The sequence below is a fragment of the Lepus europaeus genome, chromosome 17, assembly GCF_033115175.1.
Source record: "Lepus europaeus isolate LE1 chromosome 17, mLepTim1.pri, whole genome shotgun sequence".
In the NCBI taxonomy this organism is placed as follows: domain Eukaryota; kingdom Metazoa; phylum Chordata; class Mammalia; order Lagomorpha; family Leporidae; genus Lepus; species Lepus europaeus.
Genome location: NC_084843.1, coordinates 29,602,074 through 29,744,474, shown reverse-complemented (window position 1 = coordinate 29,744,474; position 142,401 = coordinate 29,602,074). Strand labels below are relative to the sequence as shown.

Below are 142,401 nucleotides of genomic sequence, written 5' to 3'. Positions count from 1 at the left end.
TGGTTCAAGTCCTGCTACCCCACTTCCAGTCCAGCTTCCTGCTGATGTGCATCCTATGAGGCAGCAGGTGATGTCTCAAGTACTCAGTTCCTGCCACCCACATGGATTGAGTTCTGGGTTCTGACTTTAGCCTGCCCCAGCCCTGCCTGTTGTTGGCATCTGGGGAGTGATGCAGTGGATGAAAGACATCTGTCAGTTTTGGTCCTAGGACGCTGATCCTCTGTGAATTACTTTGGGACTCTTCGGAGTTCATTCATGAGCCAAAGGGCTCCGCTGAGCAGAGCCAAGGAACCTGACTGGTGAGTGGCAGCCAGTGGAGTCGGCACATACATCAGCAGAGTGCAAATGCCCAAGCCCACCTGTTAGGGGAGAAAGCAAAGGAAAAGTAGTAACCACAGGTCCAGATGGATAGTGACAGGGTGTGGGCCTCCACCTTCTCCCATCAACACATTAAAAAATCTACACCTTCATTCACAAGTGTACTTAAAATGAAGGGAATTCAAACAAGATAGAGAAACCCTAAAATTCCCCATAGTAATTATTCCCCTCAGTTCCCCAAAATTAGTTACTGTGACCAGTTTCTGCTCATTCATACTTTCATGTAATTGTTTACAAAGTTTTGTGCTTTAAAAAAAATAGGCTACTTGTTTTTGTTTTTCACTTAATATGTCTTAAGATACTATTTTAGTGGCACAGTAGGTATGTATTGTCATTGTTTAGTTAAACACGATGTTTTCCATTTTCCTATCACAGCAATTCTACAGTGAATTTCCTTACACAAGACTCTTTAAGCATCAGTGTGTGTTTCTAGAGCAGACACTAATAACATACTGGACCACAGGATTATATGTTTATCGTTCAAAGGAAATTGCCAAACTGTCCTCTGAAAAAGCTGTGCCAACTCATGCTCTCACCAGAAATGTTTTAAGATAACTATTTTCCTGTACTCATTCCAATACCTGATTATCTTTCCTTTTTTTTCATTTGTTTCCAATTTGCCACAAAATGGTAGTCATTGCTTTAATTTACTCCTGATTAGGAGAGAGACCAAACAGCTTTTCATGTTTACTGGCCATTCTGATTCTTCTGAGAATGGTGTTTTGATATCCCTTATTTATTTTTTTGTTATTAACCTTTTAGTCTGTTTTAAATATTGAACATAGTTTCTCCTGTTGTGCCACCTCTCCTTTTTAACTTTGTTTCAGAGATACCATCAGACCAGAGAGGTGGTTTATACCTGTGTATATGCCAATGCCAGCAGTGTCACTGCTGCCATCCGGGTCCTTCGGGGAAGGGGTATTCTCCGGGAGAGAAAGTAGAGCACGGTAATGGCAGTGACTGAAGTGATTCCCTGTGGGAAAGAAAGACTCCTCACAGTGCCAGCTCTGCTCACCTGCCAGGAACCTACCTTACAGGGCTTCTCCTCTGGAACCACCAAGCAACCATCAAGTCCACTCCTGTCCCAGCCTGCACTCCACCCTCAGTCCATTCCAGGGTCCTCTTCAGCTTCCCCTTAAATGTTGGTGTTGTCCCCCAGGGCTCCACCAAAGTTTCTGCTTCTGTCACTTAACACTCCCTCTCAGTGATTTTTTTTTTTTAAGAGACTTATTTATTTGAAAGGCAGACCTACCAAGAGGGAAAGGTAAAGGTGGATATCTTCCATCTGCTAGTTCACTTCCCAAATGGCCACAAAGGCAAGGGCTGGGCCAGGCTGAAGCCAGGAGCCAGGAACTTCATCTACCTATGTGGAGACCAGGACAGAGTTCCTGGCTTCTGGCCCAGATCTGGCTGTTGTGGCCATTTAGGGAGTGAACCAGTGCATGAAAGAGTCTCTCCCTTCCTCCTCCTCTCTTTTTTCTTTTTTTTTTTCTCTTTCTCTTTCTCCATCCCTATCACTCTGCCTTTCAAATAAATCAATGTAAAAATTCACATATGGTGTGGAGGTGGGGACTAAGCCCACATAGGGTAAGTGGCCCCAGCCCCAGCACCCTTCTGGCCCAACACTCACTCTGATTGTTCTACTTGTGTCAGTTGTGTTATAAACGAGGCAGGAAGGAACTTTTGGTTCCCCTCGGCTCTTTCTTCACCTTTATTACCAACCTTAGCAAGTCTGTTCCTTTAAAACATTTCTCAGGTCCCATCCCCTTCACAGCCTTGCCCCCCACACTCTGCCTGGCATTTCTGCCTGGCACTCCTGCTTCCGAGCTCTCTGGGTGCTGATATCGCCCTGCTCTGATTCATCGTGCCCAGGCTGCCAGGCCAGTCAACATGGCTCATAGCAGATGCTCAGTATACCAAGGATACCTCAAAAAGTTCGTGGAAAATGGAATTAAAAGATGAGTTTACTCTGGTTCAAAAATTTTTGAAATCCATGCATAGAGGGGTCCTCAGAAAGTTCATGGAAAATGTATATTATGAAAAAAACTATGCATGGATTGCAAATATTTTTGCACCAAATAAACATCTTTTAATTCCATTTTCCACCAAGTTTTTGGAATACCACAACATTAGCATTAATAAAATGAAAAGCTCCTGGCTCCTCGGGTTCTGGTTCAGCACTGACAGCCAGTCACCGCACTCTTCTCACCACATTTCTGCTGAAATGACTCTCGGTGTATGTGGGATTGAGGAAGGCCATCACCTGCCAGGTGGCAAACGCCACATTCAAACATTAAGAAGCTGGAAATGTCCTGAAAGCTAGGATTTGCTTCAAACAGTGGAGTAATGAGGCCAGAAACAGATCAGACAACTGGTCCTGGAATTTCTGGTCCTGCTCCACTGACATTCCCTGGCCTGAGCAAGGCGCCTTGTACAGCAGCAGGAAGCCACCAGCTGTGCTTACCAGAATACGGTGGTCAAACTGCACCATGGTGGGATTCTCAAAGACGTTCCTCAGCACCGGGGAGAAGGTGAAGAGGTCCTCTGGGATCCAGGAGTCTCCCATTTTGGGGAAGGAGTTGTAAACAAGCCCAGCATCCAGCCCTGCCACAAAAGCTCCTGTGTTCCAAGGTAAAGAGATATTTAGTAGAGAGGAAGAGACCCAAATCCTGGTTCTGACACAGGAAAGCCCATTATCCCAGAGTTAGACAAAGAGAATAGAGAATAATAAAACATCTACAATAGGACTTTTCGAACATAGAAATATACATTACAATCACTTTGGGAACTTTAAAAAAGAAAAACTGCATCAACACCTGTTCCCACTCTTAGACTCTGGCAGCCTCCCCTGGTGCTGGAAGAGGCACATGTGTTTGGTAAAATTCCCCTAATGACTCGAAGTCATCCCCCTCTGATTACCACTGATCTGTTTTAGAAGTGTTCTTTCCCCAGATGGCTACACGATTTACTCCCTCACGTCTCTGGGTCTCCTCTCAATGTCACCTGTGGAGATCTCGCCAGATGATCCCAGAGAAAACGATTCTCCCCTTCCCCATCTCTCCACCCCCTTATCCTGCTGCTTCTTCATAGCACTGAATACCATTTGAAACTGACTTCCCTAAGTGCTCAATAAATATTTAAAGAACACAGAAATTAGGAAAAAAAAAAAAGTTAAAATCACTGGTTTGAATCAGTATTATTTTTACTCTAGAGCAGTGCTGGCCAACAGAACTATCTGTAGTAACAGAAAGGAGCTCTCAGAATGAGCTAGTATGACTGAAGAACTAAAACTTCCATTCCGGCCGGCGCCGTGGCTTAACAGGCTAATCCTCCGCCTTGCGGCGCCGGCACACCGGGTTCTATCCCGGTTGCCCCTCTTCCAGGCCAGCTCTCTGCTATGGCCCGGGAAGGCAGTGGAGGATGGCCCAAGTCCTTGGGCCCTGCACCCGCATGGGAGACCAGGAGGAAGCACCTGGCTCCTGGCTTCGGATCAGCGCAATGAGCCGGCCGCAGTGGCCATTGGAGGGTGAACCAACGGCAAAAAGGAAGACCTTTCTCTCTGTCTCTCTCTCTCTCACTATCCACTCTGCCTGTCAAAAAAAAAAAAAAAAAAAAAACTACTTCCATTCCATCTTAATTTAATCCATGAGGTGACTGATTCTGCTACTGGATAGTGCAGTTCTATACAGGCACAGGTGGTGGTGTGGTTTACATGGTGAGGAAAAACCTGTGCTGGTCTCTGCCCCAATGAACTCCCTATCTCTGACCAGCTTTGAAGGTAGGACTTTCATCGGACCCATCTTGGTGCAAAGTATTAACAATAATGTTTACATAATAATAACAGCTAATGCTTATGTGGCCTTTGCTATGTTCCAGGTACTGTTGTAAACACGTCACATGTATTACTCATCCCACTGTCATCATCAGCATGTTACAGGTGAGGTCACTGAGGCTCAGCGAGTTACACAGCTCACCAAGGTCTTACAAATCAGAGGTGGTGAAGCCAGGATTTGAACGTAGGCAGTTTGGATGTAGGCAGATGTTCAACAGTCCTGTTAACTGCTAGGAAAGTGGGATTTTTTGGAAGGGAGAAAGGACTAGAAAACATGGTGAAGATGGTGGGAATGAGAGCCAGGTGTGAAAGGGATCAATAGGAAGATGCAGAAGGAAGGTGCAAAGCATTAGGGAAGAGACCCCACCATACTGTGGAACAGAACAGGCCACCTTTGACAAGAGTCATACCTGAGAGAGCTGTGAGAAACACTAGACCTGCTGTTCCATGAGCAAAGCGTCTTAACCACAGGAGCTGGCGGGTTTCAGGCATCTAAATAAGAAAGAAAAATCCTTCAGAAAAACTACTGCAGGAACTCTGAGAGGCAGCAGGAGCTGGAAGGCCAAGCCCAAAATGTGGTATATACAATGGGATATTGGTCAGCCTTCAAAAGGAAAGCAATTCTGACACATGCTACAGCATGGATGCACCTGGAGAACAAGTCAGTCACAAAAAAACAAATACTGAATCTACTTATATGAGGTATCTAGAGGAGTTACATTCATTGACACAACAAAAGTAGCATGGTAGTTTCCAGGGACTAGGGGAAGTAGGGGGAGTTAACATTTAACGGGTAGGAAAAGGTCTGGAGAGGGGTTGCATGAAAACATGAATGTAGTCACATACTACATAATGATGTTTGGGTCCAAAGATGGATGGCATGACAGTGGTCTCCTAAGATCACAATGCGCAGTGACTTGGTAGCTGTGTTGGTTTATCTAAGTATACTCTATGTTTGCCCAAGAGCTAAATCACCTCATGATTCAGTTCTCAGGATGTATCCTTATCGTCAAGCAATGCTTAGCTGTACTTAACACTACTGAACTATACACTTGAAAGGGTTAAGATAGTAAACTCCAGTATTTGTTTTTTATCACAATTCTTAAAAATAATGCAGCCCTATGTTAATTTTACTCAGAGATTTGTTCCAGCTCATCAAAATAAATGCACATTTTACTCTGCAGCTCCAAAACTATCCGATGTCCCAAAGTTCAATGTTCCTCTAAACTTCGGAAATAATCTAGTTTGTGGTAGTCAGATAGTCCTTTAAGGGAACCTGTGAATTTGGACCTGGAACCACAACTTCTGTTTCCCTGATCCCCTCGGCATCTATATGGAGGTGGTAGCAATATACGGATGATGTTCACCTTGTGCTGAGGAAGCAGCAGTGACAGTGAGGTCCACAGACTGGCACAATAAAGAACGAGGGCTGAGCCCAGGTGGGCAGCGAGGCGGTACTGGCTAACCCGAGGGATGTCATAGGAGTCAGGTTTTTCTTCTAATCCACTTTTCACCATATACCATCCCAACAGACCCTAGAACCCAAAAGAGAGTAGGCCATTAAACAAGGTTGGAACTGGCTAGCTTTAATGAGAAGTACATTACCAGGAGTATTCCCTACCAAACCCCTCCTTCCCTATTCCCCCATATACTTCAAGATATACAGCACCATTAGTGCTTAACCTCTATCTGCATTAGCACTTGACTAATATACAATCCAGGCCGGCGCCGTGGCTCAACAGGCCAATCCTCCGCCTTGCGGCGCCGGCACACCGGGTTCTAGTCCTGGTCGGGGCGCTGGATTCTGTCCCGGTTGCCCCTCTTCCAGGCCAGCTCTCTGCTTTGGCCAGGGAGTGCGGAGGAGGATGGCCCAAGTGCTTGGGCCCTGCACCCCATGGGAGACCAGGAGAAGCACCTGGCTCCTGCCATCGGATCAGTGCGGTGCGCCGGTCGCAGTGCACCAGCCGCGGCGGCCATTGGAGGGTGAACCAACGGCAAAAGGAAGACCTTTCTCTCTGTCTCTCTCTCTCACTATCCACTCTGCCTGTCAAAAAAAAAAAAAAAAATATATATATATATATATATATATATATATATATATACAATCCAAATATAGAAAAGGTCACAAAAGTCGATCTGCATGTAAAACCTACAAACACTTGATAGATTTTTAACATTATATAATCCAGGAACAGGAGTTTGGCCCAGCAGTTAAGATGCTGCTTGGGATGCCCACATCCGCTACTGGGGTGCTTGGGTTCTATTCCCTACTCGGTTCTGATTCCAGCTTTCTGGAAGGCAGTAGAGGATCAAGGGCTTAGATCCTTTCATCCACATGGGAGACCCGGATTGAGTACCAGGCTGGTGGCTTCAGCCTGGCCCAGTCCTTACTGTTGTGGGCATCTGGGGAGTGAACCAGCAGATGGAAGATCTCTGTCTCTGTCTCTCTCTGCCTTTCAAATAAATACATGGTTTTAAATATTTTTTAAAAAGAGAGTTGATCTTATAAAAATTTTAGAAAAGCTTAATAAAAGTAACTTTCTCAAAACAACTATAGTCAAGTTAAATGAAAATAAGACAATTATAAAAGCATTGGGAACAATAAAAACTGTAAGGCTTTGCATGCAGATTACTTTGCAAATCTCTAAGTTCCCACTTTTCTTTAAGGAAAATGAAACTGGTCTATGACCATACCACCCTGAACGTGCCCGATCTCGTCTGATCTCAGAAGCTAAGCAGGGTCGGGCCTGGTTAGTACTTGGATGGGAGGAAAATGAAACTGGAAACCATAATTTGTATATTTATAAGAGATCTGAAGTTGAACTCCAGTCTTAGGAATCAAAGAAATGGTCTTGACCTTTTACTAATTTTCTTTAAAGTTAGTGATGAAAGTATACATTTAAGTTGAAAAGTTTAGTATGTTCCATGATTCTTTGCTTTAGCTGGCTTTTTTCAATTAACCAGACAGCTGTTAGTTAATCATATCAGATAAGATACAATCCTTGCAACCCCACCCTCCCAAGCCAGTAGAATCAGGTCAATTAGGTAAGATTCTCCTATGAACTTCAAATATTTACTCTTTAGGAAATCATTTTGGGCATTTCTTTACCCTCTCAAGACTACCCTGGATATTCTAGTTAGTTTGATTTCATCTGCATGAGACACTGGAAGCTGAAGAAGAACACCATGTGATCCACCATCCCCCGCCTTCCTCCTAGAATCCTATTCAACATCTTCCATTTCTGCCTCCCTGGGAGTTTTAGTGTTTGTTTTAGTTCAAAAATATTAACTCTCATTTCGTTCCATCTACCTTTCCCTAGTTACAATGAGACTTTTATTACTGTTTAATTCTCTGTTATCTGTGTCTGTGGCCTCTACTTCTCTCTCATTTCCCTCTTTAATCCCATTTAATTGGCTCCTTACCACTTCTGAGTAGAATGAACCTACTGATCAAATTTTGGTATTTCTTTGGTGTTCTGATACTCTCCTTTATGTCCTCTATAACTGGTAACAGACACTTCTATGTGTCTCCTCTCGTAATTCCTTTTCTTGGCTCTCCGCTTGGCTCTCAGCTCTTAACTATGTCTTTCAAAGTTCTTTTCCTTAAGAGAAGTTCAACTTACATGATTTTAATCAGCATTTATACTTGACTATCTCTCAACTACATCTGTATTCTAAGATCCTTCATCCCACAAAATGTTTTTCTTTTGGAACTTTCCTTTTTTTTTTCCTTCCTAAAAAAATATTTATTTGAAAGGCAGAAACAGAGAAAGACACAGATCTCCCATCCACTGGTTCACTCCCCAAATGCAACAGCTGGGTTTGGGCCTGGCCAAAGCCAGGAGCTGGGAACTCAATCAGGGTCTCCAATGTGGGTGGCAGGGACTTGAGTCATCATCTGCTGCCTCCCGCGGGTACACGTTAGCAGGAAGCCAGAACAGAAAGCAGAGCTGGGACTTGAGCCAGGCTCTCTAATATGGGAAGCAGGCATCCCAAACAGCTGACCCTAGAATTTCCCTATTTGCTTCAGTAGTCATTCTAGTATAGGGTTCCACTTTCTCACACAATAGGCGAAGTAGAAAAGAATCTAGGAAGACAGCAATCATGGGAAAACTGTTATATGAAGACGCTTGTATATTTACTAAGTGCTTACTAGTTCCAGGCATTTGATTGGTGCTTCATATGCATTATCTCATTTAACATTCACATAAGAATAAACAGTAAGTACTATTATTATTCCCACTTACAGGTAAGAGAATCATAGCTTACAGGGGTAAGCTAATTCGGCCTAAGTGGCAGAGCTAGGGCTTGAAGTCAAGCCGGTAACACTAAAATGCATACTTTTACCCACTCTGTTAGAGTGCCTCAAAGATTACTTCCTTAGAGATTATGCCATCGGGCCGGTGCTGTGGCATAGCGGGTAAAGCTGCTGCCTGCAACACTGGCAACCTGTATGGGCACCAGTTGAGACCTGGCTGCTCCACTTCTGATCCAGCTCCCTGCTAATGTCCCTGGGAAAGCAGCCCAGGGAAAAAGTGCTTGGGAAAGTATTTGGGCCTCTGCACCCACGTGGGAGGTCTGGTAGAATCTCCTGACTTCTGGCTTCGGCCTTGCCCAGCCCAGGCCGATGTGGCCATTGAGAGTGAACCAGTGGATAGAAGATCTTTCTGTCTCTTCCTCTCTCTGTGTAACTCTTTCAAATAAATAAATAAATCTTTTAGAAAGAAAACAATGCCAAGTAGGAAGCTCCTGGGAGCATCTCTGGTTTCCCAACCTTGAATAAGTCTTACCTGGAAGCAGACTAAGCCACAGAGGGCAAGAACACGTCCTTTCATGCCACGGTTGAGCCAGCCCTTTCTCCAAAAGTAGGCAGCAGGCAGGATGTATACAAGGCCTACAATGCGACCCCACATCCGATGTGAGTACTCCATGTACCAGATGAATTTGAATTCTGCCAATGTCATGTTATGATTCAGGCTGGGTAAAATGGGAAGTCAAAAATGAAAAAAGAAGAAACATCTATCTGATTATTATTTCCCAATGGAATACAGAAACATTCTCATCTTATAGCCTGGTTCTGCCCTCTTCCTCAGAATGACTTTGTAGGGGCCAGTGTTGGGTGCAGCAGGTTAAGCTGCCACCTGAGACACTGGCATCCTATATAAGCTGTGGTTCAAGTCCCAGCTGCTCTACTTCTGATCCAGCTCCCTGCTAATGCACCTGGAAGACAATGGAAGATGGCCCAGTGGTTGGGCCCCTGCTACCCAGGTGAGAGACCCAGATGGAGTTCCAGGCTTCTGGCTTCAGGCTGGCCCAGCCATCTGGGTAGTGAACCAGCAGAAAGATGCACTCTATCTCTCCTTCTCTCTGTAACTCTGCTTTTCAAATAAATCAATCTTTTTTTTTTTTTTCTAAAGGATGACTTTGGAATTGTAGGTGTAGAATAAGCAAATGACTAAATATAACTGAACTGAAGATCAAGAAATAAAGAAATCTGGGGGCAGGTGTTTGGTATAGCAATTAAGACATCACTTGGGATGCCCACATACCATATCAGAGTGCCTAGGTTCAAGTCCCAGCCCCATTCTCAATTCCAGCTTCCTGCTAATAGGCACCCTGGGAGGCAGTGGGTGATGGCTCAAGTAGCTGGTTCCTATCACTGATGGAGGAGACCTGGATGGAGTTTCTGGCTCCTGGCTCCTGGCTGGTCCAGCCTTGGCTGTTGTGGGCATTTGGGGAGTGAACCAATGGATGCGAGATCTCCGTCTCTTGGCCTTTGAAACAAATAATTTTTTTTTAAAAGAAAATAATCTAACTATTCTGAAGGTTTTTTTTTTTTTTTAAGATTTACTTATTCATTTGAAAGTCAGAGTTACACAGAGAGAGGAGAGGCAGAGAGAGAGAGAGAGAGAGAGAGAGAGAGAGGACTTCCATCTGATGGTTCACTCTTCAGCTAGCTGCAATGGCTGGAGCTGTGCCGATCCAAAGCCAGGAGCTAGGAGCTTCTTCCAGGTCTCCCACACGGATGCAGGGGCCCAAGGACTTGGGCCATCTTCTACTACTTTCTCAGGCCATAGCAGAGAGCTGGATCAGAAGTGTAGCAGCCGGGTCTCAAACCGGCACCCATATGGGATGCTGGTGCTTCAGGCCAGGGTGTTAACCCACTGCGCCACAGCACTGGCCCCCTGAAGGATTTTAAATAAACAAAAAACTGAACTGGCATAGTGGGATATTTACCCCAATTTTCTCTAATACTTACATTTTAAATTCAGGAAATTGCTGGTATTTTTTGAATTCTTCTTCCCACTCTTCTTGGCTTGTAGGTGGCTTCATTTCCTTTATTAAATGCCAGTCTACCATTGAGAGGCCAGACTCTGTTAACCTTGGGATAAGGAAAAATTCTGGAGTATGCATGTGATGAATTACTCAGAAATGGTTTATGGAGATAAGGAGATTGGAGCTTCACCCCACTGAAAGTAAACACATCCTTTCACTGTTTTTTTCTTTCAATACCTATCTCTCCTACTAAGAATTTTTTCAGAGACAACTGTTATCAGGTACAAATTTCTTTAAACTCTTATTCTATTCTTTCATTCAACTCTCCCCACTTTTTTCTTTCACTAGCATTCCTTCACAGTCAAAACTAACCCTTACATCAAGAAATGTTGACTAAATGCTTAACCAATTTTATTTATACAGGGGAAAGATATTTATTACAGTATATAGGTTTAAATTCTTGAGTGAATTTAAAGACAATAAAACTCAAATTTGTTGCAGTTTCCCATAACAGTCTATGTAACACATGAGGAATCTTGACATAAAAGCAGAGAATATGTACAGAATTTGAGGAACACATTCTTTATTAAACCAGAAAGCATCTTCACCAAAATGAGTTAAGGTTCCTAAAGTAAAATCTGATTTTAGGCCTGAGGCGAGAAACCTACAAGATGAGCCTGGAACATCTTATCACAGAAGAAGCAAGGAAGCTATCAAAGGTAACTAGGGCCCTGTCAAAATGATGTCAGAGCCAAATTAAAGAGATTCCCACTAACTAAAGATGAGACAGTGTGAGCAAATCATCAACACCGTCATCACAATGGACTGAAACACAGCAATGTGTTTAAACCTGTGAACTCATAATGCCACTTTAAATCTCAAATACTTTATTTGTTGCCTTTGTAAGACCTTAGAAACCATTATTTTGAAAATTGGTAAATAAAGAGAAAGCAGCAAATATTTATCCTGCCTTCCTATGTAAACAGTGCCTTGGGATAACCAAAATGCTGATGGGAGAAGTTTCTCTTTACTAAAATATTGAAATTTTGCAACTCTAAATAATGGACCAGGCAATGGTAATCAATGTGTTGACATCTGTAATAGACATCAGATATTCACAAATGTGCTAATCACCTATGAACTATTTTACCCCCTCATTCCCAACCTGAATCTCATGAAGCAAACAACTATTATAGGGAGTACAGAGAACAAAGAGACTTGTTAAACATCACCACAGAATCAAGTCAGCAAAATCCAGAGTAACCATGGGATGAATGACTTGGTTTCTTCAACAACAAAAAAGTCTACAAAGCAGAGGAAGCAAGAGAGTCTAAATCTGTAAAGTCTCTTTTAAAGAGACATATGAACTAATTGTGATATATGGAATTTATTTGGGTTTGCTTTAAACTGGGAAAAAAGTTTTATGGTGGGTGTTTGAGGCAGGCAGTGGTTAAAGACACCACTTGGGGGGGCCAGCACCGCGGCGCAGTAGGATAATCCTCCGCCTGCAGCGCTGGCATTCCATATGGATGCCGGTTCTAGTCCTGGCTGCTCCTCTTCCGATCCAGCTCTCAGCTGTAGCCTGGGAAAGCAGCAGAAGATGGCCCAGGTTCTTGGGCCCCTGAACCCACGTGGGAGATTTGGAAGAAGCCCCTGGCTCCTGGCTTTGGATCAGCGTAGCTCTGGCCATTGCAGCCATATGGGGAGTGAACTAGCAGATGGAAGACCTTTCTCTCTGTCTTTCCCTCTCACTGTATGTAACTCTACCTCTCAAATAAATAAAACTCTTTAAAAAAAAAAAAAAAGACACCACTTGGGACATCCTGAGTTTGAGTCCTGGCTCCACTTCTGATTCCAGCTTCCTACTGATGTGCACCCTAGGAGGCAGCAAGTGATGTTTCAAACACTTGGGTTTTGTCAGTCCTTGCCACCCACATGAGAGACCTGGATTGAGTTCCAGACTCCTAGTTTTAGCCTGGCCTACCCCCACCTGCTGTGGGCATTTGGGGAGTGAACCAGCAGATGGAGCGCTCTCTCTCTCTCTCTCTATCTAGCTATCTGCCTTTCAAAAACAAAAAAATAATAAAAGAAAAAAGGTGTGAGACAATTTGAACATTGACTAGAGAACAAAAAAATATATAAACAATACACAGCTAAACCAGTCTTCACGAAAGATTCCTAATAAAATACTAAGCCTAGGGCTGGTTTTGTGGTGTGTAGCTGCTGCTGACTCCAGCACTTCATATCAGAGTGCTGGTTTGAGCCCAGCCACTCTGCATCTAATCCAGATTCCTGATAATGTGCCTGGGAAGGCAGTAGAAGACAGCCCAAGCTCTTGGGTTTCTGCTACTCATGTGGGAGACCTGCTTGGAATCCCTGGCTCTTGGCTTCAGCCTGGCCTACCCCAGCTATTGTGACCAATTGGGGAGTGAAGCAGCAGATGGAAGATGGATCTCTTTCTGGATGAATCCCTTTCTCTGTCACTCTGGCTTTCAAATTCGCATATAAATAAAATCTTTTATTAAAAAAAAAAACTACTAAACTATTCTATAGCAGGGTAAGTGATCAGACATGTTCCCTCTTTGGGGACTCAATTTCTTGTTTTGTAAAACAAGAGGCTACCTAAATGATCCCTAAGGTCCTTTTTCTCTCAGTTACCTTGTGCTTCTACTGATGACCCAAATTACTCACCTCGTTACTCCACCGAGAATAACTGCTCCAGCCACTGTCCCACTGCAGACCAGGAGCCATCGGCCCACCACTCGCTCAGCAGCCTTCGAGGGAAGGGACACTGTACGGCTTCCAGACTGCAAAGCTACTTCAGGGATGGTACTGTATTGCCATGGCTTCAAAGGGCGCCTGATGCCACAGCTGCAGCCACACTAAGGATGGAGACAGACACATTACAGCTGGAGAAACAGGGAAAGGCTGCTATCCACAGTCAGCCCCACTGGCGAGAATGAAGTCCCTGCATGGCTGTATCCCAACGCTCTGCCTGGTAAACCGTCATCTCTTATCTGGAATACTGCAACCGCCTTCCGACTGGTTTTCCTGCCTCACACCGATCCATCCCCACATTACATGCATTTCCTGGTCTCTGCATACTTCCTCCAGACACCTAAATATGGATTATTTCCTTTCTCTTCTAGGTCTTTAAACATGATTTCTCCCTGTCCTTTGACTGATAATAGAAACTGCGAATCTCAGCTTGTATGTCACCTCCTCTGGGAAGTGTTTCCAGACCCTGCAAGGTCTACAACAGGTCACTCTCCCCACACTGCCGTGTACCTTCCTGTTCACCTGTCTGGATCTTGCACTAAAATATGAGCTCTGAACAAAAGGGTCCGGTCAGTCTTGTTCTTTCCCTCCTACTTCCATAGTTCCCTTCCCTAACAAGACCCTTAATAATATTCAGCAAATGGATTAACTATCACTTGCTCTAGGGCAGTAGCCCTGTAGTATCTCTTCCCAGTACCTGACACAAAAAAGCACCCAACACGGAGTGGGTGTCTAGTGGTGAAAATACCCACCTCCCTTACCGGAGCACTTGGGTTAGGATCCTGGCTCCATCTCCTGATTTCAGCTTTCTGCTAATGCACACCCTATAAGGCAGCAATGATGGCTCCAGGAGCTGGGTCTCTGCCACCCACGTGGGAGACCTGGAATGCATTCCTCCATCCAAGACAAGGCCCAGCCCTTAGGGACATCTGACTCTGTCTCTCAAATAACTTTGTAAAAATTCACTCAGTGGTTATTAGTTAAGTGAATACATGCCCTCTTCCGCCTCTTGTTCAGTTTCCTACTTCGAATTAACTGAGCAACTTTATACAATCAAGACTCAATGTCCTTCTCTACAGAATGGGGTTATAAAGTGGTTCCTAATCTGACTGCTTTGGGGGATCTTAGCAAAAATAAAACAAAACTAGAAATTACTGAGCATTCTACCACGTGCTTAAGGCTTGATGTATCTTGGTTATACAGCCTTACGGAGTAGGTAGTGTTATCCCATTTTACAGATACACTGAGGTACAGAAGGGTTAACCTGGTGAACATCACACGGTTAGCAAGCGGGAGGTTAGATTCCAGCTTAGGCTCTAGACACAAGGAAATGCGGGTGAAATGAAGGGAGTACAGAAATGGGATGTTTATCTTTATGCCAGCCCTTTCACCGCACACCCGCTCCCGTGATCGAAGTCCGCTGCGGTGTACCTGTGCTCCGGGCGCTGCCCTAGGAACCAGCAGCGGGAGACCCCGGCCCCCCAGCAAAGCCTTCAAGGACGGCACAAGCAGCCGCTGCATGGTGACAACGGCCCACAGCTGCCGCCTGCCAAAGCGCCCTGGGGTCTCCCTTCTCCGCTACCGGGAGGACGAGTACTTCCGGGTCAGGCAGAAACAAGCGAGCAGCCAGCGCGCCTGCGCCGACGAGTCCGCTTTCGCGGGGGTTTCTGGGTCGCGGGCGTCGGGGCCGCGCGGGGCCGCGCGCAGCCACTGAGAACGCGCTCCTCCGGTCGCGCGCGGCGGAACGAGGCGAGGCGTGGAAAGCCGAGGCGAACGAGGGAACGCGGGAAACATGAAGAGGCAGGGACTCTCCTCGGAGCGGAAACTGGCGTGGATCTCGTCGGGGAAGGCCGGTGCGGCAGGTGACGGGGGAGGGCGGCCGCCGACGGGGCTCCTCGGCGCTGGCGGGCGTGGGTCGTGCCCTGTGGCGAGTTCCCCCGGAGTGGTCTCCACAGCGGCTCGCGGCGCGGCACGTTCTTCCCTGGCGGCTTTAGACGTGTGGAAACGCGGGCCCGCCAGGAGCCGCGCCAGAGCGGCCGGGCCGTGGAGCCAGCTGTGCGGGTTCGAGTCCCGGCGCCCCAACGTGCGGTCGTGCCACCTGTGCCAGGGGGGGTCACTTCTCTGGGTGTCGCGCCGCGCCCCGCGTGGCCCCCCGAGGGGAGCAGCCGCGCCCGCACCCTCGCCGGGACGCTGCCTCCCCCGGCCGGCCCGCGGGACCTCACGTGGCTGCGGCGGCGACCGTGGGGCTTGTCCCCGGGGCCACCGCTGCCCAGTGGCGGAGCTTCGGCCGCCGCGGGCCCCGCGTTCTTCCCGCCGCGCCTGGCGAAGGTGGCATGGGCTGGTGCCAGGGAGTTCGTCAGATCCCTCCTCCTCCTCCTCGGCGAACTCCAGGTGCCTTCAGACGAGCGCTTCTCGCACCTTTTGCTCGCAGGACACCCTTTGGCCTCTTGAGAACGATTAAAAGCCCCCAAAGGTGTTTTTCTTTATGTCGATTACGGCTACAGGTTTTGGCCATATCGGAAAGAAAAAGAACATTTAAAATATTTTTGTTAGTTGAATAAGTAGAAAATAACCACAGTAAGCCCATGGCATGTGACCATAAATATTGTTATGAAAAATAAATCTTTCCAAACAAACAAACAAAAATAGCCAAAGAAGGGCAACGTTTTTGGTGTTTTTGCAAATCTACTTGATAAGCCGTCTAATGGATGACAGCTGGATTCTCTACCTACTTTACATGCAATCTAACGTGTCAGGGAGCTTCCTGAAGACTCCACTCGACTTGTGAGAGAGAGTGAAAAAGGAAAATAAAGTCTTCATATTATTTAGGAACCATTGACACCCCACAGACCCTTTCAGACTCTCAGAGGTCTCCAAAGCTCCCTGATCCACCACACTTAGCACTGCGGCTTCAAACAAATTATGTTCCTTCTTTCAGTCCTGCAACTAATTTTGTTGCTTAGGACGACGGCCTCGCTCTGCCTTCAGTAAGAGTCTTTCGTGTACACCTGCACCCTGGCCTGCCCGCCCGGGGTCCTTGTTTGTGTGAGGCAGATGGTCACCACTGCCTCACCAGCTCCACTTGGAGCTAGTGCAGTGGTGCTGGTTAAGAGCGTAGGTTGACATTGGCTCACTTTGTGACTGTTAGGCATCTTAAAAGGCAGTTATAATTTGACGTTAGCAGTGATAGACTTTTGTTTGTTTTTCAAAGTAAAAATTGCCTCTCTTGGAATTGTAACAGCAATATTAGGTAGAAAAGTCAGCATAGAAAAGTAAAAATGAAAATAATTCCAGATTCCACCACCCAGTGAGTGGCGAACATTTATTCAGGTATCATTGCATGAAGATGCATTCAGTTTCTTAATTAAAAAAAAAAAAAGTGCTTAATGATAGAAAAAACTCAAAAACTCTTAACATCACACTTTTTAGTGTAATGACATGATTTTTTTAAAAAATTTATTTATCTTATTTGAAAGGCAGAGTCACACAGAAAGAGATCCTCCATCCACTGGTTCACTCCCCAAATGGCTGTATCAGCTGGGACTGGGTCAGGAGCCAGGAACCCCATCTGGGTTTCCCATGTGGGTGCATGGGCCCAGGGACTTAGGCCATCTTCCTTTGCTTCTCAGGTGCGTTAGCAGGGAACTGGATTGGAAGTGGAACAGCTAGGACCTGAACTGATGCCCATATGGATCTAGTGTTGCAGGCAGTGGCTTAAGCCACTACACCACAGTGATGGCTCCAAGACATGATTTTTATGAATTTGTAATTATTCAGCCTTTAGTCAACATTTGAATAGCTTTTGTATCATGGTAGACACTACTTATTGTTGACTTATAATCAAGATTTCTTGCATAAAGATTTTACTTAGGAACTTTACTTCCAGTAAGAGTGATCAGACACCTAACTGCATAAATAATACAAGGTAGAAGTAATTAGTGGATTTTTTAAATTATTTTTTAAAGATTTATTTATTTAAAAGAGATACAGAGAGAGGTAGAGACAGAGAGAGAGAGGTCTTCCATCTGCTGGTTCATTCCCCAGATGGCCGCAATGGCCAGAGCTGTGCTGATCTGAAGCCAGGAGCTTCTTCTGGGTCTCCCACGTGGGTGCAGGGGCCCAAGGACTTGGGCCATCTTCTACTGCTGTCCCAGGCCATAGCAGAGAGCTGGATCAGAAGAGGAGCAGCTGGGACTAGAACCAGCGCTCATATGGGATGCTGGCGCTTCAGGCCAGGGCTTTAACCTGCTGTGCCACAGCACTGGCCCTGTAATTAGTGTTTTAAAGAGAAACATAACTCATGAAGACTTGTATGAGTTCAGAAGAGGGAGATACAATTTCCTTCTTTGGGAAAGAGAAAAAAAATCATGGAAATGTGATTTGACATGAGCCTTAGCAAATTTGAGCATTTGAAGATGTTGCTGAAAGGACTGCGCGAGTGAGGAAGCTGGAGTAAACAATATCAGGGATGGGGATTGGAGATAACTGGAAACATAAAGAAGAAATAGTGCATAGTTTGTTGATGATAACTAACACTTTTTGAATTCTTAGTGGGTCCTGTATACTGTACATGAACCATATCATTTAATTCTCATTACTCGGGTAGATAGTAAAACCTACTGTGTTTTATAGAAAACTTGTCTAGGATCACACAGGAAGTGGTAGAACTGGGATTTGAACTCTGTCCCCGCTTTTCAACATAATGTTCCTTATAAAGGAAGTTTAAATGTATTCTTTAGGCATTGAGAGGCATTTGAAAAAACTAAGTTGAAATGCTATGTTGAAGTCTGTGTTTTAGGAGAATTAATTTGGCACTTAGTATGTATTAGTATGTAATTTTCTGGGTATAATTTCTTATACATATGTCTGTGTACCTATTTCATAGCTCTGAGACATAAATTTCATAATTAATGTAGTATTTACTGCACTCATGGGTCCTTGTTTACTCTTCTGTTTCTCCACTATTGGGATTTTGGCAGCAAAATGTAAAATATTTGTGGCAGATTGGTCTGGATGGATAGTACCCTAATGAATTTGCTTTGTTTTTGTATTTTAGGAGCAGCAAATGGATTTCTCATGGAAGTGTGTGTTGATTCAGTGGAGTCAGCAGTGAATGCAGAAAGAGGAGGTAGGAAAAATTGGAGAGTGTGCGACAGTTGGCAGCTGTAAGAGTCTGAAAATGAATCCCGTGAACTGACCTCAGAAGCCCTAGTAATGCTTTCAAAAACAAGCAACTAGAAAACCTGGAAAATTACGTCTCTCCTCCCTTCCTCATGCAGTTCATACTTTGAGTCAGGCGTCTGACTTCCCCTGATCAACTCGTTGTGCTGAGATTTAGTTTGTATAAGAAAGGCAGGATATATGCTTCTTTTTTATACTAATTTTTAGAGTAATAAATTTGTTTTCTATACTCCAGTAAATTCTTATATCATTATGAACCTAGATTTAGAATTAATCCACTGTAGTTATTTCACTTATTGATGCTGAAAATATTGTATCTGATAAGAACCTCTTCAAGCTGGCTTCTGAGACCCTTGGACCTGATTCCAGTAGTGTGATAGTCCCTTCACTTTCAGGGTTCCATTATTCTTTTTTTTTTTTTTTAAGATTTATTTATTTATTTGAAAGGCAGAGTTACAGAGAGGCAGAGAGAGGTCTTCCATCCTCCGGTTCACTCGCAAATGGCCACAACTGCTGGAGCTGGGCTGATCTGAAACCAGGAGCCTAGAGATCCTTCTGGACTTCCCACATGGGTGTAGGGCCCAAGGACTTGGGCCTTCTTCTGTTGCCTTTCCAGGCCATAGCAGAGAGCTGGATCGGAAGTAGAGCAGCTGGGATTTGAACTGGCACCCATATGGGTTGCCGGTGCTGCAGGTAGAGGCTTTACCCACCATACCACAGTGCCAGCCCTGCCTTTTTTGTGTGTTGTTTTTATTTTTTAAGATTTTTTTCAAGATTATTTATTTATTTGAAAGAGTTACAGAAAGAGAGGGAGAGACAGAGATCTTCCATCTGCTGGCTGGATCACTCCCCAGATGGCTGCAACGGCCAGGGCTGGGCCAGACCAAAACCAAGAGCCAGGAACCCAAGTACTTGGGCCATCTTCCACTTCTTTTCCCAGGCCATTAGCATGGAACTAGATGGGAAGTGGAGTAGCCAGGACACAAACTGGTGCCCATATGGGATGCTGGCATCACAGTCAGCGGCTTAATGCACTATGCCATAACACCAGCCCCTCATTTTTTTTTTTTTAAAGATTTATTTGCTTATTTATTTGAAAGAGTTAGAGAGGCAGAGACAGAGAGAAAGGTAGGTCTTCCATCTGCTGATGGCCACGAAGGCCAGAGCTATGCCAATCCGAAGCCAGGAGCCAGGAGTTTGTGGGTCTTTCATGTGGGTGTAAGGGCTCAAGGACTTGGGCCATCTTCAACTGCTTTCCCAGGCCATAGCAGAGAGCTGGATCAGAAGAGGAGCAGCTGGAACTCGAACTGGCACCCACGTGGGATGCTGGCTCTACAGACCAGGGCTTTAACCCACTGTGCCATGGTGCCAGCCCCCAGTCCCTCATTTTTTTAAAGATAGAATAAAAAAAGGTTCTTTTGAGGGGATTGCACTGTGGCATAGCTGGTAAAGCCACTGCCTGCAATGCTGGCATCGCATATGGGCGCTGGTTCAAGTCCTGGCTACTGCACTTCCAATTTAGCTCCCTGCTAAGGCCAGGGACAGTAGTAGAAGATGGGCCCTGCACCCACGTTGCCAAGAGAGCTAGCTCAACTTTAAATAATACAATGAGGGTTGCAGAACATAATTGAGATTAAAAATAGTCACTTCTGGGGGCTGGCGCCATGGCTCACTTGGTTAATCCTCTGTGGCGCCAGCATCCCATATGGGCACCAGGTTCTAGTACTGGTTGCTCCTCTTCCAGTCCAGCTCTCTGCTGTGGCCTAGGAAGGCAGTGGAGGATGGCACAAGTGCGAGGGCCCCTGCACCCGCTTGGGAGACCAGGAGGAAGTGCCTGGCTCCTGGCTTTGGATTGGCATAGCTCTGGCTGTAGCGGCCATTTGGGGGGTGAACTGGTGGAAGGAAAACCTTTCTCTGTCTCTCTCACTGTCTAACTCTATCTAAAGTCACTTTAGTTTTTTGTTTTTTGTTTTTTGTTTTTTTTTTTTTTTTGACAGGCAGAGTGGACCGTGAGAGAGAGAGAGAGAAAAAGGTTTTCCTTTCCCGTTGGTTCACCCTCTAATGGCTGCTGCGGCCGGCGCACCGTGCTGATCCGAAGCCAGGATCCAGGTGCTTCTCCTGGTCTCCCATGCGGGTGCAGGGCCCAAGCACTTGAGCCATCCTCCTCTGCACTCCCGGGCCAAAGCAGAGAGCTGGCCTGGAAGAGGGGTAACCGGGACAGAATCCGGCACCCCGACCAGGACTAGAACCCGGTGTGCCGGCGCCGCAAGGCGGAGGATTAGCCTGTTGAGCAACGGCACCGGCCGTCACTTTAGTTTTATAATTTATTTCTCTTAGACAATTTCTGAGACTCTCCTAAATTTAGAAAAAAAGTAGAAACTTTGCTGCCTAAGAGCTTGTTTTTAAAAATTGTTTTAAGCAATACTTTTTTTTAAAAAGGCAATTAATATTTTTTCAACAAACTGGAGAAAGCATGATAAAGAGGAGACAGGTATTATCGTCAAGTTGGAGCAATGAGCTCAGTTGGACACAGAGGGTGGCAGGCCAGGACGCCGGGTTTGGATGATTTTTGGCTTTGGGGAAGTCTTTGGATCCTCTTCTTCCTCTGTGTCACTGTAAGCAATACTTTTTTATCACAGGTGCTGGTCGGATCGAATTATGTTCTGGTTTATTAGAAGGAGGAACCACACCCAGCATGGGTAAGTGTTCCTTTTGCACAGTTTTTTGTCACAGGAGTTTATAGAACTTGGAGGCAACTGATAATCAGTTTCATTGGAATCCTTTATTAATGTTAATTACCTTTGTTATGAGCATTGTATCAGCTAGAATTGCTTATGATTGTAAATCAACAAAATTATAAATTTGATAAATCATGCTTATTCCTCACACATCAAAAAAATTGGAAGGTAGGAGCTGGTGTTGTGGTGCAGTGGGTTAAGCTACTGCTTGGGACGACCACGTCAGCGTGCCTGGGAGACAGTAGATGAAGGCTCTTTCCTTGGCTTTCTGCCATCCACATGGGAGACCCTGTTGGAATTCTGCCTCCTGTGTTCAGCCTGGCCTAGCCTTGGCTGTTGTGGGCATTTGGAGAATGAACCAGCAAAGGAAGATTGTTCCTCTTTCTCTGTCACTCTGCCTTTCAAATAAATACATAAATCTTTAAAAAAAAAAAAAAAAGTTGAAAGGTACTTTTGTTAATACTGGTTCAGCTGCTCTGCAGTAACATCAAGGATCAGCTTTGATTTTTTTGTTTTTCTTTCCATACTGACATACTTGGTAAATTGACTTTTGTCTTTATTTTTCTTTTCCTAGTCTTCCTACTATTATAATATATCTTCTACATGTGTCAAAACTCCATCTTATATTGTTATTTTTTGTTTAAGGAGTCAGTTATTTTTATTTTGTTTGAAAGGGGGAAAGAGAGACAGGCAGGGTTCTCATATCCACGGGTTCAGTTCCCAAATGCCTGCAACAGTCAAGGCTGAGCCATGCTGAAGCCAGGAGATAGGAACTCAGTCCAAGTCTTCCACATGGGTGGCAGGGATCCAACTTCTTGAGCCATCAGCTGCTGCCTCTCAGGGTGTGCATTACTAGGAAGTTGGACTCAAAAGTGGAGCCAGAACTTGAACCCAGGCCTATGATATGGGATGTGGGCATCACAAGTGACAGCTTAACTACTGTACCAAATGTCTTCTCTCAATTATCTTTTAAAAAGATTTAAATATAAGAAAATAATCACATATTTACCCGTATGTAGTTACCATTTCTGTTCATTGTTCTTGTTGATCTGTATTTATCTGGTTTCATTTTCCTTCGCCTGAAATACTTTACCAATTTTTACAATTCAAGTGTGCTGGTGATGAATTCTTTCACCTTGTGTATCTCTGAAAATATCTCATTTATATTTTAAAGATATTTTTGCCAGGGACTGGTTTTATGGCACAGCAGGTTAAGCTGCCACTTGGGATGCTGGCATCCCATATCAGACACGGATTCTAGTCCTAGCTGCCTTGCTTCCAATTCAGGTTCCTGCTAATGTGCCTGGGAATCTGGCAGATGAAGGCTCAAGTAGTTAAGCCTCTGTCACCCATGTAGGAGATCTGGATGGAGATCCTGGCTCCTGGCGATAGCTTGGTCCAGCCCTGGTTGTTCCAGCCATTTGGGGAGTGAACCAGTGGATGGAAGCTCTTGCTCTCTCCCTCTCTGCCGGTCTCTCTCCCTCTCTCTCTGTTGCTCTGCCTTTCAAATAAATATATTTAAAAAAAATTTTTACTGGGATGGCGCTATGGCATAGTGGGTGAAGCCACTACCTGAAGCGCCGGCACCCCATATGGGCACTGCTTCGAGTCCTGGCTGCTCCACTTCTGATCCAGCTTTCTGCCATAGCCTGGGGAAGCAGTAGAAGATGGTCCAAGGCCTTGAGCACTTGCACCTACATGGGACACCCGGAGGAAGCTCCTGGCTCCTGGCTTTGTATTGGCCCAGCTCTGGCCATTTTAGCCATTTGAGGAGTGAATCAGCAGATAGAAGACCCCTGTCTCTACCTCCATCTCTCTGTAACTCTGCCTTTCAAATAAATAAATAAATCTTTAAAAAATTTTTTGTTAGAAATAGAATTCTAGGCTGACAGGCCTTTTTTTGCTTTCAGTTCTTTGAACATTTTTTTTCTCCACTGTAGTCTTATTTATATTGTTCCTGATAGGAAATATATCATACATATCTTTGTTTTTCTCCATGTAATATGTCTGTTTTCTCTGGTTGCTTTTAAGAGTTTTTGTTTATTCCTGGTTTTGAATAATTAGGTTATGATGAAACTGAGCCGTTTTCTTCATGTTTCTTGGACCTGTGTATTTATACTTTTTATCACATTTTAGCATTCAGTCTCCTCCACTCCTTCTTTTAGACATTTCAGTTAGACTTAGATAAGACTGATAGAAATTGTTTTACAACTCACTGATAAGTTAATCTTTGTTTAAAGAAAAAAACTTGTATTTTGTTTTGCGTGATTCCTATTGATTTGTCTTCAGGTTTACTAAGCTTTTAGAGTGTCTAATCTCAATATATTTTTTTATCTCATATTGTAGAAGTTTAAGTCTTTTCTAGAAGTTTAAGTCTTTATTCTCTAGAACTTTAAGTATTTTCTGCATGTCTTAACTTTTTTGAGCTACAAAATAAAGTTATTATAGCCCTTTTTTGTTTGATTTTTCATGGACAAAATTATACATATTTATGGAGTATAATGTTATATTTCAATATGTTAACTTTCTGCAGTGATTAGAGTGATGAGCGTATTCATCACCTCAAACTTGTTTTGTGATAGAAACATTAAAAATCCTTTCTTCTGAGGTACCTTTCTCTGAAGGGAGGAGAGAACTTCCACTTTGAATATGACCTTGTCTAAATAAGATCGAAGTCGGCGAACTCAAAAGGCTTCCATAGCCTTGGCAACTCATGACTAGAGCCTAGGGAAATTACTGACGCAATAAACAAGAGTGTCAATTTGTTAAGTCAACAACAGGAGTCACTGTGTACTTACTCCTCATGTAGGATCTCTGTCCTTAATGTGTTGTTCAATGTGAATTAATGCTATAACTAGTACTCAAACAGTATTTTACACTGTACTGTGTGGGTGCAAACTGATGAAATCTTTACTTAATATATACTAAATTGATCTTCTGTATATAAAGATAATTGAAAATGAATCTTGATGTGAATGGGAGAGGGAGCGGGAGATGGGAGGGTTGTTGGTGGGAGGGAAGTATTGGGGGGGAGAAGCCATTGTAACCCATAAACTGTACTTTGGAAATTTATATTTACTAAATAAAAGTTTAAAAAATCCTTTCTTCTAGCTATTTTGAAATATATATTGTTAACTGTAATTACCCTGTTGTGCAGTAGTACACCAGAACTTCTTCCTCCTGTCTAAATGTAACAAATATTGATTAATCTTTTTTGCTGTCCTTCCCTCCTTCTACCTCTGTACTCCCAGCCCACCCTCTGGTAACCACTATTCTGCTCTCAACTCCTATGAAGTCAACTTTATAAAATTCTGCATATGAATGAGATCAAACAGTTTTTGTCTTTCTGTGCCTGACTTATTTCACATAACATGTCCTATGGGTTTATCCATGTCATTGCAAATGACAGGATTTCAGTCTTTCAAGGCTAATAGTGTTCCAGTATGTATATATACAGCATTTTCTTTATTTGTTAATAGACACATTTATTCATTGTTGATATATACTTAGGTTGACTTCATTTCTTGGCCATTATAAATAGTACTATAATAAAGATGGGAGTACAGATCTCTCCTCATTTTGGGGGGGGGGGTATATGCCCAGTAGTGAGATTACTGGACATAAGGTAGCCCTATTTTAAATTTAAAGATATTAATCTTATGCCAACAGTTTTGACAACTTCATGTGAAATACACTTATTTCTTCAAAAATACAAATCCAGAAAACTGACATGGAAAGAACATTTGAATATCTTTTGTGAATGTGTTTAAAATTAAATTCAGTTTTATAATCTTCTCCAAGAGATAACTAAAATCTGGGGCCGGTGCTGTGGTGTAGCAGGTAAAGCAGCCTGCAGTGTTGGCATCCCATATGGGTGCTGGTTCAAGTCCCAGCTGCTCCACTTCTGATGCAGCCCTCTGTTATGGTCTGGGAAAGCAGCAGAGGATGGCCCAAGTGCTTGGGCCCCTGCACTCGTGGGAGATCCGGAAGATGCTCCTGGCTTTGGATTGGCCCAAACAGCTCCAGCTGTTGCGGCCATTTGGGGAGTGAACCAGCGGATGGAAGACCTCTCTGTCTCTCTCTTTGCCTTTGCCTCTCTTTAACTCTGCCTTTCAAATAAGTAAATAAATCTTTAAAAAAAAAAAAGAGAGATAATTAAAATCCTAAACAGCTTCACTGGTGAATTCTGAACATTTAAAGAAGGAATAATAGCACAATAATATGTTCTTTCAGAAAATAGAGAAAGATCAAACACTTTTGAACTCCTTTTAAGAGACTTAATATAATTCTGATGTGAAAACTTAGTATAAGAAAAAAAAATGACAAAAAAGTACAAAAAAATGACAGAACTATAGTAATAAATCATAAGGTGAAAAATACCTTAAGTAAATATTTAACAAATTCAGAAAGTAAAAGTAAAATATGAATCATATGTTTTTCATTTTGTTTTGTATATCTGTTCCACTGTTGAGATTTTTGATTTTGTGTGTTTTTTGAATGGTCTTTATCATCCTTTCATTTCTAATGTACAACTCCTTGAAGAATTTCTAATAGTGATGACCTCCTTCAGTTTTTGGCTGTCATGGAAAGTCTTTATTTCTCATTCATTTCTGTAGGATAGCTTTGCTGAGTACAGTATTCCTGGCTGGCAATTTTTTTCTTTTAGGACTTTGAATATTTCATGTCATTCTTTCCTGGCCTGTAAGAGTTCAGCTGATAAGTCCAGTGTTACTCTAATGTGTATTCTTTTGTAGATGACACGATGCTTTTCTCTTACTGTTTTAAAATTTCTCTGTCTCATATTTTTGACACATATCTTTTCCAAGATTTGGAAAGTTTTCCACAACTGTTTCACTGCATAAATTATTTTTAAAAGATTTATTTATTTATTTATTTATTTGAGAGGCAGAGTCACAGAGAGGCACAGAGAGGTCTTCCATCTGCTGGTTCACTCCCCAGACAGCTGCAACAGCCAGAGCTGCACCAATCTGGAGCCAGGAGCCAGGATCTCCCTCCAGGTCTTCCTACATGGGTGCAGGGGCCCAAAGACTTGGGCCATCATCTACTGCTTTCCCAGAGCATAGCAGAGAGCCGGATCGGAAGAGGGGCAGCCAGGTCTCAAACTGGTGTCCATATGGGATGCCGGCACTTCAGACCAGGGCGTTAACCCACTGTGCCACAACACCAGCCTCACTGCATAAATTTTTCTATGCTTTCTCCTTTTCTTCTAGAACACCCATAGTGCAAATGTTTGCTTGCTTAATGATAAGCCTTGAAAGTTTTCTTTGTTCTTTTTAACTTCTCTTCCTTCCTCATCTTCCTTCTCCTCCTTCTGATTGATTCTTTTTTATGATAGAGATTTCTTTGCTGAATCTCTTACTCATATCATGAGTTATGTTCCTAATGTCATTGAGTTGCCTTTATTCTCTTTTATCTCCTTAAGATGGTTATTTTGAATTCTTTGGCAGTTCATCAATTTCTCTTTCTTTTTGATGTGTTCCTTTGGAGGCAGTATGCTATTTTTTTCATGCTACTAATTTTCTCACTTTGATGGTTTGTGCATCTGATGGGTCACTTAGTTTTGCCAATTTTATAGGGTGACTTTTGTGGTATGTCCTAGGGTATTGGTTGGATATACTATGTTGGTTTTAAATAGAACTATCATCAATTGGAAAGGAGAAACTGGATCTTGGGGACTACACTGGCAGAACATTGAGCCTGGTAGTTAATACAGTTTCAACTATCACATACCAGTTAAAGGTTTCTGAGTCATAGGATTTTTGTTGAGTCAGCTGACAAGTGCTTTTAAATTGCAGTATCTTCTATTTTCGAACTCATTCTTTTTAACTCTTCCTTTACTACTACTACTACTCTTCTACCATATACATATTTTTCTCAGTGTTCTCTTTAGATCATCTTTCTCTGGTTTCTTCAGTTAACTCTTGTATTTCTTCTAGATGTAATGTACAAGAACAGATACAAATGATCAGTAATATTTTATTGACTTCCTAGAGCTTTTGGCTCCCATTTGAATTTTTTTAAAGATTTATTTATTTATTTATTTGAAACTCAGAGTTACACAAAGAGAGAGAGAGAGAGAGAGAGAGGTCTTCCATCCACTGGTTCACTCCCCAATTGGCTGCACAACCAGAGCTGTGCTGATCCAAAGCCAGGAGCTTTCTCCAGGTCTCCCACGCAGGTGCAATGGGCCATCTTCTACTGCTTTCCCAGGCCATAGCGGAGAGCTGGATTGGAAGTGGAGCAGTCGGATCTCGAACTGGCGCCCATATGGGATGCCATTGCTTCAGGCCAGGGCGTTAACCCGCTGTGCCACAGCACCAGCCCCTGAATTTTTTTTTTAAGATTTATTTATTTATTTGAAAGGTAGAGTTAAAGAGAGAGGCAGAGAGGGAAAGAGTTCTTCCATCTGCAGGTTCACTCCCCAGTTGGTTACAGTGGCCAGAACTGCGAAGATCCAGAGCCAGGAACCTCCTCTGGGTCTCCCACCCGGGTGCAGGAGCCCAGTGACATATGCCATCTCCTTTCCCAGGCCATAGCAGGGAGGTGGATCGAAAGTGGAGCAGCTGGGGATGGCACCATGGCACCCTGGGTTAATCCTCTGCCTGCAGTGTCGGCATCCCGTGTGGGAGCCAGTTCTAGTCCCGGTTGTTCCTCTTCCGGTCCAGCTCTCTGCTGTGGCCTGGGAGGGCAGTGGAGGATGGCCCAGGTGCTTGGGCCCCTGCACCTGCATGGGAGACCAGGAGGAGGCACCTGGCTCCTGGCTTCGGATCGGCTTAGCTCCGGCCATCGTGGTCATTTGGGGAGTGAAGTAGTGGAGGGAGGACCTTTCTCTTTGTCTCTGTCATTGTCTGTAACTCTACCTGTCAAATAAATAAAATCTAAAAAGAAAAGGTGGAGCAGCCAGGACTTGAACCAGTGCCAATATGGGATGTTGGCACTGCAGGCGGCAGCTTTACCCACTACACCACATTGCCTGCCCCTCCCATTTGAATTTAAGTCTGCTTTCTATTCTTATAGGTCTCCTTCAAATAGTGAAACAGAGTGTTCAGATCCCAGTTTTTGTGATGATTCGGCCACGTGGAGGTGATTTTTTATATTCAGATCGTGAAATTGAGGTGATGAAGGCTGACATCCAGCTTGCCAAGCTTTATGGTGCTGATGGGTTGGTATTTGGTGCATTAACTGAAGATGGACAGATTGACAAAGAACTGTGCATGTCCCTTATTGGTAAGAATTTGTAGCTCTAATGATTATAACTATGTTCCCAATAGACAGGAATATCGTCACAAAACTGACTTCTCAGTCATCCTGCAGGCACTTACATTAACCTATTTTATATAGTAGTTAATTAGATATAGAGGACAGATATGATACAGCCTGCCTCACTTTCCTTAGTTGGTGGAGGTCAGATTCTGCTACTGCTTCTATAGAGTTTAATGGAAATTTACCTTGGTTCCTTTAGCAGGGACCAAAAATTTCCAAAGTTAGTACAGTTGGTGAAGATAGGAAGATGTGGAGAGGGCAGGATCAAACTACCTGTATTACTTGGCCAAAGTGTTTTTTGAAGCTTCTCAGGGGCAAGTAATAAATACAATCCTTATAGCTGCCAGCTCATATCATTTTTATTTGTGTCTCTAAGGAGTGGATGACCATTAATACAAAAATCAGAGGCTGGTGTAAGATAGTACTTGAATATTGTTAGACTGTCATTTCTATTATTATTTTGGTTTACTGTCTGTATTTCTTAGAAGAAAATGCAGAAATGTTTCCCTAACATGGAGAATTCTGTATTATATATAGTAACCAGTAATGACCTCTTTATTCATGTTGTATATGGCTTTCTTTTTATAGCTCTTTGCCGTCCTCTGCCAGTCACTTTCCACCGAGGTGAGTCATTTCCATTTTAGAAGTTCTGTTGATTGGTGTCAAATTTCTAATTTCACCAAATGCCACAACCTTTTCATGGTACATAACTATAGTGTTATAGTGTTACCAGTTGGTTTCTTAGATCTTGGGGCTAGAAGTTGTACATTTAGAGATGTGTAATTTCTTAAGAAATTTCAAGCATTAGTTATGAGAAGTTGTTAAAATTAGGTGGCGGTTGGGGATATAATAGAGAGGGGAAAGATAAGCACTCCCTGTAGTTGCGTGTATCACAGCATTGCAAGTAAGAAACCTGAGAGTCATTTTAACTAGATTGTTTTAGGTCATGTGCGGCCCCCAAAACATTAAATCACTGTAGCTAGGGAAATGAAATGTACTGCCTGGCTTAAACCAGATAAAATCATTTCTGGAGCTAGGAGCAAGGTAGTTTTCTCAGATACAGACTTTCTGAGAGGAGAGAGGGTGACATCTGAAGAATTAGGTGTGATTAGAAAGGGGATAGAAAAAAATAGATGCTAGTCAGTGGACAGATGTCCACCATGGTGTGCAAGGTTACTGATGATTATTGATAGCTTATCTGCTTCATATAAAGAATTCTTTCCTATCTATAAATCACGTAGTTGTAATTTCCTTTGGCTAAGCCTTGGAAAACGGAGGAACTCATGTCAGTTTTTCCTTCAGAGGACACTGCCATTGCATATGAAAAGAAATGTCTTTGGTTCAGGTTTCTTTTTAACTTGCTTTGTTTGAGAAGTTGTTGAATGTTTTAATTCCTTTTGTGTAAGTCTTCAAATATTAGGCCAAGAATGAGTATCAGCATCTGCTTCTGTTTGTAGAAATAATTTTTATCTTCATAAACTGCTTTCTTTGACTTGCTGTTAGCAGTACTTCTTACAACCTAGCACTAACTAAAAGATGGTAGATTGCTTAAAAGTCAGCATCTTGAGGCTAGCCACAAAACACCAATTTTATTTTTAAAGATTTATTTATTTATTTGAAAGGCAGAGTTATGCAGAGAGAGAAGGATAGGCAAAAGAGAGAGAGAGAGATGTTCCATCTGCTGGTTCACTCCCCAAATCGCTGCAATGGCCAGAGCTGTGCTGATCCAAAGCCAGGAGCCAGGAGCTTCTTCCAGGTCTTCCACTTGGGTGTAGGGGCCCAAGGACTTGGGCCATCCTCTACTGCTTTTCCAGGCCATAGCAGAGAGCTGGATTGGAAGTGGAGCAGCCGGGATTCAAACCGGCGCCAATATGAGATGCTGGAACTGCAGGCAGTGGCTTTACTCGCTAGGCCATAGCATCGGCCCCACCATTTTTTTAAAAAAAGAGTTATTTATTTACTTGAGAGGCAGAGTTAACAGAGAGAGGGAGAGACTGAGAGAGAGGTTTTCCATCTGCTGGTTCACTCCCCAAATGGCTGCAACAGCCAGAGCTGAGCCGATCTGAAGGCAGGAATGAAGAGCTTTTTCTGGTCTCCCACATGGGTGCAAGGGCCCAAGCACTTGGGCCATCTTCCACTGTTTTTCTAGGCCATCAGCAGGGAGCTTGGTTTGGAAGTAAAGCAGTCAGGACTTGAACTGGCGCCCATATGGGTGCTGGTGCTGCAGGCAAAGGTTTAACCTACTCCTCCACAGTGCTGGCCCCACAAAACACCATTTTTAACCATGGAATGTAATTGTTAGTGAACATGTACTTGAAAAATACATAGTTTAAAATTTCGTCATGCCATGCCATATAATTTAAAAAGTAATCCAGACATAGAGAATATATTTTTCTGTTCTTAAACTAAGAAAATGACTAAGTTTCTGTTTTCTTTCCTACAGTAAATTTACAAAAATATTTTCATGTTTTCAAAATTTGTAGGGTTTTTACATTATGCTAAGTTCCACACTTTTTTCACTCATGTGTTTTAATGAGTTAGTTAGTATTATGGTATAATCACTGGTAAGAACGTGCTGCTGCTGAAAAAGGAATCTCTCTGGTAGATTTAGCTGCCTACAGACATTACAAGGTATAAAGAAGAGGGCTGTCACAGAGGACCATTAGCACCTAATCCACTGTAGATCAGAATTTCCATTTCATGTAGTGATGCTGAGTACCAAAGCAGAAGTATTTCTTCTGTTTCAAGATTCCTAGTGATTCGTGCTCTGATGGTTCTCATGTGGGGAGAATGCTCTCAAAAGTGGAGTGGAACTAAAACCTCATATAGTTTGTTGATCTGTACTTTGAGTATGTAGGTAAATGGATAGTACAAAATATTAGTCAAAATGAGAATGTGAACCAAGGCCTTTTGTAGATCTAGTGAGTTTACTGTTTCATTTACATAGTCCAGTTTATCTGAAACCTTAGAGCACTTACCTAAGTGTGAGTCACTTGACTGTCACCATTACAATCTGAGTGCTACCTGCGCAAATTTATTTAATACTTTTCTTTTGGAAACTTTCACTTCTTATCTGAATTTACGTAACTATACCTATTAAAATGCATACTAGTTGCATGCAGACTATGGTATGCTGAAGAATGGCTCTTGGGGGAAAAAAGAGCCATGATTTGTAGCATTTTATGATTTCTATAGTCTATACACTGCCTTGACATTTCAGATTGCCAGTGGATTAACAATCTGACTTGCAAAATTCCTGAATATTTAATTGTTGTCTATGGCAAAGCAGTACAAGCTAGGTCTAGCAGATTGCCATCCTGCATTTGTGAATATCCATTCAAAATTCAAGTCAGTTTTATTTCTTTCAGCCTTTGACATGGTACAAGATCCAATGGCAGCCCTAGAGACCCTCTTAACCTTGGGATTTGAGCGAGTATTGACCAGTGGATGTGACAGTTCAGCACTAGAAGGACTACCCCTAATAAAGCGACTCATAGACGAGGTACATGCAATTCCTTTTCTTTCTTGGAAAAATCCTATTATTATTCTGTTCAGCTAGATTGTGAAAGTAAATATTACTGCCTTTGTGGTTATTCCACAGATAAAAGCAAGCAGACAGTAGTATATTGATGTAATTCTTCTTTCACATGAGCATGTTTTAATAACCAAGGCTCTTAAGATAAAATTATAGACAGTGCTTAAGGATGTGATCCACCTTGGATAACGACAACAAATTTTACCTTTTCTATGCCATCAGCACTACATCATTTTTTAAAAATATTTCTTTTTTATTTATTTATTTTTAATATTTTTAGAAAGCCTTTGTTTAATAAATATAAATTTCATAGGTATAGCTTTTGAAATATAATGGTTCTTCCCCCCCATACCCACCCTCCCACCCCCAAACCATCCCACTTTCTACTCCCTCTTCCATCCCATTCTTCATTAAGATTCATTTTTAATTATCTTTATATACAGAAGATCAACTCTATACTAAGTAAAGATTTCAACAGTTTGCAACCCACACAGACACACAAAGTATGAAGTACTCTTTGGAGACAAGTTTTACCATTAATTCTCATAGTACAACTCATTAAGGACAGAGTTCCTACACGTGGAGCAAGTGCACAATGACTCCTGTTGATCTAACAATTGATACTCTTATGTCAGTGATCACTCGAGGCTTTTGTCATGAGTCCACCGACCAGGGCTAAAACCCGGGGTGCCGGCACCACAGGCGGAGGATTAGCCTATTGAGCCATGGCGCCGGCCCCTATGTAGGTTCTATTTTTAATTTTCTGCAGCCATGAAAATAATTTTCAGAAATTTAGCCTAAGACATTTATACCTGCATGAGTACCCAACCCGTCATGCCTGATGGTGGGAGGCAGTAACTCCCCTTCATTTTGCGGCTGGAGAGTTAGATAGTTGCCCAAGAAAGCACCATGTGAAATACTGATATCAGGAGACTACCGTATACTCATCTTTTATGGATGTTTTCAGTTATCCTGAACACTTTCATTCCATCATTATTCTTGGAAAACTTCTCAGTATTGGAAACAGACTTGACGTGATTGTGCATCTATTCTGTTTTTCTAACTGCTGTCAGTCTAGTGTTATATTTAGTAATGAAACCCAGTGCATCCTCCAAAAGGAGCTAAACATCACATAAGGTAGCCAAGTTTTTGAAATGCTGCATCTACTCTCTTATGTCTTGTTTTTCCTTTCATGTAATTTTTTTTTTTATAAATGGAGTACCACTAGTAGAGTTGTGTTAGCAACATTTTTGTTTGCAATTATTTTGTCTACTTTTACTACTGTACCTTGTTTTTGCTTGTTAGGACCAAATCTCAAACCATGGCTAAGAGTTTTCAGTAGAAATGGAGTTTCATCCATTTGAGTGACTAGTCCCCAGATCTCTATAGTTTCTAGTTTTTTAGGCACATGGCTTGGAGTATTTCCTATTTCCCTGGATTGGGAAAGACCAAGGCAGGTACAGCCCATATCCTGTACTCTGGGAGTGACCGTTGGTTACATGGCTGGCCTTGTTATTTCACCACTCTGAATATACTGGAATATAAAGCAACTTATATACAAGAACAATTAATTGGAGCAAAGGGAGAAGATATTTCTTCATGCAGATTCCATTATGGCTCTGCAGAAACATTTTTGGTAAAGCCAAGCCTTTCTATGTATAGTATTGTGTTTTTTATGTTAGTTAACAACATGATGTGATTGTAGTTTTTTAAACTCTGAAACCAACCCCTGGAAGATTGTGTCTTGTAGTTGAAATGAAGTATTTATAACAAAAAAGAAAAAAAATCTAACTTAAGGATCTTATGTGAGTTTGCCACTCTGGGACTTAACTGATTTTACAAATATATATTAAATGCGTATTGGGTTGGGGCAAGGGGAGGCAGGGATTTGGCCTAGCATTTAAAACGCTGGTTAAGGTGCCTGTGTGCCATACTGCTGTCCTTGGGTTTGAGACCTGGCTGCAGCTCCTGACTCCAGCTTCCTACATTTATGGGCCCTGGGAGGTAGCATGTAATGGCCCAAATACTTAGATCCCTGCCTCCTATGTGGGAGACCTGGATTGAGTTCCAAGCTCCTGACTTAGGCCTGCCCAGCCGTGGTCATTATGAGCATTTGGGGTGTGAATCAGCAGATGGGAATTCATTCTGACTGTTGCTCTCTCTTCCTCTCTGTGAAATACATACATACATACATACATACATACATACTGTTATCTGGGGTATGCATTTTGTGTAGTGGTTTAGACACTTCCTGGGATGCCCACATCCCATATCAGAGTGCCAGGGTTCAGGTCCTGACTCTACTCCCAATTCCAGCTTCCTGTTAATGGGCACCCTGTCTAGCAACAGGTGATGACTCAAGTACTTGAGTCCCTGCCACTCACGTGGGAGACCCAGATTGAGATCCTGTGTTCAGCCTGGCTATTGCAGGGTGAACCAACAGATTAGGTTAATATCATCCCCCCTCCCATCCCCGTGATTTTCAATAAAAGTAACTTTTTTAGAAACATATATTATGGAGCTGACATTGTGAAGCAGGTTAAGCTGCAGCCTGCGACATCCACTTCCCGTATGAGTGCCAATTCAAGTCCTGGTTGCACCATTTCCAATCCAACTCACTGCTAATGTGCCTGGCAAAGGTGGGGATGATGGCCCAAGCGATTGGGCCCTTGTCTTACATGTGGGAGACAGAGCTGAAGCTCCTGACTCCTTGCTTTGGCCTGGCCCAGCTGGCTGTTGGAGCTATCTGGGGAGTAAACCAGTGGATGGAGATTCTCTTTCTCGATCTGTGTGTGTGTGTGTGTGTATGTGTGTTCTCTTTCTCTAACTCTTCTTTTCAAAATAAATAAATATATATAAAAGATTCATTTATATATATGAATGATAGAGGGCATTGGTACTATGACTACCAAGTAGTAGATGTGTATATGTAGTCACTGCCCATACAATCTAGTATTCAACACATACTTTTAATAGGGTCGGCAACTTTTTTTTTTTTTTGACAGGTAGAGTTAGAGAGAGAAAGGTCTTCCTTTTTCCATTGGTTCACCCCCACAAATGGCCGCTACAGCCGGTGCGCTGTGCCGATCCGAAGCCAGGAGCCAGATGCTTCCTCTTGGTCTCCCATGTGGGTGCAGGGGCCCAAGCACTTGGGCCATCCTCCACTGCCTTCCCTGGGCCACAGCAGAGAGCTGGACTGGAAGAAGAGCAACCGGGGAAGAGGCACGTGTGCTTTTGAGTGGAACTGGTCGCTGGCTGTTACGAGCAGGTGCTGTTTGGGATCACTGTACAGCCGGAGCGCAAGGCGACCACCACGAGAAATGGACTCACTTCACTCACCACTGGGAGCAAAGATGAAATGATTCACATTTAACATGAGAAAGAAGATAGAGCATGGGGCTCTGGTGCATCACAATGGAACAATTGCCTGAAATTCCATGGCAGCAGGCACTTAATCAGTGGGGCAGAGGATGGATTCATCTGAGTCTGGGATGCGAAGAAGTGGGAGTGCCTGAAGTCAGTTAAGCTCACAAGGGACATGTGACCTTCCTCTCCATTCACCCCTCTGGCAAGTTGGCCCTGTCTGTAGGTACAGATAAGACAGTAAGAACATGGAATCTTATGGAGGGAAGATCGGCATTCATAAAAAATATATAACAAAATGCTCATATAGTGGAATGGCCCCCAAGGGAGAGAAGTACATAGTTGTCATACTGAATAAAATAGACGTCTACCAGCTCAACACCGTGTCTGTTAGTGGCACCATCACAAATGAAAAGAGAATTTCTTCTGTCACATTTCTTTCAGACTCTGTCCTGGCAGTGGCTGGAGATGAAGAAATTATCAGGTTTTTTGACTGTGATTCGCTATCATGCCTCTCTGAATTTAAAGCTCATGAAAACAGGGTAAAAGACATGTTCAGTTTTGAAACTCCAGAGCATCATGTTGTTGTTACAGCATCGAGTGATGGCTTCATCAAAATGTGGAAGCTAAAGCAGGATAAGAAAGCACCCCCGTCTTTACTCTGTGAAGTGAACACCAGTGCCAGGCTGACCTGTCTTGGAGTGTGGCTGGACACTGTGATGGAAGCTAAAGAAAACCTGCCTCCAGCAACAGAGCCGTCTCCTGGTAAAGAAGAACAGTCCAAAATCAACAAAAAGGAACCTGGTGATGTAGTGCAGGAAGGAGCAGCACAAGCAAAACCTCTCGTAAAGAAACGTGGTTTAACTGGTAACTGAAATAAGGCAGCAAAAGGAAATAGCCTGGTGTTGACCAAGAAGAGGAAAATGGTAGAAATGTTGGAAAAGAAGAAGAGGAAAAAAAAAAAAAACAGAACTGATGCAGTGAAACCCAGGTCTCTCCTTCTTAAGAGAACTTTTTTTAGGTGGAATCCTACTTTTCAAATATTATATCCAAGTATTATTTTTTTCTGATTAAAAGCAAGGAATTTTTAATGGAGAAAATGTACAGCTTTAAAAACCACTTTTAGGTATTTTTTAACAATGGTAAAATTATTTTGGGCAGACAGCATTTTATTATATATCATGGTTGTATGTGTTAATATGTAATATATAATTTTTACTGTTGTGTGAAAGCAAAGACCTTTCTCGAAATACAGTCATCTAAAATAATAAAAAAAAAAAACTTTAATATTTAAAAAAAAAAAAGAGGAGCAACCAGGACAGAATCCGGCGCCCCAAGTGGGACTAGAACCCGGGGTGCCGGCGCCGCAGGCGGAGGATTAGCCAAGTGTGCCGCGGCGCCAGCTGTGTCGGCAACTTTAACAGTGTACTATTTTAAAAAGGTGCTAGTGGGGGCCGACGCTGTGGCATAGCATGTAAAGCTGGTGCCAAAAGTGCCAGCATTCCATATGGGCTCCGGTTCGAGTCCCGACTGCTCCACTTCCAATCCAGCTCTCTGCTATGGCCTAGGAAAGCAGTGGAAGATGGCCCAAGTCCTTGGGCCCCCGCACCAGGATGGGAGACCTGGAAGAAGCTCCTGGCTTCAGATCGGCGCAGCTCCGACCATTGCGGTCAATTGGGGAATGAACCAGCGGATGGAAGACTTCTCTCTCTCTGCCTCTCCTTCTCTTTCTGTGTAACTCTGACTTTCAAATAAATAAATAAATCTTTAAAAAAAAAAAAAAAAGGTGCTAGCAGGAACATTGGAACATTGGTGAGGAATTCCAGATTTAGGGAATGGAGGTTGGCAGTAGTTAGAGAAAACGTCTTAGAAGAGAAGACATCTGAACTGCATTTGAAGGATATTTGAAAGTCATCCATGTAGAAGTGGGGAGTAGGGAGAGGGAGGAAATTGTTCCATGAAGAAATAGTATATGTAAAAGCCTAGTCAGGGGTGGGTTTTAGGCACAGTAGTCAAGATGCCACTTGGGATGCTTTCAGAACATATCAGAGTGCAAGTTCAAGTCCTGGATCCTATGTCTAATCCATTTTTCCGCTAATACTCACCCTGGGAGGCAGCAGGTGATAGTTGAGGTCTTTGGTCCCTGCCACCATGTGGGAGACCTGTTGTGCAGTTTGAGCTCCTGGCTTCAGCCTGGCTGTTAGGAGAGGGAACCAACAGATGAAAGATCTCTTTTTGTCTGCCTCTCTGTATCTGTTTCAAATAAAATGAAAAGAAATGAAAATTTAAAAATTCTAGGAACAAAAAACAAGTATAATTTAAGACACTAAAGAATAACCAAAATGTTGAATGTGAGAATGGTACCCAGAACCTCGAAAACCTTATTAAAATGTTTGTGTTTTATCTTTGGTATACTGAGGAAGCCTGAAGCATTTTAAAATAGAAGAATTGATGAGTCAAGTTTATGGCTTATAAAGGTTACTCATTAAGGAATAAAGAATAAGATATAATTGCCAAAGTAACGTATTACACTTCCAAATATCTGTGTGTGTGTGTGTGTGTGTTATTTGTGTTTTTTATGTTATTCATAAGTAGACAGAGCTGGGGTAAATATTTTCATAGACTACTGTTAATTCTTGAAGTGACTACCTAACAGTATAATACACTTATTAAAGCATAGACTTGGGGAATAGAATTCTGGTTTAAATCCTGTCTTTGTACCTTGTTGACAATGACCTTAGACAAATTAACTATCCTAAACCTCAATTTCCTCAACTGAAAAGTTGAGATAATAAGAGCATCTACCTCTTGAAACTTGTGAGGGATTACTTCATAAATTGTGCTGCTAAGTGTCAGCCCAATGTGTGACACTTAGTAAAGACTTTATATTGTTAAACCACTTTGATAGCCTTTGATAAGCATATAGTTCTAAGTAATCTTAAGTAATAGAATTCATCTCTTTAAAGGTATGATTTATCTTGTTTTGGAAAGCCTTCACTTGGAATAAGTTAATACAACATTTCCCCCATCAATGGAAGTAATCAAGCTCTCTTAAAAACATTAATAGGGCCGGCGCCATGGCTCAACAGGCTAATACTCCGCCTTGCGGCGCCGGCACACCAGGTTCTAGTCCCGGTCGGGGTGCCGAATTCTGTCCTGGTTGCCCCTCTTCCAGGCCAACTCTCTGCCATGGCCCGGGAAGGCAGTGGAGGATGGCCCAAGTGCTTGGGCCCTGCACCCGCATGGGAGACCAGGAGAAGCACCTGGCTCCTGGCTTCGGATCAGCAAGATGCGCCGGCCACAGCGGCCATTGGAGGGTGAACCAACGGCAAAAAGGAAGACCTTTCTCTCTGTCCACTCTGCCTGTCAAAAAAAAAAAAAAAAATTGATCAAGGATTTATTCGGGGCAGAATATGAGTAACATAGATAGGCATGGGAAACACAAGCTCTACAAGTTTTAAGGACTCTCGTCGAAGTGTTCCAGTGTGGTCAAATTTTAGTCAAAATTTATATAATCCGTGACAGTAAATTTTCCTTTTTTATTTTTTTTTGAAGATTTTATTCGTTTACCTGAAAGGTAGAGTTACAGAGAGGCAGAGGCAGAGGCAGCAAGAAAGAGTGAGAGGGAGAGAGGTCTTCCATCCGCTGGTTCACTCCCCAACTGGCCACAATGGCCGAGCTGGACCAATCCGGAGCCAGGAGATTGTTCCAGGTCTCCCACATGGGTGCAGGGGCCCAAGGACTTGGGCCATCTTCTTCGGCTTTTCCAGGCCATAGCAGAGAGCTGGATCAGAAGTGGAGCAGCTGGGAGTCGAACTGGCGCCCATATGGGATGCTGGCACTGCAGGTGGTAGCTTTACCCTCTATGGCACAGTGCGAGCCCATAAATTTTCCTTTATTATTACACAGTAAACACCAGAAAGAATGTTTTAGGTAAGCAGGAGCAGTTTTCTCACAGTTTGGAGGTTATTGTTTTGTTTTCTTAATTTTATTTGAAAGGCAGAGTTACAGAGAGGTAGAGAGAGAGAGATCTTTCACCTGCTAGTTCACTCCCCAAGTGGTGGCAATGGCTGGAGCAGGGCTGATCTGAAGGCAGGAGCCTGGAACTTCTTCCAGGTCTCCCATGTGGGTGCAGAGGCCCGAGGAGTGCTGAGGAGTGTTGAGCTCTGGAGCCCTGTAGATCTGGCCTGACCTGTATACCACTCCCTTAATTTAGTGTGTTAATCTTTGGTAAAAACTTGACTGGTAATCAGAGAAACTGAACTAAAAAAGCACAGCTAGTGTCTGATAAAGTCCACATGAAAGGCTTTAGGGATAGGGGCATGATTTCATCGCTACCTGAAATTTTTATTATATGAATATATCTGTCTTCCTTGACTAGGTAAGCTCTCTGGGAGTAGGAACTTGTTGTTCACCGTATGAAAAACTTTTCTTCTGCCTTCTTTGTCTTTTTTTTTTTTTTTTTTAATTTATTTGAAAGAGTTACACAGAGAGAGGAGAGACAGAGAGAGAGAGAGGTCTTCCATCCACTGGTTCAATCCCCAAATGGCCGCAGTGGCTGGAGCTGTGCCAATCCGAAGCCAGGAGCCAGGAGCTTCCTCCAGGTCTCCTGCATGGGTTCAGATCCCAAGGACTTGGGCCATCCTCTACTGCTTTCCCAGGCCATAACAGAGAGCTGGATCAGAAGTAGAGCAGCCAGAACTCCAACTGGCACCCATATGGGATACTGGCACTACAGGTGGCGGTTTTACCCACTACACCACAGTGCCAGCCCCGTGCCCACTTAGTCTTAGTGCTGGGGGCCTACAGATTTAACTGGCAAAAAATAGATTAGCAGGAGAAAAACAATAGATTTTGATCAAGTACATGTGTACATACATACATACATAAAGAAATTCACAAGGAAAGGTAACTCAAAGGGGTGGTTAGCATTTGGGGCTTATGCCCCAAATGGGTACGTCACAGTTAGTGGAAAATGGAACTAAAAGATTTTTTGATATAAAACATTATTAGAATCCATCTGAGTTTTTCAGAATCCACATTTACAATGAACTTTTTGAAGATCCCACATATATTGTTAATAGGTGGAAGGGAGATAGAGAAAGGCATTTATGGGGACAAAGAATGACTTTTTGGAAAGTCAAATGGGCATTTAGGAGAAGAGGTGGAGGATACAGTAGTTTTAAGACAATTTCAATATCTACCTTTCAGAATTATCAAAAGTTAAATGAATTCACATATTCCTAGTTACATGGACCTATGATTTTTTTTAAAGATTTATTTATTGGAGCCGGCGGTGTGGCTCAGCAGTATGCCCTGGCCTGAAACACCAGCACCCCATATGGGCGCCGGTTCGAGACCCGGCTGCTGCAATTCCAATCCAGCTCTCTGGTGTAGCCCGGGAAGGCAATGGAGGATGACTCAAGTCCTTGGGCCCCTGTGCCCTCTTTGGGGACCTGGAGGAAGCTCCTGGCTGCTGACTTCGGATTGGCGCAGCTCCAGCTGCTGCAGCCAGTTGGGGATGAACCATCGGATGGAAGACCTCTCTCTCTCTGCCTCTCCTCTCTGTGTAACTCTGACTTTCAAATGAATAAATAAATCTTTTAAAAAAAAAGATTTATTTATTATTTATTTATTTGAAAGGCAGAGCTACAGAGAAGCAGAGGCAGAGAGAGAGAGGTCTTCCATCTGCTGGTTCACTCCCCAATCGGACAGAACTGCGCCGATCCGAAGTCAGGAGCCAGGAGCTTCTTCCGGGTCTCCCACGCAGGTGCAGGGGCCTAAGCACTCAGGCCATCTTTCACTGCTTTCCCAGGCCATAGCAGAGAGCTGGATCAGAAGTAGAGTAGCCAGGACTTGGAACTGGTGCCCATAAGGAATGCTGGTACCACAAGTAGCGGCTTCAACCGCCATACCATACCACAGCACTGGCCCCAGGCCTATGATTTTTAATTGATATGCTAAACTAGGGAATTTAGTACATTATGCTATGCTCTTTTTTTCCCTAGTGAAATCTTATTTATATTCATTTACGTCTACCCCTTTGCCTACTAGCAACTTAAATTAGTATTATTTTTCAGTAAGGCTTTTCTTAACGTGGTATGCTTATTCAGTATTTATATTATATCGTCCTATTCATTCTGTTCATAATAGTATGAGTCTTTAAAGCAATACAATAAAATTTCTTTCTGAGTAGAAAGGTAATTTGCTGGACATCTTACTTGCTTAAGATCCAAAGAAATCGATAGATAAATTAATTTGAAAAGCAGAGCTGCAGAGAGAGATCTTCTATCCACTGGTTCGTTCCCCAAATGGCTGTAAAGCCAGGGCCAGACCAGGCCACAGTCAGGAACCAGGAACTCTATCCTGGTCTCCCACATGAGTGGCAGGGGCACAAGTTCTTGGGCCATCATCTGCTGCCTTCCCAGGCACATTAACAGGGAGCAGAGCAGCCAGGACTCAAACCTGTACCCCAGTATGAGATATCAGCATCACAAGCAGCTCCTAGAGAAGATGAAAATTAAACTTAGTGGTGATTTTAAAAATTTAATGTACTTTGATACATGTTTCTGTTCTCACTGCCATATTGTCCCACTTAAGAGAAAGATACTAAAATTTACTTGTTTATTTTTTTTCTTTTTTTCAGGCAAAAGGCAGGATTGTGGTAATGCCAGGTATTTATCTACCCATTTGCCAGTATAAAACTGAACTCTAGTGGAGGAAGGGCAAAGGAGGAAGGAATGTGGGACAAAGTATTAGTACATAGTGTTTGATGAGAAGAATAAAGAGCTTAATTAAAATATTTGGGAGATCCATGTTGGAATTTAAAATTTAGTTAAGGAGAACATTCTAAAAAATTAGCTGAGCAAGGAGCACATAAGGAAGTAAATTGGGATTGGAGTTTCTCTGTTTGTACTCCCATGGGATAAAATTTTATGAGTTTGGATATTCATCTCTGGTAAGGTAGCCCAAGTTTGATGCTGCTATGTTAGGGCCAGATATCCTAATTGTTAATAGTGTATAAGTGTTTAGACAACATAATATTCTCTGTGCTTAAAAATATCACTAGATTTCTTTCTTGTACCCAGAATAATTTGATCATATGCTTCTGATGATAACCAGAAGATCAATTAAGTAGAAATGAATAGATGAGGACATTTTTATTTTTTTAAAGATTTATTTCATGTTTTGAAAGGTAAGAGTAACAGAGAGAGGGATCTTCTATCTCTCCCTAAATGGTCACAATGGCCAGGGCTGTGCTAGGCTATGGATACAAAGGCCCAAGCACTTGGGCTGTTTTCTGCTGCTTTTCCCAGGTCATTACCAGGGAACTGGATCAGAAGTGGAGCAGCCAGTACTTGAATTAGTGCCCGTATGGGATACTGGCATCACACGTGGTGGTTTTACCCGCTACACCACAATGCCAGGGCAGTTTATAGTTAGGTAAAGCAACCTAGAATCAGAGTGAAACAAATAGAAAGGCAATGTTAAGTTTTTTTTGCTTTTTATCATTAAATTTTTCAACATTTTTTAAAAAGGTAGAAAATAGCATAATGAGTACTCATATGCCATTCCCTAGATTCTACATTTTACCACAATCCTATTTTTAATACTGAGAAATTTAAAAGTTAAAAATACGACATTTTATCTTTATGCATCTGTAAAAAATGAAGACATTTTACTATAACCACAATACCATTATCACACCTATCAAAGTAAACCCTAATTCCCAAATTCCGTTTAACACTCAGTCTGTACTTGTCTTTCTCCAGTTGGCCCTAAAATGTTTTTTCTAGCTGTTCTGTTCAGACTAGGAGCCCTTCAAGGAACAAATATTTCATATGGTTATCTTTCTTAATATCTTTCAATATAGAAGTTTTTCTTTTTCCTGCCTTCTTAGAAAAAAATTACATTTAAAAAGGTTGGACTACTTACTGTGTAGAATGTCCTACTTTCTGGGTTACTGTTTTCTGTTGACATTGTTTAGCTTGTTCCTCTAGTCTGTATTTCCTGTAATCTGATAGGTCATAAGGTTTGATTAGATTCTGGATAAATATTTTTGGTGAAAATGCTAATGGGTGATTCTCTATACCTCTTATTAAACCATATCAAAAAGCATTCAATCTCTGGTCACCTTAACTACTAGTGATGCCAAGACTGACCAGCGTTCAAAATGGAGACAACCAGACAAAGGGCAACTTTTTTGAAAGGCAGAGTCACAGAGAGGCAGAGAGAGAGGGCTTCCATCCGCTGGTTCACTCCCCAGACAGTTGCAACAGATGGAGCTACACCGATCTGAAGCCAGGAGCTTCCACCAGGTTTCTCACATGGGTGCAGGGGCCCAAGGACTTGGGCCATTTTCTGCTGCTTTCCCAGTCCATAGCAGAGAGCCGGATCAGAAGTGGAGCAGCCGGGACTTGAACTGGAGCCCATATGGGATGCTGGCACTGCAGGAGGCAGCTTTACCTGCTACGCCACAGTGCCAGCCCCAAGAGCAACTTTTAAAAGAGGGCCACTGGGACATGCATTTAGCACAGCAGTTAAGTCACTGATTGAGATGCCCACATCCTGTATCGGGGTGCCAGGTTCAAGTCCCAGCTCCTCCACTTCCACTCCACCCTGCTGCCAATGCTCAACCTGGGAGGTGATGCCCAAGTACTTGGGTCCCTGCCACCCATGTGGGAGACCTGGCTCCTAGCTTCAGCTTGGCACAGCCCTATCTGTTACAGGCATTTGGGGAGAGAGCCTGTGGGTGGAAGATTTCTCTCTGTCTTTCCAGTATAAAGAAAAATCAATAAAGCTTTGTGGGGGCTGACATTGTGGTGTAACAGGTAAAGGTGCCAGTATCTCTTATAGGCACAGGTTCATGTCCCTGTTTCAGCTCTTTGAATTCATCTCCCTGCTTATGTGCCTGGGAAAAGCAAGGGAAGATGAATCAAGTATGTGGGTCCTTGCCACCCACGTGAAAGAACCAGATGAAGCTCCTGGCTTTCACCTTGGTCCATCCCTGGCTGTTGCTACCATTTGGGGAGTGAACCAGAAAATGGGAGATTGTCACTGTATCTCACTCACTCACTCTCTCTGTAACTTTGACTTTCAAATAAGTAAATAAATCTTTAAAAAATAAAAAGTTTTGAAGAAGAGGCCCTGTGGGTGCTAGTGCTTGGCCTTGGGTTAAGACACCCGCATTCTGTGTTGGACTACCTGGAGTTTGAGTCCAGCTCTGCTGCAGATTGCAGCTTTGTGCTGATGTGCACTCTGGGAGATGGTGATAGTGGCTCCAGTAATTCCACTCATGTGGGAGACCTGAACTGAGTTCCTGGATCCCAGCTATAGCCTGGCCCAGCCCTAGCCATGTAGGGGATATTATCAGATACTTAGGAAGACTTTGACTTATAGCCAAGTCCCTAAAACATAAGTATGTAGAAAACATGTTGTTTGGCCAGTTGAATCCCTATATAAATTAGCCAAGGAATGTTAGAGACTCTCTGAGTCTGCTACTTTTCCATTTAAGACTAAATATATTTAGTCTGGACAACTAATACACCCAGAATTAGACAGTTGTTAGCTTAGAGTGTCTTTGCCTAATTTGTAGCTATTAAGCTATCTGCTGTGTCCAAGGACTACTTAGGACACAAAATCATACAAGAAACTACTTCCTTAAATTGATAGTTTTGTCTTTACTTTGTTTTTAAGACTTATTTATTTATTTGAGAGGCAGAGTTACAGAGGGAGAGACAGAAGTCTTCCATCTTTTGGTTCAGTCCTCAAATGGCTGTAATGGCCGGAGCTGGACTGATCAGAAGCTAGGAGCGAGGAGCTTCTTCTGGATCTCCCACATGGGTGCAGGGGCCCAGGTGCTTCGGCCGTCTTTTACTGCTTTCCCAGGCATATTAGCAGGAAACTGGATCAGAAGAGGAGCAGCTGGGACACTAACTGATGCCCATATTGATGCCAGAGCCACAGGCAGAGGCTTAACCTACTAGGCCACAGCGCTAGTCCCAAGAAACTGATAGTTTTAAGTCAGAGTATATTTTATATATAGAAATATTTGTGATGAATTTATTTAACAGCCCTTATGAAGTGAATACTAATCATATGTTAAATGTAATTATATGTAATATGCTAATTATGGCAGAAAATAGAAATGAATCTGAAGTAATGTACTTGAAGAGTTCACAGAGTAAACTTAAATTACTACAGTTTCATCTAAATAACAATTAAAAATTTGTAGGTAAGTCAGTCTGAATGCCTAATGAGTATTCATCATTGGAAATACAAAAGTAAATAGGACTGGCCGGCACTGCGGCTCACTAGGCTAATCCTTCACCTGCGGCGCCGGCACACTGGGTTCTAGTCCCGGTTGAGGCACCAGATTCTGTCCCGGTTGCTCCTCTTCCAGTCCAGCTCTCTGCTGTGGCCTGGGAAGGCAGTGGAGGATGGCCCAAGTCCTTGGGCCCTGCACCCACATGGGAGACCAGGAGAAGCACCTGGCTCCTGGCTTCGGATCAGTGCGGTATGCCGGCCGTAGCGCGCTGGCCCCAGCGGCCACTGTGGGGTGAACCAACGGACAAGGAAGACCTTTCTCTCTGTTTCTCTCACTGTCCACTCTACCTGTCAAAAAATAAATAAATAAATAGGACATAGTACTTGCCCTCTAGAGAGACTCCTTTAAGCTCCAGTTTTTTCACCGTAAACATAAGAATATTGATCTGGCTGTTCTCTGAGATCCTTTTTTAACTATAAAGCTGTGTATGGAAAATGAAATAACCAGTAAGGTTAATAACCACTGAGTAACTTGTGTGTCAAAGGGCAGGTAGTTTGTTATTCTTCAGGGGGATATAACATCTTTATCTCTTAAACCTTACAACATGCTTATGTTATCCCTTTTTTAATTGATGAAGAAATTGAGGGTCCACAGATTAATTTGTCTAAGATCGCCTATCTGTGAAGAGCTGCAGTAGTGAGCCAGAACCCCTCTTTAAAGCTGAGATCTCAGATGCCTTAGGGTTTTTTACCTCTTAGGGGCAGTATTACTGCACCACTCAGAAAAAAAGAAACCAAATGAATGAGTCTCAGAATATGTAAAGGCACTTTATTTCAGCAACTTGAATAGCTTGAAATACAAAATACACATTTGATGTCATTAAAAAATATTTATTGACTGCATCCTACATATTAGGAGATGAGGATATAAAGATGAGTACAATAATTTCATATTTATAATCCATTTGTACCAATTCAGATTATGGTTTTTATAAATACTAAAAAGATTGTTTATCAAAACAAATACAAGGTTACTTCAGAAAGTTCTTGGAAAATGGAATTAAAATGTGAGTTTATTTTTGGTTCAAAAGTCTTTGAGATCCATGTCGGTTTTTCATAATACACATTTTCCATGAATCTTTCTAAAATTTATTTATATTTATTTATAGAGAAAGGCAAACAGAGTGAGAGAGCTCCCATGCACTGGGTTGCTCCCCAGATGCTCAATAGCCATCAGGGCTGGGCCAGGCCAAAGCCAGAACTGGGAATTCATCCAGGCCGACACACAACCACCCAAGCCATCAACAGCTGACTCTTAAGGTACTCATTAGCAGGAAGATGGAATCAGGAGCAGGGGAAGAACTCAAACCCAGGTACTCAAATATCGGATGCAGCTGTCCTAACTATTGTTGAAACAACTAGACCTTAATATCAGCCATCATTAAGTACTTAGTTGCATAGTTTTAATAAAGTAGAATCGGATTCTTCTGTAAAATGAAACTTGTAACCAAGTAAACTACAACACCTTGTATTATTTCCATTTCCGGTGAAGTCTGAATCCTAAGTGAGAGACAATCTTTGAGGTTCTGTCTTTCAGACACATCTCTGAGGTTATACTTTTGCAGCTTCTTTCTTATTTTAGTTTTATTTTGCTTTGGAGGACAGAGTAGGGATGGAAAACTCAATGACTTTCCTGGTCCCTAGGTAGTCTTTTTAAATTTAGTCACTAATGTACAGCATTGTTAAACTCCATCATACACTCATAGATTCTATGACCTTTGCAGTTCTTCTCTAGGGTTTGTAGGCTTCATCTCATCACTTTCTGATCTCATTTTAGCTTAGTAGGGAGAGAATAATTCTTGAATCAATGAGAAGTTTAAGAATGAGGATTTTAAGTACAGAAAAAAGTCATTTTTATTCATTAAATTTTGTGAAAAATTCTCCTTAACGTGGCACTTATTCTTTCCAACAGGGGGTGGCATAACAGACAGAAACCTACAAAGGATCCTTGAGGGTTCAGGGGCCACAGAATTCCACTGTTCTGCTCGATCTGCTAGAGACTCAGGAATGAAGTTTCGGTAAAAATGTATTCTTTGATTAATACAAGAAGGGATGAGATTAATCTTCTCTTAATTGATGTCATGATTAGTGACTGGAGTGTAGTTATTGGTGTGTAAGTATTATAGTTGTTTTGTAGTTGAAAAGCATTTCTTTTTTTTTTTTTTTTTGGACAGGCAGAGTGGACAGTGAGAGAAAGAGAGAAAGGTCTTCCTTTTTGCTGTTGGTTCACCCTCCAATGGCTGCTGCGGCCGGCGCACCGCGCTGATCCGAAGCCAGGAGCCAGGTGCTTCTCCTGGTCTCCCATGGGGTGCAGGGCCCAAGCACTTGGGCCATCCTCCACTGCCTTCCCGGGCCATAGCAGAGAGCTGGCCTGGAAGAGGGGCAACCGGGATAGAATCCGGCGCCCCAACCGGGACTAGAACCCGGTGTGCTGGCGCCGCAAGGCAGAGGATTAGCCTGTTGAGCCATGGCGCCGGCCGAAAAGCATTTCTAAAACTGTTCTTGTCCTGCCTTAAAGTAGCAGGACCTGGGGCCAGCATTGTGGCATAGCAGGTAAAGCCGCCTGCAACACTGGCATACCATTCGTAACCCAGCTGCTCCTCTTCCAATCCATCTCCTTGCTAATGGCCTGGGAAAAGTAGCAGAAGATGGCCCAAGTGCTTGAGCCCCTGCCACCCGTGTAGGAAACTCAGAAGACGCTCCTGGCTCCTGGTTTCCGCCTGTCCTAACCCTGGCCATTGGAGCCCTCTGGGGAGTTAAACCAGCAGATGGAAGATTTCTCTTTCTCTAACTTTCAAATCAATCAATCAGTCAATAAATCTTTTAAAATAAAAGATAGAGTCTTCTGAACTTAGGTGAACCTGTATATCCTTAAGGTATTGCTAAACTCAGATGTGTTAATAATAAACTAATTCAACAGCCAGGCTACAAATGAGTCAGTTATACACATGCCCATTCACCTTTGCTTTCCTTCAGCAGAGTAACTATGGTATAAGGATGAAAGAGTCATCGCCATTGTCATTCCTCCTACTTTTAATATTTAGTCAGTTTTCCTTCACCTTTGATCTCTGTTTTCAATTACTTGAAATTACACCACCATTAAGGAATTGAAACTATTTGTTGGCTTTTTTTTTTTTTTTTTTTGGACAGGCAGAGTGGATAGTGAGAGAGAGTGACAGAGAGAAAGGTCTTCCTTTTTGCCGTTGGTTCACCCTCCAATGGCCGCCACAGCCAGCGCACCGCGCTGATCCGAAGCCAGGAGCCAAGTGCTTCTCCTGGTCTCCCATGCGGGTGCAGGGCCCAAGGACTTGGGCCATCCTCCACTGCACTCCCGGGCCATAGCAGAGAGCTGGCCTGGAAGAGAGGCAACCGGGATAGAATCCGGTGCCCGGACCAGGACTAGAACCCGGTGTGCCAGTGCCACAAGGCGGAGGATTAGCCTGTTGAGCCATGGCGCCGGCCTTGTTGGCTTTTATACTTGAGGAAGTTCCTGTAATTTAATAGTAGTTGAATGCCTCTTTTTATAAGTTAGGGAAAATGAAGTTTAAAAAGAAGCAATTCAGTACTTATTTTTCCACATATAAAGTCAAGTATACTATCTAATAGTTTTAGCTATTAGGTATTTCAAGTAATTAATAAGGAAAATTATGAAATGGTAGTGCACGGTCCTTGACCTACTCTGTTCTTGAGCCATGAAATAGTCTATGTAATGAGAGGGCTCATTTAACAGTTTACAAAATTATCTGTCCTTTTTTATTTCTATTGCAGAAATTCCTCTGTTGCTATGGGAGCCTCACTTTCTAGCTCAGAATATTCTGTAAAGGTAACAGATGTGACCAAAGTAAGGACTTTGAATGCTATTGCAAAGAATATCCTGGTTTAGCCAGACCTCTCTGAGATACATGATGATCACTGGATAAAGGTAGAAGAATAACCTACAATTTCTTATGAGACAGTTTTAACTTACTTCTCTTCACATGGCCATGGAGAATGTTTTCCAGAAGAAAAGGAACTTGAAACAGAGATACAATCACTTTCTTTGCTTAATCTTGCCAGCCATTGCTGTCATCATGAATAAATCTGGTCTGTGCCTTCTCTGCAGACAGACTTAGTTTGTGGTGAACTGGGAATACTCAGCTGCAAGGTACGAATTTAGAGTGTGACTTCAGGATCAATTCAGTAGCAACGTTTTGCTTTTTCATTTATAAAATAAAAATTTCCACTCTATTATGATATGGCCTCTTATTTTTACCCTGAATGCACTCCATAGCCAAGTATGAAAAGGAAGATTTTGTTTTGCTTTTTACTTCATTTTCTCTTTTCATGATGTATTTATTGTATATGCTGTCCTAGATGAGGTGTTAAGGATGCAAAGTGAAGTGATACAGCATAAAAATTCCCAGAGTTGAGTAGGATATAAAAGCTCCTAAATTCAGCATCATATGCACTTGCACATATTTGGAATTTTGGCCTGGCCCTCCCCCATGCTTGGACTTCTCTGTATGATCTTCCCTAGAGACAAAAGCAGGCCATGTTATCATCTCCATTTTAAGTGATATACTCATGTTAAAGCACCAGATACATGGTAAGCCCTCATTAAATGTTGGTTCCTTTTACCCAGATTAGCTTTCTGGTATTAATTTTTGATAGTTTAAAAGCCTTTCCCAGGATTCCAGGCATTGAATGATAAAGCCAGCATTTACCCTGTACCCTCCAGTACGTGAATATGAATATAAGAAGCATAAGGTAATCCCTACCTTGATTTTTTTCCGCTTAAGTCTAGTGTTTAAAATATGTGCTAGGGCTGGCTCTGTGGTGTAATGGGTAAAACTGCCACCTGCAGTGCCGGCATCCCATATGGGTGCTGGTTCAAGTCCTGGCTGCTCCACTTCTGATCCAGCTCTCTGCTGTAACCCAGGAAAGCAGTAAAACAGGGCCCAAGTCCTTGGGCCCCTGCACCCACGTGGGATACCCAGGAGAGGGTCCTGGCTCCTGGCTTCAGATTGGTGCAGCTCCAGCCATTGCAGCCATTTTGGGAAGTGAACTAACGATGGAAGACTGACCTCTCTCTGCCTCTGCCTCTGCCCCTCTGTCTCTGTATAACTCTGATTTTCAAATAAATAAATAAATCTTTAAAAAATATTTACTGAGGGGACGTCACTGTAGTGTAGCAGGTAAAGCCATGGCCTGCAGTGTTGGCATCCCACATGAGCACCATTTCAAGTCTTAGCTGCTCCACTTCCAATCCAGCTCTCTGCTATGGCCTGGGCAAGCAGAAGATGGCCCAAGTGCTTGGACCCCTGCACTCAAGTGAGAGACCTGAAAGAAGCTTCTGGCTCCTGGCTTTATATCAGCTGAGCTCCAGCAGCTCCAGACCTGCCTCTCTTTTTTTTTTTTTTTTTTTTTCACTTTTTGACAGGCAGAGTGGCTAGTGAGAGAGAGAGGCAAAGAGAAAGGTCTTCCTTTTGCCATTGGTTCACCCTCCAATGGCCGCCGCGGCTGGTGCGCTGCGGCCGGCGCACCGCGCTGTTCCGAAGGCAGGAGCCAGGTGCTTATCCTGGTCTCCCATGGGGGTGCAGGACCCAACCACTTGGGCCATCCTCCACTGCACTCCCGGGCCATAGCAGAGAGCTGGCCTGGAAGAGGGGCAACCGGGACAGAATCCAGCGCCCCGACCGGGACTAGAACCCGGGGTTCCAGTGCCACAAGGCGGAGGATTAGCCTATTGAGCTGAGGTGCCAGCCTCAGGTCATTTATATTTTGGTTTCTTATGATCCTTTGTGCCTTAAAAAGGGCTCACTGGTGGCTCATAAACCAAGAGTTCGAAAACCCTGTCTACAAAAATAGGAATATTTGAAAGTTAAATGCAGATTATGTATTATTAACTGTTTCCCTATGTTTCTCTAGTTCAGCTGAAGAAGTTATAATTAGCTTTCCAGTATTCTATCAGCTCCTTTCCCGAAGTGTGGTTATCAAACTAACAGCATCAGTGTCATCTGGGAATTTATTAAAGATGAGAGTTTTTGAGCTCCAGTCCCCCAAATCTATGATATCAGACTCTGTAATTGGACCCAGCAATCTATCAGTTTACCAAATAATGTAGGTAATTCTGAGAGATTTCAAAAAATATGTAGTACAAGGGTACTTCAAAAAATTCATGGAAAAAATGCAATTAATTTTGGTGAAAAGCATTTGAAGTCCCTGCAGTTTTTCATAATATGCATTGTCCATAAACTTTTTGGCCATCTCTCTGTGCACAGATTCCAAATGTTTGTACCAAAATAAACTGTTTTTCCACAAATGTTTTGAAGTACCTTTGTGTATAGTGGTATTAAAATTTCAGAAGTGACAAGTATTGGGAGAAAGTCTTATTAGAGGAAGACTAGTGAAACAAACTAGAATATGGTACTGACAGAGAAGAAGTCGTAACTCCAAATGATAGTTAAAGATAACCAAGTTGGGGCCGATACTGTGGCATAGCAGGTAAAGCCACTACCTGCAGTGCTGGCATCCCACATGGACACTGGTTGGTGTCCTGGCTGCTCCACTTCTGATCCAGCTTTCTTCTATGCCTGGGAAAACAGTGGAAGATGGTCCAAGTCATTGAACCCTGCACCTGCATGGGAGTCCCAGAAGAATCTCCTGGCTCCTGGCATTAGATCAGCCCATCTCTGGCTGTTGCAGCCATCTGGGGAGTGAGCCAGCAGGTGGAAGACCTCTCTCTCTCTCTCTCTAACTCTGCCTTTCAAATAAATCTTTTTTTGACAGGCAGAGTGGACAGTGAGAGAGACAAATAGGAAGGTCTTCCTTTTCCATTGGTTCACCCTCCAATGGCCGCTGTGGCCGGCGCACCACGCTGATCCGAAGCCAGGAGCCAGGTGCTTCTCCTGGTCTCCCATGCAGGTGCAGGGCCCAAGGACTTGGGCCATCCTCCACTGCACTCCTGGGCCACAGCAGAGAGCTGAACTGGAAGAGGGGCAACCAGGACTAGAACCCGGTGTGCCGGTGCCGCAAGCAGAGGATTAGCCTATTGAGCCACGGTGCTGGCCAAATCTTTAAAAAAAAAAATGACAACCTAGTCAAAATGTGGTTTACAATGGATTTAATGTGAACTTATTTTGGCTAAAATATATACAGCATTGTATGAACATCATCAAGGAGTGTAAAACATAGTTCAAATGTTTCAGGACCAAATGTTAAAATAGGCCAGTATTCACAGCCTTTTCTGCCTTCTCCAGAGAATTCATTAGTTTTTATTCTTGATAAGGCCAATGGCTGGAGAGAAAAATTGGGAGAAGTCTGGAGAGGCTACATGATTTACTTTGGAAAGGGTACAGAGCAACCTTGGAAAGAAGAGATCCAGAAGGAAAGATGGGATGGGAGTGTGTATTTGATTTAGTAGATGGTGAAAAGCCATTAAAGGGATACCTTCTTTTAGGAAAATTAGTATGAAACACGCAGAGATGTGGAAATTATAAAGCTACTGTAAAAGTTAGGCAGACTTCACTGGTGAATTCTTCAAACATTTAAAGAGGAATTAACATCAGTCCTCAAAATTTTTAAAAAATAAGAGGAATACTTCCCAACTCTTCCTATGAAGCCAGTATTCTCTATTTCCAAAGAGACAAAAAAGTCCTAAATATTGATACCTTTTGTCAAAGTCCCCAACAAAAGACTTGCAGACCAAATGCAGCAGTGTAAAACAGATTGTACACTATGACCAAATGGGAGTTGGCCTAGGAATGCAAGGCTACTTTAATGCTCCAAAATGAACAAATGTAAAACACCATGTTATTAAAGGACAAAAATCATATTGTCATCTCAGTTGACAGAAAATCACTTGAAAAAATCTAGCACCCTTTTGTGATTAAAAACTCTAGGCAAACTTGGAGTAAGAAATTTCTCAACCTGAAGAAGAGCATCTATTAAAAAAAAAAAAAAAAGAAACCCATGGCTGCGATTATACTTGATACTTTTTCCATATGATGAAGAGCAAAACAAAACATCCACTCTCATCACTTCTACTGAATATTGTACTGGAGATTTCAGCCAGAGCAAGTAAGTGAGAAAAACGGAATCCAGATTGGAAAGGAAGAAGTAAAACACTGTTTACAGGTGACATGATTTTGTATATAGCAAATACTAAAACATCCACGTACAACCTTAAAATTAATATACAATTTCAGCAAGTTTTTACAAGATCAATATGCAAAATCAGTTGTATTACTATACACCAGCAAGGAATAATTCTAAATAAAAGAATTCGTACTGGCACTGTGGCTCAGTGGGTTAATGCCCTGGCCTGAAGGGCTGGCATTCCATATAGGCGCAAGTTCGAGTCCCGGCTGCTCCACTTCCCATCCAGCTCTCATATGGCCTGGGAAAGCAGTAGAAGATGGCCCAAGTCCTTGGGCTCCTGCACCCACATGGGAGACCTGGGGGAAGCTCCTGGCTCCTAGCTTCAGATCAGCACAGCTCCAGCCATTGTGGCCAGTTGGGGAGTGAACCATCGGATGGAAGACCTCTCTCTGCCTCTCCTCTGTGTATCTCTGACTTTCAAATAAATAAATTTTTAAAAAATTCAATTTATTATAGCATCAAGTGAAATACTTAAGAAATTTAGCCATAGAAGTGTAAGATTACACTGAAAACTACAAAGCACTGCAGTTTGTTTTTTTGAAATATAAAATAAACAAATATGGAAATAAAACTATTAGATGTATGTTCATAGCTTGGAAAATTTAATGTTTTTAAGATTGAAAGTCACTCTAGATTCAGTGTAATGCCTGTCATAATTTCAACTTTTTTTTTTTTTTTTTTTTTCCCCACAAGTTGATAAATTTCATCTGGAAGTGCAAAGAACCAAACCAAATAGCCAAACAATCTTGAAAAAAAAAAAAATAGTAGACTCAAAATCAGTTACTTAAACTCACTACCTAATTAATCTAGATACCGTAGTATTGGCATCAAGATAAATTTATGTCATTGGAATATGAGAATTCCGAAATGCTTGAAATTTTTTTTAAAGATGTACTTATTTATTTTGAAAGTTAGAGAAGGAGAGACATCTGCTGATTCATTCCCCAAATGGCAGCAATGGCCAGGCCAAAGACAGGATCCAGTAGCTTCATTCAGGTCTCCCATGTGGCTGACCCGGCCACAAACACGTGGCTGTCTGCTGTATTTTCCCGAGCCAATAGCAGGGAACTGGATCGCAAGTGGAGCACCCACAACAGGAACTGGCGCTGATAAGGGATATCAACATTGCAGCCAGCAGCTTTACCTGCTACATCACAGTGTCAGCCCCATATAGTTGGATTTTTAGAGTTCCAGGACAATTCACTGGAGAAAGGATAGGGGTTTTATTTTGTTTGCTTTTAAGAAAACAATTCCCACCCATGATTCAGTCCCCAAATACCCACAATACCCAAATGTAGCTGGGCCAGGGCCGTATCCAGGAATGTATTCTAGGTCTCCCTCATGGGTAGCAGTAAGACAAACACTTGATCCATGACCACTGTCTCCCAGGGTCTGCATTAGCAGGGAGTCAGGAGCCAGAGACAGGGATTGAATCCAGGGCCTGTAGGTAGGATGCTGGTGTCTTAACTGCTAGGCTAAACACCTGCTCCAAGAATAGTCGTAACATAGTTCTGGAACAACTATATGTTCACATACAAAAATTAATTTGGACCCTTACATTATATATAAAAATTATAGGGATCATTGGCCTAAAAGTAAGAGCTAAAACATAAGCCTCATAAGGAGAAAACAGGAGTAAATCTTTGTGATCTTGAGCAAAACCTTCTTAGATATAACACCTGAAATATAAATAGCAACAACAAAATATATGGAATGAATTAGACTATCAGAGTGGAAAGATTTTATTAATAGCTTCAAGAAAACTGAAAAGAAACAGAATAGGAATTTTTGCAAAGCTTGTGTCTAACGGGAATCTTGTAACCAGAATATATAAAGAACACTTCAAAATCAATTTTTTAAAGATTTATTTATTTGAAAGAGTTACACAGAGAGAGGAGAGGGAGAAAGAGAGGTCTTCCATCCGCTGTAAACCAATTTTTAAATGGAAAATGATTTAATAGACATTTCTCCAAAGAAGGCATAAAATCAAACAAGCACGTGAAAAGTGGCACCATGTAAGTCGTTAGAGAAGAAAATAACCATTGTGAGATACTATCTCATACCCACTAGGATGACTAATCCAAGACTGACCAGCAAGTGTTGAGTAAGATGTGGAGCAGCTAGAACCCCATATACTGCTGGTGGGAATGAAAAATGGTACATCTGTTTTTTTAATCTCTTAATTTTATTTGAAAAGCAGAGTGACAGAGCAGTGAGACAGAAAGATAAAGAGAACTTCTATCCTTTGGTTCAGTTCCCCAAATGGCTGCAATGGATGGGATTGGGTGCCCGGAACTCCATCTGGATCTCTTACATGGGTGAAAGGGGCCATCTTCTATCTTCCTAGGCATACCAGCAAGGAGCTGGATCAGAAGCAGAGCAGCCAGGACTCAAACTGGCACTTTGATGTGAGGTGCCAGAGTATAAGTGGCAGGTTAACTGGCTGCATCACAAAGCCAGCACACTCATGCATCCATTTTATAAAACAATCAGAGAATTTCTCAAACTGTTAAAGATAGAGTTGCCATATGACTCAGCAATTGCACTCCTAGATATATACCCCAAAGAATTGAAACCATGTCCACATGAAAACTTAGTATGTGAATGCTTGTAACAACCTATCCCTTTAAAGAAAAACTATTTGTAAATCTTAATGAAATAAAGCAAAGATAAACCCATTAGGTAAGAGATTTATTAGAAGCTAAATATCCACATGATGCCCAAAAATCACATTATAGATTATTTGCTAGTCATAAACGTGCGAATTTAATGTTAATAATTACTTTCCTGGGGCTGGCACTGTAGCGCAGCGGGTTAAAGCCCCAACCTGCAGCACCAGCATCCCATATGGGCACCAGTTTGAGTCCTGGCTGCTCCTCTTCCAATCGTGCTCTCTGTTATGTCCTGGGAAAGCAGTAGAGGATGGCCCAAGTCCTTGGGCCCCTGCACCCATGTAGGAGACCTGGAAGAAGCTCCTGGCTCCAGGCTTCGGATCAGCTCAGCTCTGGCCATTGCGATCATTTGGGGAGTGAACCAGCGGAATGGAAGACCTCTCTCTCTGCCTCTCCTTCTCTCTCTATGTAACTCTGACTTTCAAATAAATAACTATTAAAAAAATAATTACCTAGTTGGTGCCATTTTTTTAACCCAGTAATCAAACTCAGCACTGAGTAATAGAGGGGCCGGCACTGCAGCTTAGTGGGTAAAGCCACCACCCGCGGTGCCAGCATCCCATATGAAAGCCCATTTGAGTCCTGGCTGTTCCTCTTCCCATCCAGCTCCATGCTGTGGCCTGGGAAATCAGTAGAAGATACCCCAAGTCCTTGCGCCCCCACACCTGTGTGGGAGATCCGGAAGAAGCTCCTTGCTCCTGGCTTTGGCCATTTTGGCCATCTGTGGAGTGAACCAGCGGATGGGATGGAATTCTCTCTCTCTCTCTCTCACCTTCTCTGTAACTCTGCCTTTCAAATAATAAATCTTAAAAAAAAAAAAAAACACACACACACAGCATGCTGCTGAAAGACAGGATTCAAAGAACTGGCCTGGAAACAAAACAAAATAAAGTATATGGTTAGCCACCGATCCAGCCAGACTGAATTACAAACAGCACAGTTCATAGGGTGGCCAGCTGTCCCAGTCTGCTTAAAGCTTTCTCATTTTTAGCATCTCAAAGTCCTGCATCCTAGGAAACTCCTTGATGCCAAGTTTACTGGAAAGCTGATCACCTGATGCTCAGTATATTTACCTCTGCACCTCTCCCTCCTGGTCCTCATCTCCTTGCCCTAGTCCTAGACTTAGAAGAGGAGGGATTAAATAAGAAGAAACATTAATGAAAGGAATGACATTCTGTTCTTCAGCAGGAAAGGGGAGCAGCTTTAAGTTGGGCATCTGGGTGTTTTGGTGGGTGATAAAAATGTTTCCACATTGGGGCAGGCATTGTGGCACAGCAGGTTAAGCTGCCACCTGTGACACCGCATCCTGTATCAGAGTGCAGGTTCCAGTCCTGGCTACTCGGATTCCGATCCAGCTCCCTGTTAATGCATCTGGGAGGTAGCAGATGATAGCTAAAGTTCTTAACACCCTGCCGCCCTCGTGGGACACCCAGATGGAGTTCCTGGCTCCTGGATGTTGCAACCTTTTGGGAAGTAAAGCATCAGATGGAAGCTCTCTATCTCTACTTTTCAAATAAATGAATCTTTTTAAAAAACAATTCTCAAATTGATTGTTTTGATAGTTGTACACTCTGTAAATATGCTAAAAACTATTGAATTCTACACTTGATGTAGATGAATTGTATGTTATTTCTACCTTAGTAAAGCTGTTTTTAAAAATGGAGGTGAGAAAGGGACATTTGTAGGCCTAAAAGAGACCTAAGAGCTATATAGGATCTGCCTAAGATATCACCAAGGCAAGGGGAGGGGGTTGACAGCAGGACAAAAGACATTAGAGGAAGCAAATTACTGTGTCTTACCTGTTCTCTGCATCTTTCAGTAAACTGGTTACATTGATTTGGATGGAATTTTATCAAACATCCAAAGAATACTCATTCCATCTGTTCCCATGCAAATGCTACATTTTATCCTTGGATGAAATCACAATAATTGTGTATTTGGATTGCATCACTCTGGTCTTTCATAGAATTTAAAAAGAAATTAAAACCACGTTGATATTATGCCACTGGTCTATATTGGAAATGTGTTAGAAAACAGCTATATAAAATGTATACGGCCAACGCCATGGCTCAATAGGCTAATCCTCTGCCTTGTGGTGCCGGCACACCGGGTTCTAGTCCCGGTCGGGGTGCCGGATTCTGTCCTGGTTACCCCTCTTCCAGGCCAGCTCTCTGCTGTGGCCCAGGAGTGCAGTGGAGGATGGCCCAAGTCTTTGGGCCCTGCACCCGCATGGGAGACCAGGAGAAGTACCTGGCTCCTGGCTTCGGATCAGCGCTGTGTGCCGGCCGCGGCGGCCATTGGAGGGTGAACCAACGGCAAAAAGGAAGACCTTTCCCTCTGTTTCTCTCTCTCACTATCCACTCTGCCTGTCAAAAAATAAATAAAAATAAAAAGAAATAAAAAAATTAAAAAAAAATGTGTACATAGATGTGTCATGGAGGTTCTTCTTAAGTGTTAATCTGATTTGTAGCTGGGTTTCTAAACAATAGATTTGCTATATGGAATTATGTCATTATAAAGATGTTACTATTTGTCTGCCTCTGCTCTTATTTTTCGGTAGAATTACTGGCCTTCAGGATCATGGTAAGGTTAGAACTTTTGTGGCCATCTACTACTCAGAGGGAAGAACCTGCTTGAGAATGAAATCAATATAGAGGCAAATGTTCTGAGGACTTTCCAACTCTCTGGACCCATCTGTGCCTAAAGCAACTTATCTTCTCAGTGACATAATACATTTCCTCTTTTTTTTTTTTTTTTTTTTTTTTGGTTTATTTGTGTATGCCAGTTTGATTTGGATCTCTGTCACTTGCAACCTGAGGAGGCCTGGCTGATTAAATTTCCCTCTCTTCATTGACTGAAGAAAACTTCAGTCAAATTTGTAGCAATTGACAGGTTCATACCAAATGAGTTTGTATAAAGGGCTTGTCCCTTGTTTTGTCCTCCTATTTTTTTCTTCACTCCTGTTTTGTCTCGTTATATTTGATGTATCTTTGAAAGCCATTTCAAATCCTTTTTACAATGTGGCAGTAAATAGTACAGATCGCTTCCCAAACTCTTTTTTTTTTTTTTTTTTTTTTTTGGACAGGCAGAGTGGACAGTGAGAGAGAGAGAGACAGAGAGAAAGGTCTTCCTTTGCCGTTGGTTCGCCCTCCAATGGCCGCTGCGGTAGGCGCACCACGCTGATCCAAAGCCAGGAGCCAGGTGCCTCTCCTGGTCTCCCATGCGGGTGCAGGGCCCAAGGACTTGGGTCATCCTCCACTGCACTCCCGGGCCATAGCAGAGAGCTGGCCTGGAAGAGGGGCAAACCGGGACAGAATCCGGTACCCTGACCGGGACTAGAACCTGGTGTGCCGGCGCCACAGGTGGAGGATTAGCCTATTGGCCGCAGCACCGGCCACTTCCCATACTTAGAGTCTGGACAAGAACAAAACAAAGTTGCTTACCCAATCTTAATCTTTTGTTTCATCTTTTCCCACCCTGATTTTGCGGTAGAAATCATTCTTCTTCCATGTAGTCTTTTTACTTTACGGGATATTTTTTTTTTTAATTATTTTATTTATTTGAAAGAGAGAGGTAGAGCCAGAGCGAGAGATGGTCTTCCATCCTGCTTGTTCACTCCCCAAATGACTGCAATGGCCAGAACTGAGCTGACCCAAAGCCAGGAGCCAGGAGCCAGGAGCTTCCTCCGGGTCTCCCACATGGGTGCAGGAACCCAAGGAGCTGGGCCATCCTCTACTGCTCTCCCAGGCCGTAGCAGAGAGCTGGATCAGAAGAGGAGCACTGGGATGTCAGCGCTGCAAGCTGGGGCTTTTACCCACTGCGCCACAGTGCTGGCCCCTGGAAGATGTTCTGAAAATGACTCTCTCCCTCTTTTACTATTTATGATAGTGTGTGAATATGAGTCCTGAAACTATTGCAGCTGTCTTCCCCGCCTATGTGAGAATAAAGCTGATGCCAAAAGAGAACAAAACCAAAAGAATGAGAGAGAGAGAGATGGAGCAGAATCAGTGGAATAAATTAATCCTGACAACTGCATTATCTGTGTCTTTTTGTTATTCAAACCAATAAATACTTTCATTCAAGCCACTTTGATTTGGGCATAACTCTTATAAGGGTCCTAATATAATTGGAGAATGAGTCTGTTTCCCTTTTAGCCATTGATGTGATGATTGTTTGATGTGTAAAGTTGTTTAGTAGGGTTAAGAACATCCCAAAGTTCTGTACAGTATTATAGTTGCAATAGATATCCTATCTTTAGAAAAAAGTCTTGCCCAGTAAGTCTCTTTACTTCGTTGAGTTCAAAGGCCTTTAAATCTTACAGCTACTTAAGCCTCAGAGTGCAATCAGCTTCTTAGAGAATGCACTTTATACTTTGGAATTTCTCTGAGGTCAGTTCAAGTTTCTGTGAAGATAGGGCAATCTGTAAATAAATTATCCTATCTGGAGATCTTTCTGTTCATTCACAAGAATTGCACCCACGAGATCCCCAGTGATAACTCTTCCCTTCTTTGTTCAGCAAAGAACAGAATCTCCTTCTAGACAGAGGATGCAACATGGTTATGAGAATAACACATTTTATATAGCCCGTATCCTTATGCCTGTCACTGTATGGATGCAACCTCCACAGTAAAAGGACTTGAAATTGAAGATTTTATGATACCCTTTAAATAAAATATGGGCCTCTTACCTCAAACACCTTTTGCAAATTACCTCTTGATAATCGTTCAGATATGTCCCCAACAAGAAAAAAAGCCAAGAGTTAATAAACACTCTCCTAAAATTTCTGCATATACATGTAAACGTATATAAGCATACAGAGAAATACATATTTTCCATTTTGACAGTAGACTTAAAGGCGTTTGCCCAGCAAATTTCTAGGGCCTGCTAATTTGGCCATTTTCTCAAATAATATAACTGTCTATGATAATATCCCCCACTATGAATTATAAGAATATATTTGGGTATTATGTGTTTAAATACATTCATAATAAAAAGTAACATGTATAAAGGTAGCACTTTTCCTTATCATGAAGGAAAACAAACTCAGTTTTATTGTATTGACAGATCGTTTATATCAACAAATTGTCTTGGTGAAATTTTGGAAGTTAATATTCTACACTGTTCAAAATCCCATATGTATTTTCGTTTAGCTTATTTTTTTCCATCCTCTACTTCTCCTGAAAGCAGCCACTATTAACAATTTCTTGTAAATTATTTCAGAATTTTCAAATAATTTACTTAATTTCTAATAAACCTGTGTTTTTCCATGTGATAATTTACTGCTTATATAAGGGGTCTTTTAAAAAGTTCATGGAAGATGTATATTATGAAAAAAGCTGTGTACGGAATTCAAAAACTTTTTCACACCAAAATAAAACTTTATCTTTTAATCCTACTTCCCAAGAACTTTTTGAAATACCTTATTATTGCCCCCACGTTGTTATTTATGTAAGATGTATTTTCTGTTGGATTACATATTATTTGTTTTATAAAATTCCTTTAAACATATTTCTCTATTTTCTGCTATCACCCTCTTTTTTTTTTTTTCAGTACTCAGAGAGATGTTTTTCCTTCCAGTGCAAATCTTTTTATTCTAGTCCATTTTCTTCTGATTTATATAATCTATCAAGAATAGAGTATGTTATGGATGATGTGAAGTAAAGACCCAAATTATTTCTTTTTTTATGTTGATATCTTGCTGTCCAAAAAACATTGAACGTTCACTTCATTCATTGTAGTTTATCAAAAAGTTAAACACTGATCCTTTGAATCCACTAAAAACATTAGTCTGCATTGTTGATTACTTTGTCTTTTAAATTATATACTTTTTTAAAAGTGCATAAAAATTTTAGTATTTAACTCTTGTTGGTAGGTTTTAAATCTAATTCAGGGCTGGTGCTGCGGCTCAATAGGCTAATCCTCCGCCTGTGGCGCTGGCACCCTACGTTCTAGTCCCGGTCGGGGTGCCGGATTCTGTCCCGGTTGCTCCTCTTCCAGTCCAGCTCTCTGCTGTGGCCCAGGAATGCAGTGGAGGATGGCCCAAGTGCTTGGGCCCTGCACCCGCATGGGAGACCAGGAGAAGCACCTGGCTCCCAGCTTCAGATCAGCGTGGTGCGCTGGCCGCAGCGGCCACTGGGGGGTGAACCAACGGAAAAGGAAGACCTTTCTTTCTCTCTCTCTCACTGTCCACTCTGCCTGTCAAAAAAAAAAAAGGAAGAAAAATCTAATTCAGTAAGTTTGTTCATTATTTATATATATTTTTTGCAGTTCATTCTTCTAGACATTTCACCATGCTTTGAGTTTTGATAATTAAAGGGAGGATAGTTTTATAGTAAAGGAAAATATTAAAAATTAGTGTTAACTATCTGTACATCCTTTTTCGTCACTGAATAGTCTATAAAAGAAGTCTTTTTAATTTGTTTTAGAATTCCCAATATGTTCAGATTATTTTTGGTGGGGGAATTTGAGAGTATCTTATTATTTCATAGTTCTAGTTTCAAATTTTCTCCATAAGAACATGAGCTAGTAGGCTCAATTTAAAAATATGTAAGGAAAACAGCCTTTTTACTGTTACTACTTAAATCTGGAACTGTATTTTAAGGTATTGCACAATGAAGAAAACCTCACTCAAGTCTATCTCTAATCATTAACCAAAAGTGTACAATTCTATGATTATCTTAAACATTGAACTTTTGTAAATTTTTAAAAGTTATTTAATCTATAACTTTAATTAATAACCTATTGAGTGATATTTACTTGCTAAGTAGAAATGATACAGCGTTATTTTCCCTGAGTCATTTTAATAAAACATTTCCTTCCACTGAATTCTGTATGTATTTTCTATTTGTTGTCTTTGTTCTCTGTTTATGTTTTTTCTTCCACTACTTTTCTGCCTTTGTGATTTTAATTGAGCATTTTGTATGATTACATTTTCTCTTTTCTTAGACTGTCAGTTATGCCTTTTTTTTTTTTTTAAAGATTTGAAAGAGTTACATAGAGAGAAGAAAGGCAGGGGCAGAGAGAGAGGAAGAGAGAGAGAGATAAAGAGTGGGGTCTTCCATCCGATGGTTCACTCCCCAAATGGCCACAATGGCTGGAGCTGTGCTGTTCGGAAGCCAGGAGCCAAGAGCTTCTTCCGGGTCTCCCTCGCGGATGCAGGGGCCCAACGTCTTGGGCCATCTTCTACTGCTTTCCCAGGCCACAGCAGAGAGCTGGATTGGAATTGGAGCAGCCAGGTCCAGAGCTTTTTAATATATGTTTACAACTAATCCAAGTCTGCATTTAAATTATGCTATACTGTTTTATGGATAGTATGAGTACCTTATAATAACAAAGTAATCCTAATTCTCCCTCTCATTCTTTTTGTCTTTGCTTTCATTTGCTTTTTTATATGTAAGCATGCAGAAACATATACATGTAATTATACATAATTGAACATATTGTTGCTGTTATTATTTTGAACAGATTGCTATTTTTTAGATCAATTAAGAACAAAAAGTAATAGTTTTAATTTTTACTTTCACATATTTCTTCTCTACTACTCTTTTTTATGTTGATCTGAACTGTATCATTTTCCTTCTTTCTGAATGATTTCTTTTAACATGTCTTGTAAGACAGTCTAGTGGCAACAAATTCCCTCAATCTTTGTTTGTCTGTAAAAGTCTTGGGGCTGGTGCTATGGCACAGCGGGTTAACGCCCTGGCCTGCAGTGCCAGCATCCCACATGAGCACTGGTTCTAGTCTCGGCTGCTCTACTTCCTGTCCGGCTCTCTGCTATGGCCTGGGAAAGCAGTAGAAGATGGCTCAAGTCCTTGGGCCCCTGCACCCACGTGGGAGACCTGGAAGATGCTCCTGGCTTCTGGCTCCTGGCTTTGGATTGGCCCAGCTCCAGCCATTGCGGCCAATTGGGAAGTGAAACAGCGGATGGAAGACCTCTCTCTCTCTCTCTCTGCCTCTCCTCTCTCTGTGTAACTCTGACTTTCAAATAAATAAATAAATCTTTTTTTAAAAAAAGAAAACGTCTTTATCACTCCTTTACTTAAAAAAGAAAGATTGAGAATCAGAGAGACAGAGACAGACAGACAGCCATCTGCTGGTTCACTCCCCAAATGCCTACAATGGCTGGGACTGGGCCAGGTCAAAGCCAGCAGCCAGGAACTCAGCCCAGGTCTCTGACTGGGTGGCAGGGTCCCAGCTACTTGAGCCATCTACCTGCTGCCTCCCACAGTGTGCATTAGCAGGCTGCTGGAAACCAGAATGGAACCAGGACTTGGAGCCCAGCACTCTGATAAGGGATGTAGGCATCCTAACGGACACTGTAACCACCAAGCCAAATGCCTGCCCCTTCTTTACTTTTGAATTTTCCAGAGAACAGATGTCTAGGTTGGTGATTGGCTTTTTTCCTCTGAACACTTAAAATATTTTCACTGCATTCTCTTCTTGCTTGTATGGTTTCTGAGGAAAACTTGGATATAATCCTTATTTTTGCTCCTCAGCAGGTTAAGGAGTTTCTTCTGACTTTTTTCAGGATTTTTTTCTTATTCAGCTTTGATTTTCTGCAACTTAAATATGGAATGCCTGGTTACAGTTTTGATTTTGTTGTTGTTAATTTGTTTTGTTTTATTTTTTGGTACTTTTACTGCTTGATGTTCTCTGAGCTTTCCAAATCTGTGATTTGGTGTCTGACAGCAATATGGGAAATTCTTGATCATTATTTCTTCTGTTCTCTTTTATTTGCCTTCTTGTATTCCAATTATGTATGGTTATATCTTTTATAGTTTTCCCACATTTCTCAGCTATTGTCTTCTGGTTTTTACAGTGTTATTTAATTTTGCTTTTCAGTATTGGCAGTTTCTATTGAGATATCTTCAAATTCAGAGATTATTTATTTTCTCAGCCATGCCCAGTCTCCTAAAAATCCTATCACAGTCATTCTGTTCTGTAGTATTTCTTTCTGGTCCTTTCATAGCATTTCCATCTCCCTCTTTACATTGCCTATCTTTTCTTGTGTGCTATCTACTTTATCTATCAGAGCCTTCAGCATATTACTGATAGTTGTTTTAAACTCCTGCTCTGATAATTGCAACATCCATGCCTTATCTGATTTTGATTCTGATGCTTACTCTGTCTCTTCAAAGTGTGAGGGGTTTTTATTGTTTAGATTTTTTGTTTGTTTGTTTGGGGGTTGTTTTGTTTTATTATTTTGCCTTTTAGTGTGCTTTGTAATCTTTTGATTCTAATTTTTTAAGATTTTTTATTTATTTGTTTTAGCAGAGTTACAGAGGCAGAAAGAGAGAGAAGTCTGCCATCTGCTTGTTTACTCTGCAATGGCCGGAGCTGAGCTGATCCGAAGCCAGGAGCCAGGAGCTTCTTCCAGGTCTCCCATGTGGGTGCAGGGGCCCATGGGCTTGGGCCATCTTCTGCTGCTTTCTCAGGCACACTAGCAGGGAGCTCGAGGAGCAGCAGGGACTTGAACCAGCACCCATATGGGATGCTGGCACTGCAGGCGGTGGCTTTACCTGCTTCGCCACAGCACCAGCCCCTTGTCTCTTTAAAGTTTATTTTATTTGGATATTTGAGAAGCAGAGCTACATGGGAAGGGAGAGAAGTGAAGGTCTTCCATCTAATGGTTCACTCCTCAGTGCCTTCAACAGCCAGGACTGGGCCAGGTAGAAGCTAGGAGCCAGGAACTCCATCCAGGTTCTCCATCCAGGTATCCTACATGAATGGCAGGTTACCCAAAGCACTTGAGCTGTCATGTTGCTGCCCAAGGTGTGCACTGAACCTGTGTTGGAAACAGGCAGACTTGATCTCAGGCACTGTGAAGTGGGATGCATGTCTGACATTAACACACTGTGCCACAACATCCACTCCTGTAATCTTTTCTTAATAGCTGGACATGATGTACTGGGTGAAAGAAATTGTTGAAAATAGGCTATTAGTAATGTGGTGACAAAGTGGAGAGACGGGGAGAGTTCTGTCATCCTGTGATTAGGTTGCAGTCTTTAATGAGCCCATGTCTCTGGACTATGAACTTGCCACATGTTTCTCAGTCTACCTCTCACTGCTTAGGTGGAGCCGGGTGGCCGGAGTGAGCTGGAGTTGGGATTTCCCTTCTCTCACATGAGTCAGGCTCTGACTAAACCCCATCAGCTTAGGCTCTGGTTTGTTTCTCTGAGGCCAGATTTTGTTTAAAGGAAATGCTCTGGCACTCTGCTTAGAGGAAATATTTCCATCCCCTCTGCTGGAAGCCCACAAACAGGAGCTCCTTCCTCTGGGGTTCCCTGTCAGAACTTCTAGCTCCAGAGGGAAAACTGGCAGAAGAAGGAAGTTGGCCCTTGACCCCATGACCAAGTCGCTCTGGAGTTTTTATCTCTGAAATTCGGCTGCACTTAGCCTCTAGCAATTCCTCGGTTGTTTTTCTGCTACAGCAGGTTGAGGTTTTTGCTCTGGAAAGTTATGACTCTTGATATTCAATACCATGTTTGTCTCTCCAGTTTAGGGACAGGAATTTGCCCTGTGATCCCACCTCTGTATGAACCCGAGAAGAGTTGTTGATTCTTCAGTTTGTATCGAGGTATTTACTTACTGTTAACACACAGAGTAATGATTTCCAAGTTCTTTGTCCATGAATCAGCCCACTTGCTTTTTATATTCATTAATATATCTTTTTCTTAAGATTTCTTTCTTTATTTGAGAAGTAGACAGAGAGAGAGGTCTTCCATCAGCTGGTTCACCCCTTGAGTGACCACAGTGGCTGGAGCTGGGCTAATCCAAAGCCAGGAGTTCTTCCAGGTTCCCCACATGGGTGCAGGGGCCCAAGGACTTGGGCCATCTTCTACTGCTTTCCCAGGCTGTAGCAGAGGGCTGGATCGGAAGTGGAGCAGCCGGGACTCAAACTGGCACCCATATAGGAAGCAGACCCACTGTCTACTCTTTGGGACCTGCCCCCTGCTCCCTGTGTCTGAAGAGATCTCCTCCTCTCTTGCCCATTCTGAGGGATGACTGGGGCTGCCTCGCTCTCAGTGAAGGTGGGATTGTGTTGGAGTTTCAGTTCTTCTGCCCAGGCTGGTCTTCTGTAGGTGAAAGCATACAATGCTTGTGGGTTTGCCTCTGCGCTCCCAACTCCCCCCATTCCCTTTTTGTCATGCTGTTCTCAGCTTTTTGGGAACACCAGTGGCAAAGAGTCATGCAATATGTTTCTGGAGCTCCTCTGAATTCTAATCTGTTATGTCAGCCCCACACATGGCCTTGAAACATTTTTAGAAGTAGTCCATGGGCTGGCACTGTGGTGCAGCGGGTTAAAGCCCTGGCCTGCAGCTCTGGCATCCTGTATGGGCACCAGTGCAAGTCCTGGCAGCTACTCTTCCAATCCAGCTCTCTGCTATGGCCTGGGAAAGCAGTGGAAGATGGCCTGAGTCCTTGGGCCCCTGCACCTGCGTGGAAGACCCAGAAGAAGCTCCTGGCTTCAGACCAACTCAGCTGTGGCTGTTGTGGCCATTTGGGTAGTGAACCAGCGAATGGAAGACCTCTTTCTCTCTGCTTGGTTCTACATCTCTCTGTAACTCTGTCTGTCAAATAAATAAAATAAATCTTTAAAAAAACAAAAAAGTAGTCCAGCTTCTCCTGAATCCCATGCATGGTGGCTGCCTCCTCCTCCCTGCTGCTTTAGACAGAGATGCAATCTGCTGTGGCTCTCTTCTGCCTTGTCATTTCTGGAGTTTATTCAGGGGATGGTGACCTCTTTATATAAAGGGTGACATAGTAAATTTTTGTGGCTTTACAGGCCAAGAGGCAAAATTAAGCAATTGTTCTCACTGAATAGTCTTTGTTCATGATTTATACTTAAAGCAACAATTTTCTATTTTCCATAACTCTGTGTGATTGGGTGGCTCCTATGTTGTTCTTGCCTGGGCTTATCCTGTGTGTCTATATTCAGCCGGTGGATCTGCTGAGGGGTACGTGGTCCTGGATGGCCTCACTCAAAGTTCTAGGGCCTCAGCTGGAACAGCTGGGGTGACTGACCCAAACCGTCTGTGTGATCTGTTTCCCACATGATGTCTTATCTTTTGGGAGGTAGACAGGAATTCTTTGTGTTGTGGTGGAGGCATTCCAAGATCTTTGGAGACCACAACTTTCCCAACATCACTTCTGAAATATTCTTTCAAGAAAAGCAAACCATGAGATCAATCAAGATTCAAGGGCTGGGGAAATTCCCCTTGCTGGGAGGAAGTGCGAAAAAACCGCAGTTGGAATTTGTCTCAGGTATTTCTTAGAGTCCTCATATTTTTCAATGAGGTACCACCTCTTCCAAAAGATATTGGTACATTTGAAGGTATAAAGCCAGTGTTTAATCCTCCATGAAGTAATCTTCTGGACACCAAATAGGTTCTCTCTTGCAGGGGATCACAGTGTTTGGGACTGTAGCTGCAGCTATGGGACACCAATATTATTCCTGGCTAATGAGGACCATGACCAGTAAAGCACAACCTTTAGTTGAGCAAAATTTCGGGTTAGTCCACAGCTCAAATGGGATAAAAATTCTACTCCAATTTTTCTGTTATATTTGTAGAGGAAAGCCAAAACATGTGACTTGTGCCCAGGATTTTTTATTTTTTGTGTGTGAAAGATTTATTTATTTATTTGAAAGACAGAGTTACAGAGAGGCAGAAGCAGAGAGAGAGAGAGAGAGAGAGAGAGAGGTCTTCCATCTGCTGGTTCACTCCCCAAATGACTGCAATGGCTAGAGCTGCGCCAATCCAAAACCAGGAGCCAGGAGCTTCCTCTGAGTCTCCCACATGGGTGTAGGGCCCCAAGGACTTGGGCCATCTTCTACTGCTTTCCCAGGCCATAGCTCCTGGCTCCTGGCTTAAGCCTGGCCCAATCCTGTCCATTGCAGCCATTTGAGGAATGAACCAGCAAATGGAATATTTCTCTGTCGTTCTTTCTTCTCTCTTTCTGTAACTCTGACTTTCAAATAAATAAATAAATCTTAAAAAAAATAGAAGGGATGACAATGGAGAATTAACAAGTTCTGATTCTATAGATACTCCTTTACATTTTTCTAAAATGGCACTGAATATTAATATATCCTGGGATAATCTTTTTTTCTAAATGTGATTTGTTGAGGTTGGCGAGAGTTATTCCTGTATTCCTTTATGATGCCTGGAAATGACTTCACTCCTATTTGGCAAACTACCTCTCATGCAAATAAACTTTTTGGCAGCCCTATCTTAAAGCCACCATACTGATATTATGACCATATCCAAAATTATTATGACTAGATCTATAATTATTAATATGATCATTTCTAAAATTATTCAAACTGTGTCCTTGCAGATCACTTATTAATATTTAGTTACACATTGTCTGTCTGGTCTCTAATTTAGTGTCTCCCAAACAGACATTAAGAGAGCCATGAAAATAGTACTGTGCTTAAATAAGTTCAGGAGTCTCTCATGCCCTTGAGTTCCTTGTAGGAATATTTTTGGGGGTGGGGATCATATTGATGATAATATTTTTAAAATGAATATATTTCATATCATTTAAATAAGACTTTATGAAATGATTTCCCCGTACAACTTCAGAGCCATGTTTAAATTTGTGTCAATGACCAAAATGGTTCCATACAATCTTCCGAATGATTGTGTCCACACTTTAATATGCTGGCAGGCATATCTTGCTGTTTTAATTTAATATAATGTCTTAAAATAACATTTGTGTTACTGGAGGGAGAGGATAATGGGAAGCTGTTGTTTAATGGGCATAGAGTTTCAGTTTTGCAAGATAAATAATTACAGGAGAACGGTTACACAATGATATGAATACACTTAACACTAATGAATTGTATACTTAGAAATGATTGATGATAAATTTTATGTTATGCCTGTTTAACACAATAAATAATAGTTTTAAAATATTATTGACACAAATAATGCCTGATAATTATGAGAAAACACAGATAAGCAAAAAAAGAAAAATCACCCAGAACCCCACTAGCTAAGGTTAACATTTTTGTTGCATAAATCATACATACATATTTTATATATCTGTGTGTATGTGTGTCTCCATGCCACAGAGGACCACTGGTTCACTCTCCAAATGGCTGCAACGGCTGGAGCTGGTCTGATCTGAAGCCAGGAGCCAGGAGATTCTTCCAGGTCTCCCATGCAGATGCAGGAGCCCAGTGACTTGAGCCATCTTCCACTGCCTTCCCAGGCCATAGCAGAGAGCCGGATCGAAAGTGGAGCAGCAGGGACTGGAACCAGCACCCATATAGGATGCCAGTACTGCAGGTGGCGGCTTTACCGGCTATACCACAGCATCGGCCCCCAAAATGTGCATTATAAAACTCAGTGATTTAAAATTTTTTTGCACCAATAAACTTCTTTTAATTCCATTTTTCCACAAGTTTTTAAAGCACCCCAGTATAGGTTCACACTGGATATGCTATTTTATAACCCAACTTTTTCAAACAAATTTTACACTATTTTAAACTGTGTTTAGGTTCTGTGTTCTTAATTAAAAATCCAGAGGAGGGGGAGGGTTTTTTTTTTGTTTTTTGTTTTTTTTTTGTTTGTTTGTTTTTTAGTCTAGAATTTATGACACTCATGTCCCTCATCAGAGTATTTTGATTTGATTCTTGACTCTGGCTCCTGACCACAGCTTCCCGCCAAAGTAAATCCCGAGTGATGGCAGTGATGGCTCAAGTAGTTGGGTTCCTGCCATCCATGTGGGTGACTTGGATTGCCTTCTGCACTACTGGCTTCCATCCTGGTCCAACCCTGGTCATTGTGAGTATTTGAGGAATGAACCAGAGATTGGGAGCTTTCTGTTTGTCTGTCCGTCTGTCTCTCTCTCTCTCTCTCTAGTAAATAATAATTTTTAAAAATTTTAATCCAGAGTAGAATATTCCACAATTCCATTAACTCTGAGACCTTTAAACAGAGTAAACTGTACCTTTAGGGATGCACGCGTCCTCTGTCGATGCTGTCCTGTGTCCCAGGGGAGTGCGACATTACTGCGCTCCTGATTTGTCATCTGCTGACGTGCCTGCTGTGGCTCCTGGTGCTTTGGGTTAGTCTACCTGTCCCTGTTGCTCCTCAGTCACGTGTCTATCCACTGGGATAATGTAAACATGCTCCAGGCAAAGTTAAAGATTAAGTTGTTGAGATGAAAGTTCAGGAAAGCTGCCTTTAATTGGAACATCAGAACATCAGAATGGAGATAACTATCCATTGCCACTCACCTTCTACTGTGCCTGAAGAAAGGAGTAAAGAAGAAGCAACGTAGTCAAAGAAAAACCTTCATTCCAGAAGTGCTCGGGGAATCATGCTGGAGAAGTTCTGCAACTCTACTTTTTGGGTGAGAAATTATATTTCTTTTCACTATTAACTCTTCTCAGACACAGAACAAGTGGTAGATTAGGTTGGAGTGGCCACCAGCAAGAACCAAAAATGTTAGATACGCAGTTGGTTTAAAGCTAAGGTGTTTTTAGAAAGGATAATTCATAATATTTCCAGAAGTTATATTATATGGGAAAGTTAATATAATTTATTCTGTATCATAAGTTTATTTTATGCCTGTCTCCTTTCTTGGGCTAAATTGTTGCAAAATTGCCTTCTCTAATGAGAAACAGAGGAAAACATTCCCAATTTCATTATTATTCCCAATGTCTTAGGAAAGGAAATTGTTCTGTAGTTTATGGGGTAGGAGGAATAGGAGAATGTCCATAACTGAATCTTGTTAAGGTATGTTGAATTTGAAATTATATTTTCTACAGGAACGGGCATCTAATGATATGTACTAGAAGTTAAAATCAAAAATGCAAAGGTGGACATTGTGAGCACTGAGATAATTTTTAGACCATTAGCATTGGACAATACTGTTTTTAGAAGAAAAGGACAGGAAGAGAGGTAGAAATTTGACATAGTTAAAATGCTGGTTGGGACACCCATATCCCAAATCAGAGTGCCTGGTTTCGAATCCCTTCTCTACTACTGATTGCAGCTTCCTGCTAATGTACATGCTTGGAGGCAGCAGGTGATGGCTCAAGTCCCTGCTACCCACTTAGGAGACCAGGATTGAGTTCTGGACTCCTGACTTCAACCTGGCCAACCCCCAGCTGTTGCAGACATTTGGAGAGTGGACCAGGAGATGGAAAATCTCCTTATCTGTCTGTCTCTCTGCCTTTCAAACAATTATTTAAAAAAAAAATTCTTCTTAAACTATTAAATAAGAAAGGAAAACAGGAAATATCCCTGAAGAAGAGGTCAGGTATTTGGATGAACAAGAAAAGTACAAGATCATGCAGCCATGGAGAACAGAGAATTTCAAAACAGATCAACAGTAGTAATTGGTTTTGTGAAACAGAGAATGAGGAGGATTTAGTGACTTTGAAGTGTCATCTGATGCTGGTATCAGCATCAGAATCACATGGGGTGATTAACAGAGTTTCAATATCTCAGGTGATTCTTCTGAATTCTAAAGTTTGATAACTGTAGACAAGAGAAGAGGAGGAATGAGATAGCAGAGTGCGTGGGCAGCATTTTCTATGTTGGATAGACCCAGGGCCCCATGGCCTTCAGAACCAGGACATGTATCCAACAGGAAGAAGGGATGCTCTTGAGACTTCTCTGAGGCTCCTCTTACAAACTCAAAGGTCACCTCAACCCTTCCTTTAAAGATTCTCTTATAAGAAGCCATACAAGCCAGCGCCGCGGCTCACTAGGCTAATTCTCCACCTTGCGGCGCCGGCACACCAGGTTCTAGTCCCAGTCGGGGCGCCGGATTCTATCCCGGTTGCCCCTCTTCCAGGCCAGCTCTCTGCTGTGGCCCGGGAGTGCAGTGGAGGATGGCCCAAGTCCTTGGGCCCTGCACCCCATGGGAGACCAGGAGAAGCACCTGGCTCCTGGCTTTGGATCAGCGTGATGCGCCAGCCGCAGCGCACTGGCCATGGTGGCCATTGGAGGGTTAACCAACAGCAAAGGAAGACCTTCCTCTCTGTCTCTCTCTCTCACTGTCCACTCTGCCTGTCAAAAACAAACAAACAAAAAAACAAAGAAGCCATACAAAACAATTTAAAAATAGTTATTGCCAACTCTAATGGCTCAAAAATTACCTCACTGCTCATAATGCTCAAATTTGTATCCCTGGTCTCAACTCTCATCCATATCTACCCTTCCAAGACTCAAATGTAAGAACTGATGGCTCTCTTTCACCATACAGAACATTTCCATTTATTGCAGAGTGCAAAGACTGGTGCAAAACTTGCTGAAAGGGGCAAGTGTTTGGTTAGTGGTTAAGACTCCACTTGGCATGCTCACTCCCATATTGGAGTGCCTGGGTTTGAGTCCCACCTCCAGCCCCGATCCCAACTCAACTACTTGGATCTCTGTCAACCATGTGGGAGACCCGGATTCAGTTCCTGGCTCCTGGCTTTGGCCTGGCCCAGCCCCAGCTGTTGCGGTTCTGACATAAGCCCTCTGGGCCACAGAAGACTAAGTGCCACATTATGACTCAGCATTCTGCCTTTCTTGTGTGCATCTTTGAGTGTCTGCCAGTGAGTTCAATCAGTCCTAGCAACCAGATAAGGACAAGTCTTTATATCCCGAAGAACTATTCTCCCTTTAGATTAATGAATAGTTCTTATTCCTACAACTTGGCAATATAGTGATGAGGTTTACTTAGAATGGCTGGAATAAAAGTTCACTTAGAATCACAGGAAGTTGGGGTTTTAGAAGTTAGGTTGGCTGGGAAGGTTACTAAATGTCATGAAATGGTGAATTTGTATCAATGGGGATAAATAGGAAAAATACAGATAAAGAGTAAGGCTGGGTAAGAGGAGGGAATTGAGTTAAAATCATTTGTAAGCTGGTGGGCTGTGCTTGGGGTTGTGCGGCTGTTGTCAAAAATGCATGTATCCACCAATCTTTCCTGTGGTCCCTCAGAATTCCTCACTCCTGGACAGCCCAGAGGCAGACCTGCCACTCTGTTTTGAACAAACTGTTCTGGTGTGGATTCCGTTGATCTTCCTTTGGCTCCTGGCCCCTTGGCAGCTTTTCCATGTGTACAGATCCAGGACCAAGAGATCACCTATAACCAAATTCTACCTTGCTAAGCAGGTAAGGTAACCCCACTAAGTTCAAACTCTTAATTCCTTGATGCCCAGTAAAGACATTTTCTTGGTGGTTAGAATTCGCCTTCCCTTTGTCAGCAGCTGCTGTCTCAGGTAGAGCCATGCTCTGGTGTCTGGCCCTTCACCTGCCCTATGCCTCACTGGCCCCTTGCCATATTTCTTAAAGTGACTTTGCATTTTTGCATTAAAAATGGGCTCCCTAAACACTACTAGAAGTAATGGATAAGTCAGATTATTTTTATCTTTTCAGTAGGAGAGTACTGAAAAGTTTGTGAAAATGGAATTAAAAGGTAAGTTTACTTTGTTGCAAAAAATTTGGAAAGTATTTATACAAGGGATCTTCAAAAAGTTTGTGGAAATGCACATTATGAAAAATCTATGGATGGATTTCAAAAAATTTTGCACCAAAATAAGCTTATCTTTTAATCACGTTTTTTATGAACTTTTTGAAGTACCTTTGTGTTTGAGAAGAGAACCTTGTATCACCTGTTCTTAAGCTGTTCATACAAATCAGGAGACTATCATTCAGATGGCACTTACCATGAGGTGAAAATGAGCCATGTAACAAATCTTTTATACCATGCAGGCAACTCAGTCATCACTCATCTCCCAAAACTTGGATCTGAAATAGTTTCTGTTTTTCCCAGAGTATTCCATGAGTCAGGGTGATCACTCACAGTGGCGAGGGGGAGGGTGTGAGTGTGCACAGTGACAGGCTGAGTAGGGAAACAATGGAAAGCGCGGAAGCTAGAGGGAAGAGCCACAGCCAGCTGTGCTAACTCACAGAGGTAGCTTGTGGGAAGCCACCATCTTCAGTCTAGGTTGTACGGTTAGCTCATAAAATCACCAACGGCTTCCTTTCACTAGTTTTATTTCTGTATACTTTAATCTTTAAAAAAGTTTTTGGAAAGGCAAATTAAACTCCATGTTGTATGAGCCCATGTAACAGTGATTGTCAGGTAACTTCAACCTAAAGGGGAGGAAAGAGCTTGGCCAAAGGAAGTGGGATTCACACTAGCCTCTGGGGTGGGGTCTGGTAGTGGGTTTTGTCAGACTTTGGATAGGACAAGAGCAGTCTCTGAGAACCTGGGTTAGGGTCGCTGTCTTCCTTGTTAACTTGAGTGCCTAGCACAGGACTTAGTGCAGGTCAAGCCCTCAGGTTGGTGCTAAATGTACCTAGGAGTGGGGCTTAAGTCAAGAGTGCGTCAAACTCTGGACCTTCTGGATGTGGAACAGCATGTCTCAGTGCTGTTGGAATGAGTCAGAGCCTTGGGATAGGGGCAGTCAGAATTTGGAGGCTTCTGTCATTTTTTTCTGGAGCTTACAAGAAGAGGAATGAGCAAATCAGTATTCCATTTTCATAAAAGTTATTAGTTAATTTTTTAAAGATCATTTATTGAGATGTAATTCACATACCATATAATTCTCCTACTTAAATACATATATTCAGATATGTGCAACCATCACCAGAGTCAATTCAGAACATTCTCATTCCCTTGAAAAGAAACCTTTTAACTCCCATCTCTCTATCCTCCTTAGTCCTAAAAAATCACTAATGCTCATATACTTTCTCTCTCTGTGGTTTCTCTATTGTAGACATTTATGGTTGCTTTCTTAGCATATTGTTTCCAAGGTTCATCCATGTATCAGTATTTCATTCTTTTATATGGTTAAATATTATTCCATTGTATGGATATGCCATATTCTGTTTAATTTTTTGTTAATATTTATTTATTTATTTTAAAGGCAGAATTACAGAGAGGCAGAGGCAGAGGCAGAGAGAGAGAGAGGTCTTCCTTCTGCTGGTTCACTTCCCAAATGGCTGCAATGGCCGGAGCTGGGCCAATCCAAAGCCAGAAGCTAGGAGCTTCTTCTGGGTCTCCCATGCAGGTGCAGGAACCCAAGGACCTGCGCCATCTTCCACTGATTTCCCAGGCCATTGCAGAGAAAATGGATTGGAAGTGGAACAGCAGGGACTTGAACTATATAGGATGCCAGCACTGCAGGGGGGCTTTACCTGCTACGCCACAGCACCAGCCCCTATTTAATTTTTATAAATACAAATCTCTATATAGAAAAAGAAAAACAGTGTATTAACGACCCTCCAACCATGTAGCTAATCATCTACTCACCCTAACTTACAGTCTCAGGAGTTCCATGTCAAATTTATATTTTACTCTTGTCTTCTACTCTAAGGGTGATAGACATGGATTAGTATCTCATTAAACATTTCAGAATAATTGGTTTTTACTCTGAAACAGTTCCTCTTAAAGTAAAAGTTCGCTTCTTTTATGAGAACCTTCTTTTCAGCTCAATCCTCAAACTGACTATTTCTCAGTGTCCCCTTCTACCTGCTTTTGGGCTGAATTTCCTCTCTGGTTCTCCTGTTATTGTTGTTCAGTCATTAGTGCAGTGTTGATCTCATCTGGACTTAGTCAACTTGCCTGACTCCCTAGGTTGGTTTGCTTCAAGATGGATCCTTAGTGAAGGACCCAAACCATGGTAGGTTATTGAATGAGTTGAATTTAAAAATGAATGAGAGGGGACATTTAGCTTAGGAGTTAAGATACCAGTATCCCACACTGGAGTATCTGAGTTTAGTGTCTGCTCCTGGTTCCTGACTCCAACTTCCTGCCAGTCTTTACCCTGGGAGAAAGCAGTAAAGCTAGTTCAAGTGGTTGGGTTCCTGCCACCCACATGGGAGACCTGGACTGCTGGCTCCCCAACTTTGGTCCCAGCTCAGCCCCAGCCTTTGTGGGCATTTGGGAAATGAACCAGTGGATTTCTCTCTGCCTCTTAATTAATTAGTTTCTTATATATTTTTAATGAATGAATGAGTCCCAAGTGAACAAAAGAGGAATTTGGTACTGGAAGCTATGGAAAGTCAACCATGATAGGCAGCAAAACTGAACTTGGTGTTGAGCCAGTGAGATAGGGGAACAATCTTTAATTATTTGCAGAAGATAACACATTTGCAGAAGATTGTTGAACTTGTGAAAAGCGTGAGAGAGCAGGACCAAGACAAGTGAGTGGAGGTTGTTTGAGGGAAGCAGATTTTGGGCCAGCGCCACGGCTCAATAGGCTAATCTTCCACCTGTGGCGCCGGCACCCTGGGTTCTAGTCCCGGTCGGGGCGCCGGATTCTGTCCCAGTTGCTCCTCTTCCAGTCCAGCTCTCTGCAATGGCCGGGAAGGCAGTGGAGGATGGCCCAAGTCTTTGGGCCCTGTGCCCGCATGGAGAAGCACCTGGCTCCTGGCTTCAGATCAGCATGGTGCCGGCCGCAGCGGCCATTGGGGGTGAACCAATGGAAAAGGGAAGTAGATTTTGATTAAATATCCTACCTATAGCTAAATATACTACCTATAGCTGCCTGATAATAGAATGGACTATTGGAAGATATAGCCCTTGAAAATATTGAAGCTGCAGTTAGAAATTCACCTGCTAGAAAACAATGGAAATTAGGCACCCTCTATTGAGTAGAAGATTCAAACCAGGGTGTCTTATCACTCAGAATGTGCTGAAGAAAAGGGTCCTTGCAGAAATGGGGGAAATAGGCAATATGGCCAAACTATAGTCCTTTCTCTTTTTTTTTTTTTTTTTTTTTTTTTCTGGCAGGCAGAGTGGACAGTGAGAGAGAGAGACAGAGAAAAAGGTCTTCCTTTGCTGTTGGTTCACCCCTAATGGCCGCCGCGGCCAGTGCACCGCGCTGATCGGAAGCCAGGAGCCAGGTGCTTCTCCTGGTCTCCCATGGGGTGCAGGGCCCAAGCACTTGGGCCATCCTCCACTGCACTCCCGGGCCACAGCAGAGAGCTGGCCTGGAAGAGGGGCAACCGGGACAGAATCCGGCGCCCCGACCAGGACTAGAACCCGGTGTGTCGGCGCCACAGGTGGAGGATTAGCCTAGTGAGCCGCGGCGCCGGCCCCTTTCTCTTTTAATACCAGTGATATTGGATCTCTTTAGTTTCAGTTTAGTAAACCCCTTGTCTAATTGAAGCTCCTCCAATAAGTCAGAAATCAAGGACAAAGAATGTTGACTTGCTAATCATTAAACAAGCACAATATTTTTCTGATCCTAATGGTAGTGTTGGATTGCTGGTTATAAAGAACAATGTGTGGTTATTGTAGAAAATTTGGAGGCTTTAGGGAACTATAGGAAGAAAATTAAATCCATTGATAATTACAACACTCTGATACACTTCTATTAATATTTTGTTACGTTTTCTTCTCTCTTTTAAAAAAAATCAAACTTAAAAGAAACATTTAAATCAAAAGTAAAAATCTTGCTCATGACCCACCTCCCAGTTCAATCCTCCGGAGGTCTCCACTTTAATTACTTTGATTATTACCTTCTTATCTGCAAATAATGTGTCATTTCAATGGAATGGGGAAGGCTGGGAGATAAATAGTATAAAATCTGGCACTTTGAACTTGAAACACTCACCGTTTTCTATGAGTATGTGTACTTTGAAAGCAAAAAACAATTGCATTGTATATACGATTTTATAATCTACTCTTTTCATTTAAGATGATATAAAATAAAACCATTGTCAGTGTTAGGATTATTGTGAAGCATGATTTGATAACTACGTAGTAGTTCATCACTGAATATACTATAACTTATTTTAACAACGCTTGCAATATTAACTCTTCCCAACAAACTCCTCCACCACTGTTATGGATTATTTTAGGTCTTTAAAATTCTTCACTATTAAAAGTGAGATTCCCATTAACATTAATTCAGATTATTTCTTTGAAATGTATTTCTAGAAGTAGAATTACTATATTAAATTATATGAGCAGTTCTTCAATTCTTCAAGTCTTTAAAACAACAGAAAATATTATAATGTAGGGAAGTTTTTGCCAACTTGGAGTCTCACCCATGGTTAGAACTGTCACTGGAGGAAAGACCATGGAAACCGTGGGGTTCTTGTCTTCACACAAGAAAGAATTCAGGCATGAGACAGAGAGTGAAGTGATAAGGCTTTACTGGGGATAGGGCATCCATCAGAACAGAGGGGACAGAGAGAAAGCACGCCCAATCTCTCAGACTGGGGGAAAGCAAGGTTACATGGTTAAATGGAGAGCATACTCCTGGGCAAGCCAGGTGGGCAGCTCAGCAGAGAGGCAGAGAGCTGAGTGAGCAGTCTGTTTGGACTCCCTGGGTATTTTTGTTTTTGTTTTTGTTTTTAATTTGATAGATAGAGTTAGACAGTGAGAGAGAGAGGCATAGAGAAAGGTCTTCCTTCTGTTGGTTCACCCTCCAAATGCCGATCCGAATCCTGGTCTCCCACATGGGTGCAGGCGCCCAAGCACTTGGGCCATCCTCCACTGCCTTCCCCAGGCCACAGCAGACAGCTGAACTGTCTTCCAAGAGGAGCAACCAGGAGAGAATCCGGTGCCCATTTGGGGTGACGGCACCGCAGGTGGAGGATTAGCCAAGTGAGCCACAGTGCCTACCCCTGGACTCCCTAGTTTTGTTTTTGTTTTTGTTTTTTGACAGGCAGAGTTAGACAGTAAGAGAGAGACAGAGAGAAAGGTCTTCCCTCCGTTAGTTCACCCCTCAATGGCCGCTACGGCCAGCGCACTGCGCTGATCCGAAGCCAGAAGCCAGGTGCTTCCTCCTGGTCTGCCATGCTGGTGCAGAGCCCAAGCACTTGGGCCATTCTCCACTGCCTTCCTGGGCCACAGCAGAGAGCTGGACTGGAAGAGGAGCAACCGGGACAGAATCCAGCGCCCCAACCGGGACTAGAACCTGGGGTGCCAGCGCTGCAGGTGGAGGATTAGCCTAGTGAGCCGTGGTGCCAGCCCTCTCTAGGTTTTTAAGGGAGTCTGTTTACCCTCCTCCCCCTCTCCTCTAGGACCAAGGACGGGGAGTCCTGGCAGAAGGGTTTATTGGGTGAAAATTAGCAAATTCCTCCCCAGATTTGCTGGCACTAGGGCAGAGTAGGGGGATTTCCCTTAGGGCATCTGTGAAGGTTTTATTGCCCCATGTTATCAGGTCAGGTAACCCATTTTTGGTCCTGAGGAGAGGGAATTCTACTGCTTTCCTTGGGGGAAGGGCTGGGACCATCTGGGAGGTTATCAGGGTCTGGGCAGGACTTTGAAGTGCAAGATGCCGGGCTCCTGGAGCTTCCCCAGTAGGTGCTGGTCTTCAGGCCTGTCTGATACACACATAGGCTAAATTTCTGACTTCTTACCTAACTGAACTGTGTACTATATTTTCATTTTCATTAATTTTTATGTTCAGAACTTTTCTAGGAGTACTAAAGCAATTGATAGTTTTTAGTTGTTAAGTGTATTTCTTCATTTGTGAATTGCTAGTTCATGTAACTTGCTCATTTCTTCTAACAAGGGTGTTAGTGTATTTAACTTTTTATCTTTTGAATAGATAGAGGGTTACAAAATTCAAGAGGTACAAAAGGGAACACAATACTCTAGTTACTCATTCCTGTCTTAGTTGGCAATCATTAATAGCAGTTTCTTCTCACAGATAACTCATACTTTTGCAAACACCTGCATACATGCATTTATTTGTTCACACAAATATGAGTGTCCCATGGATGCTCTTCTTTATCTTGGCGATCATAACAGTCTGCTTTTCTTTTAGTGACTACTTGAAATGCTATTGTTACCAGAGAAGCAAAGAGTCCTTGTCTTCGTGCAAGAAAGAATTCAGGCATGAGACAGAGAGCAGGGAAAGCAACATAGCAAGGTTTATTAGGATAGGGACGTCTGTAAGAACGGATGGGCACCTCTGTAGACAGGACTTGAGAGAGAGTGCATAGTGCACATTTAGGCTGGGGTTTTTAGGGGAATGGGTCTTGCCTTCCCTCCCCCTCTTCTTCTTTTCCTCCCGGAACAAAGGACTTGTTGGATGTAAATTCCTTTCTGAGTTTTTCCCCCTGAAGTTATCAGACAGGGGAAGCCTGGCTGGTATCGCCCTGCCTTAGAGGAAGGATGTTTATCAGGTAGAAGGGGCAGGACCCCGGAAGGTCATCAGGATCAGGGCAGGACATTTGAAATGCAGATACTGGGCTGCACTTGGAAGGTTATCAGGATGACTTTGAGATGTGGATGCTGGACCACTGTAGATGTCAATTCCTTAGGCCTTTGTCACACACACATAAGCTCATTTCTGATTTCCTACCTAGTACTGTTATTTAGATGCACCATGATATGTGCCCTACATGTTAGGAGTTTCGGTGGTATCTAATTTTCTGTCATCATAAGCAATGCTGTAATAAATAGTGTGTAGGGTAAATTCCTAGAAATGAAATGACTGAGTTAAGGGTATGAAGACTCAAGTGTTTATAGATAGTATAAATTGCCCAAGCACTTGGGCAGTCCTCTGTTGCTTTTCCCAGGCCATTAGCAGGGAAAGGATCAGAAATGGAACAGCCTGGACTCAACCAACACCCAACTGGCATGCCAGTGCTGCAGGCAGAGGCTTAACCCACTATGCCACAGCGCCGGCCCCCTGTTAGGTTTTTTTTTTTTTTTTTAATTGCTTTGTAGACATTTTGTAAAGTAAATTGATCATTTTCAAATATATTGCTCCATGTACTTCTAATCAACTGTGTCAGTTTGATCTATGTAAGCCCGTAGTAAGGTTACCTCCTTTTCTTTGGTCTGGGGAATGGTCTGCTCTACCAAGTCATCCTTCAGGGTGGGTGCATTAGCTCCCACTTGATGGATTTTACCTTCTAATTTAGCGAAGGCAGACATAACTTAACCACCTTTCCTCCAAACCTTGTCTTATTTTGTGAGTGTATACATACTTACGAAAAGAAAAACGCATTCTCATTATTAACATGTCTTAGACTTGACTCTGCTAAATAATCGCACTGGTCCTATTAGAGGTTTATTCATGTTCCTCCTTGACTGTTTTTCATTATAAAGGGCTCCATATCTCTGTTGAGCCATTCTGGATGAATGAGACTTATGAAAATGAGTAGGGGTAGAATAGGATGAGGGTAAGGGAGATGGTGCTAGATAAAGGTCATCATTTTTGAGGCTAAGATTGCTTAGTGGAGGCAGTCGTTTCCCCTCCTGAAAAGTTGGGGGTGGTGCTAGCGTTGTGGCATAGCAGTTAAAGCATCCCATGTGGTTGCCAGTTCACATCCTGGCTGCTCCACTTCTGATCCAGCGTCCTGCTAATGGCCTGGGAAAAGCAACGGAGGATGGCCCAAGTGCATGGGCCTCTGCACCCATGTGGAAGAAGCTCCTGGCTCCTGGCTTTGTCTTAGCTCAGCCCTGACTACTAATGCCATTTGGGGAGTGAACAGCAGATGGAAGATTCTTTCTTTCTTTCTGTCTGTCTCTCTCTGTGTGTCTTTCTCTGTGTGTGTGTCTTTCCCTTTCTCTAAAACTCTGACTTTCAAATAAATAAATAAATCTTTACCAAAAAAAATTAAGTTGGGGGCTGCCGCTGTGGCACAGTGGGCTAAGCCTCTGCCTGCTGCACTGGCATCCCATATGGCTCAAGATCTGACTGCTCCACTTCGGATCCAGCTCTCTGCTATGGCCGGGGAAGCAGTAGAAGATGGCCCAAGTGCTTGAGCCCCTGCACCCACATGGGAGACCTGGAAGAAGCTCCTGGCTCCTGGCTTTAGAACAGCTCAGCTCCAGCAATTACAACCATTTGGGGAGTAACCAGCAGATGGAAGACCTTTCTTTCTCTCCTTCTCTCTATCTGTAACTCTGCCTCCAAAATAAATAAAATATTTTAAAAAAATAAGTTGGGAGTGGGCCTTCAGAACAGAGGATGTGTACCATGTCTTGTGAGCTCATAGGATAAATATTGACTGACTCAAAGTCATCCTGGGGTGAAATAGTCACAGTTGTTTGCAACATTAACTTCAAAGGTTATATGGGATGAAGATGGGAACCAATAGCTATAGAGAAGGAATAATTCAGCTGGCACTGGAGTACAGTGGGTTAGGCTGCTGCTTGCTACACCAGTATCCCATATCAGAGTGCAGGATCAAGTCCTGGCTGCTCCACTTTTGACCCAGCTCCCTGCTAATGCACCTGGAAAGGCAACAGAGGGTGGCCCAAGTGGGGGACCCAGATGGAGTTCTGGGTTCCTGGCTTTGGCTAGGACCAACCCAACCGTTACAACCATTTTGGGAGTGAACCAGCAGATGGAAGAGCTCCTCTTCCCCCTGCCCTACCCTTTCTCTCCCTCTCTGTCACTCTGCTTTTCAAATAAATAAAAACATAAATCCTAAGAAAACAGAAATAATGTCACCTCTGCTGGGGTAGGAGATTTCCCTTCTAAACCTAGTACATTGAAATTTCTCTTGCTTTGTAACCAATTACCCAAAATTTAGCAGCTTAAAAAATAAACTTTTTTCATCTTATAGTTTCTGGGGGAGTCAGGAATTTAGGAGATACATACCTGGGTTTTGTTCAGGGTCTGTCATGAGGTTGCAGATAGTATGTGCAGACCAGTGTATAGTCAGCTGAATGTCTGAGAATCTGCTTCCAAGATGAATCACTCATGTGGCTGTTGGCAGGAGACATCAGGGTCTCACTGGCTGTTGGCAGGAAGTCTTAGTTCCTCACTATGTATACCTTTCCCTAGAGCTATTTGTGTGTCCTAATGACAGGCTGGTAACTTTTCCCACAGTAAGCGACCTGAGAGGGAACAGGAAAAGAGAAGCACATTGCTTTTCATGACCCAGGCTCGGAAATCACACACTGTCCCTTCAACCATCTTTTAGTCATCAGAAGCAGGTCACCAAGTCCAACCCACAGTCGCAGGAAGGGGAGCAATGCTCTGATCTTTGAAGGGAGGAGTACCGAAAATGTCGTGGACATATTCTAAAGCCATCACTTCCCATGCCTCAGAAACACCGGCCTTTGAATTTTTATTACATGACTTGCACTATGTGTATCCATTCATTCAAGAAATATTTATTGAGTATGTTATCTGTATCACTATATACCATATTTCTCACCTATTGTTGGAAAACTTTCATTTTAAGAGCCTTAAAAAAATGTTGTCCTCCAAACACTTGTCTTTTTCCCTTCCCAGGTGCTTGTTGGGTTTCTTCTTATTCTGGCTGTCATAGAGCTGATCCTCGTACTCACAGAAGACTCTGGACAAGCCACAATCCCTGCTGTTAGATACACCAATCCAATCCTCTACCTAGTCACATGGGTAAGATCCCACACCACCTCCACCCTCTGTCTTCACTCTAACCATAGGCACCTAGCTGAAATGCACTCTTTGGGACTGAAATTAAGTCCAATTTTACCTGCTACTCCCCCTCCCACCATGGCCTCCTTTTTTTTTTTTTTAAAGATTTATTTATTTGAAAGTCAGAGTTACACAGAGAGGAGAGGCAGAGAGAGAGAGAGAGGATTTCCATCATGGCTGGTTCATTCCCCAATTGTTTTTAAGTAATTGTTTAATGTGGTGTTAAACAGCCAAGGTACAGGGCTGGTGCTGTGGCTAAGCTTCCACCTGCAGTGTCAGCATCCCCTATGGGTGCCAGTTCAAGGGCCAGCTGCTCCACTTCCAATCCAGCTCTCTGCTAATGTGCCTGGGAAAGCAATGGAAGATGATCCAAGTGTTTGGGCCCCTGCACCCACATGGGAGACCTGGAGGAAGTTCCTGACTCCTGGCATCTGCCTGGCCCATCCCTGGCTGTTGCAGCTATTTGGGGAGTGAACCAGTGGATGGAAGACCTCTCTTTCTCTCGGTGTCTCTCCCCACCTCTCTCTGTAACTCTGCCTCTCAAATAAGTAATAAATAAATCTTTAAAAACAAAACAAAAAAACAAGGTACAGATGTTTTGTACCTATTCATTACAATCAGCCTCTCTTGCCTAACTACTGTAATATCTGAAATTAATTTCTTTGAATCTTGAGACATTTTTCTAGTTCTCAAAGTAACTCTGCTGAAATGTAGAAAGCAACTTCTGCTTTCTTGGCTAATTTTTCACACAAGTAGGGTGCACAGAATTGAGGCAACAGGAGAAAGTTGGATGGTGTCAGGAAGGATTTGTGTGCCAAATTCTCATGAATTTCTCTCTAGCTCCTGGTTCTGCTGATCCAACACAGCAGGCAGTCATGTGTACAGAAGAACTCTTGGTTCCTGTCACTGTTCTGGATTCTCTCAATACTCTGTGGCACTTTCCAATTTCAGACTCTGATCAGGACACTCCTACGGGTAAGGAGAAAAGAGAAGGTGATGTAAGGAGGCACTGTGGGGCAAGTTCTGAGTCAGATTAATCAAGTAACATTGTATCCAATGTAACATTGATCAAGTAACATTGATCCAAGTAACATCAAGTAAGTTGAGCTCTGGGGTAGAATCCTATTAGCGGGATTTTGTAAGATTTTAATGATAAGCATTGATCTATGTAATTTGGATGGAAAGCTCATTTTCTCCATTTTCTGTTTTCCTCACAGGATAGCAATTCTAATCTGGCCTACTCCTGCCTGTTCTTCATCTCCTATGGATTTCAGATCTTGATCCTGATCCTTTCAGCATTTTCAGAAAAAGATAATTCATCAAAAGTGAGACTTTAGCATGCCCGCCTCATATTTTACTTTACTGGGTGGTACTAACAAGTGTACCTTTGAGATGTGAAGGTCTCATGAAGGTCTTCTGAGCCCAGAATAAGAGCGTACAGACCATTTTATGACATAAGAAAATAGATAGTGACTAGAGCATTGAAATACTGACTTTTATGTTCACCCACCAATTGTCAGCATTAGCAATTAATTCATACACCTATGTCAGAAAAGCTAATTATAATTTTCCTAGGGACTGTAGGGTCTCCAAATAAACATTTGTTGACCTACTGACTTCAGCATCATATCTAGTTTTTGTTTTTGTTTTTTTCTTTTTGACAGGCAGAGTGGATAGTGAGAGAGAGACAGAGAGAAAGGTCTTCCTTTTTGCCGTTGGTTCACCCCCCAATGGCCGCCACGGCCGGCGCATCTTGCTGATCCAAAGCCAGGAGCCAGGTGCTTCTCCTGGTCTCCCATGCAGGTGCAGGGCCCAAGCACTTGGGCCATCCTCCACTGCCTTCCCGGGCCATAGCAGAGAGCTGGCCTGGAAGAGGGGCAACTGGGATAGAATCTGGCGCCCCAGCCGGGACTAGAACCCGGTGTGCCGGCACCGCAAGGCGGAGGATTAGCCTGTTGAGCCACGGCACTGGCCATATCTAGTTTTTAATACATCATATCTAAAACAATCACCTCCTGATTTTACAGTGCCATAGAGCTCCTTTTTCTAATTGATTTACTTTCTAATTTTTTCTGTCTTTCAGAATCCATCAGTCACAGCTTCATTTCTGAGTACAATTTCTTTTAGTTGGTATGACAGGTAAGAAATGCCTAGAGTCTGGGTTTTCTGTATGCCTAGCCCCTCAGTCTTCTGAAAGTGATGGGAAGCTGGGTGTTTACAAATGCCTCCTGTGTCTTCTGTTTCTCTTTAGAACTCCTAGTTCAGTTTAATGCAGCTCCTTCATTGGGCAGAGTGGAAAGCTGAGGAGAGGGTAGAGGGGGGTTTGCTCTTGGTGGCCTGGTGACCCTAACCCTAACCCTAAACAGGAGAAAAGAAGGAGGTGATAGGACAGGAAAGGGGAGGTTTTGTGGCAGGCAGTGTGGCACAAGTTGGGAAGGCAAGAGTTAAAATAGTTGGTGTTGGAGTGGGCCTCCCTCCTCTGTAGTTTCCTGGGCCCCTCTGTCAAGCTGATGAAGCCCTTGAGTCCCTTCTCAGATATGTTTTAAATACATAAAGATCTAGGATTATAAAGAAAACAATATATTTATATGCAGATATCAAAACATTTAAAAAACAAATTTATGTAATGGTAGTGCATGAGCTTCTTTATGAGTGCATTAAATTACAAGATTTACCAGTGGGCCTAATAATGACCATAATTTTAAAGCAGTGATGAGTTATGGAAACTGAACGTTGATATCTTCTGGTGACAAAGGCACCAGGAACTCCTTTTACAACTGTGGTTGGTTGTTTACATTCAAATTAGAAGGAAAGGCTAGATTTGGTCAGAAGCTATTACACATGGAGTGTTAATTTATGTCCCATTCATGTTCTCAACACCAGGTGGAGGAACTCTGATCTAGAAAGATAGCAAGAGGGGGTCTGCTCCATTACTTAAGGGCATCGTGGAGGCCCCTCAACGAGATGAGGGGGTCTGCTCCATTACTTAAGGGCATTGTGGAGGCCCCTCAAGGAGATGCCAGAGTGCAGAGAGGCAGTCAATAAGGAGGAAGGAGCAGGAGCGAGGAGGTTGTTAATTCAGTAGTGCCCTCCCCTTCCTCTTGTGTGTCTTCTTCTAACACATTCCATTGGCCACAGGGGCCCTCTTTTCTGCTGTCTGCACTCCTCTGTGAAATTCAAAGGGCCAAGAGAGGGGGATAGTGGAGCAAGGGAGAAGTCCCATCCTTCCGCTCCACCGTCCCGAAACTGGAAGGCAGGTTTTGATGGAGGCAGTGAGGAGACGGACCTCTGTCCCAGTGTGTCGAGTCTCAGTCTGGGGGTCACTCTCGTTCCAGTGTCGTTCTGAAAGGTTACAAGCGACCTCTGACACTTGAAGATGTCTGGGACATTGATGAAGAGTTTAAAGCCAAAGCAGTAGTGAGCAGGTTTGAAGTGCACATGGCAAAAGAGCTGAAGAAAGCCAGGAAGGCGTTTCAGAAACGGCAGCAGAAGAAATCCCAGAAGCACTCTGGATCCAGGCTGCAGGGCTTGAACAAGAACCAAAGTCAAAGCCAAGACGGCCTTGTTCTGGTAACTTTCCCCTGAGTGCGCGCGCGCACGCGCCCGCGCGTGTGTGTGCTTTCTTTCTCAGGCAAGAAAGCATCAGTGTCATGGTGATTCTGTCATTTTTACAGTACTTGACCCTTTTTGGTGCATTTTGTATTAGTAGTAGTACTCACAGCACCAGTAACAACTTAGCAATGGATACATGCTAAGGTATAATGCAGTTCTCTCTTTTGAGTAGATTTGAAATTTTTCATGATAAATTTTTAAAAAACAATCCCTCAGCATTGCTGGAATTTGTACCTTGCTTCGAGTTAATATTAGCAGATAATTTATTAATTCATTCACTTGGAAATACATATTGAGCACAACTGTGTGTCAGAAGCCATTCTGGGCACTAGGTACAAGGAACAAGCCTGCAAGAATGGCCATCTTTGGAGAGCTGGGAATAGACAGTAGGAAATGGTGTTTTGATGTTGTGGTAAAGATGTCACTTGAGAATGCCAGGGTTCAAGTCCAGCCTCTACCCCTGCCAATGTGCACTCTGGGATGCAGCAATGACAGCTCAAGGAATTGGGTTTCCGCCACCAGAATTGGGTTCTGGGCTCCTGGCTTTGGCCTGGCTTAGCCCCAGATGTTGCAATTGTTTAGAGAGTGAACCAGCAGATGAGGACTCTGTGTTTGTTTCTATCTCTTCTCCAAACAAATGAATAAATAAAATAAAGACTTTAAACTAATAAACCATAAACTAACACATACGTTATGCTTTGAAAGTACTAAGTGCTGGCCGGCACTGCGGCTCAATAGGCTAATCCTCTGCCTTGCGGCGCCGGCACGCCGGGTTCTGGTCCCGGTCGGGGCACCGGATTCTGTCCCGGTTGGCCCTCTTCCAGGCCAGCTCTCTGCTGTGGCCCGGGAGTGCAGTGGAGGATGGCCCAAGTGCTTGGGCCCTACACCCAAATGGGAGACCAGGAAAAGCACCTGACTGCTGGTTTCAGATCAGCGCGGTGCACCTGCCGCAGTGGCCATTGAGGGGGGTGAGCCAACGGCAAAGGAAGACCTTTCTCTCTGTCTCTCTCTCTCTCTCACTGTCCACTCTGCCTGTCCAAAAAAAAAAAAGGAAAGAAAGAAAAAAGGCAGTACTAAGTGCTGTCAAGACAGTAAAATGTGTTATTGTGTTTGGATTGATGTGTCACTTTAGTCAGTGCAGGCTTCCCAGAGGATGTGACTTTTGTATGAGATCCAAGTGATGAGAATAACCCAATGATAGTCAGAAAGGAATGTATTCCAGTGTCCAGTGTTGGGGAGCAGGAGTGAGACTGAGAGGGGAATATGTGTGGCTATTTGGAGGAACTGGAAAAAGGTCCAAGAACATGGAGAGAAAGGCTGAGCATGGGGTCAGATGAACTGTGGGAAGCAGACAGGGCTGGGCTGGGTGGATTCCGTGGACCATAGTAAGGAATCTGAATTTTATTTGAAATCTGGTGGAAAACCAGTGGAAGCTTTTGAGTGGAGGAATAATACAATGGTTTTATATTTTTCAAGCCTTGCTTGGACTTCTTCCTGGAGAATGGATGACTGTGGGGCAGGAGTAGAGCTAGGAGGGGCTGGGGCAGTTATCTAGGCAGAGACTGATCAAATTGGACCTCAGTGAGGGAACTTCTGAGAGGGTGTTTCTTGTAGAAAACCATGGAAGCTGAGGCTGAGAAACTGAGATTTGGGGCATGATGAAACCTTGGAGTATGCAGTCAGGTAGAAAAGAAGCTGCTAAGTGAAGTATACTGCCCCGTGTGTTAGTGTGTGGACCTCCATGACAAAGGATGCCAACTGAATGGGCCAGAAGTCTGAAATCAAGATGACAGCTGCCATGCCCCATGTGACACCTCCAGGGGATCGGCTTCCTTGCTTCTTCTACTTTCTGGTTTTGCCCACAATCTTTGGTGCTTCCTGGTTTGTAGATGAGTCACTCCAGTCTCTGCCGCTGTGATCACATGACCTTCTTTTCCCTGTGTCTGTCTTTTCCCTTTTTTTCAATTAAACTTTTGATAATTTTCTTTATTTGAAAGGTGATAAGATAGAGAGCTTCTATCTTCTTTTTTTTTTTTAATTTTTTTTTTAAATTTTTTTGACAGGCAGAGTGGATAGTGAGAGAGAGAGATAGAGAGAAAGGTCTTCCTTTTGCCGTTGGTTCACCCTCCAATGGCCGCCGCGGTAGTGCGCTGCGGCTGGCGCACCGCGCTGTTCCGATGGCAGGAGCCAGGTGCTTCTCCTGGTCTCCCATGGGGTGCAGGGCCCAAGCACTTGGGCCATCCTCCACTGCACTCCCTGGCCACAGCAGAGAGCTGGCCTGGAAGAGGGGCAACCGGGACAGGATCGGTGCCCCGACCGGCACTAGAACCCGGTGTGCTGGCGCCGCAAGGCGGAGGATTAGCCTAGTGAGCCGCGGCGCCGGCCGAGAACTTCTATATTCTGATTCACTTCCCAAATGCCTGAAATACGAAGGGTTGGCTGGACTGAACAGGAGTCAGGAACTCAATCCAGGTCTCCCTTGTGGGGCTCAGGAACCCAGTTCCTTGAGTTTCCACTGCTGTCTCCCAGGTTCTGCATTAACAAGAAGCTGGAGTCAGGAGCTGGAGCCAGGAATGGAACCCAGCACTCCGACTTGGGAGATGGGTGTCTTTTTTTTTTTTTTTTAAGATTATTTTATTTGAAAGTCAGAGTTACACAGAGAAAGAAGGAGAGGCAGAGAGAGAGAGAGGTCTTCCATCCACTGTTTCACTCCCCAATTGGCCACAGTGGTCAGAGCTGTGCTGATCCAAAGCCAGGAGTCTGGAGCTTCTTCCAGGTCTCCCACGCATGTGCAGGGGCCCAAGGACTTGGGCCATCTTCTACTGCTTTCCCAGGCCATAACAGAGAGCTGGACAGGAAGTGGAGCAGCCAGGTCTCGAACCAGCACCCATATGGGATGCCGGCAATGCAGGTGGCAGCTTTACCTGCTACGCCACAGCGCTGGCCCCATGGGTATCATAGCTACTAGGCTGAACATTCCACACTCCCTCTTTTCCTCTTAGAAGGACACCAGTCATATTGCAGTAGAGTCTACCTAATGACCTTGATTATGGCTGTAAAGACCCTGTTTCCAGCCAGGTAAGGGCACATTCTAAGACACGAGGGGTTAAGACTTCTACAAATCTTGTGGTGGAGCATAACTCAGCCCATAACATCTTACAGCAACCACAAGCAAGGAAAGAACAGAAGAGGCTTCTAAGTGTCCAAAACATATATAACACTGCACCTGTGCCCTTTAGTCTCAGGATTGCCCCTCGGGCCCCCACTCAGTCTGTTCTTTATTTTTATGTAGTATTCTTGCCAACCCTGTTACCTTGTTTTCTGATCCAAAATGAGCTACCAGTATCAGGAGAGAAGAACAGCAGTAGCAGCTAGAAGGGTGGACGAGAGCACAGAGGTAATGAAGAAAAGATCAAAACCTGTGCAAAGTGGCCACAAGGATCACAGACTTAACACTCTGCAGAAGTTCAGGGCAGGAAAGTCTTAAGCTGTGCAACTCTGGGGTCACTTTTGTTTGTTTTTGTATCTAGGAAGAAACTAAAAAGAAAAAAAAGAAGTCTGGGACCACAAAAGACTTTCCCAAGTCCTGGTTGGTCAAGACCATCTTCAAGACCTTCTACATGGTGCTCCTAAAATCATTCCTACTGAAGCTAGTGTACGATCTCCTCACATTTCTGAATCCTCAACTGCTGAAGTGAGTCCCCAGCCCACGGTCATCCTTTCAGGGTCTCCCTGGCCACCCTCCTCTTTGCTCCTGTCTATGCTTGCAGATGCTTTTATTAACTTTCCAGTTTTAAAAATGCTCATGGTTTTCTTCTATCTTTCAGCATGGTGTTCATGAAGAGAGCAAGGAAGTTTTCAAAATTGAAGACAATATTTACTTTAGCCTCTCTCTTTTCCATGTCCCTCCCCTCCTGGGAGGCCAGATACTTGTTAGGATTCTGCTTTGTTGAACAGAACTGCTGTGGGCTGATCCTAATCCCAGAGGTGTGCACAGTCTCCAGGAGCATGATACCTCATTCACAACCTGCCATGGTAGATTCAGGTTCATTGTGACCAGACCAATCTGCCATGCTCACGAATGAGCCACCTCCAGGGAAGCCCTTCTAACTCAGCCTGAATATGTGTCCTGATTCCTTTTCAGGCTTGCATTGTCCAGGCATGAATCCATTTGTCTCACACCAGTTCTTTCACCAGGGAGTCGGGGACAAGCCAGGCCAGGCATTACAGTGGCAGCTCTGTGGAGTATTTCTTTCATTATCTATTGTCGCAGGCATGGATTATCCACTCTAAGCTCTTGCTGCTCATCTCCAAGTAAAAGCAAGGACTCTGGCAAGACTGCAAAGTTTAGGTCGTGCAAAGGTGTTGGATGATTCTGGTCACTTTTTGTTATCTGCTGTCTCAGGGAAGGGTAGCTGGCTGTCACCATGAGAGTGAGGAGCTCCCGGAGGCCTGACAGGCATCACTTACTTGATTTCACACCGGCAGGTTGCTGATCGCCTTTGTAAGCGACCCCAACTCATATGCATGGCTCGGATATGTCTTCGCTATCTTCTTGTTTGCTGTGGCTCTCATCCAGTCGATCTGCCTTCAGTCTTATTTTCATATGTGTTTCAATCTGGGCATGTGTGTACGGACAACGGTCATGGCCTCAGTGTATAAGAAGGTAAGCATATGGGGACTCTGTTATACTGCCTTGTAAAATTTGTTTTATAAATTTAAAGCTATTCTAAAATAAAATGTAAAAAAAAAAATAAAAATTGAACCTGGAAAAAAAAAAAGGTAAGCAGAATATGTCAGATATTCCCAAAAAAAATCTTAGTTGCATGATATTTTATATAAAGATAGAGGAAATTTGATGAAAATAGCTGATTTCCACAATTTTGACTAGCCAATCTCTAGTAGATTTCTCTGGAAATTAAAATATGAATATGAAAAGAGTGTTTGCAAACATGGAGTGGGGGTAAGACTGGGGAGGGGGAGGATGCACCCCAGAGAAAAGCCTCCTTTCAGCCTTGAAGCTTGGTTACCTGCCCCTCCCCTCCTGCCTCTGTTGATAAGGTGAAAATGCCTGGAGAAAGAATACCAAATCAGAAAAGAAGCTGATCAATGGTCAAAATCTTAAAGTCACCAACTTTTAATCCAAATAATAACACGCAGCTCACAGACCTGGTGTTTCCATCTCAAATTACAATTTTGCCGATGAAAACAGAATATTCCATGGGCCAGGAATGCATTTCTCCAGACCAATGCTTCCCTAGCAGCTTCTTTTTCTCCTCTTTAGCAGCTGACAAGATCCTCCTGGGCCTGACCCCTTTTTGTGATTTGTAAATATGTTCACTCTGATCCCTGAGCTCTGCCTCCCCTTTCCTTGCCATGATTTTCGTCACCTTCCCTCTGATGTGTTTCGGAGGCTTGACTTCCTCAGAGCAGTTGTATTTTCCTTATTTTCTCAATACCAATGTGAAGTCTAACTTTGTCCCTTAAGAATGAAAGCACAGCAGTTATGATCAGTGACTACAAGCTTGAGGGGAAAGTTCATACGTGAGGAGATCGGAGGTTTATAAGTCAGAACATCAGTTGCCTCTCCCTCCTCTCTTCCTTCCAACTTTGGAACGTTCCAGCATAGTGATTTCTCTGTTACAGTTCCTACTTTTCTCCTTTGCTTTCCTCTCTTGGAACACCGATGTGTTTTTGTCTGTCCCTGGGTAGATATAGGCTCATCAAGAGACACTGGAAGGTAATCCAAGTGTCTTTAGATCAAAGTCCAGTCAAGTCCTTTGGACTCCATTACCCCTACACTGGAATTTTTCTTCTCCAAAATTGATTTTTTTTAACCTCCTTATTCCTGTTGGAGATATTAGATTTCTGCTAGCTGATAGGTTTTGAGGGGTAACTGACTAGGCTCTCAGTCATTTATCATATTGCGATTTTTCATTCCCACTATTTTGATTATTTTTTAGAAGATTTTTTAAAATTTATCTGAAAAGCAGGGTTACAGAGAGAGGGAGAGACAGAGAGATCTTCCATCCGCAGGTTCAGTCTCCAAATGGATGCAATAGCCCACATGGGGCCAAGTCAAAGCCAGGAGCCAGGAGCTTCTTCTGGATCTCCTACATGAATGCAGGGGCCCAAGAACTTGGGCCATCTTCTGCCACTTTTCCAGGTTATTAGCAGGGAGCTGGATCAGAAGTGAAGCAACCGAGACTCAAACCAGTGCCTGTATGAGATGCCAGCACTGCCAGCAGCAGCTGAACACCTAGCAGCCAGGTCTTGAACCAGCACCCATATGGGATACCAGCATTGCAGGCAGAGGCTTAACCTGCTATGCCACAGCGCTGGCCCCAATATTTTTATTCTTAAAATATTCAGGTTTTGTGATCTATTTGATTATTATAACCCATAAAGAGATTTGTAAAATAGAGCCTTTAATGATAGCTTCACTCAAATTACTATTGCTATTAAAAGAGTAAAAGAAAATTATTAATTTCATATGTTTAGACAAGGCATTGTTGTTTGTGGAACATTTTTCACATTCATTGTCAATTCATAGCTCTGTGAAGTAAGTTGAAATAAGTACGTTATCCTTATTTCACAGAGAAAAATAAGGTTTAGGTAACAGCAGTGGGACTTGCCTCTAGGCAAGGATTATTGGGTCTAAATCAGTGATCTTTCTATATTGTTGAACTATGTTGAGAAAAGAAAGATATAGTGATACCTAGGAGGGTAATTAGATATTGTTGGGGATTTTTTGTTTTTGTGTTGTTTTTTTTTTAATTTGTTTTGTTTTGTTTGTTTTTCTGTACCAAAGAGGTAACATAGCAGTAGGCTATTGCCCCCAAAACCTTGATGGCCAAGTATTTTAGGATTTTCTTCTTTTTAGGTATAACCAAGAATCCTGGTATGTTACCACCCAAATGAATTAAGATAACAGAGCTCTAGGTGAAGGATGGAGTTGGGAGTGCAGGATTGCTGGGAGCCCACATACTGTTTTATGGGAATGAGAGAGTCTCTCCTTCATTCGAGAAGATGCAAGCCACACCAGCTGGTGCCTTAGTGAGCACAGTGCAAACTGGTTCCAGTGCTCTGGTGCACTTGTGCAAGGCATTGTTGTAAGTGATAGACTTATTGGTGTTAGCCTTCTGCTGTCTCTAACGTGAGAGTATGCATCTGGATATCAACTGCAAATAATGTGTGAACTCTCCCACATTTTTCTCCATTTAAAAATCTTTAGCTTTCTTGGGAATGGTGGCAACCTCCTCATAAGAGCGAACCTCCAGGGACAGGAGTTCAGCATACCAGTTAAGAACACCCCTTGGGAAGCCTCCAGCCCATAATGGAGTCCCTGGGCTTGAGTCCTGGCTCCAGCTCAGTTCCAGCTTCCTACTAATGCATACCCTGTGAAGCAGCAGGTGATGGCTTGGGTCCCTGCCACCCACATAAGAGACCTGGATGGAGTTCCTGGCTTCTGGCTCCAGCCTAGCCCAGTCCTGGCTTTTGCAGGCATATGGAGGAGTAAACCAATGAGTGGAAGATCTTTCTACCTATCTCTGTCTCTGTGTATGTTTCTGTGCCTTTCAAATAAGTAAAAATAAATATGTAAAAAATGTTTTTAAAGAATATAGCTCCAGGGCCGGCACTGTGGCTCAATAGGCTAATCCTCTGCCTGCAGTGCCGGCACCCCAGGTTCTAGTCCTGGTCGGGGTGCTGGATTCTGTCCCAGTCGCTCCTCTTCCAGGCCAGCTCTCTGCTGTGGCCTGGGAGTACAGTGGAGGATGGCCCAAGTGCTTGGACCGTGCACCTTCATGGGAGACCAGGAGAAGCACCTGGCTCCTGGCTTCGGATCAGTGTGGTGTGCCGGCCACAGCGCGCCCATCACAGTGGCCATTGAGGGGTGAACAAACAGAAAAGGAAGACCTTTCTCTCTGTCTCTCTCTCTCACTATCCACTCTGCCTGTCAAAAAAAAAAAAAAAAAGAATATAGCTCCAAATAACATTGCTGTGCCAAAAGTCTCCAAGGCCTGGATCTGTACACATTGGTTTATTCTCTTCTCCGACCTTTCTTTCTTTCTTCCTTCCCTTCACTCTTCCCTCCTTTTCTACTACGTCTCGGTATTTGATCCTTTTATGTGTGCCACGTAGTACAGTAGCAAAATGGACAGATATAGTCCTTTGTCTCATAGAATTTACATATGGTAGAGAAATAGAAAAACACAACCACAGTCCATTGTGGTAAATGTAATGATAGAGGTAAGTGATGAGCATTATGGGAGTACACAGGGGCAGCATCTTCTCCCAAGAAGTTTTATCTAAATTGACACTGAAAAATAAGTAGAAGTTTTCCAAGCAAAGAAGTATGTAGATGGATGCAACTGAAGGAAGAAGGAATAGGATGAAAGAGTGGCCAAGAAGGGAGAGAACATGGTGTGTGAGATTTAGAAGCAAGAAGTCACTGTTCCTTGGAGAAGTCGTGTCCATAGGAGTTCAACGCTCTGTTGTGTTCTCATGTCCAGAGCTTCCATTTGTCCTCCCTGGTGTCCTCGGTGTCATCCATGGGTCCTAATTCCAATCTTTCTCCTTAGGCCCTGACCATATCCAACTTAGCCAGGAGGCAGTACACCGTCGGGGAAACCGTGAACCTGATGTCTGTGGATGCGCAGAAGCTCATGGACGTGACCAACTTCATTCACTTAGTGTGGTCCAGTGTTCTGCAGATCGTCTTATCCATCTATTTCCTGTGGGTAGAGTTGGGACCCTCCATCTTAGCAGGTGTTGGAGTGATGGTGCTCCTCATCCCAGTTAATGGGATACTGGCCACCAAGAACAGGAATATTCAGGTAAAGTAACAGTCATCTTGGCAACACATGTCTTCTTTAAAGTCTACCTCTTTTGCTTTCTCTACTCTAATTATTGTTGGGAGTTTGGACAAGACAAACCTGGTGGAAGACTTTCCACCATGCCAAATGTACTTGGCTTTCTCTTTCTTCCCTTTTCATGTCACTCTTAAGAGTTCATATACTCAGGGCTGGCACTGTGGCTCAGCAGGCACCCATATGGGATGCCGGTTCTAGTCCCAGCTGCTCCACTTCCAATCCAGCTCTCTGCTGTGGCCTAGGAAAGCAGTAGAAGATGGCCCAAGTCCTTGGGCCCCTGCACCCGTGTGGGAGACCTGGAGGAAGCTCCTGGCTCCTGGCTTCGGATTGGCGCAGCTCCGGCCGTTGCAGCCAACTGGGGAATAAACCAGTAGATGGAAGACCTCTCTCTCTCTGCCTCTCCTTCTTTCTCTGTGTAACTCTGACTTCAAATAAATAAATAAATAAATAATCTTAAAAAAAAAAAAAAGAGTTCATATACTTCCCTTTCCTTCATGGTAGAGGGGAGAGCCTGCCTGGTAAGGGAAGGGCTGTCCTGAAAACCCTGCCCATAACTCTTCCACCCTGCGCAGACACAGGGCTGCCCTCACAATAATGGGTTTTGGTCCTGCTTCTCCATCACAGCAACACAAACCAACCACACAGGGCAATCCATAAGTGGTCCCAATTTTCAGCCTAAGTCCTGCAAATCCTACTACCCAGTGGGGTGGTTCCATGAGTACAGTGCTTCTCTCTGCTAAGAATCAAAGGTTGGATAGGTAGACTTGATGATGTATGTGATTTATTCATTTGTCTTATATTCATTTACTTACTAATAATTGTTTTCTAAAATATTTATTACACATCTTTTCTGGGAACCCAGCAGTAAATGAGAGAAGATTACTTGTTTTTTATGGGTCTTACCTTGCATTTTGGGTAGAAAGAAAGGCAATGTGCAAAGAAGAAAAGTACTAGATCATGATAAGTGTTAAAGAGAATTAAGCAAGGTGAGGTGGTAGCAGATGGGTGAGTGGTTATTTCCAGGTAGGAGATGAAGAAATGACTCTGTGAGGAGATTAAGCTGAGCTCTGAATGACAGAGGCTTGACCCTGAAGGACAGGTCATGGAGAAGGGCAGAGGGAGAGCAGCTTGGGAAGAAGTTATAATCAAGCGAAGGCTGTGGGTTAGAAGCACTCTTGGCATGATCAAGGCTTAGAAAGAACATGGGCATGACAGGAGCAGTGCAGGCAAAGAGGAAAGTGGAGAGCGTTGAATTCCATCCCGGGGTGCTCTGAGTTCTCACCAAGAAATAGCCACAAATCCCATTAGGGCCTAAGGTCAGCTGCAGACTTGCACCTTCTCTCATGGAACTGTACTTTTTGTTTGCTCTTTTCTGGCAGTTCAAAAATATGAAGTATAAAGACAAACGTTTAAGGATCATGAATGAGATTCTCAGTGGAATGAAGGTAAGCAGCCAAGGATAGGTGGTCTGTGTGCAATGACAGAGCAGTGGGTTTCTTGGCCTAAAATCCTAGTTGAGGTTGTGGATTCCTGCTTCTGGGCCTGTTGTGTGTCATGTGACTCCTGATTCATCTATCTACAAGTCTCGGTTTTATCTCCTACCACCCCTCCCAGGCCCTCTTTTGAAATTTGATTTCTACCTATTCACCCTAAATTGTTTCTTGGTTTTGTTTTTACATTTTACTGAAGAAAGTTTAAAACATACACAAAAGTAGAGGGAATGATATAATGAACCCCTATGGACCTATGTTACCCAACCCCAGCAGTTACAGAACTATCTAACTAGTTTCATCTATGTACCTACTCCTGCTAGATTATTTTAATGCAAATCTCAGAGATCCTATAGGTTCATTCATGAATACTTCTCACTTACCTCTAAGACAAAGACTTCCTTTTTAACATAACCACAATACTATCATTATCCCCACCCTGCCCAAAAACTAAGTCATTGTTTGATGCCACCAAATCTCCCCAATTGTTTCACACTTTTTTTTTTTAATTATTGGCTAGTTTGAATAAGAGTTCAAAAACTGTTCCAGCGTGGTGATAATGCTTTCGGCCTACAACAGTCTCACTTTCTGTCATGTTGAAGAAACCAGATTATAAGCTAATAGAGCTAGAGGCTTGGTTAGATATAGATTATTTTCTGGGGAGATCAGGTGACTTTCAAGTGATACACGTGCTTCCAGACAGCAGCAAAGATGACTGCTCAGCAGGGCCCCGTGTGGTCAGCCTGGTTCACCCCTTATAGACTTTTCTGCTGCTGTTTTCTCTATGGAGGTGATTTGTGACCCTGGCAGCATATTAGCATCACCTGGGAAGTGTATTAGACCCATCGATTCTGGGCTGCACTTTAAGTCACTTATTTTATTGGGTGGGATGGGCATATAGTCTAGTGGTTAAGATATCGCATCCATCATGAGAATACTTGGGTTCAATTCCTGGCTCTGGCTCCTGAGCCATTGCAGGCATTTTGGAGAATGAACCAGCAAGTGGGAACTCTTTTCTTTTCTCACATTTTGATAGGCAGACAGATAAAGAGCTCCCATATGCTAGTTCACTCCACAAATGCCCACAATGATTGGGGCTGCTGTGGGGTAGAAGACAGGACTGGGAAATTCAATCCAAGTCTCCCACATGGATGACAGGAACCCAACTGTTGAACCATCATCACTGGCCCTCGGGGATGCATTAATGGGAAGCTGGAGTCAGGAGCTGAAATCAGGAATTGAACCCAGGACTCCAATATGGAATGCAGAGGTCTTAAGCAGCATCTTAACCACTGGGCCAAATCTATGCCTCTCAAACTATTTAAATTGGACCCTCTGTGAGACTCAGGCAACTGTGTTTTTAAAAACTCCCTAGTGGATTTTAATATGTAGCCATGGTTGAAAATCACTGTGGTAAAAATCTTATGAACAATACCTAGATTTATTATTTCATTAGCAGTTGAATAGGGTTGAGGTTTTTTTTTTTTTTTTTTTAAGAGTACTATTATATTTTTTTTATTCCTTTGGCATTTATTAACTGGAATCCTATAAGAATTCTCTTTCAGTAACTAGCTGGTTACTATTGGGGGAAGTCTGTATTGGCAGGATGAATGCTTGTTCCTTTCCCTCTATTTACCAGCTTTCAGAATAATGCTTTGTAAATAATAAAGGTGTCTAGTAAGTTTTGACTGAAAGCATCTTAACATTATTCTAAACTTCTTGAAAATAAACAAAGGTCCCTTTTTAACTCTTTGATATTGCTCCACACAGCTCTGTTGTCTTTCTGCCAATGTGGCAAAATGAGAACATACTTAGCCAGCGCTGCAGCTCACTTGGCTAATCCTCCGCCTTGCGGCGCCGGCACACCGGCTCTAGTCCCGGTCGGGGCGCCGGCTTCTGTCCCAGTTGGCCCTCTTCCAGGCCAGCTTTCTGCTGTGGCCTGGGAGTGCAGTGGAGGATGGCCCAAGTGCTTGGGCTCTGCACCCCATGGGAGACCAGGAGAAGCACCTGGTTCCTGGCTTCGGATCAACGCAGTGCGCCGGCTGCAGCGAGCCAGCCGCGGCGGCTAATGAAGGGTGAACCAATGGCAAAGGAAGACCTTTCTCTCTCTGTCTGTCTCTCACACTGTCCACTCTGCCTATCAAAAAAAAAAAGAAGAAAAAAGAAAAAAAAAGAAAAGAAAACATACTTGATTTGTAGTCTCAGCTCTATCACTTGTTGGTTTAGTGATTCTAGGCAAGTTATTTGGCCAATCTCGGCTTGTTTCCTTATTGTTTAAATGGAGGCAGTAGCTCACCTCAGTTTTCCTAGAATTTCCTATGTTTAGCACTGAAAGGCCTGTGTCCTGGGCAAGTCCTGTGTCCTGAAAGGCCTTTAGTCCCAGGCAAACTGGGACAATTGGGCCAACTAAGGTTGTTCAGGATTAAGTGAAATAATAGGTGTAAAATGCTTTGTTTGTAATAGACTGTCAGCAAATACAAGCTACTTCTTTGTAATCATGCTTTATAATCTGGATTTTTATCTTTCCCTTCAATTTTGGGAAGTATATTTTAAAACGTGGGCGTGGATCAGATGTTGCTCGTGACCTTTTGGGGGCAACAATATGAACTGTCCTCTTTCCTAACCTAATAGATCCTGAAATATTTTGCCTGGGAGCCTTCATTCAAAGACCAAGTCCACAACCTTCGGAAGAAAGAACTCAAGAACCTGCGAACTTTTGCTTACATGCAATCTGTGGTCATGTTCCTCTTGTATTTAACTCCAGTGCTGGTGAGTAGCAGAGGAGCCAATGACTCATAGGTTTGGAGCCTGGGTCAGCTTCTTGAAGATGAGGGTCTGTTCTTTATACACTTCCCAGCACCTGTAGGCCTGATTTCAAGATCCTGGGAACTTATCCCACCTCTTCTACCCCCCATACTATTATGCCTACCTTGTGCCCCTGAACTGTAGCTTCACCCTGTGTACTGTTGGGTTGCTGGGTAGCCCAGAGCAAATGTTCAGAATGTTCAGCATGAATGTGGTATCCAAGACTGATATACCCAGGAGGCTTCTGGTCTTCCTGGGGAAGGTGATGTGGGGCTATAATGAAGTAACGCTAATATAGGAATAATGCTGAGCTCTGGTCCTAGAAATCCATTAATTGCCTTTGTGCAGGGTGTTTCCTCCTCTCCTGGACTCAGTTTTCCCATATAACATGAGGAATAACCCCTAAGCCTCTTCCACTCTGATCTACTCTATTCCTGAAACATAGCACAAGCTGGCTTGGGCACTTTTAGGAATAAATCGCTCCTGATCTTGCTCTCTCCAGGTGTCTGTGACCACATTTTCTGTTTATGTCCTGGTGGACAGCAACCATATTTTGGATGCAGAAAAGGCCTTCACCTCCATCACCCTCTTCAATATTCTGCGGTTTCCCATGGGCATGCTTCCCAATGTGATCTCCTCCATGCTCCAGGTAGGCAGGAACTCTCACTACTGACTGCATATCTGTAGTTAACAGCCTTAGAGTCCAAAATGACTGGCCTACCATAGCCCACATCTAGCTTCTGCTGGGGAACTTATAATTAGACAGATCCGTCTGGTCCCTGGAGATCAATGGTTTGATCTTAGAAAACTCATGAGCTCCCTGAGCACTTTAATCTGACTATAAAATGAGAAAAATCATACAAATCTTATCTGCCATTGAGGGTGACAATCTCGTAAAAGCATCTAATGAGATGATTATATTGGCCATGGTGCTGGGAACATTTCCCAGCTCTGTTTACTCTATATTTGCCCAAGGCTTTTGAGATATTGATACAGCATTAGGCAAATTTGGCACAGAGAGGAAAGACCCTCTGTTTGTATGAACCCATGTGGTGCTAACACCAAATACAATGTGGGAGCCCCAAGCTGTCAGAAAATGAATCTTGAATGGGCCAGAGGGGGTATCTGGGTTCTAAAAACTGAAACTGAGCACAGATACTGAGATAGGCCAAGAACCAGTTAACAGGCTGATGGGGGCCTGAATGACATGGTGGAGTGTGGTGACCTGATTTCTCCTGGAAGCAGGCAGGCTTCTGGCCATAGAAAGTACAGGAATTTAGAAGAAGGCCTTTGTGTCCTGGAGAGTATGAGGAAAGACAAATTTGACCAGTAAAGAAACAACATACTTAAAAAAAAAAAAAGATATAACTTATTACATAGATAGGAAAAGAAAGATTGGCAAAGGTGTCAGCTCCCTGTGTTCCTGTCCCACAGGATAACACTGAACCCAAAGAGGCCAGATGATAATGCAACATCTGTTTCTCAGGGCGTGCAGCTAAGCAGGCATTACTAGGTAGAAAGCCTAGTACTTGGCGGAGCCTTGGTGACAATGAGAAACCATCTCATGGCAGTCTCCCTGCAATCTGGGGAGTAAGGGGGAAGCAAGGGAGAAATGTACTTGTAGGGGCTATAGAAGCTTCCAGAAATCCTCCCAAATTCTCATCCTCCAGGGCCCTACAGGAAGCTCTGCCAACACTAAGTTCAGCTGAAATTTAACTTTGCCTATGTGGAAATGGGCAAGGTCACCACAATGCCGTGGCTAATCCCTCTACAGAGTCACTGTAGTAGCTCACCTCGGATACTTAGATGAACCATCAAGGCGTGAACTCAGCTGAACAAGAGCAAGCCATGGGGCTGGCACAGTGGTGAAGCAGGTTAAGCTGCTGCCTGCAGAGCTGGCATCCCGTATGGGCACTGGTTAGTCCTGGCTGCTCCACTTCAGATCCAGCTCCCTGATAATGTGCCTGGGAAGGCAGCAGATGGCCCAAGTGCTTGGGCCTCTGCGTTCACATGGGAGACCTGGATGAAGCTCTTGGCTCCTGGCTCCTGGCTCCTTGCTTCAGCCTGGCTCAACCCTGCCCATTGCAGCCATTTGATGAGTGAGCCAGTGGATGGAAGACTTTCTCTCTCTCTCTCTCTCTCTCTCTCTCTCTCTCTCTATATATATATATATATATATATACACCTTTCAAACAAATAAATAAATCTTAAACAAACAACAACAACAAAACAATAGCAAGCCAGGGGCCAGTTAACAGAACCAGGCAGAAGTTAGAGTTTTATTGTAGAAGAAGTAGGAGATAGTTTCTAGAATTGGAGCCAGAGATAGAACTCCTTGAGTTTTCTGAAGGGCTAAAATATGGTGTCTTACTTTCCAGAGCGGGGAACTCCCAGGACTGTGGTGTGGTTTAGTTCGTGGTGGGGGTCGCTTGTTCCGACTGTGCCAAATGGCAAGTCATGGGCTGATGACAAAGTCGGACTCCCCTCCCTTCTCATGCTTGCTGCTCAGTTCTTCAGATCCTTTGTGCTCCTCTGCAGGCCAGTGTTTCCGTGGATCGGCTAGAGAAGTACTTGAGCGGGGATGACTTGGACACATCTGCAATTCGACGTGACCCCAATTTTGGTAAATGGGTTTGGAAGTTGCTTATATACAGTGCTGGCACCGGAATTTGAAATCAAGACCTTAGCAACAGCAAACTAATTAAAAAGGGAGGGATAGGGAATTGTTTATGAAGCTGTGCTTGCTTAATAAGCGTCCTGTTTTTACTTAAATTATGTTTCCACTTAGAGCAGATTGCTTAGCTAGGTTGCTAGGCAAAGCTGGGCCAGTTGTTCTGAGAATAAGCCGGAAGTCCTGCAGAGGAGCACAAAAGCAGGAATCAGGATGGAGGCAAGGCTATAGGGTGGGGAAGGAGGCCTGGAGGGAAAGACCACATGGGTTTTTGGAGGTTCGAAGGATTGGAGAGCAGTTATAGCCAGAGAGAGCAGTGAGGCGGGAATACCAGGGGAGAACTGATAGGAGGTGGAGTTCACAGTACGGGACTGGGCTGCGAAGGGCTGGGGAATGCTCTGGGAGCAGCTGTGACTCAGGAATCCCGGTGAGCAGCAGGCTTGCTACTCCTGAATCAAAAAGGACTTCATAGGCAGGCCGCTTCAGGCTCATCCTGGGAACTTCTGTTTGCCTCCTGCTAGCTAGCACCTGACAGAGGCACGTTAAGAGCTAACGGAGGAAGCAGACAAAGAGAGATGTGGAAGGGCAGACAGGTGCATGAGGACCTACACCGCACTAAAAGGGGTGACTTTTTTCTCAATAGACAAAGCTGTGCAGTTTTCTGAGGCCTCCTTTACCTGGGACCGGGATTTGGAGCCCACAATCCGAAAGTGAGTTGCTGCCTTTCCATACTGCTATTCTTTTTGAAAAAGGATTTATTTTTATTTGCAAGGCAGAGTGAAAGAGAGAGAGAGAGAGAGAGAGAGAGAGATCTTCCGAGAGAGAGTGAGGTATCTTGAGAGAGAGAGAGAGAGAGAGAGAGAGAGAGAGAGAGGTATCTTCCATCCTCTGATTCACTCCCCAAATGCCCACAAGAGCTAGGGCTAGGCCAGGCCAAAGCCAGCAACCAGGAACTCCATCAGGGTCTCCCATGTGGATGCTAGGAACCCTGGTACTTGGGCCATTATCTGCAGCCTTCCTAGGGGTATTCACAGGAAGCTGGATTGGAAGCAGAGGAGCTGGGACTTGGACTGGAAGTCTGATATGGGATATAGGTGTCTTGAGCAGTGGCTTAACCCACTGTGCCATAACGCCGGCCCCCAACCTGCTGTTCTTTAGCACTCTCCTTGCTTGTCCTGTTCCCACATGGGAATAATAAAACAAACTATGTATATGAGTTTAGTTATAGTAGTGCAGGCTAAACCCTTAGAGGGATTAGCTGAGAGCAAAGATCGGAGCCTTTTTCCCTTAACTGCCTTTGCTGTCCTGCTTCCCCATCAAGGGGCTATGAATGTACAGCTGAGAACCCATGAAGATATTTCTTTTCTCAATTGTAGATGGAGGTAGTGCAGGGTTATCAAGAGGCCCCAGGTCTCTGGGGGTGGTACAGGATACAGGCAAGGATCTGAATTCAATTTAAATTCATTCTTTCATTTAAAAATAGTAATCAGCAACATTGAATCTGGTTTGTCTCCCCAGACTGGACAATGGCAGCTACCTCTATAAGATTCAAGTTCAGATCTGGAGTGTTACATAAAAATAACCCATTCCCACACACTACTCTGTGAGCCACCTCGTCTATCATGCACATGTGCTATCCTAAGCCAACCCCCACCCCTTGCCATGCTGTTGCACATAGTGTGTCTCTTGAGCACTATGTATAACAACACAACCAGCTTACCCACTGAGGTCAGCACACAAAGTACTCCCGGAACCTAAGCAGGCCATGTCTTTCCTTCTTCACAATGAGCATACCTTATCATATCTTTGCTATATCCATGACTTCCAACCCTTCTCTCCTATTCCTGTATAGCCTTTAACATGAACCCTAGAGCTAGTCCCAGGGTGAGTCAGGGCAGGAGCTCTGCTCCAAACACAACCAACCCAAAAGTTTTCCTTTGCAGAGAGGAAACTGGACACACCTCCTATTATACTGTTATAAGTCTGGGAAAAGTTCAGCTTCAGGGGAGGGTTCAGAAGGACTAAGAACGTGTTCCTGTTGTTCTAGAAACTTAAATAATAAGATTGGCGTGCAATTCCTGATAATCTCACTCAATGTGGGCCCCTTTTCAGCCAGACACAGTCAAATCCTCAAGGCATCTACTTTCAGTTTGAATAACTAATGTGGGGGAATATTGGTCTATTCAAACCCAGTTTAGCAATGGAGGTCCTTAGTCAAGAGGAAGTAACCCTCTGAGCTCACACAGCTCAGCAGTGGCAGAGCTAGGTCACCAAGGTTTCCACTAGGGAATTAGTGATACAAGCTAGGTCACCAGGTTCCCACTAGTTTCTTTTTTAAAGGTAACAAGTTGGTTCTAGAAAAAGAATTTTTCCATTGAAAACCCACATCTGTCTCAACTAGATTATAAATGAGTTGGATACATTTGGGATTTTTTTCTCATGTTTTAGAGCTAAAAAAATTTTTTTTAGGAAGCACTTTGGAAGCTGATATATCCAAGTCAAATTTTCTAAACTTAGGGGTAAAATATGCCAATACTAGACTTCACGGAGCACCCCATCTCCAAAGGTATTTCTTTCTTTTCTTTCTTTTTTTTTTCCAGTGTGAACCTGGACATTATGCCAGGCCAATTGGTGGCTGTGGTGGGGACTGTGGGTTCCGGGAAATCCTCTTTAATGTCAGCGATGCTGGGAGAAATGGAAAATGTCCACGGGCACATCACCATCAAGGTAAGAGGGAATGCCAATGCAGAAGGTTTCTGACCCTCTCTTGTGGGCCACTCTGTGCTCACTAGTAGGTGCCTTGGAGATACTGGGTAGATTTGTGACCTGTAGATTCTCTGCCCAGTCCCAGACTTAATCAGACTCTGGAAACAGGGTCTAAGAATTTGCATTTTAACAGTCTACATTTTTGGCCGGCGCCATGGCTTAACAGGCTAATCCTCCGCCTTGCGGCGCCGGTACACCGGGTTCTAGTCCCGGTTGGGGTGCCGGATTCTATCCCGGTTGCCCCTCTTCCAGGCCAGCTCTCTGCTATGGCCCGGGAAGGCAGTGGAGGATGGCCCAAGTGCTTGGGCCCTGCACCTGCATGGGAGACCAGGAGAAGCACCTGGCTCCTGGCTTCGGATCAGCACGATGCGCCGGCCGCAGCAGCCATTGGAGGGTGAACCAACGGCAAAAAGGAAGACCTTTCTCTCTGTCTCTCTCTCTCACTATCCACTCAGCCTGTCAAAAAAAAAAAAAAAAAAAAAAAGAGTCTACATTTTTAACAAGCTCCCCAGGTGATTCTTGTATGTATGCTAAAGTGTGAACACCTCTGATTAGAGATGTCTTCCTTCAGAGTGTAGGCATTGCTGCTCATGTGTCTGTGCATATGTTTATGAGAACCTCATGCTTTATAAAATTATGCAATAAAAATAATAGGACCTGAGGGAAAGAGTTATAAGAGATCAATATAAACCTATATAACTTTGTAACCAGAGTACCAACAAACGCAATACCAACAGTGATAACAAAACAGTAGCACCTAACATCACAATTAGTCTTGGGCCTCTCACCTCCTCCTTTTTTTTTTTTTTTTTTTTTGTTAGATTTTTATTTATTTATTTGAGAGATAGAGTTACAGACAGAGAGAAAGCTCTTCCATCTGCTAGTTTACTCCCCAAATGGCCGTAACAGCCAGAGACAGGCTGATCGGAAGCCAGGAGCCAGGAGCTTCTTCCGAGTCTCCCACACAGGAGCAGGGGCCTAAGCAGTTGGGCCATCTTCTACTGCTTTCCCAGGCCATAACAGAGAGCTGGACTGGAAGTGGAGCAGCTGGACTCGAACCCACATTTCATGGCATCTTTATCAGCACTCTGACCTTACCCCAGAGAGCTCGGTTTAAGGGAAGTTGTAGATATTTTTTAAGATTTATTTGTGTTCACTCCCTAAATGGCCGCTGGAGCTAGGCTTATCTGAAGCCAGGAGCCTCCTCTGGGTCTACCATGTGGTTGCAGGGGCCCAAGCACTTGGACCATCCTCCACTGCTTTCCTAGGCACATTAGCAAGGAGCTGGATTGGAAGTGAAGCAGCCAGGACACAAACTGGCATCCTAAGGGGGATGCCAGTGCTGCAGGTTGTGGCTTTACCTGCAAAGCTACAGTGCCAGCCCCCAGGTATTTCTGAATCATTAAACTAGCCACTACTTGCACAAATGGAAAAATCTATAGATTTTTAGCTTTTTTTTTTTTTTTTTTTTTTTTAAGATCTTTGTATATTGCTAAGGCTTTCTTATTTAGACAAGGCCATACTCAAAGTGGAAGTTCTCTCCTCCCTTCAGAGAAAGGTACCTCCTTCTTTGATGGCCCGTTCTTTCCATTGGGATCTCACAGAGATCTTTCACTTAGGTCATTTTTTTTTTTTTTTTTTTTTTTTTTTTTGTCACGGTGTCTTGGATTTCCATGCCGAGAAACTCTCATGGGCTTTTTAGCTGGTTCCGAATGCCTTCAGGGCTGATTCTGAGGCCAGAGTGCTGTTTAGGGCATTTGCCATTCTATGAGTTTGCTGTGTATCCCACTTCCCATGTTGGAGCATTCTCTCCTTTTTAATTCTATCAGTTATTATTAGCAGACACTAGTCTTGTTTGACACTTAATCCTATCATTATGATCAATTATGAACTGAAACTGATCACTTGGACTAGTGAGATGGCATTGGTACATGCCACCTTGATGGGATTGATTTTGAATCCTCTGGCATGTTTCTAGCTCTACCATTAGGGGTAAGTCCGAGTGAGCATGTTTGGGCCATCTTCTATTGCTTCCCCAGGCCATAGCAAAGAGCTGGATCAGAAGAAGAGCACCTGGGACTCAAACCAGTGCCCATATGGGATGCTGGCGCTTCAGGCCAGGGCTTTAACCCACTGCGCCACAGCACCGGCCCCCTTTTCCTCTTCTTCAATATACTGACATCATTCCCTGATTTGCCAGTCTCTAATGAGATAATTTTCATTTTAAATAAAATGTTTTCTGGCCGGCGCCGTGGCTCACTAGGCTAATCCTCCACCTTGCGGCGCCGACACACCGGGTTCTAGTCCCAGTTGGGGCACCGGATTCTGTCCCGGTTGCCCCTCTTCCAGGCCAGCTCTCTGCTGTGACCAGGGAGATGGCCCAAGTCCTTGGGCCCTGTACCCCATGGGAGACCAGGAGAAGCACCTGGCTCCTGCCATCAGATCAGCGCGGTGCACCGGCCGCAGCGCGCCAACCGCGGCGGCCATTGGAGGGTGAACCAACGGCAAAAAGGAAGACCTTTCTCTCTGTCTCTCCCTCTCACTGTCCACTCTGCCTGTCAAAAAAAAAAAAAAAAAAGAAAAGAAAAGGAAAAAAAAAATAAAATGTTTTCTGTAGCAAAGATGACAACAGATTTTTAAAAAAGATTTATTTATTTATTTATTTGAAAGGCAGTTACAGAGAGGCAGAGGCAGAGAGAGAGAGGACTTCCATCCGATGGTTTAATCTCCAGATGGCTGCAACAGCCAGAGCTGTGCCTATCTGAAGCCAGGAGTTTCTTCCAGGTCTCCTACACAGGTACAGGGGCCCAAACACTTGGGCCATCCTCTACTGCTTTCCCAGGCCATAGCAGAGAGCTGGATCAGAAGTGGAGCAGCCGGGACTTGAACCGGTGCCCATATGGGTTGCTGGCGCTAGAGGCCGGGGCTTTAACCTGCTGCACCAGAGTGCCTGCCCGATGACTATAGGGTTTCACTGGCTTCCTAAGCCTTGTGGGAAGCTTTTCATTGCTAACTCTTAACTGAGTTCTTCCTCAAACACAGGCATTTGTCAACTCCATCTCTTTAGATTTGATCTGCTCTGTATATCATCTTGGCTTTAGTTCTTGCTTCCTAAAATGTTATCAGTATCATTCTTCTTTCTTTTTTTTTTTTCCTTTTTATTTTTATTTATTTTTTTGACAGTCAGAGTGGACAGTGAGAGAGAGACAGAGAGAAAGGTCTTCCTTTACCATTAGTTCACCCTCCAATGGCCACTGCGGCCGGCGCACTGCGGCCGGCACACTGCGCTGATCTGAAGCCAGGAGCCAGGTGCTTTTCCTGGTCTCCCATGCAGGTGCAGGGCCCAAGGACTTGGGCCATCCTCCACTGCCTTCCCAGGCCATAGCAGAGAGCTGGCCTGGAAGAGGGGCAACCGGGACAGAATCCGGCACCCCTACCGGGATTAGAACCCGGTGTGCCGGCGCCGCAGGCGGAAGATTAGCCTATTGAGCCACGGCGCTAGCCTAGTATCATTCTTCTTTCAATATTCCTTCAAGGATCATGGCCAGAAAAGAATAGCACAAAAAAACAGACTAGGGTTGGTGCTGTGGCGTAGTGGGTAAAGCTACCGCCTGTGACATCGGCATCCCAGTTGGGCACCAGTTCAAGTCTTGGCTCTTCATTTCCTATCCAGCTTCCTGCTAATGTGCCTGGGAAAGCAGTAGAGGATGGCCCAAGTGCTTGGATCCCTGCACCCATGTTGGAGACTTGGAGGAAGCTCCTGCTCCTGGCTTGGCCTGGCCCAGCCCGGCCATTGTGGCCACTTGAGGAGTGAACCAATGGATGGAAGATCTCTTTCTCTCTCTGTAACTCTTTCAAATAAACAAATATTTTTTAAATTTAAAAATAAGAAACGGAGACTTTAAATGTTAAAGAGGAAATTGATTCTTTCTCCTCAGTCAGTGCAATAAATACAAGCACATTAATAAATACCAGAGACTTAGTCAGCCTGCTACACGGGTCTTCAAATCTAAGCTCTGTTTGTCCTGCCCCTTTCTGCCAGTCCATCCTTCCCCCTGGAATTTCTGAAGGTACAGTGGTCATATGGTCTGATCCCTTTCTTTCCAGGGCACCACTGCCTATGTCCCACAGCAGTCCTGGATTCAGAATGGCACCATAAAGGACAACATCCTCTTTGGAGCAGAGTTTAATGAAAGAAGGTACCAGCAAGTTCTGGAGGCATGTGCACTCCTCCCAGACTTGGAAATATTGCCTGGAGGAGACCTGGCTGAGATTGGAGAGAAGGTACATGGGACAAAAAGAGAGCATGAAGGATGAAGAAATATTGAGGGGGGAAAAATGAGGATAATGGTGAAGAAGCATACAGGAATAGCATAATGAATTAATTTTGATAATCACGTTTGGAGCAAACACCAGGAAACACATACCTGTGCTGACTGACCACAACATTCAATTCCAATAAGTCAGAATTTTTAGGCATTGTATCCAGAAGCAAATACGGGAATTGTGAATCTGAATCAAAGATCATGAGGCAAAGGACCTAAAGCCTAAGTTCGTGGTGATTAGTCCAATGCTTGACCTCACAGGTGACAGGGAAAAGGTGGGCAAAAACCCGTTTCCTGATTCTACCTACTTGTGCATGTCAGTAAGGCCAGAAGAGGGTTCTAGTAATCTACTTCAGACACTTTAGAAACTTACTGTGAATTATTTTCTCATGTTATGAATGCCCTTCTTAAAAATAACCATACTGTATCTATTATATAGATATAATTTATTTATAAATTTCTGATTATCTCATATTTAGAATGTTTTCACCCTCCCTCTCCATTACAAAAAATAAATATAGCAATCTTTCAGAGAGAAATGTTAGGAAACCAGTAAAGGTATTACTCTAGTGTGATTTGTGTCCATTAATTTGAACACCTACCAGATAGTATTTTTACTGCTGGAATTACGTTCATGAACAAAATAGATAAAACAGCTGCTCAGGGCAGGGCAGCCGGTCTAGAGGTTAAAATGTCAGTTGGGATGCCTGCATCCGATACAGGACACCTGTCTCCCCTCCTGATTCCAGCTTCCTGCTAATGTGCCCTTACGAAGCAGCAAATGTTGGTTCAAGTAGCTGGGTTCCTGCCACCAACGTGGGAGACTCATATTGAGTTCCATGCTGCCTGGCCCAGCCACAGCTTTTGTGGGGATTTGGGAAAGAGCAGAGGTACTCTCTCTGTCTCTGCCTCTCTCTCAAATAAATAATTTCTAAAAGATTCATTTGATATTTAAAAGGAAGAGAGACAGAGGAACAAAGAAGAGAGAGAGAGAATCTTTCATCTGCTGCTTCATTCCCCAAATTCCCACAACAGCCAGAGCTGAGCCTGGCCAAAGCCAGAAGCCCAGAATTCCACCCAGGTCTTCCACACAGCTGATGGGGGACCCAGTGATATGGAGAATCAGGCAAGGAGTTAGAAGAGGTAGATTAGCTGGAATTTCTGCCAGCCCAACATTGTAATTTTATTCCTTCAATTGTCAGTTTGATATGCCCAACTTATGATACATCAGTGCTTCATCCAGGACTAGGAAGGAGGACATTCCACGATAGCCATGTAGAATTTATTTATTTTTTATTTATTTATTTATTTGCCATGTAGAAATTAAACTCCATGTAAAGGAGCCATAAAAATTCCAAAAAGCATTAGGCATGCTAAACCCCACCCCATTTGTATATTCAATTAGGGAACTACTCTCTACTTTATAGAAGAGACTGATAGTGTAGGAGGGGCCCTTCTCTCCCCAACACTCTCAACCATGCTTGGGGATCCTTATCAGACCTCCCTCTTCCCCGCTTTCCCCTCATGGGAAACGTTCTGGCCCATTCACAATAGGTATCTTTCCATCTTTGCACACCTATGTGCAAATGTGTATTCAGTTTCTTTCTCTCTCTCCTTAAATAGTTTATGCTCTCACTTGTACACTATTAAGGATGCCTCTGTTTTGAACCCTCTTATCTCTGTTGGGGCAAGAAACTGGCATAAAAATGAAGATGCCTAGGTCGGCAACATGAAGGTGTGACTAAGGAGTTGTACTTCATAGAAATTATTGTCTTCTTCAGGGTATAAATCTCAGTGGTGGTCAGAAGCAGCGGATCAGCCTGGCCAGAGCTTCCTATCAAAACTCAGACATCTATATTCTAGATGACCCCTTGTCAGCCGTGGATGCTCATGTGGGAAAACATATTTTCAATAAGGTCTTGGGACCCAATGGCCTATTGAATGGCAAGGTGAGAAGTCACTCCAAGTGATGAAGGTATAAGGGTGAGTGGGATGTGTGTGGGGTTGGGAGAGGCAGGGGATCCCATACATCTCCAAGGACAGCTGTGGTCCTGAAGCAAATTTCCTATTTACCTGCCCTCTGGACTCCTGAGGAGATGCAGTGTCAGATTGATCGATCATCTTGTAGACCATCCTACAAAGGCTCCCAAAATGAGGTCATGGCTTATGCCAGGACTAGGTAATTGGAGCCTTATCCTGTGGCTCTGAGAGTGAGTCTTTTAGGATGATTGTTTATGATAAAAAGTCCTTTGGGAACTGTGATTAGCGTAATAAACATCTTTGGCCATTGTCATCCTCCCTTCATTCCCGCACAGATCTCATAAGACCCTTGGAATTTCCTGATTGGAGTATCTTCTGTTATTCATCATGAGCCCCTTTTGATCACTGGGTTTGTGCTATTGAGATGACTTAGGGTAGGGCCCCAAATAGCCTCAGTATGGGACTGATTGCCAGAAAGACTAAGGATTAGAGTGTTGGAATTTTCAGCCTTATTTACTGACCTCCAGGAGGAAAGGGGTGGGGGTTTGGGGGATGAGATTGTGTTATCACAATTCTAAGACAATGAGATGTGGAGCTGGAGAATGCATCAAGGTGTGGTGTTGAAGTGGGGTGCAGGAGAGGGAAGGGTAGACAAGAGAGGGCATGAAAACTTCACACTCAACCGTATCTTGCCCTGTGCATCTCTTTTGTTTGGCTGCTCCTGAGTTTTATCCTTTATAATACACTGGTAAATGTAAGTAAAGTATTTTCCTATGATCTGTGAGCCTTTCTAGTATATTATGGAACCTGAAGAGGGGTCTATGGAAACTTTCAGTTTTGCTACTGGTATCTGAAGTGGCTGAAGTCTTATGAAACTGAGCCCTGTCTGTACTAACTCCAGGTAGTTGGTGTCAGAATTGAGTTAAGTTGTTGAACACTCAGCTGAAACAGGACAATTCATTGGTGTCGGAAACACTCCTGAAGCCCAAACAATTTACCTTGCTGGTGGAACACAGGGCATTCTGCAAGTCCTGAAACTTTGCTCTAGGAAGGAGCTCTCCATGGGATTCTTGCTTACTGTGAGAAGCCTTTGCCTGGAAAGGATTATTCACCCTAAACAGAAATAATGTCTAACGTGTACTGAGTACTCACTATGCCTTCACCTTTTACTAAGCCTTTTAACCACATGTTCTCATTTGATTCATGTAATGGCCTTGTAAGATAGTACAGATAAAGTAGCCAGAGTAAGTCACAAGAACTGATTGTAGGTGAAGACTGGGCTTTTTCTACCGTGGGTAAATTGACACATTTGTCCAGACAGAGCAAGCTGAATCAGAGGTAGGGAGTGACAAAGGCCTGCTCTTGATAACAGCGTACTTCACTTGGCGCTGGGCAATGAGACTAAAATTATATTTGGCCCATTCCCTTCAAGACTTTTTGAATCCTGCTAGTCAGAGGATAGCAGGGTTGATGACAACTGGGCTGCTGCCCCCACTGAGCCCTTTGCTTCTCTCTTGTATTTCTCATTATCTTTGCAATTCCTGAGCCTGGCTTCTGTCCTTAAGGCCTTCTTGGTTTCATTCATTCATACCTACGCAGTACGTACCCAGTACCACATGCGTTACAAAGACTGGGCATGCCTAGATGGAAAGATCTGGTCTTTGCTTCATATAGCTCACAATCTAATGAGAAAGCCTAAAGAAAAGAAATAATAGTAATATTATAGTATAAGTGTTGGTTTAGTGGTAGACTATACAACCTACGATGGAAATATTGAAGGAATATCAGGAAAGGCATCAGAAGAGCTGGCTTTGAGCTGAGACTAAAGGAATGAGAATCTCTTGGATATTCCTGATAAGAGAGATCTGGTCTCTATGCAGTGATGAAGTAGAGAGCAGAGAACAGGCAGTGGGCTTAGGGTATCTCTCCAGAAGCCCATCTCAACCTCATATCCCCTGACTGAGCCTTTTAACTGACACGTGAGTGTTTGTCTTTGAGTGGTATTCCTGTCTCAGTAGGCAATAGACAGGAATATAAGGGATGCCAAATTTCTAACACCAGGGAGGCGTGGCACTAAAAATAAAATTTTTTACTTCACAATGTCTCTAACATGTCAAAGAATCTGGACAGTTCTTTTTAGTTCAGTTGGTTAGTTGGTAAGTAAAGGCTGGTAAGTGAAAGGCAATTACCAAGTCAATTTTATATGAATCAGTTATAGTGACAGGCTCTGATCTCACATGACTTTCCTAAGCACAACCTTTGTCTGCCTAGGAATATGAAGGAAAATGTGTATGGAGCAAACCTCATTGTCAGTACAGGCAGATAACTGTGAACACATTCACGATGATAGGAACCTTATTTTACACAAGTTTTAAGATGAAGTGTGGGGAAGGAAAGAAGAAATAAAATAAGCCAACAGATCAGGACCACTTTTTGAAGCATAGTCCCAGATGAATTGGCATGTTCATTTTTTCCTGTTTAGAGTAAGCCAGGGAAGATGGTGGGCACAGGATGGTCAGCACAATTTAACATTATTTTTACAGACTCGACTGTTGGTGACACATAGCCTTCACTTTCTTCCCCAAGTGGATGAGATTGTGGTTGTGGAAAATGGCACCATCTTGGAGAAAGGATCCTACAGATCCCTGCTGGCTAAGAAGGGAGTATTTGCTAAGAATCTGAAGATGTTTGTAAAGCATACGGATTCTGAAGGGGAGGTCACAGGTACGTGAAGAGGGTTAGGACAAGATGAACTTAGAGCACATGTGGGAATTGTAAGCCAGTCTGTAACTCTTGAACTAGATTTGCTAGTGAATTACCCAGAGTTTCAAACTCTGTTCTTTCTGTGTTCTATGTCTTTATAAACACAGAAATTGAAATTCCATGCTTAGGCCAAACTGATAGCTTGTCCTGCTCATCAGGTCTCTGATGTGCCATGAAGGGGCACACAGAAGGGTACAAATAAAGGTTTGGGTGGGTAACCCTTGTGAGAGGAACATCAGTGGCACAAGGGACATTCTTTTAAGGACACCATGCTCCTATGTACTCAGTTATACCTCCCACCTCAACCACATCAAAATCCACTAAAATCAGTTCTGGGACAGCTTCATCGGCTTGCACTAAAAATATACTGCTAAATTCTTGATAAAGCCTAATAAAGTGATCATGATTAATATACCAAAAAGCACTAGAAATTTGTACCAGCGAAAATGATGGCCATGGCATCATCTCACAATAGATCATCAGAATAGCCCCTGATATCACAGTCGGGGTCACTAATCACTTAAAGTCAACAACAGAGCTCCAATTCCTGTGACCCTTCTTCAGGCCCTGCCAACAGTAGTCCTGTGTGTGGTCTGGTTCTGCGATTCAGGTAGCAGTTACCAACAGGAGGTCAGCACTGAGAATGCAAGATCTGGAGGACGTTACAGGAACCAGATAAGGAAGTGGCTATCGATAGTACCTTAAGTGGGAGCAAAACCTGACTGTGAGGTTAAGATCTATCACTCTGGGGAGCACGAGAGTCTGAAAGGAAGGTCTAAACCAGGAAGTCTGTAAGCATTGAAAGGACAGGGTAGGAACAATGACAGAATAATGTGGGTGATAGGGATCAAGAGCCAGGCCAGGAAAGCGAGGCGTGTTGTATCAGAAATTAGCAGCTTTCCATCTACCTTTATATGTGCTAATGTAAAGGCCTGGAGAAAGCAAAAAGCACCTTTCAGGAGTAAGAATTTAAGTTCCCCCAGCAAAGGACAGTGTCTAAGGAGTTGTTGCTCAGTCAGCCATATCACCTGGGTAATTATGCTAATCCTGAATGCTTTTTCCTGATTGGCCTGGATCTGAGTTCCTCAATTCCGTTATGAACTCTTGTGGGTGGATGGCCCTATTTGAAGAATCCTGTCTTTTATGTCTAAAGGACAGTTTGCAAATCAGCCCATTAGGCTTTTGTTCTGGTGAACATTGAGAGGTCATTTACAAGCAGAATTTACTGAGAATTAGCCTACTTTGTGTTGGTTATGGGATTTGAGCCTTGGTAGAATGAAAGAGGGGCAGGAAGGCAAGGTTAGCTGTGTTGATATTGGCTCTGTATCTTAGTTTCTGATTAGTTGCTGTCATAGAATACCACAAACTGGGTGGCTTAAACAGCAGATTTATTGTCTCATACTTTTAGATGCTATAAATACAAGATCAAGGTGTTACCAACATTTATTCCTTGTTAATGTGATGGGGGGAGGGTTGTTGAGGCCTCTCTTCTGACATCTGATGGTTTTCTAGCAATCTTTGTTGTTTCTGCTTATTGTTTTTGTTCCCCCTGTTTTTGTTTAGTTTCCTGAGTTAATTCTATTAAGCCTGAATTCTTCACTGTGTGTTGCCACTGAAGTCTGCTTGGATGGCTTAGTGATCAGCTAATGATTGGACACAAAATTTTCCTAAGTGCCTAGGAGCAGTAAGTCTCTCAGAGGCTGAGAGGCTGTGTGTGTCGAGGCAATCTTCAGCACTTCAGCAATTTCTACCTCTGCCTCGACCCTCGTTTCCTGCCCACAGAAAGGCAGAAGGGCAACCGCAGTGAGAGATTAGGATCTTCTTTAGTCTTTCTGGGGAACATACACAGACCTAAACATGGATGTTGTATTCTAGATTGCCGGGAACACATCAGAGATCACAGACCCCTTAGACATCTTATTCCCCAGCCTTTCCTTTTAAATTTTAGGTCAGCTTCTTATTTTCCCCAACTGTTATCACCACCTTAGGCAGCCATGATGTTAAATAATTGTTACTGATTGGTTAAGCTAGCTCCAAGTTAGATCAACTAAACATAAACCCTGTGAATGGGGATTTTTAGAGAATTCCAGACAGATGAGATGGTGGCAGTTCTTCAGGAATAGAGTTTTGGGAGAGAGAGTTCTGAACCCACTCTGCCCCTTCTGTGACTGCTAGGCTGCTGGTTTTCACCGTTGTTGATTTCCTAGGCTACAGCAACTGAGGCGAGGGGGATGGAAAATGAACAAGATAAACTGCCACAGATCCTGTTGTTTTTACCAATATTCAACCATTTTTTTAAAAAATAAATGTTCCTTGGATTTTTGCAACCCTTTGATTAATTTGAGAGTTCCAAAAAATTCAATTTTGACCATTTTTGCCAGTATATTCATTGCTTTTATGGAAGAACAAATTTCTGGAGATCCTTATTCTACTATTCCCACTGCTACCTGTGCTATATTTTACATTTTATTTTATTTTTGTGATACATTTTCAAGTGGTTTAAATGAATAAAAATTTGTCAAACGTTTGCAGCTTCAAGGTGGGCATTTTCAGTTTATACTCGTTTCTTTAGTCAATTCTGGGAATGGTGAATCTTCTATTTGTCTACTATTATTGATTTAAAAATCTTTTAAAGTTTTATTTCTTATTATTTGAGAAGCAGTTACAAAGAGAGAGAAAGAGAGACAGAGAGAAACCTTGCATCCACTGGTTCACTCCCCAAATGGCTACAACACCCATAGATGGACCATACTGAAGCCAGGAGCCAGGAGCTTCCTCTGGATCTCCATGTGGGTGCAGGGGCCCAAGCATTTGGACCAGCAGCGGCTTTCCCACTATACCACAGCACCAGCCCATACCGTTATCTTAGAAGTTCTTTTCTGTTCCAGAGGAACCTAGCAGTTTTCAGTTTATTTCTCTTTTTTTGACCATTCTCTTTCCCAGTGGGATAATAACCCGTTACTCCCTTATTCACGAGACAATGAGAGTCTGTTCACAGGACCACGAAGGCTCTTTGCTGTTTCCCTAACCTTCGGTGTGTCTCCCTAGTCAATGACGGCAGTGAAGAAGATGACGACGATGACTCTGGGCTGATATCTAGTATAGAGGAATTCCCTGAAGATTCAATTTCCTTGACCTTGAAAAGGGAGAATAGCCTTCATCGAACACTTAGCCGCAGGTTGGTCATTTAATCAGCTAGCAGCTCTCGTCACTTCTATATTTCTACTTGCCTTTCTCTTTTTCTCAGACACCATGGACACTCTTGGCTCTTCCTTGGTTTCCTTGTATGGGGGAAGGGAAAGGGTTGCTATTGTATTGGTGTCCTACAGCCATCCGCTCTGAAATACAACTTTCATCTGCTTGCAAAAAAGACCCTCAGGAAGCATCGACATGCTCAAGGAATCTTTCCCACCTCCATCTCTCAGCTCCAGGTCCAGTGGCAGGCATCTGAGATCCCTCAAAAACTCCTTGAAAGTGCAGAATGGGAAACCCCCAAAGGAGGAGGAAGTGGTGAAAGGCCAAAAGCTGATTAAGAAGGAGTTCATGGAAACTGGAAAGGTGAGCACTGCACCACAAAAAGCACAATCTGCAAGGCTTGGAGCCTGGGAATTTTAAAGCTAGAGGAGACTTGGACACATGTCTACAGGAGCAATATGTACTAATGTGCTTTGCAAATCTTCAAATTCATTAAGATGTTGGATAAGGCTGTGGGATTTCTACCAACTCCTGTATCCATGGGGAATAGCCCATTTCCTGCGACTATCCACAGCCTTCATTTCATGAGTGTATGATTATATTCTGATGTGTGGAGATCAACCAAACTGCTTTGAGATGCAATTCTAGGAGCCGGGGAACACTAATACATCATGCAGAGAACACAGTTCAAATGAATGAAACTTCAAATCACAAATCACAAATTTCAGGATTTGTAGTATAACCCCTTTCTGTCCCATTGTTTTTCTTTTCTTTTTTTAAAAAATATTTTATCTATTTATTTGAGAGATAGAGTTACAGTCAGAGAAAGAACACAAACCGGTGCCCATATGGGATGCCAGTACTGCAGGAGGAGGTTTAGCCTAGTATGCCACAGGGCCAGTCCCTGTCCCATTGCTTTTCTATCTTCCCCTCTTAATTGTCTCTAGAATATCATTAATAACCCAATGACTAGGGGTCATTGCTGTAGCATAGCGGGTAAAGCCACCACCTGCTGTGCCAGCATCTGATATGGGTGCTGGTTTGAGTCCTGGCTGCTACACTTCCAATCTAGCTCTCTTCTATGGCCTAGGAAAGCACTAGAAGATGGCCCAAATCCTTGGGCCCCTGCACCCATGTGGGAGACCTGGAAGAAGCTCCAGGCTCCTGGCTTTGAATTAGCCCAGCTCCAGCCATTGCAGCCATTTGAGGAGTGAGGGAGTGAACCAGCAGATGGAACCCCTACACCCCGCCTCTACCTCTGTAACTCCACCTTTCAAATAAGTACATCATTTTTTTTTTAAAAAGTAGTCCAATGACTAATCACCCTGTTATGTATTTCAGCATTTATCTACAAGGGGTCTTCCAAAATTCATGGAAAATGCATATTATAAAAAAACTATGCATGCATAGTGGGTAAAGCTGCTGCCTGCAATGCCAGCATCCCACATGGGCACTGATTTGTGTCCTTAGCTGCTCTGTTTCTGATCTTGCTCCCTACTAATGGCCTGGGAAAAGCAGCAGAAGATGGCCCAAGAGTTGGACCCTTGCTACCCATGTGGGAGACCTGGGTGAAGTTCCTGGCTCCTAGCTTCGACCTGGCTCAGCCCTGGCTATTGCAGCCACTTGGGGAGTGAACCAACAGATGGAAGACCTCTCTCTCTCTCTGTCTGTCTCTGTAACTCTGACTTTCAAATAAATAAATAAATCGTTAAAAAAATTTTTTTTATTTGACAGATAGAGTTAGACAGTGAGAGAGAGAGACAGAGAGAAAGGTCTTCCTTCCGTTGGTTCACTCCCCAAATGGCGGCTACGGCTGGTGCTGCGCCGATCTGAAGCCAGGAGCCAGGTAGTTCTTCCTGGTCTCCCATGTGGGTGCAGGGGCTCAATCACTTGGGCCATCCTCCACTGCCTTCCCGGGCCACAGCAGAGAGCTGGACTGGAAGAGGAGCAACTGGGACTAGAACCCCTTGTCTTTCACCAAGACAAACTGATCTCTAATTCCATTTTTCTTAAACATTTTAAAGTATCCTCATATTATTCTGGCCCAGTGCAGAAATGCTGAGCACAGACTGCCACACTCTGCTACCTGCTTTTCTAAGGGACCCCACTCCTCTGTATGATTGGTGTTGTAGGTAATTTCTCACCACAATCCATTAGGGAGTTTTACTAATATTGAGGTGGGTACTTTGCAGGTGAAATTCTCCATCTACTTGAAATACCTACAAGCAATAGGATGGTGTTCTATAGTAGGCATCATCTTTGCCTATGTTTTGAATTCTGTGGCTTTTATTGGCTCCAACCTCTGGCTCAGTGCTTGGACCAGTGATTCTAACACTTACAACAGCACCAACTATCCAGCCTCTCAGAGAGACTTGAGAATTGGGATCTTCGGAGTTCTGGGTTTAGCACAAGGTATGTCTGACAGCTACAACAGGATCTGTCTGGACCCTGTACTTTTTTTGAACTCAAGAAAACATTTGCCCTCATGTCCTGGGCACAAATTCTCAGGGACCCCTGTGCATGATGCTGACAAAACTTGTTCCATTTCTAGGCCTCACTGTGCTTGTAGCAAGTTTCTGGAGTGCCAGTGGTTGTGCCCATGCATCAAATATCTTGCATAAGCAGCTGCTGAACAATATCCTTCGAGCACCCATGAGTTTTTTTGACACAACACCCATAGGCCGGATTGTGAACAGGTTTGCTGGTGTAAGTATTGCAAAGGTTGCAAGGTGGTGTGTTTATATACTACAACTCCTCCTGACAGGAGGAACCCTCATGTCCCCCTCAACAACACTGCAGTTCTAGTTCTTTTGTCCACTCAGCATACAAATGTTTCTTGAGTAAATGTTGTGAGTTTTCATGGATCCTGAGGATATAGGAAGGAACAGTGCTGGCTTTTCAAGTAGCTCCCCATCTAGCAGAGACAGCCAAGAAAACGAAGGGTTATGATAGAACATGGTAAAACCAACAAACAGTGGGTACAGAAGTGTTCTGGGACTACACGGGAATGACAGAGAAAAGAGGCCCCAGCTCAGCCTGGGTGAATGAGGGTAGAGAAGCTCAGAAAAGGTGAGGACTGGGTCAAGTTGCAAAAATAATCCAGGGAGATGGTGAAGATTGGTATAAGTGAGGACAGTAGAATCTGGGTGAAAAGGATTATTCTGCAGAGGGAAAATATAAGTAAAAGCATTCTCACTGCCTGTGATAGTGAATAAAAGGGATAGTAGGATAACTGTTTGCTTGATCTCTGCCTCCATTATTGAAACTTCCATCTTTGATACTTAAGAATCATTATTGAATGAAATTTCCACCTTTGATACTATGGTGTACTGGGTAAAGTCGCCATCTGCAGTGCTGGCATCCCATATGAGCACTGGTTCGAGTCCTGGCAACTCCACTTCTGATCCAGCTCCCTGCTAATGTGCCTGAAAAAGCAGCAAAAGATGGCCGAAGCCAGGATCTAGGAGCTTCTTCCAGGTCTCCACGTAGGTGCAGGGGCACAAGCTCTTGGGCTATCTTCAGCTGCTTTCCCAGGTGTGTTAGTATGGAGCTGGATTGGAAGTGGAGCAGCTGGGACTTGAACCTGTGCCCATATGGGATACCGCATCTCAGATGGCAGCTTTACCTGCTATGCCACAATGCCAGGCCCTAAATCATTGATTTTTTTTTTTTTTTTTTGACAGGCAGAGTGGACAGAGAGAGAGATAGAGAGAAAGGTCTTCCTCCAATGGCCGCCGGGGTAGGCGCGCTGCTGCCGGCGCACCGCGCTGATCCGATGGCAGGAGCCAGGTGCTTCTCCTGGTCTCCCATGGGGTGCAGGGCCCAAGCACTTGGGCCATCCTCCACTGCACTCCCTGGCCACAGCAGAGAGCTGGCCTGGAAGAGGGGCAACCGGGACAGGATCGGTGCCCCGACCGGGACTAGAACCCAGTGTGCCGGCGCCGCAAGGCGGAGGATTAGCCTAGTGAGCCGCGGCGCCGGCCCTAAATCATTGATTTTTAATGCATCTGAGAGAGGTTTCAGGAACAGAGGCAAGAGACCAGATAATTCTAAATTATATTCAGTTATCATCATCATACTTTTTAGTTTTCTGCTTGGGTAGAAGAGAGCATTTTTCAAACATATCTGAGCATATCTGGGCTCTTACTTGTTTGGTTATAGGGTGGATACAGGAAGGGTAAATCAAGCTCACAGCCAGGTTCTGGGGACACTGTGGCTACTTCAAAAGTGGGCACGTAACTGGTCCCCATCTGTCACCTTCCTCTGAGGCAGAAATGGTGGGCATTATATCTTTGGAGACAACTTCAGTGGACTCTGCTCTCTAATAGAACCTAACAGAGTACACAGCTTTGGTTGGGGAAATTTATCACAGGCATTTTGTAATGATGGCAGTCTTTTTGCACATTATAATGTAATTATAACTAATCTTCTGGAAAAGAGACTGCAGAGGGCTTCCTGTGAACTGCCTCGGCAGCAGTCATACTTTACTGATTTCTTTGGCATGAAAAAGGAAACTGCCACTAACCATAAGTTTTATGTGGGAGGTTGCACAGGCCTATGAAGGAGTTTGGCATAGGGTCCTGTAGAATCAGAGGCTGAGTCCTTAAGAGGAGATTGAATGGAGGATTGAACAATGGAGAATCTGTTTTGGGTAAGCTGCAAAAAAATGTTAGCTGGTGAGGACTTTGTTTTTTCCTGAAAACCCTGAATGTATTCATTTGCTTTCTGGTATGACCTGGGGGAGACAGACAGACGCAGGAGTCATCCATGATTGAGAGCTATCTTGGAAGACTTGGTTTAGGAAACTCCTGAGGTAATTTGGACTTACCGTGGTATTCACATATCCGCTGTCATAGAATCAATATAATCCTCTAGGAAATCTAGGCCAGGACAAGCCAAAATGTAAGTCAGTCTTCCTGAGTGTGTTCCTAACCATCCATCCTTCCATTAATTTTCTCAGTTGTTGATTTATTCCACCTGACAAGAATGTAACATGAGTGTATGTAACCCCGCCCCCCCATCACCTGCAGGTTCCTTGGTTGGAACACTGGCCAGGCAGGGATCACATTCAGTGCCACCTCCCTTTTCCCTTGATGTGCTGCACTTGGCAGAGGAAACACCTGCCCAGGATAGGGTGGTTCTTCAGTCAAGGGCAGGGGACATGGCCCTGTTGACTGAAGCCTCCCAACAAATGCTTACCGAATGTCTATTGAGAGCCAGGCTCTGTTCTGGGTTCTCAATGGAATTAAGGCCTGTATAATGTTAGCATAACTGAACTGGTTTGGCTATGGGAGAAGGATTTACCCAAAAGCTTGTATTGGCTTACAATGATTATGAATGGCTTAAGAAATCTGACAAATGGGCATTTTACTGAGAAGAGTGAAAACTGACCAGATCTACTGAAAAAGGGTAAAAGATGACTCCTATTTTGATTTGGAGGGATTTTGAAACATGAAGAAGTTACAGGAATGAGGTTGGTTATTTGTATGGCAAGTGAGTATCATGGAAAGATTAAATGAAGGAGTCACTGGAAATGTGCGGAATTGAACCAGGAAGATAGAGAACGTCTCAGAAATTGACTGGTGTGCCATCCCTGCTAACGGTATTTCAGGACATTTCCACCGTGGATGACACCCTCCCTCAGTCCTTGCGTAGCTGGATGATGTGCTTCCTGGCGATAATCAGCACCCTCGTCATGATCTGCATGGCCACCCCTGTCTTCGCCGTCATCATCATTCCTCTTGCCATTATTTATGTGGCTGTTCAGGTAGGTCTGGAAATGGCTAGGTCTTCCTTCCTGAGATTCTCCTCTTTTTTTTTTTTTTTTAATTGCTAGTTACTTCTCCTCTCCAGCTTCTTCACTGTTTAATTAAATATTTGATTTACCCAGGAACCCAGAGGCCCCTGAATTGTTGGCTTCAACTAATGTATGATTTACAGCAAATTTACCCCTAACTGCTGCCCTAGCTGACACAGATTTATGTTTCCAGCCAAGACTGCTTTGAGATTGGCTCTAGGCAAAGTCTTTCTACTCTGTAAGAAAGGTCACTTTTCTGATTGTGCTATGGTGTCTCCTCTTTGGCTTTGAATAGGTGTATCTACTGGAGATGCTTCTCAGCAGGAGCTGGACATTTCTTCACTTTGGTTCAGTTCAAGTTCACTAGGGTGTCTGGATGGTTTAGCTCGGTGCCATTACATTCTTTGAGAAAACAGGTAGCTTGAGAACCAAACCTCACAGAGAACTGGGAGGGACTCTATGTCCATGATAAAAACTGATGAGGGGAAGCTGCAGGTGGGACCCTTGTCCCAGAAGGTGTCTTTGTGATGAACTGTTTACCCAGGGGATACAGTGCTGAAGGCTGCAGTCAGGGTCTTATGGCCTTGTGGTGCGAGCATGGAGTTACTCAGGTACATGCAATTTCCATAGCAAACCCAAAGTAGGAAGCAGAATTATTCAAGGAAATTTCTGGGTATAACATTTTGCATTGACTCAACTGCTCAGCTGCCCCGGCTTTCAGCAAACCCTCACCGAGTCCTTTGGCAATGTTAGTGCCTCTCACTGCACTGGGCCCTTCAGGTGATAGGGCACACCTCTACGCACACCCTCTCTCTCTCTCTCTTTTTTTTTTCCCTTTCTTTCTTTCTTTCTTTTTTTTTTTTTTTTTTTTTGACAGGCAGAGTTAGACAGTGAGAGAGACAGAGAGAAAGGTCTTCCTTCTGTTGTTCACCCCCCAAATGGCCATTGTGGCCGGCGCTGCACCGATCTGAAGCCAGGAGCCAGGTGCTTCTCCTGGTCTCCCATGCGGGTGCAGGGCCTAAGCACTTGGGCCATCCTCCACTGCCTTCCCGGGCCACAGCAGAGAGCTGGACTGGAAGAGGAGCAACCGGGACAGAACCAGTACCCCAACCAGGCCTAGAACCCAGGGTGCCAGCGCCGCAGGCGGAGGATTAGCGTAGTGAGCTGTGGCACCGGCCAACGCACACTCTCTTAACATCCAGTTGCCATTCTTACACTCCACATTCTGCATTCCATCAGAACTCTCTTTACCTTCACACACCACTGAGGCACACTTTTGGTCACTCAACTGACTCCACTCTTGAATTTTTACCCAAACTTCAACTTACCTACCTCTGGCCATTTCCTGTCCAATCCCACTTACACACCATGTCTTTAACAAAATCCTTTTGGAGACCATTTCTCTAATGAGTACAGAAACTTCAGATAACATCTGCACATTTTGGGGAGAATATGGCTTAGGCTGACAAAACTTCTTATGTGGGCTGGAAATCCAGACCATCAAGGCTGTGGTATTGTTCCCTCACTGTCCTCCTGCTCTATTCCCCACCAACCCCAGTCTTCCTGTGCTTCTGTCCCTGTGTGCCTCTCTCATCTTTCCTTTCGGGAGAGCTGACACTGCAGGCATCCGTGCTGTTCGGGTGTGGGCTGTGTCCGCCAAGGTGAGGGATGTTGGGTCACGGTGGGCAGGCAGAAGTACAGCATGTGCAGCATCATTGTGTGACTCTCTGACCCTTTGCTTTTTGTGTTCAGGTGTTTTATGTGGCTACCTCCCGCCAGCTGAGACGTCTGGACTCTGTCACCCGATCCCCAATCTACTCTCACTTTACTGAGACTGTGTCAGGTTTGCCTGTGATCCGTGCCTTTGAGCACCAACAGCAATTTCTGAAACAAAATGAGATGGGGATTGACACCAACCAGAAATGTGTGTCTTCCTGGATTACTTCCAACAGGTGAGGCCTCCCCTGATAGCTGCACAAATGCATGCTGTGGAGCTCTGCATTTTGACATGAGCCACGGGAAGGCAGGATGGCTGTGGTGTGACAGCCACTGCGGCTGCATGGACCTGTCAGGCCATGGAAGCAGAGGAAAGAAAGCACAAGCTTTGTCATCAGAGACTGGGTCCCTATACGAGTCTACCATCTGCCAACCTGGGTGAATTGTCTTTGCCTCTCTAAAGAAAAATCTCAGTTTCTTTGATTTTTTTTTTTTTTTTTTGACAGGCAGAGTAGACAGTGAGAGAGAGACAGAGAGAAAGGTCTTCCTTTTGCCGTTGGTTCACCCTCCAATGGCCGCCGGGGTAGGCGCACTGCTGCCGGCACACCGCGCTGATCCGATGGCAGGAGCCAGGTGCTTCTCCTGGTCTCCCATGGGGTGCAGGGCCCAAGCACTTGGGCCATCCTCCACTGCACTCCCTGGCCACAGCAGAGAGCTGGCCTGGAAGAGGGGCAACCGGGACAGGATCGGTGCCCTGACCGGGACTAGAACCCGGTGTGCCGGCGCCGCAGGGCGGAGGATTAGCCTAGTGAGCCGCGGCGCCAGCCAAGTTTCTTTGATTTTATAATGGCTAGAATACAACCTGCCTCCCAGGATTATGGTGGCACTGTGAGCATATTGTAAGCCAGGTACTGTGCAAGTGCTGTGCACTGCACATTCTCTGTTTGCTTCCCTGAGCATGGATGTGATTCTCCCTGGGCATGGAGCGGGAAGAAGTGGTGGTGGAAGAGGATGGTGAGAGGTAGAAATTGGGGAGAGAAGAGTTAGAAAGCTTTTGATAAATCCTATTGATGACAGAAATGGAAAACTCATGGCCTGTGAAGTGAATCCCTGAACAGGTGAGCATCGTTCTCCAGCATCTTCAGACCATGGTCACTGTGGTGCATCCTCAGAGGGGGAAGGTTTGTTTTTTTTTTTTTTTTTTAACATTTATTTTTGGCCAGTGCCGTGGCTTAACAGGACAATCCTCTGCCTTGCGGCCCCGCACACCGGGTTCTAGTCCCGGTTGGGGCGCCGGATTCTATCCCGGTTGCCCCTCTTCCAGGCCAGCTCTCTGCTATGGCCAGGGAAGGCAGTGGAGGATGGCCCAAGTGCTTAGGCCCTGCACCCGCATGGGAGACCAGGAGAAGCACCTGGCTCCTGCCATCGGATCAGCGTGATGCGCCGGCCGCAGTGGCCATTGGAGGGTGAACCAACGGCAAAAAGGAAAACCTTTCTCTTTGTCTCTCTCTCTCACTATCCACTCTGCCTATCAAAAAAAAAAAGATTTATTTTTATTTATTTGAAAGAGTTACAGAGAGATGTACACACACACACACACACACAGAGGTCTTCCATCTGCTGGTTCACTCCCCAAATGGCTGCAACGGCTAGAGCTGGGTTGATCTGAAGCCAGAAGCCAGTATCTTCTTCTGGGTTTCCTACATGGGTGTAGGGGCCCAAGAACTGGGCCATCCTCTGTTGCTTTCTCAGACACATTAGCAGGGAGCTGGATTGGAAGTGGATGGGGGCCAGTGCTGTGGCGCAGCAGGTTAACGCCCTGGTCTGAAGCACTGGCATCCCATATGGGCACTGGTTTGAGACCCGGCTGCTCCACTTCCTATCCAGCTCTCTGCTGTGGCCTGGGAAAGCAGTAGAAGATGGCCCAAGTCCTTGGGCCCCTGCACCCACATGGGAGACCTAGAAGAAGCTCCTGGCTCCTGGCTTCAGATCGGCGCAACTCTGGCCATTGCGGCCAATTGGGAAGTGAACCAGAGGATGGAAGACCTCTTTCTCTCTCTCTGCCTCTTCTCTCTCTATGTAACTCTGACTTTCAAATAAATAAATAAATAAATCTTTAAAAAAAAAAAAAAAAGGTAGTGGAGCAGCTGGGACTGGAACCGGTGCCCATATGGGCGCCCATATTGGTTGCCGGTGCTGCAGGCCAGGGCTTTAACCTGCTACACCACAGCAGTGGCCCCAGGATGAAGATCCTTTACAGGAAGGGAAAATTCATGAGTTGTTTCCAAAGTGTGCTGAGGTGTTAAGGGCAGGCTAATGATGTTCAGTATTATTTGAAACATGGAAAGGTCAGAAATTTGATTGTTAAGATATTTGATTTCTTAGAGACTTCCCAAGAAAGAAAAGGCATGTAAGTAAATCCTTTTGGACCCATTGTAAAATGTGCATATTTATTTGTAAACATGCTAGAATTATTGGTATAAGCCTATTTAAATGTATTTTATTTGGAATAAATTTTATAAATTGTGTCTCTATATATGTACCTTTCAGTTCTCTACAAAGCCTAGGGTATTTCTCTGTATTTCTCTGTGACTGATGCATACCTAACTCCCCACTCCCACCCCATTCCGAGCTTCTTCTCTACCTTTTTACAAAGACTGCTATCAAACAGGGAATATTGAGCCTTCCTACGGTGTTTACTTTTTTTTTAATGTTTTTACTTTAAAAAAAGATTTATTTATTTATTTGAAAGGCAGAGTTTAAAAAGAGAGGCAGAGGAAGAGAGAGAGAGAAGTCTTCCAACTGCTGGTTCACTCCCCAGATGGCTACAGTGGCCGGAGCTGCACTGATCTGAAGCCAGGAGCCAGGAGCTTCTTCAGGGTTTCCCATATGGATACAGGGGCCCAAGGACTTGGGCCATCTTCTACTGCTTTCCCAGGCCTTAGCAGAGAGATGGATTGGAAGTGGAATAGCTGGGACTTGAATCAGTGCAATATGGGATGCTGGCCCTGCAGGCAGCGGCTTTACCCACTATGCCACAGCACCAGCCCCATCACCTTTTAATTTTACATCTGGAGTCCCTATGGCCTTGCTTCCTCGACTGATCAAAATTATTTGTTTAAAATGCAAATTCTTTTTTTAAAAAAAGATTTATTTATTTATTTATGTATTTGAAAGAGTTACAGAGGAGAGAGAGGGGAAGACAGAGAGAGAGAGATCTTATGTCTACTGGTTCAATCCCCAAATGTTTGCAACATCAAGGGCTGGGCCAGCCTAAAGCCAGGAGCCTAGAAATCCATCCAGGTCTCCCACATGGTGGCAGGGGCCCAAGCACTGGAGCCATCCTATTCTGCTGTCTAAGGTGCATTAGCAGGGACTTGGATTGGAAGTGGAGCCAGGACTCAAAACAGCGTTCATATGGGATGCCATCATTGCAGGCGGTGGTTTAGCCCACTGCACCACAATGCCATTCCCAAAATAAAAATTCTTAAGTCCCATCGGAGGCCCACTGAATTGAAATCTCCTAGAGAAAGGTTCAGGAATGTTTTATTTGAATTTGTAGCACTGTATTTTGAACAGTTGCTCCAAGTGATTCTTATCATTTGGCAACTTTGGGAGTCTTGTACTCCAAGATTCCCTTAATTTAACAAACTCCTCTAGGACCTTTAAATTGCAGCCTATTTCTGGGAAAAATACAATTTAACAGATTTTTTTTGGAGTACATAGTGTTCCTAAACTGAATTGAGGACATTCTAAGAGTGCAGTCCTGCCAATTCAAACCCTGTAAGAATGTTCTGTGAATGCCAAGGTGGTGGGTGAAGTGAGGAAGTGATCAGTGATGCCTCTCTCTCTACTTCTCTTGCCTTACAGGTGGCTTGCATTTCGCCTGGAGCTGGTTGGGAACTTGGTCGTCTTCAGTTCAGCCTTGATGATGGTTATTTATAGAGATACCCTCAGTGGGGACGTTGTGGGCTTTGTTTTGTCCAATGCACTCAATGTGAGTCTTAAAACTGGGAGTTTGGCTAAATTAATATATGTATTCTTTCTTAAAAGATTTATTTACTTATTTGAAAGGTAGAGTTACAGAAAGAGAGAGAGAAGACAGAGACAGAGAGAAAGAGGTCTTCCATCTGCTGGTTCACTCTGCAAATGGCTTCAATGGCTGGAACTAGGCCTGGCTGAAGCCAGGAGCCAGGAACTCCATACAGGTCTCTCACGTGGGTGCAGGGGCCCAAGCAATTGGGATATTTTCTGCTGCTTTCCCAGGCACATTAGCAGAGAACTAGATTGGAAGTAGAGCATCTGGGACTCTAACTAGTGCTTGTATGAAATGCCAGCATTGCAGTTGGCAGCCTAACCCACTGCTCCACAACACTGGCCCCAATGCACTTATATTTAAACTGAGTCTGGGGTACACTGTGGAGTCTGTGCTTTTGATTCCTATGATTCATATATATATATATATACATTATATATATACTTATATGATTCATATATATATATGAATTACACACACACACACACACATAGTAGCCCTGAGGACATAAGAAGGCAATTTCATATGTTTCAATATAATAATTCCTTTTCTCTGACTCTGTGCTTGGTTATTTTTTTTTGACAGGCAGAGTTAGAGAGAGACAGAGAAAAAGGTCTTCCTTCCGTTGGTTCACTTCCCAAATGGCCGCCACGACTGGCGCGCTGCGCTGATCCAAAGGCAGGAGCCAGGTGCTTCCTCCTGGTCTCCCATGAGGATGCAGGGCCCAAGTACTTGGGCCATCCTCCACTCACTCCTAGGCCACAGCAGAGAGCTGGACTGGAAGAGGAGCAACCGGGACAGAATCCGGCGGCCCAACCAGGCCTAGAACCTGGGGTGCCGGCGCCACAGGCAGAAGTTTAGCCTAGTGAGCTGCGGTGCTGGCCATGTGCTTGGTTATCTTCAAAAGAGATAATAAATAAGTTTCTTTTCTGGAATATAGGAATAATCAGGAAGTTTTTTGAACAAATAATTCCTCCTATATTTGTCTTTCTCAATTCATAATAATTGGAGCTAATTGTACTAATGACCACAGTCTAATAAGCCTCTATAATGTTTCTCACTGCAGTATCCCCAGCATTACCAGGGCACAAGTGACAGACATTATTAGTTCCCAGCCCTGAAGACAGTGGCCAGCACTGCAATAACTGTTCAATAAGCACTTGTCCAATAAACGAGTCATTTGACCATCTTTCAAAGTATCTTTCTGAACTAATGTTTTAGAAGCTTATATAGCCACAAGTGGGCTTTATGTAGTACTGTCTTAATTAAAGGTTACTAAGGCCAGTGTTATCAATCCAGGGTACCCAAAAGGATGATTATTCTCCAGAGTCACTTGGGTCCTTGTGCCACTGCCCCTTCACACCCCTTCCCCCACCCCTATTTCTAAGCATATTAAACCAGGACAGACAACACAGAGGGTCAGGAAACTGTTCGACGGAACCAAAACAAAGCCACTGCAACATCATCAGTTAGATGTGGCTCAGCCTACGCAGAGCGGTCACTCTTGGCCCCGCTGAGCCTGTCCTCTGCACTTGAGGACTCTCTTCTCTCACCACCATTTGCTTCCCAAGAACTCCCTGTGGGTAGATGCCAACCCCTGAGCCTTTGTCTGAAAGAAGCTTGCCCCTGAGTGGTCTCCGGCCTCCCAGGCCCGGATCATGATAGCCCTCTCATCAGTAGTTAGATGTTTCTGTGCAATGGCAGGGAGGCCCCTGGAATTGATCGCTGTAGAGAAGGACCAGGGTCCATGTGGCTGTCCCCACCTTGAAGGCGGATGGTGAACAAGAACAGAGACAAGAGTAGCAGCTTTGTGGAATGTTTTTGTCTTTTCTCTTGCTCTTCCCCATTCATAGACTGCCATTCACAACCCCTCCACATAGAACCCAGGCTTACAGTCAGGAAACCTGCGTGCTGGCCCCACTCGACCAATGGCCAACCCCTCCAGCCGGCTTTCACCCCAACCACTACAGCCTCATATTGCCCTCATGCGAGCATCACACAGTCGAGCTCGTGTGCTGATCTTATTTCCTCCCCCACAGAGAGGAGAACTGTCTTTCTCTTACTCTCCAAGAGAGCCCAGCACAATGCTGAGTACAAAGTAGGCACTGTGCAGCTTAACCAGTTGAGTTGGCTTGAGACCTCAGATGATTTTCTGCCTTCTGCTTTTTCTGCAGATCACACAAACCCTGAACTGGCTAGTGAGGATGACATCCGAAACGGAGACCAACATCGTGGCTGTTGAGCGAATTACCGAGTACATAAAAGTGGAAAATGAGGTAAGGGGGATTACAGAAACTCAAGGATAAGACTAAAATAAAATAAAATAGAATAAAATAAAGCAACTCTTGTCCGGTGCCACGGCTCACTAGGCTAATCCTCCACCTGCGGCGCCGGCACACCAGGTTCTAGTCCCGGTCGGGGTGCCGGATTCTGTCCCGGTTGCCCCTCTTCCAGGCCAGCTCTCTGCTGTGGCCCAGGAGTGCAGTGGAGGATGGCCCAAGTGCTTGGGCCCTGCACCCCATGGGAGACCAGGAGAAGCACCTGGCTCCTGCCTTCGGATCAGCGCAGTGTGCCGGCTACAGCGCACCAGCCGCAGCGGCCATTGGAGGGTGAACCAACAGAAAAGGAAGACCTTTCTCTTTGTCTCTCTCTCTCTCTCTCTCTCTCTCTCACACACACACACTGTCCACTCTGTCAAAAAAATAAAAAATAAAAAATAAATAAATGAAGCAATTCCCTCAAGAGTGCATCATCCTCAGTATTTATGTGGGGTCATAATGGTTCTCTTCAAGTTTCCTTTGCTTGAGCTCTAGAGACCCAATCTCTTCAAACATAGAATAGGGAATAGTTTGGGGGAAGTCAGATCCTGGAATGTTCCAAGGTAATGGTGGCTTCCTTCTGGACCAAGCGTATGGGGTGGCATTTCTTTTTTTTTTTTTTTTTAAGATTTATTTTATTTATTATTTGAAAGTCAGAATTACACAGAGAGAGGAGAGGCAGAGAGAGAGAGAGGTCGTCCATCCGCTGGTTCACTCCCCAGTGGGCCACAATGGCCAGAGCTGAGCCAATCTGAAGCCAGGAGACAGGAGATTCCTCCGGGTCTCCCACGTGGTGAAGGGGCCCAAGGACTTGGGCCATCTTCTACTGCTTTCCCAGGCCACTGCAGAGAGCTGGATCAGAAGAGGAAAAGCCAGGTCTTGAACCGGTGCCCATATGGGATGCCGGCGCTTCAGGCCAGGGCGTTAACCTGCTGCACCACAGCGCCGGCAGGAACTTTCCCAGAGGGACAAGTCCAGTGCATTCTCTTTAATGTGGATGCCCGCAGGTGGTCGGGGCCCTGCCGCCCTTCTCCTGGTCTATGGCAGGAGCCTTCCGAGGATTGTTGGGTTGAATTGCAACCATGTGAAGCACTGCTCATTCTTTCTCCTTGCCAGGCCCCCTGGGTGACGGATAAGAGGCCTCCGGCAGGTTGGCCCCACAAAGGCGAGATCCAGTTCAGCAACTACCAAGTGCGGTACCGGCCTGAGCTGGATCTGGTGCTGAAAGGGATCAACTGTGACATCAAGAGCACGGAGAAGGTAGGTGGAGCCAGGAGGGGCCTGCATCTGAGGTCTTGGGGTCACAGGACAGCTGGACACAGAGCAGAGAGAAGCTCTGGGCACTTCCTGTGCCCTGGGCAGGTGCAGGGACACAGCACTTTTTGCTAAGCCCTTCCCTGGCTCCCTGCCAGGAGCCCAGGCTCATTTCCTGCAGAGGCCACAGCATACAGAGAGGAAGGCAGCACAGAAACGAGGGCGCATGAGGCTGGGGGAGGAACTGTTGAGGGGGTGGCCCAGCTTCCCTCCTGGCTGCAAAGTCAGACCTGTCCTGTGGTGCTGTTGTTCCCCAGAGTCTAAAGGAGCCCCCCCCCCATCACTCACACACACACACACACACACACAAATCTGGATGAAGATGCCGAAGTTCAAGTGTGGGGCCGGCAACACCTGATCCTACCCTTTCCCTCACTTCCCAACAAGTATTTTTTAAACACATCAGGTAATTTCCAGTAAGTACGACGACAACAGCTTCCGAGAGGAAGTTCTCAGAAAGCAGCAATTTAGGGGTCAAAATGGGAAAGCCATCTTTCCCAGATACCAGGACACATTTTTCCCCTGGCTTAATTATCTTCGAGATGAAGTAGCCAGGCACTGCCTCTTACCACCTGTGAGTGCAAATGCCTGGGCTGAGTAACTCCTCCCCCTGCCCTCCCCAAGAACTCTGTGTTGAACTAACTGGCAAAGGCACTGTCTTCGCAGATTGGTGTGGTGGGCAGGACAGGGGCCGGAAAGTCGTCCCTCACCAACTGCCTCTTCAGAATCTTAGAGGCTGCGGGCGGCCAGATCACCATTGACGGAATAGACATCGCTTCCATCGGGCTCCACGACCTTCGCGGCAAGCTGACCATCATCCCTCAGGTGAGCTCCTGCACTCACTCGGACACACCCAGGGAGGCAGCTGGTTCCACAGGAAGTAAAAACAACATGTTCTAATTCATGTCTATTTAATCAGCAGCATCATTTCTGCCCTCTACCCAGGATTCCTTAGGACACACTGTTCCCAGAACTTAAGTTTGGGGTTTTTGTATGCATTTGTGACTGCCAGGATCTGACCAGTAGGTGGCAGCAACACAAAAGAAGTCAAAGAGAGCAGATGATTACTTAGCATTTCTGTGGCCCATCATGGTTTGCAGAACCTTTGCAATCAGCATTAGCAATTTTGCCACTGAAGCTTGAAGCCATTAAGCTTTCTACTCCTCATTTGGTACAGTTAAAAGAGAGAGGAGGGCATTTGCTGCTGGTTTCTGCCAGCAAGTGGAACACTTAATGCATCAGCAAGAAAGACTTCCCTAGGCCTCCTCCCACAACCCCACCACATGACCATGGCCTTGGGGCCCCTCTGCTGTGTGGGGCTCCTCTCTAGAGCTGCCACTCCTCGCTGCACCAGAGCCAGGCTCCTCTGGGGGCAGCTGTCCTGTGTCTGGGGTTTGTTCAGTTTGACACTCTCTCTTCTCCATCCTCTTCAAAAGCTGAATAAATTCCTCTCCTACAACTGTGTTAGCCCTTCCAGTGCCTCCCGGGGTCCCTGTACCTCTAAACCACAAGTTTGCATTTGGGGGCCTCGGACACCCCTCTCATCTTCTTAAGAGATGCATTGGCAAATGTGGAAATCCATAAATGAGTCTCAGAATGAAAAACTGAAAACGGAGGGGTCCTCTTACTCCTGAGCTTCGCTCCCTGGCTGGCAGCACCGGCAGCCTTCAAAGGGCAAGCCGTGGAAGCTCACCCCCGACCCAGCTCCCATCTCGGGCAGGCCAGGCCCACCGACTGTCCCCGCCGCAGGGAGCCGACCTGAGCCCCACAGCTCCCTGTCCTTCACTTGCAGGACCCTGTCCTGTTCTCGGGAAGCCTGAGGATGAACCTAGACCCTTTCAACAACTACTCAGATGAGGAGATCTGGAGGGCCCTGGAGCTGGCTCACCTCAAGTCCTTTGTGGCTGGCCTCCAATATGGACTGTCCCACGAAGTGTCAGAGGCTGGGGACAACCTGAGGTAAGGTCTCAAAACCCAGCTCCCCCACAGGCAGTGAGAGGGGGTGAGGGACCCTGGTGATGTGATGCTTGGCACCTTGGAATCCTCACCGTCCAGGTCTAATTCCTAGCGTGTGAAATGAACCCATTGTGAAGACAGCATGATAACACAGGTGTGAGAATGCTCCACAACTCTCAGCTACCTTTGTTATTAAATGCAGCCCCCATGACGCGACACAAGGGGAGCTTGTAGTTGCTACTGTTGTGAAGAATTCGAAAGCAGAGCGTCTGCACTGCCTGTGCCCGCAGGCTGGGGGAGACCTGTTCTGCCGCCTGGACACTGCGGGTTTTAAAGGAACCAGCAGGGCTGTCAAGGGCGTCTCAGTGGAGGAACCCTGATCAGACACTGTGGCAATCCCTGAAATCAACACAAAAACCGTCTTGGCTTTCACAGTCCCTTTTGGTTTTTCAAAGCATTTTCATAAATGTCCCTTTACTTCTGACCTGCACGTTGTGCTCACATGTCCATTAACTAACAAGTTGACTTGGCGTTTCCACTATAAGAATTTGAGTTTTCCTTCTACACACTGAAGTTCAGGCCTTAGCCAAAGCCCACTGCTCACGGACAGGCCTTGCTCCTGCCCCAGGTGTCTCAGGAGTGGTCTGCAGGGAATCCAACGTTAGCCCTTGGAGTTCAGGAAGAAAGGGAGGGCTGCACAGCTCAGTGAGTGGCCCAGCACTCCAGCTTCCCCGGGAGCTTGTTATAAGTACAGAATCCCAGGCCCTGCTCCTGCTAATCAGCAGCTGCATTTAGCAAGAGTCCCGGGCGCTGTGCGGGCACTTACAGTGAGAGGCACTGTCTAGAGTGCTGATGCTCAAGAAGGCTGCAGACCAGAATCACCCTGAATGCTTCATAAAGTCCCCATGCCCGGGCTGCACCCCAGACTGTTTGAATCTGGGACCCCAGGAGTTTCACCTGCGAGCCGTGGTAGAAGATACCATCAGTTTTTTTCCTCAGCCACAGACCTGAGAGCTAGCAGAACTGAAGCAAGTCCTTTGGCCAGTGTAAAAGATTATTCAAACATTCTGACAACAAATATGTATTTACACAAACTATGTGCCAGCCATTGGGGATACAGAAGCCAATAAAACACACACAGCCCCTGGCATCCTAACACTTACGAAGAGATGGGGAGACAGACCTGCGGAAGTAAATGCTGGGGCAGCCAGCGCTGCAGAAGGATGCATGGGACGCCATGGCAGGATGTGATGGGGCCGCGGCACCTCTCAGTTTGTGAGAGCAAAGATCCCATCGCTGTTCTCACACTGGGAGACACCTGCATAGTAGCACCAGTGCCTGCTCTGCAAACCTGAGTCTCAGAGCTGCTTTGAAGGCTTAGGACTTTCACTTCTCTGGTGGACTCTGGCTTAGTCAGCTAGGATGGAACAGTTGAGAGCTACGGTGAGGCCTCAGCACAGCCTGCTCCAATAAAGTCCAGCTGACCCAGGCAGGAGTTCGGTACAAGCTAAGAAAAGAGTTTTGCAGTGTCTCTGATGTTACATTACAGAGAAAAACTACAAGTTCATCTTGGGTGACTTCTTATTTCCTGCAGAAATTTCTTACAGAGAATTACAGAACTTGGGTCTAGCCACCCCCTGTTTAATATGTCCCCTAATGGCCACAGCGGGAAAGAGCAATTCACAAATTCCTGAATATTTCCTCCACATCATTTCCCAAAGCTGCTTTATGTAAGTAAGAGGTCCAGCCTTCATTACAGGCTTTTAGCAAATTAAAGCTATTTGCATTTTACAAGCATATTCGAATTGCACATACATTGCTTCTCACACCAAGACATCCTGTTCATTAGAGAGCTTCATCTCCAATCACGGCAGAAGGCCTCAAACAAATAATTAGCTTTGAGACTAGAATTACACATTAAAAGAATGAATGGATTTGCTCAGGCCACAAAGAAATGTCACTGGGGCATTCCACTGCGTTGGCACCCTATACTAATGGTGCCTAATACCGCTGAGGTGAACTCGGAGATGTTCACGTTGTTTTGTAACTGTTGATACCACTGCGGCCAAATGGAAAGCCGTGTTCCTGGGCCGGTGTTTTTCAAACGTGCTTACATGTGAAAACTGCCTAGGGTGCTTGTTAAAAATGGACATTCCTACTCTGAGTAAAATGAAGCCTGGAAATATGAATTTTTAAATCAAATATCTGTGGTAGTTCTTCTAATTTTGAAAGTTTGAGAAACGCTGCCCACAACAGCAGTGGACAGCTAGTTGAAGAGGCCAGAGCTTTCTAGAAGAGTTGTGGAGCTAGAGGTTTCAAAGTCCGGTCTGGACAATGGAAACTGTCCCCCGCCTCAGGTTTCCCCTTGGGCCTGAGCGGCTAATGCACGGTTTCTTCCATTGGCTGCAGCATCGGGCAGCGGCAGCTGCTGTGCCTGGGCAGGGCTCTGCTTCGGAAATCCAAGATCCTGGTCCTGGATGAAGCCACCGCCGCGGTGGACCTGGAGACAGATCACCTCATTCAGACCACCATCCGCAGCGAGTTCGCCAACTGCACGGTCATCACCATCGCACACAGGCTGCACACCATCATGGACAGTGACAAGTGAGTGGGGGTGGGGCCAGGCGGCCCCGAGACACCTTACTGCGCGGGGCTTGACCACTGTCATTTCACAGATGCAGCCCGGGCCGAGAGAGTTTAAGTAATTTGGCCAAAATTATACATCAAGCTAATGAAAGCCAATGGATGTAAGGGAGCCTTCCTGAGAGTAAAATAGGAACTTGTGATTCGTAACCATTGACTGAGTGTATGGGGAGGCGGAGACCTCTGTACTGGGCCTCAGCTGCTGCTCCCGAAAATGCCCAGAGGCTGCCTGTCCCTCCCAACACTGGCTCGGTCCAGTCAAAGGTCTTAGAGAACTGTCTGGAGAGCAAGGGTTCTCGTTCTTGACGCAGGGGAAAGTTCCCTTCTTAGACCGAGATCCGTAAGTGGTGGGCAGTCTGCAGACACAGTGCCTGTGTTCTGTTGCTTGATGTGGAATTCGCCGCGTGATGCGCACGGCTGAGACTCTCACGGCTCTGTGGCCCTGTACGGCTACACCACAACTTAACCCTGGTTGTTCCTTGAAGGGCCGAGATTGGAGGTTCTACTTTCTGGACTTTTCTTTCTTTCTCCCTTGTTTCAGAATAATGGTCCTGGATAACGGGAAAATCATCGAGTACGGCAGCCCTGAAGAACTGCTGGAGAGCGCTGGCCCCTTCTCTCTGATGGCCAAGGAAGCTGGCATTGAGAATGTGAACAACACAGTGTTCTAGGCAGCAGCTGCCAGGGATGCAGGGACTGGGAGGCTCAGTCCTCATTTTGCTTCTGTGCCATAGAGCATGTGTGCAAAAGTGTGGATAAAACATACGTGTGTATGAATGAACATTCATGTACCCACTACCGGGGATAGGAAAACGAATATTGCCACATACCCTAAAAGCCCTCTGTGGCTATACCCCGGCCACACCCCCTTGCCACACAGCTCTCTCAGAGACAACCGCTGCCCCGAATTCCCCGGTGATCATCCCTTTGCCTTTTGTTCTGCTTTTACCACATTTCTATGTTTTCTAGAACAAAGTGTGTCTTTTTGTAACTTATATAAATGGACTGGCTCATACGGCGTGTGTCCTCCAATGACTTGATTTTTTTGCCCAATCTTATATTTGAGATTCATCCACGTTTATGAAAATAGTAAAGTTCGTTCATTTTACCGCTCTGTGGTCTGGTGTCGTGTGAGTGTGCCGCGCTTTACCCATTTTCATATTGGTGAGCATTAGGGTTGTTTCCAGGGCTTTTCTTTTCTATTAGGATCAATACTGCTGTGAACACTCTGGCACACACATCCTGGGCCACGCAGGTGAGAATCCCTCAAGGGAAGGAGAGTGCATGTGGAAATGTGTGCACCCCAGCCAATGCCAAATGGTAATGCCAGTTTAAAACAGTTCTGTCAATCCAGTGAGAGTGAAGCGGTATCTCATTGAGAGGTTTTTCTTTTTTTCTTTTTTTTTTGACAGGCAGAGTTAGACAGTGAGAGAGAGACAGAGAAAGGTCTTCCTTTTTCCGTTGGTTCACCCCTCAAGTGGCTGCTACGGCTGGTGCATTGTGGCAGGTGCACTGTGCTAGTCCAAAGCCAGGAGCCAGGTGCTTCTCCTGGTCTCCCATGCAGGTGCAGGGCCCAAGGACCTGGGCCATCCTCCACTGCACTCCCAGGCCACAGCAGAGAGCTGGCCTGGAAGAGGAGCAACCGGGACAGAATCCAGCACCCCAACCGGGCCTAGAACCCGGGGTGCCAGCGCCACAGGCAGAGGATTAGCCTAGTGAGCCACGGTGCCAGCCAGAATTTCAAATATCGGTGTTACTTTCTTTTTTTTTTTTTTTTCTTCAATGGTTCTTTCTTAAATACATCCCATATACACTCCACTTGTTAGAAAAAAGTTTTAGATGTATAGCCATTCAAGGGGCAGAGGGAACTTTGGAAAATGGAAGAAGAGTTCACACCTGCTGGGAGCTACCTACACAAACTGGAGGAATGCAAGCTGGATGAAAGCACCAAGGTCAAAGTGAAACTCAAGAAGGAGTGAGAGGCTGGATACTTTCTGTTTGTTTCCTAAACAGAGTGATCCAGGCCCATCTCTGTATTTTTATCACTGGAGAACTTGCAAGATTAACAAACGTCGCTATTTAGCATTTTCTAAATGTCTGACTGCCAAAATTTTTAGAAAGCAATTTAATATAAATAAAAAATATTTGCATTAAAGAAGGCATTCCGTTATGATCTCAGTTAATATGCTGTTGGCAAGGTGTGTTTCACTTCATCTGAAGGACAGTTTCAGATAACTACCTAGAACTATAGCGTCCTCCAAAATTCCACCAGATCGTCGCTGCTTTTCACTGAGCTTTGGCTACTTTCTGGGTCCTTCTTGGTTCTTCTGGGGGCATGAAATCAGGGTGTTCTAGAAGGCAAGAAGAGCTGCGCCCATTATTAAGCTGTTGTCCCCACTCCCAAAGCCAGGGCTAAACTTACAAATCCCATTTTCGCTTTGTCAGCTGTTTCATTTAGGTTCTGACAACAGGAGATGCTGGGGGCCGGAGAGTATCAGATGCAAGGCCATGGGAGGAAGCAACTTGGCCTGCAACAGTGCTTCTGTGCAGGAGAGGTTTGCAACGGCGGCAACGCTGACTGAGTCTGCAGCGTTTCCAACACTCCGGGACCGGTGTTGTTCCTCTCGGACATGCCAGGCCCGCTGAGCAGTGCTTGCTTTATCCGAAGCAGTAAAACTGAAGACAACAAAAATCGTTCTCCATCAATACATGGGCACAGGCAGGAAGAATAAATTTACCAATCAGACTGAAAGTTGTTTGCAGCCTAGTTGTCAATACCTTTTGAAACATCCCCTGAAGAGATCTGTTCTATTTAGGAGATATAATGAGAAACATCTGATCACTAATGTCTAACGATCACGAACTTATCTACAAATTATCAAACACCATACAAATGTTGATAGTTGACTCTCTAACAGCTGCAATGTAGATTTACTTAGCAGAGTCTCTTCTACTATACTAAGCCTAAGTTTAGTCTTCTACATAGACCGGACACTACACTGTTTTTTTAAGAAGATTAATTTATTTTATTTGAAAGGCAGAGTAACAGAGAGGGAGAGAAAGAAACATCTGCTTAAGTTCTGCTGTTATCAGGTCTGTTGTTGAGGGAAAATGAACCTGCCAATGGTTTCTCCCAAGGCTTGCAAGTGTTCCGTGGGTGGAATCACAGGTCCCAAATTTGAGTAGTCTGGGGTGCAGCCTGGGCACTGGGACTGTTTTTTTTTTTTTAATTATTTATTTATTTGAAAGGAAGAGTTATGAGAGAGAGACAGAAAGAAAGACCTTCCATCCACTTTTTCA

At 44.0% G+C, this 142,401-nt stretch overlaps 4 protein-coding genes, 1 long non-coding RNA gene and 1 pseudogene across 13 annotated transcripts in view; 4 read left to right on the top strand and 2 right to left on the bottom strand.

The window, feature by feature from the left end:
• The window catches only part of LOC133775711 (cytochrome c oxidase assembly protein COX15 homolog), a 15,222-nt gene extending 333 nt beyond the window's left edge, over positions 1-14,889 (bottom strand). Inside the window, exons 1-9 of the mRNA XM_062214188.1 lie at positions 14,696-14,889; positions 13,178-13,368; positions 10,470-10,592; positions 9,001-9,187; positions 5,578-5,745; positions 4,621-4,702; positions 2,843-2,997; positions 1,238-1,351; positions 1-359 (exon numbers count right to left, since the gene is read on the bottom strand). The exon at positions 1-359 is cut by the window's left edge and continues 333 nt beyond it. Of these exons, the coding sequence (XP_062070172.1) occupies positions 228-359; positions 1,238-1,351; positions 2,843-2,997; positions 4,621-4,702; positions 5,578-5,745; positions 9,001-9,187; positions 10,470-10,592; positions 13,178-13,368; positions 14,696-14,785 (1,242 nt within the window). The 5' untranslated portion in view covers positions 14,786-14,889 and the 3' untranslated portion in view covers positions 1-227. The remainder of the gene's footprint in view (positions 360-1,237; positions 1,352-2,842; positions 2,998-4,620; positions 4,703-5,577; positions 5,746-9,000; positions 9,188-10,469; positions 10,593-13,177; positions 13,369-14,695) is intronic.
• A 71-nt stretch (positions 14,890-14,960) lies between these two features.
• CUTC (cutC copper transporter) lies at positions 14,961-50,140 on the top strand. 9 transcript variants are annotated; one of them, XR_009868355.1, is made up of 9 exons: positions 14,961-15,126; positions 18,321-18,392; positions 21,085-21,144; positions 28,222-28,431; positions 29,056-29,091; positions 31,836-31,969; positions 42,012-42,039; positions 46,801-47,004; positions 47,604-47,690. XR_009868355.1 is itself a non-coding variant. In XM_062214908.1 (9 exons), the coding sequence occupies exons 1-9, from the start codon at positions 15,057-15,059 to the stop codon at positions 49,572-49,574; spliced, it is 831 nt and encodes a 276-aa protein (XP_062070892.1). In that variant the 5' UTR covers positions 14,961-15,056; the 3' UTR covers positions 49,575-50,140. The 9 variants fall into 9 exon arrangements, 7 of the variants coding, with proteins under 7 accessions (XP_062070892.1, XP_062070893.1, XP_062070894.1 ...); XM_062214908.1 differs by lacking the exon at positions 46,801-47,004 and adding an exon at positions 49,460-50,140 and having other exon boundaries at positions 47,604-47,709; XM_062214909.1 differs by lacking the exon at positions 46,801-47,004 and adding an exon at positions 49,460-50,110 and having other exon boundaries at positions 14,961-15,117; positions 47,604-47,709.
• On the top strand, positions 32,912-33,573 carry LOC133776066 (phosphatidylinositol-glycan biosynthesis class F protein-like; annotated as a pseudogene).
• LOC133776169 (p21-activated protein kinase-interacting protein 1-like) lies at positions 35,614-36,240 on the top strand. Its single transcript, XM_062214914.1, has one exon. The coding sequence runs from the start codon at positions 35,614-35,616 to the stop codon at positions 36,238-36,240; it is 627 nt and encodes a 208-aa protein (XP_062070898.1).
• LOC133776170 (uncharacterized) lies at positions 42,739-49,736 on the bottom strand. Its single transcript, XR_009868357.1, has 3 exons — positions 49,659-49,736; positions 43,301-43,382; positions 42,739-42,818 (listed from the first exon to the last, which is right to left on the bottom strand). It is a non-coding gene; the product is annotated as an uncharacterized LOC133776170 (long non-coding RNA).
• A 21,559-nt stretch (positions 50,141-71,699) lies between the features above and the next one.
• On the top strand, positions 71,700-140,209 carry ABCC2 (ATP binding cassette subfamily C member 2). Its single transcript, XM_062214905.1, has 32 exons — positions 71,700-71,865; positions 74,451-74,624; positions 84,677-84,802; positions 85,682-85,816; positions 86,059-86,166; positions 86,925-86,980; positions 88,177-88,411; positions 91,984-92,147; positions 92,942-93,119; positions 97,036-97,290; positions 98,706-98,771; positions 101,448-101,585; positions 102,124-102,270; positions 104,160-104,244; positions 104,936-105,002; positions 106,893-107,019; positions 111,166-111,342; positions 113,165-113,332; positions 115,907-116,087; positions 119,175-119,304; positions 119,552-119,684; positions 121,514-121,733; positions 121,873-122,027; positions 124,933-125,088; positions 126,871-127,070; positions 130,705-130,831; positions 133,045-133,146; positions 134,305-134,448; positions 135,169-135,327; positions 136,295-136,461; positions 138,868-139,062; positions 139,643-140,209. The coding sequence occupies exons 1-32, from the start codon at positions 71,833-71,835 to the stop codon at positions 139,770-139,772; spliced, it is 4,638 nt and encodes a 1,545-aa protein (XP_062070889.1). The 5' UTR covers positions 71,700-71,832; the 3' UTR covers positions 139,773-140,209.
• Positions 140,210-142,401: the final 2,192 nt, after the last annotated feature.

Excerpts from the sequence above, each read along its gene's own strand:
- ABCC2 (XM_062214905.1), top strand. The coding sequence starts at position 71,833 with ATGCTGGAGAAGTTCTGCAACTCTACTTTTTGG. Across the intron at positions 88,412-91,983 it reads GCCAAGACGGCCTTGTTCTG|GAAGAAACTAAAAAGAAAAA; the intron begins GTAACTTTCCCC and ends TTTTGTATCTAG. Across the intron at positions 133,147-134,304 it reads ACATAAAAGTGGAAAATGAG|GCCCCCTGGGTGACGGATAA; the intron begins GTAAGGGGGATT and ends TCTCCTTGCCAG.
- CUTC (XM_062214906.1), top strand. The coding sequence starts at position 15,057 with ATGAAGAGGCAGGGACTCTCCTCGGAGCGGAAACTGGCGTGGATCTCG. Across the intron at positions 29,092-31,835 it reads GCCAGTCACTTTCCACCGAG|CCTTTGACATGGTACAAGAT; the intron begins GTGAGTCATTTC and ends TATTTCTTTCAG. Across the intron at positions 31,970-35,007 it reads TAAAGCGACTCATAGACGAG|GTAGAGTTAGAGAGAGAAAG; the intron begins GTACATGCAATT and ends TTTTTTTGACAG.
- LOC133776169 (XM_062214914.1), top strand. The coding sequence starts at position 35,614 with ATGGAATCTTATGGAGGGAAGATCGGCATTCATAAAAAATATATAACA.